At 40.1% G+C, this 120,116-nt stretch overlaps 13 protein-coding genes across 16 annotated transcripts in view; 3 read left to right on the top strand and 10 right to left on the bottom strand.

The window, feature by feature from the left end:
* Positions 1-12,965: 12,965 nt before the first annotated feature.
* LOC104442912 (protein DETOXIFICATION 40) lies at positions 12,966-19,337 on the top strand. The gene is made up of 7 exons (XM_018872094.2): positions 12,966-13,483; positions 14,516-14,771; positions 16,156-16,212; positions 16,571-16,809; positions 18,305-18,423; positions 18,542-18,628; positions 19,149-19,337. Exons 1-7 carry the CDS (start codon positions 13,114-13,116, stop codon positions 19,212-19,214), a joined length of 1,194 nt encoding a protein of 397 aa, XP_018727639.1. The 5' UTR covers positions 12,966-13,113; the 3' UTR covers positions 19,215-19,337.
* Positions 19,338-22,126: 2,789 nt separating this feature from the next.
* On the bottom strand, positions 22,127-22,477 carry LOC104430380. The gene has a single exon (XM_010043113.2). The coding sequence runs from the start codon at positions 22,475-22,477 to the stop codon at positions 22,127-22,129; it is 351 nt and encodes a 116-aa protein (XP_010041415.2).
* Positions 22,478-26,104: 3,627 nt separating this feature from the next.
* Positions 26,105-30,829, bottom strand: LOC104441395 (polyadenylate-binding protein RBP45). Of its 4 annotated transcripts, XM_010054530.3 has the most exons (6): positions 30,341-30,824; positions 28,897-29,365; positions 27,125-27,180; positions 26,917-27,047; positions 26,738-26,834; positions 26,105-26,630 (listed from the first exon to the last, which is right to left on the bottom strand). In XM_010054530.3, exons 1-6 carry the CDS (start codon positions 30,701-30,703, stop codon positions 26,451-26,453), a joined length of 1,296 nt encoding a protein of 431 aa, XP_010052832.2. In that variant the 5' UTR covers positions 30,704-30,824; the 3' UTR covers positions 26,105-26,450. The 4 variants fall into 4 exon arrangements, 2 of the variants coding, with proteins under 2 accessions (XP_010052832.2, XP_010052833.2); XR_005550496.1 differs by lacking the exon at positions 27,125-27,180 and having other exon boundaries at positions 30,341-30,828; XR_005550495.1 differs by lacking the exons at positions 26,105-26,630; positions 26,738-26,834 and adding an exon at positions 28,479-28,561 and having other exon boundaries at positions 26,968-27,047; positions 30,341-30,829.
* Positions 30,830-33,111: 2,282 nt separating this feature from the next.
* LOC104441393 (15.4 kDa class V heat shock protein) lies at positions 33,112-33,920 on the top strand. Its single transcript, XM_010054529.3, has 2 exons — positions 33,112-33,350; positions 33,500-33,920. The coding sequence occupies exons 1-2, from the start codon at positions 33,209-33,211 to the stop codon at positions 33,766-33,768; spliced, it is 411 nt and encodes a 136-aa protein (XP_010052831.2). The 5' UTR covers positions 33,112-33,208; the 3' UTR covers positions 33,769-33,920.
* A 926-nt stretch (positions 33,921-34,846) lies between these two features.
* On the bottom strand, positions 34,847-43,515 carry LOC104441392 (abnormal spindle-like microcephaly-associated protein; the record flags this gene model as incomplete). Its single annotated transcript, XM_010054527.3, has 21 exons — positions 34,847-35,247; positions 35,319-35,474; positions 35,581-35,806; positions 35,925-36,114; positions 36,412-36,650; positions 36,751-36,928; positions 37,069-37,400; positions 37,547-37,687; positions 37,769-37,945; positions 38,186-38,329; positions 39,063-39,189; positions 39,289-39,396; positions 40,087-40,203; positions 40,309-40,431; positions 40,778-40,834; positions 41,012-41,077; positions 41,184-41,372; positions 41,465-41,578; positions 41,804-41,889; positions 41,991-42,459; positions 42,718-43,515. Coding segments are annotated over 21 exons (4,122 nt in total), but the record flags the coding sequence as incomplete, so codon positions are not given.
* Positions 43,516-46,976: 3,461 nt separating this feature from the next.
* Positions 46,977-53,322, bottom strand: LOC104441391 (tobamovirus multiplication protein 1). Its single transcript, XM_010054526.3, has 11 exons — positions 52,825-53,322; positions 52,177-52,267; positions 52,031-52,083; positions 51,221-51,313; positions 51,006-51,077; positions 50,267-50,339; positions 49,579-49,624; positions 49,394-49,457; positions 48,809-48,862; positions 47,776-47,853; positions 46,977-47,683 (listed from the first exon to the last, which is right to left on the bottom strand). The coding sequence occupies exons 1-11, from the start codon at positions 52,981-52,983 to the stop codon at positions 47,591-47,593; spliced, it is 876 nt and encodes a 291-aa protein (XP_010052828.2). The 5' UTR covers positions 52,984-53,322; the 3' UTR covers positions 46,977-47,590.
* Positions 53,323-57,653: 4,331 nt separating this feature from the next.
* Positions 57,654-61,681, bottom strand: LOC104441390 (cardiolipin synthase (CMP-forming), mitochondrial). Its single transcript, XM_010054525.3, is given in 9 exon segments — positions 57,654-58,263; positions 58,351-58,445; positions 59,242-59,316; positions 59,409-59,494; positions 59,773-59,824; positions 59,927-60,001; positions 60,118-60,184; positions 61,003-61,319; positions 61,321-61,681. Coding segments are annotated over 9 exon segments (1,089 nt in total). The 5' UTR covers positions 61,552-61,681; the 3' UTR covers positions 57,654-58,172.
* A 4,523-nt stretch (positions 61,682-66,204) lies between these two features.
* On the bottom strand, positions 66,205-67,115 carry LOC104431937. Its single transcript, XM_039311559.1, has one exon. It carries the CDS (start codon positions 67,081-67,083, stop codon positions 66,604-66,606), a length of 480 nt encoding a protein of 159 aa, XP_039167493.1. The 5' UTR covers positions 67,084-67,115; the 3' UTR covers positions 66,205-66,603.
* Positions 67,116-67,796: 681 nt separating this feature from the next.
* On the bottom strand, positions 67,797-71,348 carry LOC104441389 (N6-mAMP deaminase). Its single transcript, XM_010054524.3, has 11 exons — positions 70,930-71,348; positions 70,632-70,702; positions 69,932-70,023; positions 69,798-69,857; positions 69,462-69,695; positions 69,288-69,364; positions 69,113-69,182; positions 68,887-69,000; positions 68,731-68,797; positions 68,449-68,553; positions 67,797-68,378 (listed from the first exon to the last, which is right to left on the bottom strand). Exons 1-11 carry the CDS (start codon positions 71,004-71,006, stop codon positions 68,236-68,238), a joined length of 1,110 nt encoding a protein of 369 aa, XP_010052826.2. The 5' UTR covers positions 71,007-71,348; the 3' UTR covers positions 67,797-68,235.
* A 16,157-nt stretch (positions 71,349-87,505) lies between these two features.
* LOC108959267 lies at positions 87,506-88,418 on the bottom strand. The gene is made up of 2 exons (XM_018872762.2): positions 88,379-88,418; positions 87,506-88,112 (listed from the first exon to the last, which is right to left on the bottom strand). Exon 2 carries the CDS (start codon positions 88,057-88,059, stop codon positions 87,595-87,597), a length of 465 nt encoding a protein of 154 aa, XP_018728307.2. The 5' UTR covers positions 88,060-88,112; positions 88,379-88,418; the 3' UTR covers positions 87,506-87,594.
* Positions 88,419-93,271: 4,853 nt separating this feature from the next.
* LOC104441388 (cytochrome P450 77A2) lies at positions 93,272-95,254 on the bottom strand. Its single transcript, XM_010054523.3, has 2 exons — positions 94,279-95,254; positions 93,272-93,897 (listed from the first exon to the last, which is right to left on the bottom strand). The coding sequence occupies exons 1-2, from the start codon at positions 95,252-95,254 to the stop codon at positions 93,272-93,274; spliced, it is 1,602 nt and encodes a 533-aa protein (XP_010052825.2).
* Positions 95,255-111,671: 16,417 nt separating this feature from the next.
* Positions 111,672-117,530, top strand: LOC104441387 (polyadenylation and cleavage factor homolog 4). Its single transcript, XM_010054522.3, has 7 exons — positions 111,672-112,277; positions 112,736-112,837; positions 112,940-113,194; positions 113,993-114,670; positions 115,191-116,162; positions 116,260-116,808; positions 117,205-117,530. The coding sequence occupies exons 1-7, from the start codon at positions 111,933-111,935 to the stop codon at positions 117,247-117,249; spliced, it is 2,946 nt and encodes a 981-aa protein (XP_010052824.2). The 5' UTR covers positions 111,672-111,932; the 3' UTR covers positions 117,250-117,530.
* A 104-nt stretch (positions 117,531-117,634) lies between these two features.
* The window catches only part of LOC104442908 (tryptophan synthase beta chain 2, chloroplastic-like), a 2,733-nt gene continuing 251 nt past the window's right edge, over positions 117,635-120,116 (bottom strand). Inside the window, exons 2-6 of the mRNA XM_039310757.1 lie at positions 119,955-120,019; positions 119,598-119,856; positions 118,883-119,316; positions 118,239-118,331; positions 117,635-118,143 (exon numbers count right to left, since the gene is read on the bottom strand). Of these exons, the coding sequence (XP_039166691.1) occupies positions 118,125-118,143; positions 118,239-118,331; positions 118,883-119,316; positions 119,598-119,856; positions 119,955-120,019 (870 nt within the window). The 3' untranslated portion in view covers positions 117,635-118,124. The remainder of the gene's footprint in view (positions 118,144-118,238; positions 118,332-118,882; positions 119,317-119,597; positions 119,857-119,954; positions 120,020-120,116) is intronic.

Here is a 120,116-nt window from a genome sequence, read left to right as displayed (position 1 = left end):
GACGAATAAATTGACATGTATACATCAACCGACCTAGACAACAAACTCATTTATGCCGCCACCGCTAGCATTCTTAGCCAGAACGAGGCACACGCACGGTTGAGAAACGTAAATGATCTATCTCGATCCTTTCATCAGCCTACTTCCAATTATTGCCTGTTTAAAGAACTTTGGTAGTTGGCTTTGGTAAGATAGGGATGAATGACGACTAGCAATTAGCAGAGAAATTCTGACATCTTTAACAGCGTCATTTCGAAAAGAAAAAAAAAAAGCGTCGTTTCGGAACCAAAAGATTAAAAATGTCATGCTCCCAATGCCAAAGATCGGAAGATGTATGTTTTATCCATAAAATGTGTGTTTTTCAGCAAAGGCCAAGAAACTACTGATTGGAATCTAGAATTGAAAAAGAAAACAAGCGTCAAAAGTATTTTTCATGAGCCTTTTCAATGGTAGATTTCCCTATAGAAGTAAATCACTAAGATAGGAAAAAGAATTCAATAATGTCTTAGATGAAAGAACAGAGAACTTAGCGAAAAATTGGTGACAGGATGAAATGCTTGTTGATTATTCATTGAAAAAATAATGAGAAGAATGGTGGCCATTGTGGGAATGAAGTAAATAGAAATTTGTGTGTGAGTCAAGAAAATGGTAATTTTGGAATAATAGAAATGAGAAAGTACTAAACTATTTTAACTAATTGTTTTATAATAAATCCACCATAGAATTTGTTAAGAGTACACACTTTCTATATTTGTTAAAAAATATTTATATTTGTCATTTAGGTATGAAACATGCTCCAAATGTTCTGGAATTTTTTTATGAAGTATAACATAGGTTCATCAAATATAAATATGTTCATGTTAAGGAGGTTTTTAAGTGACTTATTAAATTATATGTCAAATTTGAACTTACTTGGATTAGGATTCATCAGATGAGATAGTTGCCTCGACTAGTTGTGAACAAGGGGCCTGTTGAAGAGAGCACCGCCACTTTCTCCTTCTCTCTGGAATTTTCTAGCCAAAAAAAAAAAAAAAAAAAAAACCATCAAGAAAAGCTGCGCCACTTCTAGACTTCTCCAAAGAAATCTAGTTGTCACACTATAATAAAATAATACTTATAGAATAGTGTAGAAAGCCAGCAAGTCATCGACTTTCCATCCTATAAATAGGAGCAACTTGCTCCTCATGTGTGTGTGAGTAAGAAGTCCCAAGTAAGAGTGTGTGAGTGGGTGGAGTAGGTGGCGTGAGTGTAGAGTGTAGTGTAAGTGTGCTTCGTGTGTGGTTTGTGAAGTGAGTGGGTGAGCAAGTACAATGAGTAGTTGTGAAAGTGTGATGATATAGAGAGTTTGTAATATTGTTTAGTAAAGAATAATAATTATTCTACTTCTACATCCATTTGCTTCTCAACAAGTGGTATCAGAGCAGGTTGTCGGAGGTCGTGCAAAGACAGTGGTCGAGGACCATTGTAAGTGAGTAGGCGGTCAGGTTTGTCGAGCCAAGGAGCGAAGTGCGTCGAAGTTCTGTCAGTGCACAATCTGGGATTGGAAAGTCGGTTGGTTTGGGACTAGGCTTACTTGGTATAGTGCGGGGCATTATACTCAAGTCACGATGGCGGATTTCTCGAGTTCGGTAAGTGGCATCGAGAAGCTCAACAACTCAAATTATAATAATTGGAGTATCCACATACAATATTACTTGATAAGTCAAGATTTGTGGAATATTGTTGGCGGAGCAACACCACCCCACCCACAAATGATAGCGAATTAAGAAAATGGAACATAAAATCAGGTAAGGCTCTTTACGTTCTTGCCGTGACTATTGAAGATGAATTATTGCAACACGTAAAGAGTGCAACGACCCCGAAGGAGGCCTGAGATAACTTGGCAACGTTGTTTGCGAGGACAAACGATGCCAAGTTACAATGCCTGGAGAACGAGCTCCTCTCAATCTCGCAACAAAGTATGACAGTGAGTCAATACTTTTCTAAAGTTAAATCTATTTGCGAAGAAATTTCAAAATTAGATCCTCATAATGCCATCTTTGAGACAAGAATGAGAAGAATAATAATTCACGGGTTAAGGCCGAAATATAATGGTATTGTTACGGCCACCAATGGATGGGCAAATGAGCCAACTCTAACAGAGTTGGAGAATATATTGGCCAACCAAGAAGCCTTAGATAAACAAATTTCTAAGGTCACAATTAAGGAGGATAAAAGTGCCCTCTTCAGTAACAAAAGAGGGTTCAAGGGCCAGAATAGAAATAGAGCAGGTGCAAGAGATGACAAACCATGGAAATGTCATGGAGAATGGCAAAAGTGAATAGAAAGAACTAGACCTCGATCAGGGGCAGCTTGTCGAGACCGCGATAAGGACGACAATGAAGAAAAGAAGAATAGAAGGCGTAATAGACGGTGTTACATGTGTGGCAAAGTAGGTCACTTTGCCAGGGATTGTCGATTCAAAAGAGTTGAAGGAAACGTTGCAGCATCTAAGGAAAATGATAGAGAAGAAGAGTGGGATTTCCAAGCATCCTTTGCAGTGGAGGAACAAGAAGAGCTTGCAAGCTCCTCCATCATAGAGTTAGGAGATGCGATGGCCCTCATCACGGTAAGTGATTAATTGATTGATTATGATGAAGATTGGATAGTTGACTCGGGGTGTTCAAATCACATGACTGGAGATCAAGGCAAGCTATCAAACATGTGCAAGTACAAAGGTGGACAAGTAGTTGTCACCGCAGACAACTCAAGGTTGCTGATTACCCATGTGGGCCAAACGATGATAACACCCCGATTCAGTTTGCATCAAGTCGAACTGAAAAATGTGTACCGTGTGCCAGAATGAAGAAGAATCTATTATTTGGTGGCACAACTTACAGACTCGAGCAATTATGTGGTGTTCGGTCCTAGAGACGTTAGGGTGTACCGCAATTTGAAACCTACTGGTACACCAATCATGGAGGGGTGTTGATTAGAGTCTGTCTACGTGATGTCAACTCAGACGGCATACGTGGACAAAACTCGAAAGAGTGAAACACCCGATTTGTGGCATGCACGGCTTGGGCACATGAGCTACCATAAATTAAAGGTGATGATGAAGAAATGTATGCTAAAAGGTCTCCCCCACTTGGAAGTCCGACGTCATCTGCGCCGGATGCCAGTACGGGAAGGCACATCAGCTTCCATAGGAGGAGTCCACATTCAGAGCTAGGATACCTCTCGAGCTTATCCACTCAGATGTATTTGGACCAGTGAAGCAACCGTCGATCAGAGGATCAAAGTACATGATAACATTCATCGATGATTTCTCCAAGTACATTTGGGTCGACTTCATGAAAGAAAAATCTGAGGTATTAAACAAATTTAAGGAGTTTAAAGCAAAAGTAGAATATGAAGTAGGCAAGAAAATACTATGCATTCGCACAGATAATGGGGGAGAATATAAGTCAAATGACTTTACAAAATTTCTTCAAGAATGGAAGATACATCGACAATTTACCTGCCCAAATACGCCACAACAAAATGGAGTTGCTGAAAGAAAGAATCAGCATTTGACAGAGACATGCAGGAGTATGTTGCATGCGAAGAATGTTCCACCCAAGTTTTGGGCTGAGTGTATGAAGACAGCAATGCACGTGATCAACAGACTACCTCAAGCAAGGCTTGGCTTTATGTCACCTTATGAGAAGTTGTGGAATCGCAAGCCCATGGTAAGTCACTTTAGAATATTTGGGTGTGTATGCTATGCATTCATGCCAGACCATCTTCGCAATAAGTTCGATAAAAAGGCAGTTCGCTGCATATTCATGGGCTACGATGATCAAAGAAAAGGATGGAAGTGTTGTAACCCTATAACAAGGAGGTGTTACACTTCCAGAAATGTGGTGTTCGACAAACTATCATCTTGGTGGACATCACAACCTAATTCAAAACAAGTTGAAGAAGAGATTAGTGAAGGAATGGAAGAAAATAACGAGATTGATAAGGGCTAGCAAATTGAAGAAGGAAATGATAATGTAATTGGAAGAAAAGAAGTCAGAGCACAGTCATCGAAAAAATCAAAGAGCCCATGGAGAACTGGTGTACATCCGAGAACTATAGGAGAGCTTCGACCAAGTCAAATGGAAGAATTTGAAGAGCGGGAACATCAAGTTAGGAGATCAACAAGACAAATAAGACCAAATCCCAAATATGCAAATGCGGCGCTAACCAAAGATGTTAGAGTAGTTGAGCCGTCCACATATGAGGAAGCCTTGCAAAGCATGGAATGGAGGAAAGCTATGGAAGTAGAGATACAAGCACTAAGAAAGAACGAAACATAGGACTTAGTGCCGAGACCTAAAGAGCTATGTCCTATATCTTGCAAATAGGTTTATAAACTTAAAACTTGACTAGATGGGTCGATAGAAAGATATAAGGCACGACTAGTTGCTCTAGGATTCTCTCAAAAGTATGGCCTAGATTATGATGAGACATTTAGCCTAGTAGCAAAGATTACTACAATTCGAGTCTTACATGAGAACTAGATCGAGATATATACATGGAGCAGTCAGATGGTTTCAAAAGTAAGAGTCATCCAAATTATGTTTGTAAGTTAAAGAAAGCCCTCTATGGCTTAAAACAAGCCCCGAGAGCATGGTACAGGAAGATTGCTGAATTTTTGGTACAAAGTGGTTACTCTGTAGCCCCAACAGACTCGAGCTTGTTTGTGAAGGCAGAAGATGGCAAGCCTGCAATAGTGTTAATCTACGTGGATGATCTAATTATCATTGGAGATAATGAAGAAGAGATATGTCAAATCAAACCAACCTATCAATATGGTTTCAGATGAAAGAGCTTGGAGAATTGAAACATTTCCTAGGACTCAAGATTGAGAAGACCAATGAAGGACTATTCCTATGTCAGTAGAAGTATGCACGAGACCTTTTAGACAAGTTTGGGATGCTTGATTGCAAACCTATATCTACTCCAATTGATAGAAATGTAAAGTTATGTGCAATTGAAGGACGAGAATTGGAAGACTCGACAATGTACAAGCAATTGGTGGGTAGCCTTATTTAGCTAACTATAACACGGCCCGATATTGCCTTTGCAGTAGGAGTAGCAAGTCGATTCATGGAGAAGCCACGAAAGCCTCACTTAGATGCAGTCAAACGCATACTAAGGTATGTAAAGGGTACAATTGATTTTGGGCTTTTGTATAAGAAAGAAGCATCATGTGAAGTTGTAGGCTATTGCGATGCTGACTTTGCTGGAGATCGTGACACACGACAATCAACTACTGAATATATGTTTAGCCTCGGATCAACAGTAGTGTCATGGTGCAGCAAAAGACAGGCAACTGTGTCACTATCTACGACAAAAGCTGAGTATAAAGCAACAACAACGGCAGCACAAGAGAGTACATGGCCGATATAGCTAATGGAGGATCTTCATCAACCAATAAATCAACCTACACATATATATTGGGATAATTTATCAGCCATAAGCTTAGCAAAGAATCCAGTTTTCCATGCAAGGACCAAGCATGTAGAAGTGCACTATCATTTCCTGCGGGAAAAAGTATTACAAGGCGAGATAAAGATGGAGTATGCCAAAACAAATGATCAAGTTCCAGACATCTTCACCAAAAGGTCTTGGAGCTGTAAAATTCGAAGAGTTTCAAGGCAACTTGATATGATCACAAGGTCCATGCTAAGAGAGAATAGACGATGAGGGGGAGTGTTGAAGAGAGCACTACACTCTCTCCTTCTCTTCATAATTTTCTAGCCAAAAAAAAAAAAAAAAAATCAAGAAAAGCTGCACCACTTCTAGACTGCTCCAAAGAAATCTAGTTGTCACACTATAATAAAATAATACTTGTAGAATAGTGTAGAAAGCCAGCAGGTCACCGACTTTTCATCCCATAAATAGGAGCAACCTGCTTCTCATGTGTGTGTGAGTAAGAAGTCCCAAGTAAAAGTGTGTGAGTGGGTGGAGTAGGTGGCGTGAGTGTAGGGTATAGTGTAAGTGTGTTCGGTGTGGTTTGTGAAGTGAGTGGGTGAGCAAGTGCAATGAGTAGTTGTGAGAGTGTGATGGTATAGGGAGCTTGTAATATTGTTTAATAAAGAATAATAATTATTCTACTTCTACATCCATTTGCTTCTCAACAAAGGTTACTGGCTTATTTGGTTTTGGTCGAAGGAGATGTCTGGTTGTTTGATTCCTGTATTTTGCCGCACAACAGAGAAATAAGAGTAAAATACAAGTTTTTTTTTTCTATAGTGTTATAAATATATAATTATATATATTTATTGTGGGGTGAAAGGGTCTTTGTCGGAGAAAAGAAAACAAAGTAAAATATGTTTTTTTATTTTTCTTTTTTTAACTTTTACCTCTCTTGTCCTTTTCTTGTGGAAAACAGCCCGTGGGCTTGAGCGCAACCTTTGAGCGGCACGAGGGAGCGCTCCGAACAAGGAGCATCGGACAGATGACGGGTTGCTGCTGTGTAATTGAGGTATTTTTTTTTATCTTTGTTGGTGACCGATGACTCCGTCACGTGCCCCCGTGCCCGAACGGCTCCTAAGGGCCGAGCCCTTATACTTCGGGGAAGACTAGCACAGCAACTTACTACCATGGCCCCTCACTTAAATCTCTAGCAATGTAGGATTTCAAACTCTCGATCTCAGTGATGAGAGAGGAACTCTTAACTAACTGCGCTACCCACGGATGGATTGTAATTAAGTTATTCATGTTAGCAAAAAACTTCAAATCGATACATACTTATCATGTTTATCTCAAATTTATTTTTATGTCACAAAAAAATTTAAATTGGTATATTCATACTATATTTATCTCAAATTGGTACACTTATTACACTTCATATTATAAATAAAATAAAAAAAAAAAAAAACTCCAAACTAATACTGTAATGTCATATATAACAAACAAAAATTCAAATTTAACACAATTTGGAGTAAATGTGGTATGTTTATAAACATAACGCGGATGTTTCAATTTCAAGATTTTTTAGACATATTTTGTGGCACAAAAATTAATTTACAATAAATGTGGTACAAGTGCACGCATTAAGAGTTTTTGGTGATATCTTTCCTTACTTATTTATAAACAATTTAGATATGGATTAATTTAGGTGAGGGAACACTAGAACATTTAAACGATTATAATTTTGAAACTTCAATTATAATAAATTAGCACTTCCCATAGGATAGGTACCAATACTCAAACTAAGTCGCATAAATTTCTCATGTCCTTTTGGTGATTTATTGCACCAACCAAGCCTCAGTACTTTAATGAAATCAATTATGGTTATTGGAAGGCTACGCATGAAAGCCTATATTGAAGCAACCTAAAAATGTGAGAAGTCATATCCCGCCGGTTTCCACACTAATATCACAACAACGATAGTACACAACATGTTCCGCGAGCAAATCCCTTGTTCTACTTTTCGAATACCATGTTTTACCACTGTCGCTCTCAATTTGCTCTCAAGATCAATAGGACACTACTCTACACTAACAGTTTTTAAAAGGGACGCGGGGAATTGCATAATTAATCTTGTACTAGATGCTATTGGAACCATGATGGAGTCCAGCGATGAGCAGCACGATTCCACGGCGCCGCTGCTTTCGCCGGCTGAGGAAGAGCAACCGGCATCGGCGGCGCTGGCAGCTCCTCCCTCGCCACACCAAGTGGACTCTAAGTTGGAGACCGTGCTTACCGACATGGAGTTAACTTACTTCAATCGCCTCCGATTGGCTACTTGGATAGAACTCAAGCTGCTGTTCTATTTGGCCGCCCCCGCAGTTATGGTCTACATGATCAACAACTCCATGGCTCTCTTGACGCGCATCTTCACCAGCCACCTTGGGTGTTGAAAATATGTCTCGAGTTTAAGCCCAATGCAAAATTACGAATATTCCGAATTGGATATGTTGTGGATGTTCGAAATCGAGCAAAGAAGATCCGAAGATCAACTTCCCGAATTTGAATCTGCTTTGGAGAGTCTGGTTGCTAAAATAGGAAAGTCCAACTTTGACTAGGACTTGGATTTTTTTGTTTAAAATATACAAAGATATGTTTTGGATAGGAAACAAAATCCTATGAGAAGTTGGCAATAGAATAAGGGTTTTACTTATATATAGACTTAAGGCCATGGGTGATAGTTGTGGATCACAAATTGTTTTGAAGCGCCACATGAGTGCTTGGTGTTCTCGCCGTTGATCGTGAAGAATTGGTCTTGAAGCACCGCCTCGTTGTTGAGTGCTTGGGAGGGATTTTCTTTGTCGTGAATTACATCCAAGAAGGTTTAGTGTTAAAGCCAATTAAATCTTGTGGTAAGATTTGCGTGTAATTCCTTTGTGAGATTGAGAGATTATTTCTTGAGGAATTTCGGGGCTAAACACTGTGTGTGTTATTGGGTGTAATTGGGGCTTGGGAAACACCGAGAGAGTGTTTGAGTGACTTGAGTGTGTAATCTCCTTGTATCCCTTGATTTATAGTGAAATTCGCTGCCGCTCCCCCCGTGGACGTAGGTCTTTACGATCAACCACGTAAATCCGGTGTCTGATTTATTTTCTTCTTCCGTCTATATTTTGTTCGATCGCCGCCCCATCGCAACAAGTGGTATCAGAGCCAGGCTTGGCTAAGTTGAAGCGAATCGATGGCAACAGAAGAAGTAAAAGTGAGAATCGACAGATTTGATGGGAAGGATTTTAGTTTCTGGAAGATGCAGATTGAAAATTATCTTTATCAAATGAAATTGCACTTGCCCTTGTCTGGGGAGAAACCAGCGACGATGAAACAAGATGATTGGGATTTGCTGGATAGATGAGCTATGGGTGTTATTCGGCTGACGTTGGCTCGTAACGTCGCGTTTAACATCCTGAAGGAGAAGACCACTGCTGATTTGATGCAAGCCCTGTCGGATATGTATGAGAAGCCCTCTGCGATCAACAAGGTCTGTTTGATGCGACGTTTGTTTAACTTGAAGATGAAAGAAGGTGCGTCAGTTGCAGATCATATCAATGAATTCAATGTGATTGTTAGTCAATTGAGTTCAGTTGAGATTGATTTTGAAGATGAGGTATGTGCTTTGATTCTATTATCCTCATTGCCTGATAGTTGGAATACTACCGTTACTGCTGTTAGTAATTCCTCTAGGTCAACAAGTTTGACGTTTGATGGGGTTCGAGATTTGATTCTGAGCGAGGACATTCGTAGAAGAGAATCTGGCGAATCTGCATCTACTGCTCTAGTAGGTGAAAATAGAGGAAGATCTACAACACGTGTGGGTAATGGTAGTACTAATATGAATGTGTAGTCAATCTAGGACTACTAATGTTGTCCGTTGGAGCCGTGGCAAGAGGGGGCATCTTAGAAGGGATTGCCTTAAGCTGAAGAATGAGAAGGGTAAGGGAATTATGGTTGATTCTACGATAATGTTGCAGCTATAGCAGATAATGCTGATTATGTCTTGTCCGTCACATCGATTATTCATCGTTTGATGGATGGATTATGGATTCTGGTTGTTCTTTTCATGTCACACCAAATAGAAATTGGTTTATCACTTATTAGTGCACGGGTAGTGATAAAGTCCAGTTAGGGAACAACGCTAAGTGCGATGTTGTGGGTGTTGGTGATGTTAAAATCAGAATGCATGATGGCATTGTGAGGACATTGACTGGAGTGAGGCATGTTCCAGAGTTGAAGAAGAACTTAATTTCCTTAGGTGTCCTAGATTCAGCTGGTTGCAGGTATTCTTCAAAAGGTGGAGTTCTGAAGGTTGTTCGAGGTGCCCTGGTGATAATGAAAGGAATCAAGCATGATGGCCCGTATAAACTTCAAGGTGAGACAGTGATAAATTTTGCTGCTGAGACGTCGGATACATCTGTTCGAGAGTCTTTTGACTACTCGAGGAAGACCTGGGTGTTTGTGCCAAGGCACAAGTTTAATGCTGATGTCAGATCTCGCAGTCAAGAGCTTTGATCAAGACGGAGACTGGTCGATCAAGCATGTGCGGACTGACAATAGCATGGAGTTTTGCTCGAGCTGGCAAATAAATTCTGCATGAAAGAGGGCATAGTGAAACACCGCACTAGTGCTAGTAAATCACAACAATTTGCAGAATTGATGAGCGTAACATTACTAGAGATGGCCCGAAAAATTATCTCTAGTGCTGGTATGGCTAGGAGATTCTTAGCTAATGTGCTAAGTACGGTAAGCTACTTGGTGAATAGATCCCCATCAACTGCTATTGAATGGCGGGCTCCTGAAGAAGTGTTGTCAGGTAACGTTGCTGATTATTATATTCTTAGAATGTTTGGTTACCCATGTTATTTTCGAGTGAGTGATGGTAAGCTCGATGGGAGGGCAAGATGCATATTCCATGGCTATGCACAAGGTGAGCGGGGTGATCAGTTGTGGTGCCCAGATATAAATTCACCTGTTAACAATAGAGAAGTTACCCTTGATGAGTCTCAAGTATTTCTGGCCAAGAGTGATTATAGCAAGAAATTCGGATCTGAACGGTGTTCAGCTTGAGGTGGAGTTGCAAACCAGAAACTCCTGAGGTAGCGAGTACAGGTACTAGCAAAGTAATCGACACGGATGGTACTCATAGCGAGGTGGAGCTTATAGAGCCAACGGTTGCTGTAACTGCTGATATTGACAAGGTATGTATTCAATCTCCTGATAGATATGGATGCAATAATGGTTTTGCTTTATCTGCGGTTGAGGAGGTTGTGTCAGAAAATCCTCATGAGCAGCTTAAAGGTGCATGTGGAGTTGGTATTCTGATGAGATCATCAGTTATGGCGAAGTTCAAGCGATGCTTGAACTTGGATAATATCTATGGCGGTTGAGCCCATCGGGGGCTATGGGAAAGTAGCAGCAGAATTTGAATTTTTACGAAGCGATTGTAATTTGGCTCAAACGTCGAGCCAAGGTGGAGATTGTTGAAAATATGTCTCGAGTTTAAGCCCAATGCAAAATTACGAATATTCCGAATTGGATATGTTGTGGATGTTCGAAATCGAGCAAAGAAGATCCGAAGATCAACTTCCCGAATTTGAATCTGCTTTGGAGAGTCTGGTTGCTAAAATAGGAAAGTCCAACTTTGACTAGGACTTGGATTTTTTGTTTAAAATATACAAAGATATGTTTTGGATAGGAAACAAAATCCTATGAGAAGTTGGCAAAAGAATAAGGGTTTTACTTATATATAGACTTAAGGCCATGGGTGATAGTTGTGGATCACAAATTGTTTTGAAGCGCCACATGAGTGCTTGGTGTTCTGCCGTTGATCGTGAAGAATTGGTCTTGAAGCACCGCCTCGTTGTTGAGTACTTGGGAGGGATTTTCTTTGTCGTGAATTACATCCAAGAAGGTTTAGTGTTAAAGCCAATTAAATCTTGCGGTAAGATTTGCGTGTAATTCCTTTGTGAGATTGAGAGATTATTTCTTGAGGAATTTCTGGCTAAACACTGTGTGTGTTATTGGGTGTAATTGGGGCTTGGGAAACACCAAGAGAGTGTTTGAGTGACTTGAGTGTGTAATCTCCTTGTATCCCTTGATTTATAGTGAAATTCGCTGCTGCTCTCCCCGTGGACGTAGGTCTTTACGACTGAACCACGTAAATCCGGTGTCTGATTTATTTTCTTCTTCCGTCTATATTTTGTTCGATCGCTCGCCCCATCGCAACATTGGGAACCTCGAGCTCGCCGCCGCTAATCTCGGCAATAGTGGGATCCGACTCTTTGCCTATGGCCTTTTGGTTGGTGTAGCTACAAAACCCACCTCTCTAACTTTTCGGGGGTCTATTCCTTAAAAAAGCACGAATTTTAGGTGTTATCCTAAATCTGGTCCGAACTTTATTTTGTCTAAAAAAAAAACACGAACTTTAATTATTGTCTCAAATCTAGCTCGAACTTTATTTTGTCTAAACAAAAAACACAAAATTTAAGTATTGTCCTAAATCTAGCCCGAATTTTATTCGAGACAAAATAAAATAAGTCTATTACAAATAGGCTTCACGTCTCTATTTAATTACAAGATGTACACGCTTTTAATATCTCGCTTTAAGGCAATGTAATCTTTTGCTTCCAACCCAACTTCTGACATTGCAAACAGCTTGCCAATTATTAATTGATCTAATGGCCCTAGCTATGTGCCTCGTCCCCTGGAACTGAAGCCGCTACATTATTTTTCCCATGAGAATCATCTGTAAAGTTCACTTCATTGGAGGACAGACTTTTAACACTTCTTCCAAACACTCGAATGCAGCATTGTTTTGCTGTGTTAGATATTATTGCTGACGTGGAAATGCCACGTTGGATGACTATAGAATGAGGATTAACAGAGGGCCAGATTTGGGACACAAGTGAAAGTTTGTGCTTTTTTTTTAGACAAAATAAAGTTCAGGTCAGATTTAGGACAACACCTAAAGTTCTTGCTTTTTTTTTAGACAAAATAAACTCCGGGCCAGATTTGGGATAACACCTAAAGTTCGTACTTTTTTTTTAGAGAAAATAAAGTTTGGGCCAAATTTGGGATGACATCTAAAGTTTGTGTTTTTTTATGGAATTGGCCCAACTTTTCGAGCCACTTACTTTCATGCCAATAGCTAAATCAATTTCTACAAATAAGTACTTTGAATTTTCCAATGTAACAATGACTTTTAACCTAACATTCATTTCATTTCCAAAATGCTAATGTAAAAACTTTGATTTTCTTATTTTAATTATGATGTCCTATAGGAGTTTCAATACATCGAGATAGAGTTTGAAACTTTATTTTTTCCATTAATAACTCATCTTCTTCCTAAGCAGGTGAAGCGTTCATCTCCAACATTTGGAATTTCTTTTTCTTCTTTTGTCAAAGAAGAAAAAATTATCTTCTTGTTTCCCAAAACACTACTTCATTACTAGTTACTCACTTGCTATAGCAATTGTTAAAACCCTCTTTGACATTTTTCGTCTCCTAGGTTGGAAAGTTCATTGGCTCAATGCAATAAAGCTCCTTTATCCTTGGACTTTGTAATGTCCCTTAACATTCTCAATTTTATTGATGAATCGAGATAACCTAGCATTGGTCTTTTTTCTGTAACAGCTAGGGATGGGAAGTGCCGTGGAGACACTATGTGGCCAAGCTTACGGGTCAAGCCGATACGATATGATGGGCATTTACATGCAAAGAGCGATGGTCGTGCTCACCGCCACTGGAATCCCGCTCACCATCATTTTCGTTCTGTCAAAGCCCATATTGCTCCTGCTCGGAGAATCGACAGAAGTGGCGTCTGCGGCGGCAGTATACGTGTACGGCCTCATCCCGCAGATATTCGGCTACGCCTTGAACTTCCCCATACAAAAGTTCCTCCAGGCACAAAGCATAGTCCGGCCCAGCGCCTACATTTCGGCGGCCACGCTCTGTGTTCACATCTTGCTAAGTTGGCTAGCTGTGTACAAGTTGGGTCTAGGGTTGATAGGTGAGTTTCGAGAGAGAGAGAGTGCAGGAAATTCTCTTTAGAGTTGGATGCTTCGTGAGAAGTGGATGGATTCCCACGAGATATGACGTTCACGATGATATCCATAGTCCCTACAGGAGTAATTTGAACGAGTTATTACTTTGGCGCTACGTAGATATACTTGGTCCTGGAATATCGTGTAGCATTGGCTGTGTTAAAAAAAATTGGATGTGAACGTGCGGAAGCATGGTTTTGGTATTAGTTATAGTTTTTTGTTAGTGATGTTGTGTGCAAGTGTATGATATAGTTTGTAGATGACAGACAAGGGGGAGATAGGACAGTTTAAGGGATAAATATAAATTTGTATGAGACAAGGATAGTTTCACTAGTTTACGAAAATAATTTTACAATAGTTGAAGAAAGTGTTGGTGGAGGAGTTACGGCCTTTTTATAGGCATTTCCACCGACTAAGTACAACCGCCTTAGAGGATTCTAGACTTCTCTTGAATGCTGTCCTTTTCTTCTTTCTTCCTCTAGAGATTTGTACATTTGTGCTTCTACACTTTTCTTTGCCGCTTAAGCTAGATTTTCTTTTTTAAGGATTTTTCTTGACTTTTCTAGCTAATATCAATCTTGAAGTTTCTATAAAGTTTTAGATAAAATGGATTACAATTTCCAACGGCCATAGCGTCTAGCGGCACTCATGCACGTACTTCTTGGATGGTTCTCATCAGTCCAAGATGACCATCACATGACTCTTGAAAGTACCCAGTACTTACTCCAGCCAATAGTGCCAAAACCTCTCTTTCAATTATGCCCGGAGTCGTTTGTTTGGTCGTGGTAGATCCATTCCGTGATGATCCGGAAGTTTTGAAAGGCCATTGTTGAAGTCGCCGGTGGTAGATACTCCATAGACGTCCATAGAACATGATCATTTCCTCCAAACCGTGACAAATTTTTCAAGCAAAACCAACTTAGAAAAACCTTTGCTTCTAGCTTTTTCCTATGCTTATTACAAATACTCAAGGGTGATTGTGAGATTATCTGTGATAGGTGCATCACTGGTACTGAGCTTGTCATGGTGGATAATAGTAGGGGCCCAGTTCATTTACATAGTAACGAGCCGCCAGTGCAAGCAGACATGGACGGGGTTCAGCTGGCAAGCCTTTTCGGGGCTGTGGGACTTCCTCAAGCTCTCGGCTGCATCCGCCGTGATGCTGTGCCTCGAGGTTTGGTACTTCCAGATCTTGGTGTTGATCGCCGGGTTGCTTCCCGACCCCGAGCTCGCCCTTGACTCTTTGGCTGTTTGGTGAGTGTGCTTATCATGCTTTGTCCCCTCGCAGATGTGACAGACAGAGTCGAGCATACCTAAAAGACCTTAAAAGATCTTTGTCTCAAATATTTCAGTCCTTCGTATGCATATCGTGTGAAATTATGGATAATAAATTGTATAATGCAATCATATCCGTATGTTATTCATGTATTTCACCTCATTACCAAAATGTTTCAACATGATCGAATAATGTGCTCTTTCGTCGAAAAACAGATGTAAAATGTTTTGAGTATCATTAGTTTTACCTTAGAAAGTTCTAATGAGCTCGGGTGTCTCGAAGTCTCTCGTAATGTGTGAAGAACTATCATTTCTATGTGAAATCAAATTTTATGCTCTAGTGTTGAGATTAGGTGACAACTCATGCATGAGAAGAATGGAAGTGCGATTCATGTTTTTTAAATGCAAAACTCTTTGCGTAGACAATCTGCCATCTTGTTACTTTTGGTATGGCAGATCTTGGCTTGTAGGAATCGGGTGTCTTGGTCATGGGTTGTGATGTCAGTAAGATTAGTTTCTTGTCAAACACCATGTTTAGCTTTGGTCTTTTGTGGAAGAGAATTTGTCCACGACTTGTCCTGGACCCCTAGCATGTCAAGTAGGTTTGGACAAACGCTTCCCAACTGTATATCAGCAATTTAGATAAAGTGGGTGGGTGGCAACAAGGGCAAACGTACAAATAGATAGCTGCGTCGAGTAGACATGTATACTATCATATACACTGTATATGAGAGATGAAGTTTATAGAATATATAATAAAAATAAAGAAGCTAAAAGATTGCCGACGGAATATAAGACAGTAGGAATAATGACCACCAACTTTGTTCCCCGTGTATGAGAACTTATTCCAATTTTTTCTTCCTAGAATATATTCATCTAACTATGATGGATAAGGCAATGTGGGTTCCATTAGTAGCTCTCTGTTTCTTAGTGGCAAGAGATCAGAGAAAAGGATATTAGCTTTAATTTCTGCTGTTCAATTGTCTTTTACCTTTTTATCTCAGCTAAAAGCCTTTCTTCAACCTCATAATTGATGCCAGAATAAAGCATCAGCATGTCAACTTGTTAGTTGAAAGCTTTGCTTATCCCTCATTTCAATCTCTAACCGAAAAGCATCAGAGAAATTAACTTTTGACGGTATGAGAAACTGATAATTGTGCATAGCTTTTTCTGTGACCAAGAACTTAAGGATGACAGCACTTTGATTGATGCTTGCTTTTCGAGCTATTTTCTTGCCTATTCTATGCTTTTCCTTTCCGATTAAGTGAAATGGACAAAATGATTCACTAAATGAAATCATGTAGATCATTTTTTGCTTTGAGATGTAAAAGTTAATGGAAAGCATGGTTTTTCGGTTGTGCAGCATGGCAATACAAGCACTGTTGTTCATGGTCTCCGTGGGGTTTAATGCTGCTGCAAGGTACCTTTTTTTGTGGCATGATTTTTATAGAATACATGACCGGGGTAAATTTCGATTACACAGGCTAGTTTGCACAAAATATGTGTATTTTGAAAGCAAAATCAGTCAAATGTACGCACATTGTAGACTAATATCTACAGACGAAATGTTACAAAGTCATAGTCCATCCATCAAAATGCACATTACTCTTCCAATAGTACAATGAGCTATTCAATCATTTTGAAAAGTAGATATATACTTACAGCTCCATCTTTACCCAAAAAAAGAAAAGAGAGAAAAATCAAAGGTCCAGTTAATTATAAAGTTGTGGTACTTGATTATTCGAGGTTAACTAATCATGTGTATCATGTAAGAGCAGCGTGAGGGTGGGAAATGAACTAGGGGCGGGGCATCCAAAGTCAGCAGCATTCTCAGTGGTGATTGTGAACTTGGTCTCCTTCATAATTGCTGTGATTGAAGCGATTATAGTGATGGCACTGAGAAATGTAATCAGCTATGTATTCACAGAAGGTGAGACAGTGGCCAATGCCGTCTCTGAACTCTGCCCATACTTGGCAGTCACTCTCATCCTCAATGGTGTCCAGCCTGTTTTATCCGGTAAGCTAAATTTTTTTAAGACTCCAATACACTTCTAGTGTTTCACTCTCATATGGAATCGCTTCACAATACAAGCGGATGATTCTGGTATCTGATAAGAAAAATTAGGGAAGCGTGCTTCTGAGTTCAATCTCTCGATTTGGATCGGCGACACATGATGCAGACCATGGTTGAAACTGCATCCTAGTCATCCTCATGCATCTGCCGCCGTAAAGCTGATGCTCTTTTTCTCTAAAAGTGAAAGTAGGTGTCACCAGTCATTTCTTTAATTGATTCTCACAGCCCAAGGAACTCGTTCAGATGGGCTTGCTTGTATTGTCTCGAGCAAGAAGAGCTAAAGTGACCCTGACCCTGACCCTGACCCTGACACATTAAAATGGCCAGTCTGAGCTAAGGTGGTTATAGAATAAATGGCCTGCTCTGAGCTGGTACAGATCATACATCTGATACACCTTCATCATCCTGTCAAATTAGAAAGCTTCAACCAACAAAATATCCAAGCTTCAATCATGCCTATCCAACGCAAGATCAATGTCTTTTACTAGTACCAGCTCAAAACCAGGAGAGGAAATAGTTAGGGGTGAGTATCGGTCTAGGGTCAACCTTGGACCCACCCTGGACTAGCCCAACCATGGCGATCCTAGTCCAGTTCCCACGGGGATTGGGTCGGTCCTCGGTCTTAGGATCTCTGGACCAACACTGTGCAAGTTAATCTTCAATTCTAGGAGTTTAAGGTCGGTCTAACCCGGATCAACCATAACTGTATATAATATATATACTATATAAAATATTATTTATCTAATATATTAGTTATAATTTTTTTTTTTATCCACGACCATATTTACAAACGAAGAAAATGTCTCTCTGAGGAGTTCTCATGGCATAAATAGCTCCTTATGGTATCCTCCTCTAGTATTTATTCTCTTATGTCTTATTTGTCATCTTAGTCTTCAACTTACCAAATTTGAAAGAAACAACTTCTTCGTTCGCCATTCGACACTCACCTCCCTCGCTACCGGTTGCTTGCATCGCTCAACACTCGACAATCACCCCCACTAACTGCTCAACACTCACCCCACTCGATGCTCACACCTCTTTGTTGACCTCGTTCGTCACCGAACTTATTGGGTTAGTCCAATCCTCGGTCACCGTTTTAGGAAGTGCAAAAAATGAAACAAAAAAAATTATCAGTTGATCCTAGGTTGACCTTGGAACTGGACCAAACCCATTGGATTGGTCCGATCCTCGGTCCTAGATTTAATAGAATCAATTCTTGGTCCCAAAAATTGAGAACCAACACTATGTGGGTTGGTCCTATGGTTAGGAGATGGACCGGCCCAACCCGAACCATACGTACCCCCAGAAATAGTAGTACATTGGAAACTTTGAATGTGGAAAGTGTGAACCATAAAATTCATGTCTGTCATTTTCCTTTTCTGTCAAAAGTCATATGTTCATGCGTCCGTTACCTAACATTTGGAATTTCGAATCAAAGGGGTCGCCGTGGGATGTGGGTGGCAAGCCTTCGTGGCCTACGTTAACGTGGGATGTTATTACGTGGTTGGAATTCCAATTGGTTGCATCCTTGGATTTAAGTTCGACCTAGGTGCCAAGGTGAAATCCTCTCACCATTAAACATCGTTTTATATACGTTCGATTTGCTTTGTTTAAGCAGTTGAAGAGCTACCGAGATCGAACGCCCGATCATTGTGATTTCTGATTTTGGTTGCAGGGAATATGGTCGGGTATGATAGGTGGTACGGCCCTCCAGACTCTGATTTTAATTTGGGTCACATACCGCGCAGACTGGAACAAAGAGGTAAACTCTAATGCAAATTTACTATCTTTTTCATCAAATCAGCATTTAGTGATCGTATAGCTTTTAGCGTTGTCGCTTTGAATGACATGGCCGTGATGTCATTTGAACTATTAGTCTACCAATACGAACGATTTACCAAAACGCCTGAATCACTGCTCAAATGGGAAGTCACGCTGCGTGATCTTTTGTCTGCAGGCTTCACAGTAGCGTCACAGTTCATCGTCCAACTTGAGATCACTTCTTAAATCTAGATTAAAATGAATTTTTCAGGCAAAAATGTCAGCAAAAATTCATTTTGGAGTTAACATCAATAGCGGGCCATTTCATTTATGCATGTCCTTCACTAGGCTCTTGACCCACTGGGCTTGAGCTCATCTGACTTTCATCCACTTGACTGTTCAGTGAGACAGCTACATAGTTAAAAAGACATGTTTACATGCATAATTGTCTTACCAGCCAGCAAGCGACTCAAATGAATACGCCTAAATAGAGGGCTTTGGTTGTTTGTTTCATGTTTCAGGTGGAGAAAGCTAAAGGACGTTTGGACAAATGGGAAGACAAGAAAAAGCCCCTCCTGAAGAGCTAATCCTCTAATTTAGTCAACTCGGTTAGTGTCGCTATGAAGGCCAAGCCAACTTATTTCGAGGGCATCTAACTTTTTTGTTCAGCCAATAACCTGCACGCACTGTTAGCCCAATGGCAATGAACCATTCAACATATAAATGCCTGACGAACAATAACCGTGACGAGTCGGTCATTGCCCACGATGTCATTGTCTTTCTTGAAACAGAAAATGCAGAGGTATCGGGATTCAACTGGAATGCAATTGCATATCCCAATTTGGTTTCTAAGTGGATAAACAGATTCTAAAACTTGGCTGCAACTAATGATCAGTCATCTTCCCTGTTGATTGTTGCAACTAGCTGATATGTGACGTTAGTCAAAAGGCCGCAAATCGTGTATGTTACAGATGACTGAAAAAGAAGGCAAGATTCACATAAACTTTAAACTTCTAGGCCACGGAGGATCAGTTCATAGCAGCATACCTGCCAAAACATGACATGCATTTGATAGCAGGTTGGTGCTATGAGGAGTGACAATTAGGACGTATCGAGCTCACGCTACGCCGCTAAACGGGTTCTAATTATGTCCTCGATGGGTTAAACAACATTGTCATCAGATCATAGTCATTAAAAATCCGGTGTTTATGCATCATTGTGTTTGCTACTGGACGCGTTCATGGGCCTAGGAATCAAATGAACCCAGCAATATTCGCACAAGAGTCAGTAAGGTCTTTTGCTATTGGACCCGGTCCAAGCACAAGAAAAATGTCAACCGGTGTGGGTTTAAGCAATGTTAGCTCTCGATATGCTGCCATCTTCTAATAAATTAGGCTACGTTTGGTCGTCCGAATTTCTAATCGGGATAGGATTGGATAGGATAGGATATGAAGTCCTGGGATTTTTTTATATCCCGTCCAGTGTTTGGTGAATCACAGTATTAAAGTCGGATATGTTCACATCATGTACATTTTTATTTTTTTATATAAACGGCATATCATTATAAATGAACCTAAATGTTCATAAATGAATATGGTGAAAATATCTCGTAACACTATTCCTTAATTTATTTATATTTATTATTTATTTTATTTTTCCTATTTTTTTAATATTATTTTCATTATTATTTCTTTTTCCCTTTCATCATTCTTTAATAAAAATTTATCAAATAGTAAACTGTACTAACATATTTAAAATACAAAAATACCTAAAATATATAATAAATATAAATATTTAATTTATAGATTGAATGTTTATTATAAAATAGAATTAAAATAAGATTAATTAAAAATAAATTTTTATTTTTTATTTTTATTTTCTTAAATTAGAATTCAAATATTATTTATATTGAAATATAATTTCAATTTTGTTAATTTAATAAATTTGTTATTCAAGAAAAATAACTTTCCTATTATGGACGTTAGAAATCATATCCACATTTATCCCACCTCCCCCATGATAATTTTTATCCCGTCCTATATCCCCCCTTATATCCGACTTTATCATATCCCGAGTGAGCACCAAACGTAGGATATGATAAATTATATCATATCCCGAATTTTATCCCGACTGCCAAACGTAACCTTATAGGATACGATTTTTGAGACCAAGCAGAAATAGAAAATGACTTTGAGTTGTGCTATTGGGCTTAGACTAATATAGAAACCATCAGCACAAGCAATCCCGTGTATATATTGCAGATCTTGTTGCAGAACATGCATAAGTCGGTACACCCCCATGTTATGTAGGATTATATTACCTTAAATCCAATTAATGCGACCAAGAATCCTATGCTAAACCTTAGTGCCTCGGCAGCATATTTATCTTTCTAATAGGAGCCCCAGAAAATATAAACAAGAAAGATGCCATAAAACAGGGAACAATAATGATGACCTGCCTGCCCATCCTTCATAATTTAGGTCAAAAAATACGGAATATTCAAAAGTTTCTTGGTCTAGCCGCGCTGACCATCAATTATTATCCTTCATCGAATCAACCCATCTGTATCATCGAAGCCGACAAGTAATTTCCGGAGGGACAAAAGTACAGGCAAAGGAGGTACGGATGGTGGGGAAATTTACGGGGGAGAATGCGAATTTTCCGGAGATTAGGACAGTACATGCATGTATTACTTTGACCTTTTCCTGGGGTTTAGGTTTAGGCTGGTGGAAACGATTAGATCCGACAAAAAGAGAGCGAAAGTGACCTTGGAATGCATGGCTTTTACAGGCTCGCAATGTTGTCGTCAGAGACACATGATAATGACAAAGAAGCCGCCCATGTCTTGCTTGCCTCCTCTATACCTATTTTCAAACCATGAATACAATTTTCTTTTTTACATGATATTGAATCTCCATGTTAGATTGATGTTATTCCGCAGTACGGTTGGTGATTTTCCTAAACATAAAAATGCTGCATTCATAATTAAAAAAGAAAATTTAATCTTCATTTTCTTATTTCTATTAAATGAGATTGAGCTCAACACGTCATGAAAACCCTCTTAGATATCCTGTCATTAGACCAAATGCAGTTCATGTCATTGAGATTTATCAACCGATGGCTCATTACATATTTCAAAATCAACACGTATCATCGTAGTAAATGATTTATCTTTAGAGTTATTTGCAAATCCTGTGCTTTTTTCGTATTAGAGATGGCCTCTCATTTTATTTGTCAAACTTTCCACTTCTTCTGCAACTTGTCTTGCTGCTCATAGCCAGTGCTTCTGTGTTTGGGCTGCTAGATGCAAAATTGCTTGTCAAGTGGAACTGAAACGTATCATTTGACTGATAATTTATAATTTTACGATCTCCAAAAAAGGGCTTAAGGAGGCGAATGATCTCATGACATTAATGACTGTATTATTTCCTTACAGACAATAAGTCCCGATAGAGAAGGGCAAAATCTGAAAAATTAGGAGAGAGTCGGAAAACTGGATTCATATGAGCAAATGTGGAATGCTGGGCTTGGTGCTCTCTCCGAGTCTGAACAAGCGCAGGCAGCTCCTCTTTATCTGCTTCACGATCTTCTGCTTGTAAGCACCGACCCTGGACTGAGAGAGCGTCAGCAGCATGCCCTTCCTCATCCTCTTCAACCTCTTGCCGACCCTCATCTTGAGCCTGCAGAACCTGATCCGCAAGAAGGACGGCCGCCTCGCTTGAGCAGACTCGCAGTCGGCTCTCTCCAACGCCTTGTAGATCAAGAACTGAGCCCTCCGGTGGCTCGCCTCCTCCGGGTCTTCCTTCTCCATCTTCGAGTAGCCGTACGGCCCCCTTGAGGAGATCGACATCTCAGTATCTCTCTCCCCAAAAGACTCGTCGGCTTTCGGATGGAGAATGCCTGGATTGAAGGAGAGAGCGAACGTCGTTGATTTGTGAGATTGAGATGGTTTGAAGTTTTGAGCTTGAATATATAAAAGGAGCGTGAGATTGGAAGGGTTGATAATGAAGATGCTGATATGGAGGCAGTGTCATGTGCCGTACTGTTCAATAAACTAAAAGAAAATGAAATGAAGGAAATAAGACTAAGATGGCCTGACAATTGACATCATGTGGAAGATTTTAATCTTTTTATTAATAAGAGGATGCCACTTGCTAATATGGTTTTTCAATTTAAATTCCATGAAGACTCCTCATTAATCTTGGATTAGGGATCATCCAACTAAAGGATAAAAGAACAAGCCATGTCCTGTTCAGATTTACTTATCTCCAATTCAATGGACAGAATTAATAATCACAGCATAAAATCTGATAAAATACATGCACTTTCCTTTAAATAAGTAGTAGTACTACCCGATTTTTTTACATTGACTACAAGAAATGAAAAAAAAAAAACCACCGATGTCATTGAGGACGAAGCATGTGAAATTAATCAAGTGAATTGATATATTGCTCGACCGTATGCTATATTGCATAGTTTGCTTGTAGAGCGATTTGAACCATTAAAATTGAGATATTCAAATCTATACTTTTACCTCATGATCGAATTGAAATTTGCAAGAATCACCAAACCTATTGTAGTTTGCTTGTAGAGCGATTTGAACCATTAAAATTGAGATATTCAGATCTGTACTTTTACCTCATGATGGAATTGAAATTTGCAAGAATCACCAAACCTATTTTAGTTTGCTTGTAGAGCGATTTGAACCATTAAAATTGAGATATTCAGATCTGTATTTTTACCTCATGATCGAATTGAAATTTGCAAGAATCACCAACCTATTTTATTTCGAGATAGTTCATAAATCTGGATTTAATCATCAAGAATGGCTTCTCCTTCTCCCATTATACAATGAACTTAGGTGGTAGAAATTAGGATTTAGTGGAATCTCTTTTGGGTTGATGAATACAAGGATAAAATGTGAAAATGATACGTCCAAAGTACAACCGTACCTGCCGTGTTCAATTTAAAACAAATGAAGAAATCAACACTTAAGGAGACAGAGCCACATTGAAGATCTCCAGCTGCGTTATCAGGACACCCATCAAGTGAAATTCGCACCTAAGTCGGCACTTTTTTTTTTAATTTCGTAATATTATTCATTTATTATACTATTTTTATTTAATTTTTTACTCTATAAGTTTCTTTATATTATTTTCCATCTAGTGGGGGTTGATAATTGATTTAGGAGGGAGCGCCGAAGTCAAAACGGGGGGCATGGAACATGAGGGCCAGCCTTTGTGTAGAGCTGACCAAGCTTTCATCGTGTCCACAAAATTAATTATATAAAAAATTAGGGAGGCTTTTCCAAGATTTAAAACGACAAGCACCAATAAGCAAGAAACTTTTAAAGCTTTATTGACCAAAATTTTTTAGAATGCTAACGTGAGTGCGATGGCCGCCGACTCTTTTGAATGTCTCCATACTGAATTTTATACACGAACATTTGGAAAAAGAAATTTGTTTATATCATAAAATATCATTAGTAATTAAATTTAGATACCTCTAGACAATTACCTAACAAATCTCTTTCTTTTCCTGGAGTGCATATCGGCACATTTGGAATCTGTGTCCAAATCTGCCTCATGAAAAATCACCTAAATTCCTATTTGAATGGCACGCAAAGACACTAAATTTAGGCTCCGTTTATTTCTAAGAAAATAAATTATTTAAAAATATTATCCTAAAACTGAAAGTTGAAAATAATTAGTCAAATAAAAATATTTTCGTTATCATTAGCAATTTATATCTAAATATTATCATCAACAATAAAAATATTTTTCATTCATACAAGTGATTATTCTTAGGAAAAACGTTCCAAATCATTTTTTTTCCATGAAACCAACTCACTCTTATATTAAGGAGAGAATTTTAGTCCGGGCAAGTGGCTAAAACTTGTATTGAAGACCAAATCCTTATCAAAGTACATACATCAGTCATGGCCATGCTCTTTGGCAAGAAGTCCAAGGGAGGATTTGACAAATTGAGACGTGATGTTATCGAAGTTCTTGGAAAAATATTCAAGTTCAAGGAAGGTAGCAAATCGGGGCGGCATCTTGTTATATCCTTTGGATCTTTTCATCAAACAATAAGTAATGAATTTTTCTTATTCTTTTTTTTTTTTAATGTTTGGCACTCGGCAGTCGGCAGCTCCATTAGTGTGCCCTTGACATGGAATAACTTAATAATGTGCAATTTTGCCTATCAAATATGAAATCCCAACGTGGCATTTGGCCACCTTATAAGACCACCCCACCTTGCAATCCTTAATCCTTAATAATATATGGAAAAATGACACAAATAGTCCTGAACTTTGACCTAATGATCAAGCCTTGAACTTTTGATTTGTTCAATATTATCCCTAAATTTTTGTCTAACGTACAATGTCATCCCTAAACTCTTAAATTGTTCAATATAGTCCCTAAATTTTTTATATATGTTTTCTCTAAACTATATGAAAATGTTTAATACTATCCTTGAACTTGAATTAATGAAGGTATTACATTGAACATTTTTGTATAATTTGGGGATAAAGTTGAACATGTACCAAAATATCATAAATTACATTTAATGAATTAAAAATTCAAGGATCCCATTACACATTAGATTAAAATTTAGAAATTATCTATGCCAACGTCCCATCATTTACATCATAAACCGTCTCATCACCCTCAAAAAAAAAAATTGGAGAGAAAATACAACATAGTAAAAAGAGGAGGGAGACGACGCAAGAGGTCTGTTCAATCCTTCTCACGTCTGGCCAGCTTTTGCACAACTACAGCAATTGTCGTTTGGGCTAAGGACAAAGGAGTGAAAACATTTACTAGGGTCATATCGTCCCTAGACGTGACCTCCCGTGATCTCCCCAACCAAATGCATCAACCCAACATCAACATCTCCCCAAACCAACTGCATCAACCCAACATCAAGAGGGAAGTCATGGCGCCGTTCAACTTCAACGGGGGGAACCATGCAAGGGCTGCCACGTTACTGGAGGCACAAAAACCGACACCAATACAAGCTCTGATCAACTGGGCTCGAAGTCTTATTGCGCTTCTTCTTGTACGCACCATTGTCTACTAGTACAATTAGCTTTTTCCCAATGTCTACACTAACATCACAGAGCATTCACCCTTCCTTCAGGTACCACTATGTTAGTCTGAAGATGCTTTCTCCTGTACCAGCATGAAATCCATCCTTCCGCCAGATAGGAACAGTACAGATTCGATAAATACTGATAGCTCTTGAATGGAATATTATAACGGAAAAAAACCAGATCCAAAGCTCTACTCGTAGCTAGTTAGGGTGCACAAGCAATCTCAACGACTACATCAACAATAACACCAAGTCAAGGAGTCAGCGTCAATCAACAGTTAGCCGACATCGCTGATAACATAGGGGCAGAGTGACCGAACAAATGTCTATCGTGGTTCCAACCAAATAAACTAAGCAAATGCCAGTCTAAACATCAAACAGGTTAGGAACTTCACTTCATGGACAACATGCCATGCACAAATTCATTGAGGAGATTCATACTCTCAACAGGTGTAACATGCCACTCTATTCAATCTGGTCATATCTAACACAAGATATTATAAAAATACCCGAGAGGGAAAAAAGGCATCAAGAACACAAAAAGAGAGCAGTACAACAGATGAGATATCCGGACAAAAGATTCAAAGGTTTTATGTCGGTGTGAAAATTCTAAGACAACAAACTAAAAAAGGCTCGCAATAGGCAAGAAAGAGAGAAGGTAGGGAGGAGTGCAGCTTCCAATTACAGGCTAAGCACAATGACAGAATGCCCTGAGATTCGCCAAATTCTCAACTGTAACCTAATTGTTGTTGTTGCTGCTGTTGCTGCTGGGGCTGCTGATAATTTGCATATCCAGCATAACCGCCATAGTACATGTTAGCCTCTTGCGAAGCCGCACCATATCCATAGTTTTCATAACCAGCAGCGTATCCGTAATACCCTCCATACTGGCTAGGATCTGACTGTGGCTGAAAAAGGAAAGCAAAGATCACATGTTAAAAGTACTACAGGGACTTATGGACATGGGGAAAAATTGACCGACGCATTATCAACTCATCCGAATGAATAAACAAACCTGTTTGTTTGCAGGACTCCGGCCCCATGAAAGCCTAATGTTCTGTCCTCCCAGCTGGGTTCCATTCAACATTCGCAAAGCTTCTTCCGCGCAGCTCCTGGTGCATCAAACAATGAGTAAGAAAAATGTGATTTTTCTGGTAAGAGGTGGCATCTCACAAATTAATAAACTTGGGTTACCTATCAGCAAACTGAACAAATCCACACCGCTTTCCAGGTGGTATCTTCACCTGGACAATTTCGCCGTATTGTCCAAAAACTTGTCTCAAGTGGTCATCAGTCACATTGGGATCTAGACCACCAACAAATACCTGAAATGAAAAATCTCAGTGACGCCCATTATAATAGACTGGTTTCTTAATACTGGAAGATGAGGAAGAAAATTTACAGTTTTATTATTGGGATCAGTCTCATTTGGAGTAACTTGAGTGTTCTGGTAAGATGCTGCAAATAAGTAAAACAAGCTCATAAATGAAACAATGAAGAGAATTTGTATCGCCATTTCAAGCAAGGCATCTCTTTTGAGAAAGTCAAATCGGATCGTCACCAGAGGCAGGTTTGATCTATTGCTTATGGTACTTACACATACCAGATGTCAGTTTCCGTCTTGCCCCAAAAATGCGAAACCAACAAACAGCAACACACTCACATACTAAAGAAGACCCAAGTAATAAGCCAAACAGTTGTCCAAATAATAATGCTATTAGTGATGATGATTATGATGGCTACAATGCTGCCAAAGTCACTTCTAAAAAATCCAATGCCAAAATGCACTATGCAGCACCGGAGACAACTGAGCAAGCATCAAAATTTTTACTATTCAAATGCATCTAAATAGAAAGAAAACCTAGGACAGCACACTAGAAATTCTATTTATAAAACGCATAAATTGCTCAGACAAAACCTTCAACTGGTGAGGAAATAAAAAAGAACAAAAGTTTTCAAGCAGCAACTAGATTATTTCGCCTATATATCAGATTTACGCAACAAATCACATTCAAAACCTGAATACTCTAATGACCGATTCACCAACACCAACAATGAACTTGTTTTCCAACATCTCCCACTTCCTAGACCAGAACTATCTATACTATACAGCAGTTGACACTGACATGACGAACAGATTCATATTTAACCAAAATATAAGCTACCACCCAGAGAACAGACCAGAATAATTAATATTCAGGCCCGATAGTAAAGGCATGTCCAATGGAATCTGTAGCAAATAGGAAAACCTAGCAATGGTATCAACAAAAGGAAACTTATGGTTAAAGCAGGCCATGTTTTTATGAGGAGTCTTAATTCATCAAGAACTGGAAGACTATTACCATAAAGGATATGAAAGTTGAGCAAAAGAGTAGGCAAAAAAGGATGCCAGGAGAATGACTCGATCAGCAACAGCTAGCCCTTTAGAGAGAATTTCTAGCACCTAAGCTCCAGGGAAACTTAACAATTTTAAGAAAATCGGTAATAAGAGAGACACAATAGGACAACTCTAGGCCAATAATAAGGAATTTAACAATGAACTGGAAAGAAATCTCGGAAAGGAAATATGGACGACAAAAATTGTGAGCACTGAAACAAAATGTAACTGAAGCGGTGGCTCTGTAATTAACTAGTACAATATTGGAAGTAATCTCACTGGGTGCTAGAAGGATTAAACTGAGAATAAACTGAAACTGTAGCATCAAAATGCTACATGAAACTCAAATAAACAACATTACGTAAACAGGAACACTGACCTAAGCGAGGCCACGGACTAAAAGGACAACCATTTCATCTGAAATCAGTTCCAGGCCCCTATATGATAGAGCCTCTCGACAGCCTGCTTTGAGACAATAGGAGTTCTATAAGTTTTGAAACTTTAAACTGACAATACTTATTGAGCCCAAATACGTAAAGGAAAGTAACTTTGTAACTGCTGCTCGTCTTCAACAACAATACGGAGACAGAGAAAGTAGATAACAGTGCGCTTGGCATATTGTGGATCAGAGATCGAAAAGGAAAAATACTAAAAAAAGTCGGGGATCTTATATAGAACAAACAAAGAGATTGATATCACAACTAAGCACAACAGCAGTTTCACATCAAGATAGAATATAATCTCACCTAATGACTACTAGCAATCAACAGCCGACGAGGCGAATTGCTGTAACATACCTTTTTGATACTGTTGCCCAGTAGCGATCTTCTTATTTGTGGCAAGTCCAATTCTCATCGGTCTTGTTGAAAGGAAGACTCCATTCATCTCACTCATAGCACGTATCTGCTCACTTTCATCTCCAAACTTAACAAACCCATAACCCTTTGTACGGCTCGTAAGCCTGTCCATTACTACTTTTGCACTCCTAACAGAAGGATAGCGTCCTCTGAACATCTCTTGCAACATGTAGTCCGTAACATCTGAAGCCAAGTCCCCCACAAAAATTGTATAGTCAGGGGTATCGTCCGCACGCTTTTCACCAGCACTAGCCCAGTTCAGTCTAAAGCTCTGTCCACCATTGGGCATGATTGCACCATTGTACGTCTGCAGTACTCTTTCGGCTGCTGCCCGAGTGTAAAACTCAATGAAACCATAACCTTCTGGTTGCATTGTCTGCTTGTTCCTGATAACCTTTACGTTGGCCACCTACATAAAAAAAGGGCTTCAAGAGGTGAGACACTTGATGTTCAAAACTTACATGCTGCAATTTTCTCGTGCATCCATTTTACCACCAGCATTGGAGCGAATCTAAGTCTTAGGTGAATGTTACAACATGAGAGATGCATCAGACTAAAAGATTTCTCATCAACTTAAGATAGCACAGCAACAGCCTTTCTTCTCAGCTAGTTTTGGCTCTGCTCATATTCTCCCTGTGCAAAAGTTCTAGTCCCCACCCCCACATTAGTCATCACAGACAATTACATAAGTGATCCGGCTAATAGAAACCCTTAACATTCCAAATGAAAAAATAGAAAAGGCAAAATCTAGCTATATCATGTTTGCCATTGCCATCTGCAACAACCAAGAGCACTCAATGAACTGATGAAAACAAGGTCCTCTCCACCTAAATCTCTTGCCGGCTATTCTCAGCCGACCCATCAAATAAATCTACAAATTAGAGCAAGCTATCAACCCCTCTTTCAATCCACACACTAACAAGAAACAAGAGCATATCAAAGTCTAAAGCACAGAAATTTCTATCCAATCTCCTTTGGTAGGATCAAAATCAAAATCTCTCCAACTTCACATATTACAAGAAATCTTAGACAGTCCCATCAGCTACCTTATTCTATCGTCCCAAATCAAATGAATTTTATGCCAAATTGCACACAAACAAACAAAAAAACAAAAATTACTGCTTACGCTATGATTTTTCTAATCCAAAGGAATCGAAATTAAGGCGACCACCCGTATCTCAGGAGATCAAAGGACAACGAATCGATCGACAACTACAAAGGAAAAGCCCACAATCAGACACTCCATCCCAACCTCCATCGAAATCGCGCGGTCACCTCCCTCAAACAGCAATCGCAACGCCCAACGAACAGATCGAGACCCACAAAAACAGGAGGTCTAGAACCGACGAGGAAAGACGGGGAAAAAGATTCGAGCTTTTCAGACCTCTCCGGTGGCGGCGAAGCAGGTGCCGAGATAGGCCTCGTCCATCCAGTACTGCAGGTCCCCGATCCAGAGGGTGCGCACCTCGTCGCCGCCGCCGCCGCCGCCGCCGCCGGGAGCGGCCTGCTGGGGCATCGCGGGGAGGGGCTGGTGGGCGGCCCACATCTGCGGCGGCGGCGGGGCCTGGGAAGGGTGGCCGGCGGGGGGCATCATCATGTAGGGCTGCGGCGGCGGCGGCTGCTGCGACGGCTGCTGCGGCGGTTGCTGCGGCGGCTGCTGCTGGTATTGGTACTGCTGCTGCTGCTGCTGCTGCTGCTGCTGATCGAGCGGGGGAGGGACCATGCCGGTTGCAGATGGTTGCATCATCTTGACAAGAGAGAGAAAGAAGAGAGAGAAAGAGAGAGAGAGAGAGAGAAGGAAAACCCTAGAAAAGTGGTGGGAAGGAGAGGTGGGGAATGAGAGGAGGAAGAGGAGGAGATGAGGGGAGAAAAAAAAAGGAGAGATTTTTAAATATTAGAGAGAGAGAGAGAGAGAGAGAATGAAGGAAGGGAAGGAAGGGGAAAGTAATCAAACATATGTAGAGAGGGATGGCAAAGGATTTTTCCTGCCTTCTGGCGGTGGCTCTATCCTAAGGTTCATTGTCATAGCATTTGGATTAGACCTGATCAAAGGATTGGCTCGCCAAGGCTCACCAGACCAAAAAATTCTCCCTTGAAATTGGGTGTCTTTTCCTCCCTTACCTCTATCGGAAATTTTATGTTCAGAAACTTATTTACTGTTTTCTTGTAATCCTTATTATCTATGAATGAATGAAAGTACCGCCTTCGACCAAAAAAAAAAAAAAATGGATGGGGAAATCCGATTTGGATCGAAGAGAAATATCTTCAAATTGAATCGCTGCGTTTTTCAAAATCGTTACATTTCATAGAGACGAATTGAGTGAGTCCATAAAGTGAGCTTCTTGACATGATAAACCCAAAAGGGTTTGGGAGGCTTTAAATCTGGCTTTGAGGAGGGCTTTTTGGAGTTGGAGTTTGGGGAAGCCTGATTTGTACAAAGAGGAGTTCTAGCTAAAGTTATGTGGCTCAAATCTTAAACTCTCTTGTCTCGTCCACTCTGCAAGACCAAATTTAGGAAAAAAAGTTCTAAAATTATTGTCTTTGTACAAATTCTATTATAAACCCTTCAATTGTGCCAATTAAATTATAAACAACTTGGCATTTTGTTAATGTAATCCATCCAGTCAATTTTGGTCATAAGTCATTGATATGGATACCTATTGTCTTACATGGCACGATTGATACTGACGCAAATATCGTTTTAAAAACTTTTCTAAATTTTTAATGTCTTTTATTTTATTTTTGTTCTTTTCTTTTTTCCAATTGTGGGCCGACAAGGTCGTCTATGCGGACTCTCAACGACCACAGGCAAATTCTAGAGGGCATTGTGGTCCTCGCCAAGAACCAAGCAAAGGCTTTGGGGCTCTCGCCAACTAACAAGTAAGGGTCACAATCCTCTCCTATATTTGGTTGAGGACCCTCGCCAACTCAAAGTTATAGAAAATAAAAAACAAACAAAGAAAAAATATAATTCATGTCGGCACTATGTCATGTAAGATGGTCAATATTTATGTCAATGATTTACTACCAAAATTAGTTAGATATACTATATTAGCAAATCACCAACAGTTTAAGACTCAATTGGTACAATTAAAATATTTATGATTGAATTAACACAAAAGCAATATATTTAAGATTTTGTTTGTACATTTCCCCCAAATTTGAGGCCTTCTAGAATAGTTAGGGTTTTTCAAAGGATCTTTGAAAGAAAGATTATGTACCGTTTCAATGGTCAACAGAGTAACGCCATATCATTTCTTCTGACGAATCAAATTAAAGATGCGGCAAGGTCTAAAGGCAAACAACTAATCCATGTCGATCCCCTTCAACAGTTCTACATCGAGGTCATGCTTACGTAGAGAGAAATAATTGTGTTTAGTCACCTAAGATGATAGGCAAGTCTTATATTCTACAAAACCATATGATTACATTTATTTCGAGAGCTTCAAAATTCTTGCAACTATGATTATGAGTAAGGATCTTCCATGATTGCGATGCGCATGACCAACCTGAAAATCAATTCATTCTATTGGGACGTGTGCAATAAAGAGGTTCAATGGATCACATAGTGGTAATACGGATTTATTCAAGATTCACTTTTCCTAATTCATTGTCTCTAACCTTTTTGTCCAAACGATGAAACATGTGAAACATGAAAGAGCACTAGCTGACGATTAAAAAAAGAATAAGGAACTTTTCATGCTCTTTATAGTGCCACTGTGGGGGCTAATCTCATTGATGTGCAATATTTATCATGCGGGTAAATTATAATTTAATCCCTAGTCTTTGGATCATGACGATTCGCCTTTTAATATCTCGGTATTCGTAATTTCCTTTTAAAGTTTTAGAATCTGTTTCTATACTCTCCTGACATTAACTCCAACTGAATTCAAGTCCCACATTCATCCACGGGACAACAACGAGGTAGCATTCATCCCCCAAAACTGAACACATGAGATACAAATGGAACTGTAGCTTAGCTAGAGATCATTTTGAATACGTGTTCTTGAAAATGTTCAGACCGTATCTTTCAAAAAGTGGACTATTTCATCGGCCGACATATGACCCAATGAACACCTGACCCATCAAACTTGAGAGCATATAGAGAGAGCCCCACGTCTCCAACTGGGCTGTCACTCTGGCCTATAAATATAGCAGCAGCAAAGATACGTTAGGAGCCTCTGCCCCCTCCATCTTTGAGTGGTCAATCTCTACCCACCAATCCAGGAGTCTCCCTCCTCCTCTTGAATCCATGGAGATCCCAGCATACGCCTCCCCTTCATGGAGCCACCTCTTCGCCTCTCCTCTCCTTTCCCCATATGACTTCATCCCAGAAAACTATGTCCATTGGGCGCAGACCCAGGAGTGCCACATCTTCTCTGCTGATCTTCCAGGTAAGGAGTCAATTTCCCAAAGGATCTCCACCAAATCTCTCACCTTTCACGATCTTTCTTCTTACCCAATTCATTTGACACCTGGTTTTGTGCTATTGACTGATAAAGATTCGACCTTTTTCCCCCTTCCTGTTTTGGGTGTGTGGCAGGTGTGAGAAAAGAGGAGATAAGAGCGGAAGTCGAGGACTCCAGGTACATGATCATAAGAACGGAGGCTGCGGAGGAGTCGAGGGAGCCTGCCAGGAGTTTCATGAGGAAGTTCAGGCTCCCTAACCTGGTGGATGTGAACGGGATTTCTGCTGGGTATGAGGATGGGGTCTTGACTGTCAAAGTGCCAAGGTCTCTCGCCAGGAGGGGTTTCCTTATTGACCCTGCTGATGTGCCCGAGAGACTTGAGGTTCTTGCTAGGGCAGCTTGAAATTTATCAAAAGAAAAGGTTGTTTCTAGTGATTGATGTTGTATTAGGCTTCTCTAGGCGATGGGTTTGATTCTTGGACATTTCTTGGATTGTTGGGTTGTACAAATTTTGATTGGCATGAAATGGAGGACTTCCAACTCTGTTCTTCTTAATCACTGTTCTGATGCTAATTTGCTAAATCATTGTTGGTCCTGCTGGTGTATTCAAACATTAGGACTGGAAGATCAAAGAAGTTAAAAGAGGATCCCTTTCTGAATCTGAATTAGACACGTCTTGATTCTGGAATCAAGTAAAGATTCCAATCTCTCGAGCATAGATGTAATCTTTTGTCTCCCTCCAATTTCCAATAAGGTTTTTTTGGTGATAAAAAATAGCATACAAAAATACTCAAATAGTGGTTCAAAGGGCGGTTGGAAGATATTTTTTGGGCTGGTGGAATCTGTATCCCCTGCTGTCTCGGATTTCAACGCCTGCATAAGGGAATCGCCGCCCAAAAATCTGGCGGCTGCGAATGCAAGTCGAGCACGCTTTATGTATTGTTTACTGTTTGGCATATGCCTCTTCATACTATATAATTGCTTTAGATGCAAGTTGTCCAATTTAATAGCCACAATAAAGTCTAGAGAGAGAGAGAGAGAAAGAGCGCGGGCGCAAGTTGCCAATTGGGCCAAATGATGTATCCTTTCTATGAAAAAGATAGCCTAATAGGCATATCGTATGAAATTATGCAGCAACAACTAATTATATTTAATAAAGATAAGCTTGATATTTCTGGCAGGAAAAATCGACCATATTATATGACAATCTCTTTTTATTAATATAAAATTGTGAGAAAGGACAATTAGCACCAAGAACTTCTTAAGCATCCTCTCTCGTAAAAATCTCACTCACAATTTAGATATTCAATTCAAATTATAATTATTACTTATTTTAAGTAAGCCCAGTCACTGCCATGCTACTAAAATGCGAATCAAAATAAAATCAGAGCGTTCGTTGCGTTTGGTACACTCTTGTTATCTTCAGTTGCTTAGTAAGAGTGTCCTTGCAGCTTTGGAAAAGTAAAATTCATGTCATGCTATTTTCAAGAAAGTAAATGGGTAAGCGACAAACTAAGCCGAAAGGCACTGGCAGATTACAGTTGCAGTTCACGAGCAACTACAGAAACCACACCTAAGCCACCAACTTTGACTGAGACCGGCAAGCACAACCGTTCACGCCAATGAATCCTATGTCCCTTCCCAAAAAAAAAATCTAAAAGGGTATGAATTGCATCACGCATAATCCAAGAAAAATTCAAGCAGATGAGGAAATTAAGGCATGTCAATTTTTAGCACCAATCAAGGCAATTGGTTATGACTGTTATGAAAGTATGTGCAACTCCAGCCGACGTGAACCTAGCAAACCATTAGTTTCAGAAGCTCGGCCGCCTCTTTCAACCTCCTTTCAGTGCTCTCTTTCGCGGCAATCACCCGTCCATTTCTATAAATCACAAAGATACGATCAGAAGTATAGCCTCATAGAGCAGTTAAGCCTCAAAGCAGTAAAAATACCTTTTGTCGTTGTGGACTCTCCTTGTAAGTTCTTCAACCAGACCATTCAGCCTCTTGAGCAAAGAAGGTGATTTACGCAGAGCTCCTGCACCTTTGTCCCTAGTACATATCTTTTTCAAGAGCTCAGAAGCAATAAAGAATCCATCCTCCTTGTTCCTGAAAGATGTAATCCAGCAAAATTATCAATCATGTTTCATGTCTTCCTTAAGTTCAGCAAGAATACATTTTCATGAGAAGTTGTAGTGATTTCCCATGACCATACCTCAGCAACTCAAAGAAAATGATTTCGATAGATCCATGACTGTCAATTAACACATCAAGCAATTCCGCATAGCGAGCTAGGTTCCTAAGTGTAGACAAAGCATGTTTTAAAACCTCCTGGTCAGGAATACTTCGTGTCATCGAGCGGATAAGTTTCAACAATTTGTCAATTGCTCCTGCCTCCACAAGTTTCTCACAACACTTCTGAGAATGTCGAGTCGCCATGTCTGAAAGAAAAGCATTACCAAACCACTCCAATCAGTTTTTAGAACATTTTTAAATACTTAGTCCACTATAGCCTTTCAACACAAAATGTTAATAAAAAGTTCTCAACATATTACTTACCTAAAGTGGCACAAGTATGCAGAATGCTGGTGACACTTCTTATATTCAGCAATTCAGAAAGCGCTGCCTTAAGTCTGTTTATGATTCGCATGTTGTCATCCACATTTTCAGCTGCCTTCTGCACTCTCAGGCGCAAGACCACAACCTGGGCCCTTGATTCTTTTCGTGTAAGGTAACCTTTCCAGTATGACTGTTGAATCCCAAATCAAATAAGTCTGACATAATCATACCAAAGTAACAAGAGCAAAACATGATGTTGATGTGAAAACACCAATTAACTAAGGGCCTGGTAAAAATGAATCCCACAAATGATAGATGGGGCATCTCCAACTAGGGGTATCAACCACATTAAGGGGGTAAAATTGGAGTTCTGATCTGCTCCTGATTTAATACAAAGTGGAAAGCAAAAATTATAGAATGAGCTAAAAGAAAGTATAGGCCAACTTTAGGAAAGTGGGGCCCGTGAATGGGGAAATGAAGAGTTTACCTGGATTAGAACAACACGATCCCTCTCTCTTGCAGCTTTCCGCTTTGCAATCCAGCCCCGAGCATAGGACTGAATGAAGATTGCTGATTTACTTCTCAATCTTTGCAAGAGAACCCTTCTCCACCATCTTTGCAGTCTTAAAATAGAGGAAAGCGGAATCTTGATTTTGGAATTCTGAGAATAGCCACTCGAGGTCTGTATAGTTGAGCTAAAGTTGACAGTCCTAGAGTTTAAAGGCCCTGAAGTACCCAACACGTAACAATTTTGTGTCATTATAGAACAGAGAAAGAACATGTTGGACAGCAAGGCTACAGATATACATGAGAGATTAACTAGTACCTGTGAGCCTCTTCCGTGTTATTTGTCCCCTTACAAAGCTTTGAATGTCTATAGCAGCATATCTGTAGTTACAAAGAGCCTTCCAGCAAATAAGACTGCGTGCAGAACTCTGGATTTTTATCGTAGCCTCTCTCCGAGCTAAAAAGTCTTTTCTTATCAACCAACCACGGCACCAGCTCTGGATTTGTTTAGAGCAAAGGAATTAGCCACAAGTGTATTATTAAACTTTGTTGTATTATTAAAGAATGAGTGGCTTACTTATTCCATGAAAAGGAAAGGCGCATATTTTGCACAAAACAAGTGCATAATCCTAAATACCTGGATTTGAACAATAAGCTGGTAACATCTAGAGTACCATCTTTGGCAAAGCCATCTACGAGCATAACATTGGATTATGATGGCTGACTTAAGTGTGATTTCTGCACGTTGTTTCAACCTCCTGCATCTGAGGCGTTGAAAATTACTTTGGATTGTAAGGGCTGCTTGTTTCTGATTCAAGTACTCCCTTCTTAAGAACCAACCACGAACATAAGACTGGATCTTTATAGCAGCACAGCACTTATAATTGAGAGAATTCCGGAGACAAACATTCCGCCAAGCAAGCTGAATTTGAGTTGCAGCTTTTGTTCGAAGAATTGTTGAACTCATTTCTGTGCATGTTTCAAAAACCAATATTGTGACCTATTTGAGAGTTCTTGAATACAGCAATTGACCTCAAAATGCAACCTGGTATGCAATCACTAAGAAAAGCAGTATTGCCCAGGTTAGTGATTTTGGGCCACATAAGATGCAATACCTTTACGCTGACATTTCTGAGAGATCCATTCCCTTGCTGCTTGCTGGATAAGCAATACCGACCTTCTCAGCTTGACAAAGTTATGCCTGTAAAAAATAAGTAGCAAGTATCTCCCGTATGTTTCTGAACTCTTCCCTCTACCTGCACAAGAATCTGACAAATCACGAAAATGAAAGTATAAAATTGAGTAGTAGTAGATGATTATTTGAGAAGGTCATTTACCGCATAGAAATTCATCCACCTTAGTGACAAAACTTCTGGGGAGCAGCATTTTCTGCCTGACAACTAACCAAGCCCGAGTAGCACTCTGCAGCAGGGAAACTGCATCCATAATCTTCAAAAACTTACGACGTTCTATCATTCCTCTGTAGCGGGACTGGATAAGACAGGCGGCATCATCTGAAAGCATTCAGCAAGTATTAGAGATTCTATAGTTTTTTTTTTTTGGTAAAATATTAGAGATTCTATAGTTGCGCTCTATAATCTTGACAATTGATCAATGCAGAAAGAATTGTAAAAAATATTCAAAGAAGCAAAAGAATCGGATTCAGCAAACTACTGTGAGAAGTGAATGCCTAGAAGTAATATATCCTGGAGAAGTAACTCTATATTACTCATAGTAATTTGGTAGTTGACTACCTCTTTTAGGTTTATTCTCTGATTTGCTGATTGGGAAGACATCAAGAGCAGAATTTTGAGGATTTGAAATGCTTTTGAAGTCCTTCTCAGCCATACTTTGCCACCAAGCCTGGATGGCCTTGAACCTATTTGCCGCTTCTAATGCTGGAAAAGAGAGAGAGAGAGAGAGAGAGAGAGAGAGAGAGAGACAGGACTATTTTAAATTTCAAGCCAGTCCATAAAATTTTAAGTAGGAGCAGACAAAAAGTCTAAAAGAAAAACAAAAGCAAGGATAAAAGGAAATATTCTCTTGCCCAGGTAAGTTTGCCTGGAAGACTGGTTCAACATAAAAGTGACAGATTACAATACAGATTTTCTTATTTTTAGACGCTCCACTAATCAACAAAAACTTTACATCATCCCATAGTTCACAATTACAAAAATTCATAACATCACATAATTATCAATCTCTGTCTTCATGATTTTTCCATACAATGACAAATTCTCCACTTCAAAATTTTCATATTCATTGAGTCAACATCAAGTATAAGAGCTATTTCTCAAGGCGGTATCCCTGAATGATCCAATCTGCAACTTTACAGCTGAAGATGTTCGACGAAGGGAAGACAACTTCTTCAAAACATTATTCCTGACTTGGTTTTATATTGCAATTTTTGTACATAAGAGGGTTGACATAAGATCAAATCAGAATAATACTTTCTTAAGATGGATGGCTTTGATATAGCTTTCATAAGATCAAATCTGAATAATCCAAGGCTCTGATGGCACATTTACCTATGGTACAAACTATATTTTATAAATTAATAGAAATCTGACAGCTGGCCAGCAGTTCTACCTAAGCTCTCCACATTAGATATCAGTATGCTAGCATACACACCTTCGTTGCTCAGCCTATCCGCATCTTCCTTTGCTAAACTAGAATTGACAAGACACCGTTGATGGCTTGAGTGTCTTCTCTCCACATGACATGTGCAACTTAAGAGCTTATGAAAATTCAAATGATCCTGCTTGGGAGAAAACTCAGCTGTAACTTCTACAGTATAGTTTTTAAAGAAAAGAGAGAATGAATAATTTATCCTTGGGGATAGCATTTAAACAATTACCATATTCTTCTTCATAACCAAATGACATGCAAGGAACACCAACAAAATAATGACACTGCGACTGTTACACACACCATGATGCTCCAATATATCGCTTATCTGCAGAATCTGCATTAGAAAAATTAAAAAACACAACTAATTAAAGTAATGGACTACAACACAAGAAACTCCACACAGTGTAGCAAGATATCAGCAAATGCATAAAAAGGAAGAGCCTAAAATTGGACCATTTGTGGTGATATAGCTGACACGCGTTTATATGGAGTTAATGACACAGCTGTTTGCAAAAGGATTTCAAAACAAACACGCTGGGCATACCATTCTAACTGAAAAGTGAATATCATCTCAAAACATATGCAACCATGCATATCATTTTCAAACCTATCAATCTTGTCTGATCTAGGACATTAATGGTAATCCATCAACAACAAGATACACTTAAGGTCAATTGATACAAAATTTGCATGCAACTTGATTGAAAATGTTACCACAGGATGAGATACATTAAATTCAAAAGTCAAAAGTGACACAAATCACACTGTAGTTCTATCCTTGCAGCGGAGGTATCTTAATCATACATTATGATGCTTGTTAAGTGCCAAAATGGAATTCCAGCAAGTATCATAACTTCAAAAGGGAGAGAGCCTCACAAAAAACGTGCACTTAATTACATCCATAAATTCGATGGAATTTCTAACAGATCTTACCAGGAAGCAAGGATGAGAGATGCCATTAACTTTCAGAAGAAAAATATAAAATGTGAGGTATCATGCTGGAGAAATCTTCTATAAAACATACCTCAGGAAAATCTCCAAGTAAACCTGTCAATTTCTGCGATAAAATAAAGTTGTGCACTGCATCTGTATAATCAGCAGCAGCCATGACTGATGCTTCACCTCTTGCTCCATTGTTGTCCTGAATAAACAACAGCAGTGTTATTCGTCTGAACAAATGACACTAGGGTTATTCAAAAAGAATGCATGAAATTATTCATGTCAACAAAATATAATTCCAGGAGACCTTTAAAGGACAAGAGTGATGAAGTTCCGTGCGAAAGTAATAGTCAAGCAAGCACCATATGGCTTTTCCGTCAATCAAGGAATCGAGATTGTCAATCTTGAGACCATAACTGTTGCAAATTGCCTGAAAACATGCAATGACAACGATCAATTGAACCAATAGATATGTGCTTAAAAGGCTGGAGATTGAAGGCAATACAACCCAGGAGGGCTAGGACCAATATGTTTGATGCTCATTGCAGAAAGAAAAGATAGAAAGCTCAACACTTAACAGTCAAGGTATGGGATTAATAAGGCATAAATCAAAACCTACCTTAGAATAGAAAATTTCCAATATATATTGAACAAGAAGGACAACAAAAATTCTACAGCCAGATGTTTCAATTGAAGGCAACATAATATAAAAGAGGTTAGACTTTAATATCAGAATCAAACGGAATCTCACTACAATATCTTTAACAAAGAAGTACCTGAATCCAGTTTAAGATGACATCCAGCAAAGAGCAGTCATGGATGATTGATTTGTCCTGCAATGTAATAGAAGAAAACTTTATTGTCTTTCCAAAACCAAAGAAGGAAGAGGAGGGGAGAATAAGCTTAATGTTCAAACCCACACATTTAAGCAACTGGACACAACAGGGGACTCGCATGCACATGCTCCATCATGCTATGTAAAATGGGATGTCATCCAGTTTTGGACATACCACAAAAACTCCACGAACTCGTGAGACCTCCTCTGCTAGAATCTCTTTATCAATAAGAAGAGGTAGCTGCAGATCCAATGAAAAGGATATTATCCATATACAAAATTCACAAGCAAGCCACTTTTAATTTAAATTCACACATCCGATTTTCAGAAGGTAGTAGTAGACAAACCTGCAAGTAAAGAAACATGTTCCAGAGCAAAGAAAGGGTTAGTTCCTTATCTCCACAGGCAACATCATCTGCTTCTATTGTCATTCCATCTTCATCCTTTAGCGGCACCCCAGATTGCTTGAGATATTGCAATGCAATGCCACAGTTTGCTACATTTTTCTTCATAGTGTCCGCAGGAACTACCAATTTCTGCACATAGCATAATCACTAAAATATCATTAAAACTGTGGAAGAGAGGCTCTATAGTCAGCTGCCACTCAAACTTATTTCATCAAACATACCAATAGAATTGATGAGTCTTGCTTCAAAAGCTGGATAGCCCTACAGAGTCGCACCCCATCATGGAGATCCTCCAACACATCAGTTAATCTGAAGTCATACTCAATCAGGGGGCACTGTAGTACAATAAATGACAGGTCATGAATCAAATATTATAATTTAGTAACTTATTGCCTGTTATGCAACACTAGTGTTGTGATACCTGAACATCAATTCATGCAAATGCAAATTTAAAGTAGAATGGTTCATACTCCAAACCCACATTAGGACCCCAAAGTCTCAAGCATGAGGAAACACATGCAAAGCAAATTGAAAAGGCACTACGAATGGAGTGAGCATACCTGCTGATAAGATACTTTGAATCCTACAATCACTAGATGTGCAAGAAGATTACCTTCTCCATGCATCACATCAGATGACAAAAAATCTAATTGTGAACCAGAAAGAGAGAAAAGTCAACCTACAATGGATAGCGTTAGTCATAAAAAAATCCAGATTTTATCGAATAAGTAGCAGCTCAACCCTTACCATTAACCATCTGACTGCTTGATTTGATACTAGATTGAAGGGAAAATAATAAGGGGGAACCTCCGTCCAATCCATCAATCCCATACTTGAGAGGAAGACTGCTTTGGGATTTAGCTCTATCCAGTGCAAGAACAAGCAGCAAAAACCTTTTGAGTATGACATTCCCCAGAGATTCATAATAACCCGGTCTATATAAACCTTCAACCTTCTTATTATAAGCATATGCTTTTGCTAAACCTTCATGTGATAAAAACTGCCTCTCAATGACCAGTTTCAAGAATGCAATATCTTGATCAGACTCAGCATCTCCATTGGGCAACAATGACTCGCCCCCGAGAATAATGTATAACCCTATCCTGAGCCACAGTGGGTTGTAGCAGAGGAGGATTCTAATGACCTTCTCCTTCATGCCAAAATCTGTAACTATAGGGCAATGAGCCTTCATTTTAAGTCTACCCTCATCAATGTTCTGCAAAAATTGGGGAAAACTATTAGAAAAAAACGTGGTCTGAACACGAACAGCGAGACAACACAATGAATGTGGCCAACCATTTCTGTATTAGCTTCTTTGCACAAAGTAAGAAAACTAATACTGATGAAATTACTTCGACATACGAACGACGAAATAAATGTTTCAGCCTTTTAGCAGATTTACTTTCCTAAATACCAAACACTTAAACACTATGGGAACCATAAAAAATTCCGCTTTTCAAGAATTCCATCATACCTTAGTGACTTGGGTCATCACTTTAAAAATCTCCTTACAAGAAGTCAAATTCAAATAAACCCGCATCCTCTCCTTCAGATCATCGAAACTGCAAACCTCCTTCAACGAATCCCTCAACCTATCGAACCTCAAATTCGATAACCCCTCCGAACTCCGATCCCCATCCTCCTCCTCGTTCCGCCACCGCAAGTCCCTCCTCCTCTTCGGGCTCGGCCCCGCGGGATCGAACCCAACCCCGCCCTCCGGCCAACTTCCCCTCTTCCCCTTCGCCGCATTCCCCTCGTCCCCGCGGCAGCCCGAGCCCGCCGAGTCCAGATCGCACCCGCACGACCTGGGGTGCCGGAGCAAGTAGTTGAGCCAGGCCGTGAGGGACCTCGCCAGCGTCCTCAGGTTCTGCTCCTTCCTCAACTGCGCCTTCCGCGAGGACCGCGACTGCTCGAGCTCGAACGCCCGGAGCCGGCGGCGGCTCGCGGACTGCTTCTGCCGCGAGCGGGCGGCGGCGGAGGGGGCGGCGGCGGAGGGGCGGCCGGCGCGGCGGGCGGCGGAGGAGGGGGAGGGAGGGGGTGTGGCGGGAGGCGGTGAAGAAACGGGAGTCCGGGGATCGGAGGGCGGGGGGCTTGTGGGAGGGGCGGCTCGGGGTCTTGAAGTTGGAAATGTCTTTGAGCAACGAAGAAGACGACGGTGGGTGGTCGGAGGACTCCATTGATTCCGGCCGGCGAGGTTGGGAGTTTGCCCGGGGGCGAAATGGTGAATTTGGGGGACGTTGGGGAGTGAAAATCGGAAGGTGATGGAAGAAGGTTAGAGAGAGAGAGTTTGAATTTGAAATCTGCAAATGAAGCGGGCTGAAGAGAAAAGAAAAAGTTAAAAAGGAAAGGCTGTGATCGGAGAAGGAGCGGCGCGTGTGAGTACGAGTGGATCGCGGGGGCGCGTGAGGAAGAGGTATTGCCAAAAAAACAGACTTTCTTCTTTTCTTTTTTCTTTTTTTTTTTTTTGTTGGCTCTTTTCGTAAAATAAGGAAGAAAAACACCGAAAATGGTTTTGAGAAATAGAAATGTGGAAGCGGTTACAAAGATGGAAATTCATTAAAAAATTGTATTTTTAGAAAAAAATATATTGTTTAATTTGAGTAAAAATTAGGGAAAGATTCCAAATAAGGACCCGTTGACCAAATTTCTCAAATAAAGATTCGAAATAATTTTTGTGTTAGATAAAGATTTAAAGTAGACTCATTTCCGAATCAATTTCAACCAAGAACTCGAATTTTTAAGTTAACCAAATATTCGTTGGCTATCCAAAGCATGTGACATTTCCGATGATTGGAGTTTAGGTAATTTTGTCCAAAAATATAGGGAAAATTAACAAATCCCAAAACATTAAAAAAAAAAAACCCTAAGTTTTCTACAGTCTCCTTGTTCCTTTACCCATCATTTGCAAAGTCAAAGACCGAAGTTCTCTCATTCCTTGTACCCATCCTCCTCAAAGTTAAAAGACCCAATTTCTCTGTTGGTTGAGGCACGAATTCAAAAACAAGAAGAAAACCAGATACTTTTTTCTTTGTTTACGAAGACCCAAATTCTCCATCGGTCGAGCAAGACGAGGAGCAATGGGAATCGAGTCGTGATGATGACCGAGTAACGATTTGGTTGAGGAGTAGCAAGGGAGAAGAAAGAAGAAAACTTAAACATCTAAATGAATAACCTAAAGTTAATTAATTTAAAATTTTCCCTTTTTTTCCAATCACAAATTTCTAACAAAATTGCCCCTATTTTAATTGCCGAAAAATGTCTGCTGGCGAACTAAGGTATTCAATAGAGATTAATTTGATCACTTCAAGTCTTTATTTGACGCAAAATTCAGTTTGGGTCTTTATTTAAAACAATGGGTTCACTTCGGATCCTTATATGACACAAAGTTCACTTTGAGTCATTATTTGAAAAAAATTGATTCACTTTGGGTTCTTATTTGAAATTTTCCCTAAAAATTATTTAGCCAATGGGAGCGAGCATTGGTCAAGCAATCCCAAAATTCTAGAGGCAAGTTTTTTCACATAAAAATATTATTTTATTTTTCCATCAACATTCAATAATAACATTACATATTTAGTAGCTCTCCAAAGTTGAAAGTAATTTTTTTTTTTTTTTTTGGTTGTCAAAATAGCTAAAAGTAAGTTAAAATATTAAAAGGACAACACTATTTCTACCCCTTTAAGATTAAATCCACCCAATTTTCATCGAAAGAGAAAATTGCGAGCTTCACTGCTCTCCGAAAATGCCATCTATAAGTCAATTGAAATTTAGATTTATAGTCTCAAATTTATTCACTTTCCTTTTTTTCTTATATATTTACCATAATTAAGAATTTCATAAGTTTGGTTTTTGCCTATCGTAGATTTTCCATTTATATTAAAGGTATAATTTTTTTTGTTAGAATAGCTCCATAAAAAATTTATGGATAAATTGATAGTGGATGAAATTTAGTTAAATAAAAAAATCACATAAAGTAATAATTTCCTGAAAATGCTAGTGAAATATCATTATTTTGGATTGAAATAAATTAATATCATATATGAACAATTTACAAAAAAAATAAAAAATCAAGACATCTCATTGTGTATAATGTTTTTATTATATTCATATATTATTCCTCTAACATATTACATGCTCTATATATAAGTATCTCACAAGTGTAATAAGGAAAAAAGATAATTTTTTAAATAAAGTAAATGAAAAAATTTAATATATATGTTGACTAATGAAATTAAAAAATATTTTAGAAAAAAAAAAAAAGAGCTTTTGAGATAAGAGAGATAAAAAACAAATGAGTTGTTGTAAGATTAATAATAAAAAAAAAAAAAAAAATAGACTTTTAGTTTTATACTATATCAAATGATGTCTTTTTTCCTTACTATTAGGAATATGATTTTATATGGAGTATGTAAAATGTTATAGAAATATTTGAGAATGCACTTTTTTTTTAATATGCTAAAAAAACAACATATGAAATGTTTAATTATAGCAACTATCATAAATGGAAAAAGAAAAATAGAAAAAAATTTCAATTGCAATTGAAAGATTATGGGCAATTTTGTATTTTTATTGCAAATAAGAGTGGATGTAATCATTTAGAAGTGGAAACAATGCCGCCCAAATAAAAACTGATGATTTCTAAGTGAAGTTAATGACAATTTATACAAAAAAGTACGAAAAAATCTAAATAATGACTTAAAGTGCTTTCATTTTCCTAAATAAGTTGAAAAGGACCTAAATGGTTTGAAGGGCCTTTATTTTCTCAATTAAAAGTCTGAAGTTGACATTATATCAAATAAGGATCTAAAATTACTATATCGGTTCTAAAGAAAGGCCTAACTCACTGTCTGATAAGGGCATTTTCGTCCTTTACATTTTTTGAAATATATATTTTTTCCTTTTTCCATATTAGATGGAAAAGCAAATTAAAAAGGGGGGTAAGGGAAGACAATGAGGGCTCACTTGATTTCCTTACCTTCTGTTTTTTTAATTTAATTTAATTTAATATAAACAATATTTAAAATTAAAATTGTAGTGGACCAAAGTGCCCTTAATTGGTTGGAATATTTAGGGGCTAGCAAGGTCATATCCTTTTTAAAATTGTTAACTTTAAATCCTTATTTGAAACTACTATAGCCATTTAAGGCCCTTATTTAAAATAATGTCCACTTTAAATATTTATAAGAGAAAATGATTTCATGCTTTTTTTTTTTGGAATTTTCCCCAAAAAGCAAGTTCGGACAAAATATGTCTGATACCTGAATTTTTTATCATTTCATTTTTGATGTAGATGTAGAGACACATTTGAAAGTTGGAGAGTGAATTAAAATATTACCAGGATAGAATTAACACATTGAAAGACAGAAGGTCAATGAGATCGGATAACTTGCTTGTTTTCCTCTTTGGCTTTCTTGTCAATACAGGTCCGTTTTCAATGACAATTTCTATTCTGTCGTCTACTTGTGTATCCAGGATAGTGGAAGACGTAGCCACATTCACATTAGGTCGTTTTCTAGTAATTTTCTGCAATGAACGATAGAGGTGAGCAATAGGGCCATTTTGAATCGGAACCGAATTGGCATCGGGTCTATTCTGGTTTTCACTATGACCGGTTCAGTTCCCTGATGAAAAAAAATTAGGGGTCAGACTTAACTAGTTTGATTCCATGCCAGATGCAGGGCTAACCGGTTCGATTCCTAGTTGTGAATACTAAAACTACTTTGACAGGATGGATTTCCAGTTTCTAGTCTAAAACTATCTACCTTTAAACCAATCATCCTGATGAACAACATTACAGTTCATCCCCGACACGAGCCAGAAAACAGCCACATTAGCAACACAAGCACTGTAATACAAACATCAACTTCATCCTTCATCTTCAAGAATCCGAAAACAGGTAACACACGATCTTCACCAGCTCCTGTAAACATGGCCTATGTCATTGGTATAAACATGAGGACCCGATGTCTGAAATCGCATTGACTCTTTCTTTCTCCAAATGCCCGACCAATATCTGCACGTGATTTATTATACAAGCATGCAGCCCTCTGCTGTGTGCCCCTCGAACCCCGCTCAAAAGAAAGTGAATTTGAAAAAAAGGAGAACAAGAAGTAAATGAAAGGTACCTCCCCTACGATAAATTACAACATTATAAATGAAAAAGAATTGCCGGCATTGTGAGCCATACCAGAATGATGATACATCTGGAATTTTTTTTTTTCCTTTTTTTCCCTCGTGGCTCTGCTTCCCATTACTCAACTTTGGTAACTCTAGCCGTCGAACCATGAAAAACCCATCCTCAAGAGGACAAAAGAATAACTATCTACCAAAAAAAGGATTGACTCTGACTAGCGGATTGGATGGTACTGAGCCGATATCCTCTTGGGAGGCAACTTCCGTAAGATAAAGAGGACTAAAGCAGAAGGTAGGATCTCAACCAGCTGTTATTTGAGCAACAGACATTTGAAGGATATAAACAATCAGTTATGGAGCAAATTAACGAACCCAAGAATGAAGTGGGATAAGAAAGTACCATGTAATATATCAAATTTAGAATCGGGTGATTCAAAACGTCAAGGGATGCGTCTGTATCGAATGCAGATAAAAGGACCTGCATAGTGGAAGCAAATTCAGGGCTTTTGAAACAAACTGCAACCCTGACTAGATCGATATAATGGTGATGAATGTACAGGATCTTATTTCTCCTCCCCTTAAAAGCATTTTCAGTTGCAGCTCAACACGCGCACAATGAGTTTTGCTCAAACAGCAGGACCACATCTCTTCAGCAAGAGGTATTAGCTAGAAGACACTAAATGCCTACCTGCTACTGAAAAAAAATGAAATCCTTGATACAAGCAAAGAACTCTCACTTGGTTTTCCAAAGACAGTAACAAATCATGTCAAAGTAAAGGAAGTCAATGGTCACCGGATTTGCATTTTGAAGCTAGCATCCTTAAGCAGCGGGCTTGAGAGAAAACGATTCCATAACAGAGGCCAATCATTGAAGTGGGAACTTCACTAACCACCTCTAGATATTGGGTATCTCTTCACTCTCAACAACATTTTCAGACTACTCTATCTTGATTCTTCAAATTTTGTTTGAACAAGAGTGTCTTAGTTTTATTTCACCAATGAAGTCTAGAAAACAGCTTTGGCCTTCCTACTCCTCTTCATAGTCCTTTACTGATACTTCTTTTAAGCAAAGGCAGGGAGTAATTTAGGTGAGGAACTGCTATCATAGACAAGCTATGTATGCCATAGACATAGATGGACAATGATTCACCAATACATTGTACCTGGTTAAGTCCCAAGTGTTAAATGATGTAGAAGAACAATGAGAACTAGGACCCAGAAAGAAGACAAGGACTCAAGCTTGAGGATCACATGCTTCAAACAAATTTCCCATGGCAACATATCTATAATAGGTGTTTCAAATAACAGCCTGAAGTTGATATAGTAAAAGCACGAAAAAATGAGGCTATCCTTTCTGGAAAGTTGTAGACTCAAGTACAAACTTTGCATTTCTGGAAGAGACTAAGAGGGAAAAGAGGGAAGTAGGTGCTTACCACGAAACTTCTGATAAGGAAGCAGGTGAAGCATATAGCTGTGACAGATCCAACCTGCCAAAAAGGTGCACACCCCATTTCAGGTAGTCAGGAAAATCAATCCAAAAGCTACATTTGGTTTGGCTTTTCGCATACACATCCAATACAATAGCATTTGGCAGGGTGGATGATCCTTGAAAACTTTCATAAGTCATATCATAAACACGCAATATAAAAGTACCAAGACCTGCTTGAAAGTTGGATAAATTGGATATTTATCCAGTCAAATGAAGAAACTTTCACCAGAACCAAGAAAAAGGGAAAAAGGAAAAAAAGGAAGATGTCCCAGCGCTTGTGAGAATTGATAGAACAGAGAACTTCACTTACAAACAACTACAGCCTGATCCCAAAAATATCCAGTTTCTTACAAAGATATTAGTGACAGCACCAAGCACCACCACCAGCTATACAGTTCATATTTTCACTTTAACTCCAAAGTAATCATTACAGATGTGCACAATAATTAAAATACATCTCTTAAACAAAGGCAAGAAGCAGAAAGAAGTGACAGGACTAAGTTCTGATTTAAAATGAAAGGAAAAGCACCTCATGGAGCTTCTTCCTTCTTCCTTTAGATTCAATAGGAAAGCGCCTCAGCATGAAAAACAACCTGGAATTATTTGACAACCACACTGATCACAAGGAGAAAATCAAACCACACAGAGTAAGCAGAACATAAAAGTTCCAGATGCTCTGAGTAGTAAACCAGCACATTAACTTCTAATAATTACCTTCCTCCATAAAGCAAGAAGCCCAATGCAGCTAATATTGACACAACTGTGAGAAACAAGATTCCACCATAAGTACCAAGCAGATATCATGATTAGGACCAAAAGAAAGCTTAAATTACAAAAAGAAAAATTACTCTGCATCCCCTACAGCTCGGCTGACTAATTTAACTCATGAAAAGTTTCTTTTTCTTTTTTCTGCCCTACCCTGAAAGAGGTGTTAATCACTATACTTTTTGCACTTCTGTGAGCAAGCTCGATCAGGATGTCTAATTAAATAGCTTATAATGATACAAGTTAGTTACATCAGCTGTATCTGTTTTCCAGAAAAGCTTTCTCAATAGGTTCTGTTTTGTGAGAAGGAATGAAGGAGTATTCAACAGAAAGCAGATAGAGGCACGGTGCTGAGCAACTAGTTTTGAGAGCAGAACAAGTGGTAGAGGTACTTGTTACTTCCAAGCTCAAACTCTGTCATAAGTTTGACACTGAAGTTCGACCATAACCATGCAGGTCACTCTTAACTAATGTGATACACCTCAACATATTCTTCTCAGACACACTATGGTATGTAAGCACAGGTTCCCCATTTTCACTGAAAACCATATATTCAAATTCTCTCGCCATTTCTTGTGCCCCCAAAATCAAAGGAAATTCTCCTCCATGCCACTAGGGGTAAGAGATGTCAACTGACCTGCAATAAATACCTTCCCAACAAATTCCACAACGCTGTTGTCATCGATCCACAGGTAAATCCAGATGCAAATCTGAATTCAATGCTTATAATGCTATAGTTAGATTGACAAAATTAGTTAGAAACAATAACAAATAAATAATGCAGATTTTGCTTCAGTGACTGACTCATCCTCCCATGTGAAGAATTTAACACAACTTTATTCATACACAACGCAGTATGGAAACTGATGGTGTGGCAGATATCACTGGCTATACACATGACTACCTTCATACAGGACGCATCAGAGACACAGACAATTTCCTCTATTAAAATTCCAATTCGGTAGGTCCTTACTACAAATTGTTCTGGCAATTTTTCCAGTGAAAAAATTTAAGTTAGCCATAAGTCTTTCTTTGCCTTCAACATTCTTGCAATAACCAAAACTGAGCAAAGCTGCAACCAGATGTGATTGAAGGAAATGACTAACAAGCAGCTCCCTAAAGACCAGTCAGGCATTCTACACAACTTGCAGCGTTCGCATGAGGTGATTATATTGACTAGTGACAATTACATACCAAAACTTCCGAATAATAGTCTGAGAACTTGATACAAAAAGAAGAAATATACCAAAATCTAAACAAACAAGAAAGCACGAGTGTACATGTCACCAATGCAATCAATTACATAAATGATGCGGTGAAAAAGTGCATAATCAAATTTAATGAGATACTACATGAAAGGAATTGAGGAAAAGCACCTGGATGAAATATATGGCACCATTGACTGCAATATAAACGGTCCTTAGTTTATCTGTTGGTAAACTTCTTGCCTGCTCATTGTAAATGATGTGTGAATTACATAGACTCACTGTTGAGAAAGAAAAGAGACGGCCACATACTCTAACAGAGCATCAGAATTGACTTGAGATCATGCATCTCAGTGAGAGGAAAAGCCAAGGATGGAATTACTTGCCTGATGATATATTTCTGCCCAGAAGAGGACAAGAAGAGTGTATGTAGAGAAAAATAAGAGCCCCGGAAGATCCAACAGAACCCAAGTAAGAACCTGCTTCAAGTTGCAGTTGTCCCTCATAAGCATGCTAGGAAATAACAAGAGGCTTTCTAGACACTAGCAGCTGATCTATGTTGCTATCTAATGTTATCATAATGATACTGCTGTGAGTGTTCATTTCATTAGATACATTTCCCTTGTTTTAGGGCACTCCTGCGAAAGTTGGATCGTGCTATTAACATGATATTCTTCCACAACCAAATTAGTCAATTTTACATATTTTCAGGATATAAAGACCTGAGTAGGTCTCTAAACTACTCCCCCCTGAATAAAAGATCCCGGGGGGACTCCTCCTCACAACCCATTTACAGGGAAATGAGGGGTGAGTAGTATGGGATAAACTTCCCATTGGGTATCCCGGCCAAGCCCGAAAGGGTTAAGGGACCCACCTTTGATCCCCGTGAAGCCTTCCCCAGGATTGCCTGGGCGCGATTCAGGGAAATGATAAGGCCAGGCTTGGATAATAACCAAGACCTGGGTACCTGAATTTTTCTATTCAGTGTAAATGGTGAAAATGAGGCCACTTTCAGGATATGAACTTAATAAACATCAGTTTTATCTCAGGCCCTCTCAAGATGACCAGTGGGCTCTCTAAGTTAACTATGTAACCAATTATGTAGGGGATGTATAAACTTCATGAAGAAGTGAGCTTTGAAAATATAGGGCTTCCAAGATTGCGGCAGAAAATTTTAGAAGCAGCCATGAACCAACCTTTGGATGTAAATCAAAGACTTGATTGTGAAACCCAAACACGACAGCACGCACTGCAAAAGAAACACCGTAAGGCAAAGCCTCAATCAATTACCAAGAAATGCAATCCTGGAGCATGAAAATGTAAAGAAAGATTGAACAATCACCTCCATTGACAATAAAGTTCATGAGATGAAAAACCTTTTGAGTCGTCCAACCATATTCAGGCACTCTCAATTCAATCCTTATCAATTGAATCTGCACTTTGGCAAACAACAGCTCGGCTTGAGACTCATGTATGAAGCTAGCCATCATAGAACTACGCACTCGAAAATTAATTCACTTGCTAGGCAGGCATTTCAAATTAATGTGAACAAGCCAAGTATAATTGGCATTACAAATATTCGGACACTGTGGATCAGCTCAAAGTCCGCTGGATCTAGTGATTGAGGGAAAATGTACGCTCGAAAAGGAGTGGACAGGAGTTCAAAATCAAAATCTGAAGGATCCAATTGCCAATCAACATCAACCCAACATCTTTTTAACTCTGCCAAAGTGGAATCCATGAACCGGTTCACATGTCCAATCGAGACCGCCACAAAAGTGATTTCTGATTGTACATTCCACTCCACTGCAACTTCTACATCCCCACATCCACAAAACTAAAGGTTCCCCATTTCTCAAGCAAGAAAATCACAGACGCACAATCTCTAGAGACCTCTAAACATAATCAAAGGCGAACAATCACATCACTCTCATTCCACAAGCAAGAAAACATCAAACACAGCGCAGCAGAGAGAGAGAGAGAGAGAGACCAGGGCGACAGTGGAGACGAGCGCGTAGGCGGCGCAGAGGGCATAGAAGATACCGTCCTGCCACTGGCTGGAGTCGTTGATCTCGTCCCACCAGCTGGTGACGAGGGCCGCGACCTCCATTGGCGATAGCCCCATCGCCACTTGCAGGCTCCTCCCCATGCTCCCCTCACTCCAGAGAAGCAGAGCTCCTCTCGAACCCAACGAACCCAGAAGAAAAGACAAAAGCTTTCGTATAGAACGAACTACTCCAGCCTCCAGAGAGGGAGAAGGAGAGAGAAAGGAGGGAGCTTGGCGAAGGGAGAGCACGAATTGGACGCACCCAGAGAGGAGAGAGAAAGAGGGACTGCCCTGAAAATTCTACCAGACGGTCACACAGAAGAGAGGGGAAGGGGAATGGGATTCTCTCTCTAGGATTTGGCTCCTACCTAAGCTTCCAACAGGCAACTGAAGACTGGAGATTGGCGGACGACGACCGGTCTCGGTAGTTGCTGTCCTCCCTCTCTCTCTCTAACTTCAGTTTTGCGATTAAGTGGCGTGCTAGCACATGTCTTAGCGACCCTCCTCGTAATAAATTAGTTTAATTTAATTATTCATTGACCCAAAACATAAGCTAATTAATTAATCTCCCCCCTAGGATCTGCTGTCTAATGACTCAATCGCCTCCACCACTGATCGGATGTGATTATTCAATCCCACGTCGTGCTACTATTGTTTTAGCACTTGTGCCAATCACGTGATCCTCTCTCCAAAGACCCGTCTTACAAAACGACCCCTTCTCCATTTGACGGCTCGGAATAGTGCATAAATCTAATAATATCGAGATTTCTTAACTTTCCCATCTTTCATGATGCACATTAGGATAAAAAGGTATGTACTTTTGATCATGAATTAGCTAATAGCAACGTCGTGATCAGTGCATCTTTTAGTTCAGCTTCCTTTTTAAAAAAGCCATCACCTAAAATTATCACAAAATCTTACAGGTAGTCACCAAGAGGTCAAAGGAGTTGACTTTCCATTTGGGTTGTCACCAACCATAAAAACTGTTCGAACCCCTTTTTCAAGCGCCCTATTCCTACCCCCACCTTCCCTCCTTTACTACAGAAGTCTTTTTCTCCAACTCTATTTTGGCGCCAAATGGTCTGATCTAAAGGACCAATCGGACCCGAGCTTGATGGCCGGATCGTTTGGTGGGTGGTGCGGCTACCCGGGAAAACGGAACGATTCGAGCCTCGTTTCTCCATCACGTGGTCCGAGGGTCGGCAGCGACCACCACCGCAACACCAGCAATCGAACGTGGCCAGGGAACTCCTAACTATTCGGCACGATGGTTGACCCAGGTTTGGTCCGCCACGCAAGGATGTACTGGCCACCTAATATGCCTTTTTGGGGCAAACGGGTCACGTGGGTCTTAAGCTTGTTTGGCCATAGAAGGTATGGATACTGGGGACCCTTTAGAGATCCTGTTCTTTAGAACAAATATTACTGCTTTAGCCGTCCCTTCGTTCCCTCTCGCAAGAATCGCCTTTTTTCTTTTCATTACTTGAGAATAGGAGCGAAACTAATGGTGTGCAAAGGAATCGAGAACTACGTGGACTAGACCGACGTTTGGTTTTGAGCATTCCAATTGGAACTAATGAGTACAGATATGATTTCTGATTTGAGGGTTGAATCGGTTACCTGAACCATCCAAACCATGCTAGTATATATACTTTTAGCATTGACCTTGCTGTTGTTTTTAGGGCATAATGTATGAACAAAACTTCATTTATTTAATTGGTCGAGCTATTAATCCTGTGCCATGCTCTATACCATCAGCCCCAGTTATTCGGAAGATTGGTTCAAGAATCAAAGTGTGACTTGGTCTCCGTGGAATTAAGGCGTGGGAACATTGATTCAAGTTTTGGGCAAGTGAGGTGCTTAAAGAATTCACTGGAGCAAGGGAGGAAATCTTGATTAGAAATATTGAATTAGCTTTTAGAGTTGTAAGGGAACACGAAATATGCTGCTGAAACCTTTCTGTTGCTCCTCTCACGTCTTCGTTTTCTGGCGTTCGCTTTTTGTTGCAAATTGATTTATTCAACATTGCCCATCCAGCTCGACCAAAAGGGAAAAAAAAAGACACTACCCTTCCCGAGATCTATGGAAACAATGAAGGGGCATTATTTTCTGCTGTCGTTCAGTGGGATTAGTTCCATGGACCAACGGAATGGGATCGGACCGGTGGTGCAATTTTCAGATGGGTCCATACAACCAATGGGCAATCTCTAATTCCCATTTTACAATAGTGGGTAGTTTTCTAAATCCAAGGTAGGAAACCATCTACTCTGAAACCGTTCATCCCTAAGTGACATGTCCAGAAATTACCAAAAGTCGTAAATACATTGCATCTATGCCACTCCAGTTTTAAACAATTTAATTTTACTAATGAGTCATCAATCTTTCAACAATTTGCCATGGTAGCCATTTTGATCAATTTTGGTAGGAATTGATAACATGAACATTGGTTATCCTACGTAACACGATCTGTGATAATGTAAATATTTTTTTTTTTTAAAATTTTCTGAAAATTTTAATATTTCTTTCTTTTCTTTTTTTTTCTTTCTTTCTTCTTCCATTTTCTCTACTTAGTTTGGCGAAGGCTATGCAACCTTTGCTAGATTTATACGAGGGCTACAACCGGTAGGGTTGGCTAGCGACACTCATCGAACTTAGTAGAGAAAAAAAAAAGAAAAAGAAAAACAAGTAAAAAATTTAGAATATTTAAAAAAATGTAAAAATTATCCTTAATAACATTGTTCATTGGGCATACTATGTAGGATGACCAATGTTTATGTCATTAATTTCCGCTAAAATCCACCGAAAGAATTATATTAACAAGTTGTCAAAAGGTTTAGGATTCAATCTGTAAAATATAAATATATATGATTTAACAGATTGAATTGGTACAAATACAATAAATTTAATACTTTTTTTTTCATAAAATCATTTTCCCGTGAAACATCGATGCAGCCTTCATTCTTTCCTGTTATGATATTTGGTGACTTGGGTTCAATAAAGAATTGGGATAAGCGTTCGAAACAAAATGATCTCGTCATGTTGCCGTCAATGCATGAGGAAGTGCAAAGAATGGGTATACTTTCGAAAACACAGTAATTCCACAAAACGTGGGGAGATCTACGGCACGAGAACAATCTAAATCGAACCTTTTTTCTAAGATTTGGAATCTAAATGTCATGCCCCAACATTCCTTCAAAACCATGTTCTTCTCATGCTATAGACATCTCTGATCCACGAGGTCAATCCGTGCAACAAATGGTGGTGATCGGTGAAGGACTTGCGGTTAGATTGTTGCTCCTTTGCTTGCTCCAAATATCAATGGCAAGGGACTACAACCTCATTAAATTCCATTTAAGTTTTTAGGTTTTGGCATCGATTGGCTTGCCACGTATCCTCACTTTTCTCTTCCAGCTCATTTTCGGACATCCTGATATTATAAAGTTCGAAAGGATAAGTCAGGGGCCATTGTCAAACAATAATATTTAGGGTCCCTTTCTGGGTTCCGCCCGGTCCTTACCAAACCATATATTCTATATATTATCTTAGGTTGTCAATTCAAGCGAATGATACAAACTTGCGACGCACAATTGCGCACATCGTGCCCCGTCCCCAGACGTCTCTTCCGGTTGACGACGAAATAAAATCTGCTTCAATCGGACGAGAAAGAGTAGAAAAATCTTACTTACTAAAAAGGAAAGAGAAGCATTTTCTGAGAGAGTAAGGCTGCATTTGGGAACTGCTTTCTCAAGGATTTTTGGAGGCTAAAGGCCTTTGGGTCAAATATTTAGTGTTTGGCAAGTTTTTTTTCACTTACTTTTGCCAAATGCAAGCCTTCCAAAGCTGAAAATCCAAGGCAATTTGGGGGTTGCCTTAGGCTTTTTCGGCATACTAGTTTTGAGGTTAATAAAGTTTTTATTTCGAAATTGTCCTCATTAATTTTTCATTTTTCCAGCTTTACCCCAACGATTGTTGATCATTTTCATCTTCTTCCCTTCTCTCTACTAAACATGACCAGCATATACGTGTGGTCGCTGGTGAAGTGTAGATGGTCCAGCGAAGGGCAGGCAGTGCGGGGTGGTCCGGCTAGGGTCCCACGACCCTCTGACAAGGGTTGCCGTACAGAGGATGCCGACAACCCAGATCGCGCGCAGATCTGGTCGCGTGGATCTAGATCGCGGCGACCAAATCGCAGGCATCAGCGACTTTCACAGCATGGTGGGTCACACGATGGTGTGACGAGGGTCGTGGCGACCCGGATCTCACAATCTAGTCGAGATCCGGGTCGTTGCAACTAGATCGAGCGGCACCGATGACCTCTACATGGTGACTCCAGCCGAACGTTGCCCTTTGCCGTGCTGCCTCCCCCTCGCCAAATCGTCTACCCTTTGCCGGCAACTATTAGCTCTTCGCCGGTGATAACCAGCAAAGCCCTTGGCTGGCGGTAACCGACAAAGCCCTTGGCCGGCTAACTCTCCTTTTTTTTCATTTTTTTTTAATAACAAAAGCCTATTGCAAATTTAATTTACCCAAACACTATTTTGCTCAAAATACTTCATAATGGACTTTCACAAATACAATTTACCAAACACACTTTGCATTTTAAAAAACTATTTTAACTCAAGAAACTTTACATTTTCTTAAAAAGTCACCCTAATTTCGAGGAAAAGGGTTCTTTCCTTTTTGTGCGAAGCGAAATGATCGAAAATGGAAGGCAAATTCGAAGACGGGTCTTAATTAAATCCCCGTGGAAAGTAGGATTGTCCAATGATGTAGAATTACTTGGCCGTTTTGAACTTCTATACCATGAGCGAATTTTAAAAGCACAAACGACTGCTTGCTGCCGGAATTCTTCGTTGACAGCAGTTAGAAGCCAAATGGAGAACAAGAAGCATGATATCGTTATCGACACGTACAAACGTGCAGAAGACGTACTTTGCCATGGAAATTAGGCCACTGATGGAAAAAGTTCACAAGATCAAAATGCTCTGGTCTCTGAATGTTCTTCCTGATTCAGTCCGCTTTGTACACATGCTAAACATGCACGAGCCAAGAATCCCGCGAGAAGATGATCTCATGGAAGGAGCAGGGGAATCCATTCGTCTGATAATTGCACTTCCGCCTTTTTGGTCGGCTGTCTTCGCGTGCCAGGATTTGCATGGCTATAACCAGTTTATCGTCTTTCTTCGGCAATCATATCCTGACTAGAGGCAGCAATTCCCTTATTCGAAAGATAATTGCCGACTCTTGAGTTATGTACACTGTCTCTGAAGTCATATGGAGAGGAATTGAGCCTAATGTTTTCTTAGGACGGATGTGGATCTTCTCATGTGCTGCACACCGTATGCTGCGGTGGACGCGATTGTCGTACACGCCACTAACCAGCTGCAAAAGGTCACAAAGAAGGCTGACGTTCAGTGAAAATACCCCAGAATGGAATCAAAATTAATGCACTTTTCAGAACAAATTTACCTCAAGTATGTAATGTATGATTGAGTTTCTGCGGTTCCAAATTCAGGTTGCAAGAGAGCGGCAGCAACTAGAGCCAACTGGAAAACTGTATTTACCTGTAGACAATATAAGTGACCGTGAGGATACTATGACACAACAGCATCAAGAACACTGTCAAACCTTTTGCGACAGATCTATGTAACTCTATATATACTGTCTCTGAGTTCAAGATCCAAAAGCAATTCTTATCTTCAGTCAACCAAAGAACAAAAATGAATGAAGTACAGCAATTAGCATGACAGTCAGACTCCAACAACTGATTCGCCGTTCTGACAGAACCCAGTTTTTAGCTATAGAAAAAAGTTAGGCTCTTTTTCTAGGTGAAGTCACATTGCCGTGACAGAACTTCTGCTTATTGGGTTTCCCACAAGCTTGATGGATGAACTTGATAATGAAAACCATATAGCACCTCCAATTCCTAAACGAAGCAGATTTGCGGCACAAGAAGAAAATTATTCTTTCAACACTTTATATGGAATATGAGATTCAAGAGCTCATATTCAGTCATACAAGAATAAGCATGAATAAAAGTTCTCAAAAAGGTAGAAAGACAAGGGAGTCATGACCTATTACATGAGCCTCCGCTCAATACATAGAAACATCTACATCGTCTTACTATGTTTGCAAATGAGAGACCCAGAAACAATTATTTTAATCCAAAAGAGGGGGCTTCAACCCAAAAACAGACCTGACCAAGAAAGGAAAAAACCAACGAGCGGAGGATGAATCAAAAACAAATTCAACCAAAGTGCCGACGACGATATTACCAGGCAACCAATATCACATATTAGCACATTTTGAAGTGCGTAACAAGGATTGCTTATGGAATACTTTGAAGAAAAATACACATACCTTGCTGAGGAAGAGAGGCTCAATCTTTTCTGGATGAGGCCCATTGAGGTTGAAGAAATCAGACCAACTCGCCCACTAGAAAAAGAATTTCTCCAAAGTAAAAGACCGCAAAAGGATCGCATAAAGATCGATCATCAGATGCTCTCTATTTATGTTAATAACCTTACCTGCCAACCTAAGTCACTAGCTCTTTTGTACACTGCTCCACCAACAAGAAGGACATCTCGCAACACGACCAGCCCAACAAGTTCAGCTGCATCCAGAAACCAAATATAGTTCACTTACTGCAGCATTTGGTTCAATCACCATCCAAACAAATTAAGCAAGATCTGAGGTGGTATTATGCTTGGTTCACTCCATGCTTTTAATGTCTCAAAGAAAGAAAAGCACTAAGTTCTTTAAGTTACACTGGGGAGATCCTTTACATTCGTTCAGCCAGCTTATATGCAGTGGTCTAACTTCTCCTTACTCTACATGTATTTGCAGCTTTTATCCATGCTAACGCAATATGGATACAAGCAAACTACTCACTCGGCAGAAGATCATTATGTACCATAGCCAGAGCAACACAACCAATTAGAACCTGAAGAAGTATCGAAAGCAATCTAATAAGAATCATAACCGACAAAAAGAATTTCTCGTGATAAATGGAACCCAATAATATAGTAGATTCTTGCAAAAATACCTTGTCAGCAAGGGGGTCAAGATAGGAACCCACAACTGAATTTATATTCATCTTCCTGGCCACATACCCATCTAGCTGAAATGCCCAAACAAGGAAACGAAACAAGGGAAAGAAAATAGAGGGGAATTAATAAAGCACTACTTTATCAGTGACAGATGTGCTTCAGAAGAGAGAGAAGATCAGCAACTAACCCAATCAGTTGCTCCAGAGATGGCCAATCCCACAAATGCAGTAGCATACCATTCATTCACGATCATCCTGCATAAGGGGTTTTCCAGTGGAGCTCCAGAAGTGAGAGAATTGAAATCATTCAAAACAGCACATTGAGGAAGCAACAAGAGCCAATAAGCAAACGGAAGGGCAAAGCACACTTCACTTTGCCAGAAATGATCATTTTTTTTTAGTCCCTCCCTTTCAGACTCTGAAGTTCTTCACTAAGAATTTTCATCAACATGACTACCCAAGGACACTTACTCGCATTAGCTACATCTGAAAGTATTTCAAAGCACTCACTTGAGATTGCAATGGCATGACATGGGTGCAACACTCCAGTCATTTTATTAAACTTCTAACACAATTCAGTGTAACTAACTTAGTAATGGAATGGCTCTGGAATAGGTTTTGCTCAGATGCAGATTAGCATTTGGCTAGTGCTGCAGAACAGCGTGAACTCGAATTTCCAAATTTCCAAGTTAAGTGAACTCCTTAATATTCTTTTCCGGTAAAGGTGAGGGCATAATTCAACTCGATTGAGATAGTTCATATGGAAAAAAGAAAAAAGAGAAGTATGGTAAGTGTCGCCACAGCAACAGCTATTCCACATAACATCACTGCAATTTAGAATTGAGATATAACTGTGATTCATGGAGTTATGCTCATCAGAAGAACAGCCGTGACCGTTACCATTCCAATCTACAGGACCAAGATCAACCATCTACTCCACGATCCATATCATTCTCTGGCTAAGCAAAGTAAGACATACCATGCAAAAACAATTCGAACAAATCCCAACAATTTGATAAAAATGAAAGCTTTACTCGTAAGAGATCAAGTTCAAACATCTAAACAGAACTCACCATCCAAGGAAAGGACCCGAAATCAGCCGGCTTATGGAGATCAAATTGGGCAAATTCACGAAACCATCTACGAAACCCTCACTCGACCTCCCCTCCCAAGCGCCCCGATCCGCCCCCAACTTCGGCTCCAAAGCCACCGACCCGATTCCGACCCCAGCCCCGGCCCCGGCTTCCAGCCCCCGCCGCCGCCGGAGCAAATCGAGCCTCAAATTCAACGCCTCGACCCGCCGCAGGACGGCGCCGCCGCCGAGGTAGAGCGGCGTGGCGGACTGCGAGAGCTTCCACGGCGGCAGGGACAGGAAGAGCGGGCCCCGGGGGCCGCGCGATCATCCATTTCGAGAGCGGGGAGAGGAACCGGTTGGGGAAGCTGGAGTGGAGGAAGGGGTTGACGAAGAGCGGCGTGAACGGCGACGGGACCGCGTAGGAGTTGGCGGCGGCGGCGGAGGCGGAGGCGGCCGGGGAGGAGGCGGCGGCGGCGGCGGTGAGGAAGGGCCTCGATTTGCTAGGGCTTCTGGCGAGGAGGGATCGCAGGGAGCTGTAGATCGTCATCGTTCGCGTCAGCAGAGGCTACCAGAGGGAGTCGACATTGATTGTGGAGGACTCGGCGATTTTTTCTTTTATTTTTTCTTTTAAGAAACAAGAGGATTTTCGCGAGGTTGAAGACGACGGCGGCGGCGGCGGCGGAGCTAGGTTTTGCGGGGGTTTAGGACGGCGCGCCAGCCGTCGAGATGCCACGTGGCGGGCTGCGGACGCTGCGATCACGGCCGTTGCATCTTGGGACCGTTGACAACAAAAGAAAAAAAGGCCGACCCTTGTAATCGACGAGGAACGAGTTCGACCGGTCAAAGCGTGAGCGATCCCGATCGACGGCGAGCGTGAGGACCGGATCAGCGCCGATGAGGTAATCGACATGCGATCGAGCGCTTTTATCAAAACTTGAGAGAAGTTGATTGATCCCATGGAAATCGAAATGGGAAAATGCCTTGAATCATGCCCATGGACGAGTCCATCACGCCATATCCATTGGCCGATGAACAATCCTTGATTTTGACCGTGTGTTGAGATATTATAATTAATAACGGAATCATTGTGTCCAGTACTCGAAATCTATTATAATTGCAAATAGGATTAATGAGTTACTTGTGAATTTAAATTCGATGACTATGGATTGTTGGTTATAAATACGCTAGGTTGCATTTGGTCGTAGAATAATGATTATGATGTAATTGGATACTCAATAGTGATGTGAACATATCTAATTTAAGATAATATTGGAAAAAAAAATTAAAATAGAAAATAGAAAACCCTGAAACTAGGAATCGCGGCCACTGCTGCCACCATGGTGGCCACGATCGAGGAAGACCACCACCGGGCGGCGTCTCCTCTGCGCAGCGATGAAAATCCAAAGATTCGATACCGAAGAGGGGGCGGGAGAAATTTCAAGCAACTCCACCACCATCTGCAACTCGCTTATAAATACCATGAGCGATGGACAAAAGGTCATGCCATCAGAAAGGCACGCATGCGAAGACAAGAGAGTCAAACCTTTAAGGGCTTATCGATCTTCAGAAAACTCCAAGCTTGCTAATGAACAAGATAAATTTATTTTTTTTTTTGACAGCATAGACTTTTATATAAGAGGTATTTATAGGCCGATTTGCTATGGGAAGATGACGATTCTAATTTTGTTAAAGTTTTTTTTTTTTTTTTTTAAATTCAATTTAGCTTTATCCCACCCTCTCTTTTGAATTTCTTATCCAATATTTTATCTGGACATATCTAAGTTTATCTGAAAGAAGAACAATATAAGTGTCATAACTTTGGTATGACATTCATTTGAAGACTATAACTTCGACTGAACGCCATAACCTTTTTTTTTTCATTCACTTAAGGTTACATCAAAATAAAATCGATCATTTAAGTACTATTTTTAGCAAATCATTTTATGTGGATTATTTAATTTTTTTCCAATCATTTTTATTATTAAATTTCTCTTTCTTCTTTTTTCTTTTCATTTTTTTACTATTTTTTTAAGGCTCAACGAAGGCTACCTTGCCAACAACTAGTGAGGCCGTGAAGGTTCTCGCCAAATTTGGGCAACCATGGCCTCTCCTAGGGCCTTCGCAACCCCACCCAATCTAGGCGAGAGATACCCTCGTCGGCCATAAAAAAGAAAAATCAAAATTTTAATTAAAAAATTAAAAAATTGTCCATGTCGGTATTGGCGAAGCCACGTAGAACGACCTACATCCATGTTAGATTTTCTGATGATAACCATTTTATTTTTTACCAAAATATTTTTCAATTCTCGAAAACATATTTGAAATATTTTATTTTTCTATTTGTTAGAACAAATTTTTAGTTAAGAAATAGGTTTGGAATATAAGGCCCCGTTTGTTTGTGTTTCTTTTTTTTGTTTTTAAACACTTTTTCTGTTTTTTTGTTCTTTTGTTCCCAGGAACAAAAAAGAAATAGAAACAAGAAACACAAATTTTGTGTTTCTTGTTTCTGAAACACTTTTGAGAAACACTTATTTTGTTTTTTGTTTTTTCTCTTATTTTCTTGTTCTTTTTCTTTTGGCCTATTGTCGCCGTCGCCATGGCCGGCGAACGGCCGACGATGGCCGGCGGCCTCGGCCATGGCCGGCGAACGGCGAGCCGGCCGGCGGCCTCGCCTAGCCACGGCGAGGCTCGCCGGCCCCGGCGAGGCCGAGGCTCGTCGTCCCCGGCGAGGCCGACCTCGCGCCGGCACAGGCGACCTCGAGCTCGCCTAGCCATGGCGAGGCCGACCTCGCGCCGGCTTGGGCGACCTCGATCTCGCCCCCGGATCCGGCGAGGCCGAGCTCGCCCAACGGCCGGCGAGCCTCGGCCTCGCCGGATCAAGGCGAGGCCGACCTCGCGCCGGCCGGGCGACCTCGATCTCGCCCGGATCCGGCGAGGCCGAGCTCGCCCGGCGGCGGCGAGCCTCGACCTCGCCGGATCTGGGCGAGTCGGCGTCGCCGGCGGTGGCCGGCGAGGCCACGCCTCGGCTGGATCAAGGCGAGGTCGACCCTCGCCCGGCGGTCGCCGGCCAAGGCCTTGGCGGCGATCGGCTAAAAGAAGAAAAAAATGAAAAAGAAAAAAAAGGAAAAAAAGGAAAAATAAGAAAAAAATAGAAAAAAAAAAAGAAATAAAATATTATCCAAATTTACCAAACATGTTTCGTTTATTTTTATTCCCGAACAAGTTTACCAAACGCATTGTTTTGTTCAAAAATTGTTCCCAACAAAAAACACTTTTTTCTATTTCTCGTTCCTAACAATTTTTAAACGAAACGCAAACAAACGCACCCTAAATGAGAAGTAAAATTTTTATACTTTTCTATTTAAATGAGAAATAAAAAATATTCTCATCACTAGCCCTTACTACTAGCACGGCATCCGCCATTGCTGTCCATCATCACCAATTGTTGTCTATTAGTTGTTGGTGCCATTCGCGACCATCGCCCACTGACTTTTGGTCATTGTTCGCCACCGCTAGCACCACTCGAGAAAAAGAAATTTTGAGTTGTTTTTAAATACATATTTATGCTCAGAACCTCATCTAGAGAATAACTAAATAAATAAATAAATTTATTTCTAGAATATAATGATTGTCATCTGTGCGCTTATCTTATTCAGATTAAAATTCAAATTACCAAACGCAGCTCAAGTGCATTGTTTGTGAAGAGCAACTCAATCAATAGGATACATGTTGTTCACCTCTAATTTCATCATACTTTACATTTCCAGCATAATTTATGTTGTCGTCAATGATTGTTCCGGTCTTCATATCTTAAAATTTGCTGTGATTAACTTTTCTGTCCGAGAATCAACGGAGAACTCTCAAACCCTTTGTCGATCGGACTTGTTTACTTTCGAAAGATATTTCACTTTCCTAGCAGAGTCATAAATGATCAAATTCACATCATCAATGGCCATAATCAATCAAATTTTGTGCTCATACGTGGGCAAGATCACCCATCCATCCGCATTAGCCCATTGTTCGTGGGCTTTCAATGAAGTAGCTGATTGGGCCGCGAAGGCCCAACGAATTGGCTCTCTTCCACAAAACCTTTTGTTCCTCCGCAAGCCCTTTGAGCCCTCCTTTCTTTAGATTCGCCTTGTTTGGGACATTTTCAGACCTTGTTGGTAATTTAATAAATTTTTCTTTCGACCGAAAAATATATTTATATAGATGGACAAGATCTCTCCCTTGACCACATCTTTTCTCCTAGATATGTTCTTCGAGCTTATGATTACCACCATTTTTAGAACTTATCATTAGATTTGTTAGATGAGTAGATTATGTCATAAATGATCCGGCTCAAATTGACTCATTTAATTATGTTCAACATTTTACTTTCAACCAGTCATTTAACCGTGTTCAACATTTCACTTTAGAGTTATGCCTCAAAGTTCTGACTTTAGAAATTTAAAAGGGAATTTATATCCTTTTTTTGGCTAACAAAAAGGAATTTAGATTTAGATATGAAGAAGACTATAGCTAAAATTAGAGAAATATATGTCTATAAAAAAAAATTGCCAGAAGGAAAGTAATGGTTGCGCAGCGGCAATTCGCCGGCGCTGGTGGCTGAGACGGACTGCCAAGGAGGGGGATGAAGCGTCGCCATGGCGGGTCGACCTTTGCAGACGGGCACCCCAGCCCCGCCGGATTATCGGGAAGTGATGTCTCAGCTGCAATAAAACGTGGGCAGCTTCAATCTCTTCCTGAGTGAAGAAGAGATTGTTCTGCGTGGTGGGTTGTTCTTCTTCAATGGCTGCTTCTTCTTCTCCTCCTACTTGTGCAGGAAGTAAATTTGTAATTGTTTTATTGCGTGTGCAATATTACTGAAAGAAACAATCTGTTTTTGATACGTATAAACTCACTAATCTGTGTGACAAATTTGATGTATAAAGGAAGTTACTAAATAATGATATGTTAGGACTCAAGGATTAATTTCCCCATGGAGAATCACTAGTGACACGGAGAAATTACTTGTTCCTCCAAGGTTATCTTTTCAATAGGACAACCATTAAATGAAGTGGAAAAGCTTACTGTGTATAATCACTTGGTATTTAGATACTTTAAGTCACTAGCTACACGGATAAAAACAAGGTGTGAAGTCATGGTAATCTATCCCTGCTGTTGTGATATGATTTTCAAATGTCATTGACCTCTTCAATTACGTAAATAAGACGCACCACAAGCTCTTATCATGTTGATATTCTAATGTCACAGCCATAAACACCAACCACTGGATCGACCGATAGGATCGAAGGCTAGTACTGAATCGAATCGAATCAAGTCTTGAGAGAAGCAATCTCGATCCGGGCGGTCGACACTATAGAAAACAAAGCAAAGTATCTGTAAAATAGCTATACAATCAGCAAGATCCTACTAACGTCATGTGAATGAACTGATGACTTTCTGAAATAGAGGAAGACAAGAAGAACGGTTTGGGATCAGAAAATCCAAATTGAATACCCCAAAGAACAAAGCCATGGTGGCTTTCTTTGTACTCGCTCGCAGCTTGATGATCTATAAGGGCTCAGCATCCCGAGTTTGGCACTCTCTTGTCTCCTTAAAACTCATCCTTAAGGACCCTGTAATTGAAACCTGGGATTTCACTCCTAACCCCGTAGTTCCGCTCCGCGACTTCCACGACAGAGCATATCCTCGGCACGAGCCGCTTCTTCCTCCTCCACGACGCCGCGAAGAACCGAAAACCGAGCCTGAAATGGCCCCTCCTCGAAGCAGCCTCTTCCGCCGGCGAACTACTACTGTGGACCTTGCTGAAGTACTCGATTTCCTTTCTCACGAGCGAGCCCACCGTGCCCCGTGTACCGATCGCGACAGGAGCTGCCGTGGCCATGTCGAGACGATCTTCAGTGGAGTTGGGAGAGTGAACGGAAACCCTTTGTGATCTGTGCTTTAAATTTGCATCTGATGACTTTAGGGGGTGTGGTGGATCAAGAAAGTGATGAAGGTCATAGGTCCTTTTCTTGGGTTGGGCAGATTGTTCCGGTTTGGTGCTTTTATGCTTTTTCGCTTGCATTGTCATTATGAGATTCTACAATTTTTGATCCTTTAGCCCATTATGTCTTTGTGTTTGCAATCAGAGCATCCATGATTCCCGGTTAAAATTTATTGCCGCCCTTGCGAATTATATACCATATCCCCTTTTTCTTTTCGAGTTGTTAATTCTACAGAAAATCATAGTAATTTTCAGTCGCATTCGAAGTTGATTAGTGGTCGCATTCCGACTAATATATTCAAGGACCGCAAACATCAACATCGATATCACGTCGGTCCGCCCATCGCAATTTTTTTATTCGGTCGCATTCGGAGTTGATCTTCTAGATCAATTCCTGACACAGGAAGATGGGACACCCAAGTCAATTCGCCTGTTCGGTAGAACTTCTTGTCTTCCCATCACAGTCTTGGATTGAGAAATAGAAAGAGAGGAGGAAGATTTCAATGTCATCAGTTGGAGAAAACTAAAAAAATAAATAAAAAGGAGGAGGAAAGATGGCATAAATTAAAGGTAGAGAGAAATCAATTGCTTGTCAAGTGCCTGTGGTCCTTTGTGTTGGGTCATGCCTCTGCCCACTACGGTTTCTTTTCATTGCTCCATGGTGCTTTCGGCTTCCATCATGTGGGAATATCCTCACTTTAGGATAAGCATGATTCTTGGGGAACCTAATTTTATAACCTGTAGGCCTGCAATTTATAAGAGCCCCACAACTATGGTGATGGGAATAATTGACTCCACACTTGAAAATCATATGGATTCATGCTCCTTCATTGACTATATATTGTGCAGCTCAGCCTACAACTGATTGATCCCAACAGGCAAATGATGAAAAATTCAGTTCGAGAAAGCGTTTCCAATACCACCTCCTCAATCACTGCCACCACCGAAACTTCGCCATCGCTGTAGTATGATCCGAAATATAACGATACAAGAGGAGCCCGAACAAAATGAAAAAGAGTCCATTTATAAGCTAATAGAAGGCATATTAAGAACAAATGGCATCGTCCTGCAACAGTTATTAAATGGCGGAACATCCTACGAGGTTCGAGCTAAACATAGATTTCCCAGAACTCTCCAAGTTGCATCAGCTAACCAAAACAAGGGGATCCTTGGGGGAGGCCAGTCAAACTGCTATTTAGATGGACCCTGATATTAGAGCTTAAAGACCCTGATATTAGATCAAGGATCAATCTGATCCACGGAAGAAAGCTGACCCTTGGAAGACGAAAAAATCTTTCTCACTTCGTCCTTCACTTTGTGATCGGCAAATGCTAGTGAAATCGCTTTGTATGCTAAATCGAAAATGTCCACCTTGTCAATACCTTTCAGATAAAGAAAATGTCAGGTCTGGTCTTAATTCTTTGTCAAAAGCACAGTTGAGATTGTACGAACCGAATGAGGAAGAAGCCAGGCTGTATTCCTGTGAAAGGCTAGTGGAAAAGACACCTGCATCGTCGGTGCACAAGGCTATAGGGTGTTGTGTCCTGTATAGATCAGCTGCACAAACAAGCACTCAATGCCATGAGACACAAATAAGAGATGCTCATGCTTAGCATTTCCAAAAGAAATGTTTTAGAAGCAAGCATGCAATGAGAAATGCACTCAATACAAGGTAGATTGTTACAAGAACTTAGATGATCATTTTTTTAGTTTAGAAAGAGGCTCGAAACTTACCGAAATGGTGCACATCTATGGATGAAATACTTTGAGTCACGATGTTGGAAGTCAAGCAAATTTCTACCTGCAAAAGTTAAAAGTACCACTAAGAGCCCATTGAAAAATGAAGCTCATCTGTATCACTTACAAACTGAATTGTTCTGAGGATCTCACTGGAATGTTGAGATCCTTCAACTTCTTCCAGTCTTCCTCACAGAAGTAACAAGCATGCCCTATTCTTTCAGGAACAAAGTCCAGCATTTGTTGGACCTCCTTCCGATTAGGTACCTAATACCACTAAGATACAAAAGCAACTTGTCGGAGACTGTTAAATGTAAATTGTGGAAAGGGCAAAGAGACAAGTTCATTTACAGGACAGGAATTAGAAAAACAAATGCACCTCTCCACAATGAAGAGTCACTCTGAGGCCTTGCTGCCTCGCAAAACTTAGTGCTGGGACGAAGGTATCCCTAATAATAAAAAGCTAGTCATGGCAGGGCCATTTATATGTCACAAGAAAAAAGCAAAATCAGAAAGAAACTTGTCAGCTCAAAACCGTTCTCATAAACAATTACCATTCTCCCACAGTGGGGTTCCCCGAAAGATCTACACCGACTACTCCTAGATCTCTCATTTCCAGTGCAAGCTCAACCTACAAAAGCTGATTGCATCTAAGACCTGCTTGCCAAGCAAATTGATGCTCAAATGAGTAACTTACAGCTCAAAGAGTACAAGCCTTTAGAACATACAGTTTCCAATGCAGCAACAGTGGTTTCACGGCGGTCAATGCTGAGAAGAAGTCTAACATAAATCTTCTTTTTAGCAGATCCATTGAAAGAATTCTCAGTAGATTGAGAATTTAAGGAACTCGGTGCTTGCTCAGTCCGAGAGACAAAATGGACATCAACGCTAGCGACATCTCTCAAACCTTGTATGACTGCTTCCATGTAGGAGCGTTTGCTCATTCCTATGGAATCATTTTTCTGTACAGATTGAAGATGGTCAGTAACTTCATCCATATAACAATCATGTAATGTCATTTGAGGAAGATGAGATAAAAAGGAACTGAAGTACAATATAAGCACCTTTGGAGTTGTTCTTAACTCTAAGTAGACCACGTTCTCAGAAGCAAAATCTTCAATAACCTGTCAGGAACAACATGGATGAAAAATGCATTAGCTGAAGCAAGAGATTATGTGGTAGGGCTAAATGGTCTTACTTCTTTGGTAATCCTCGTGATGGTCGAGTGCTCGGTTGTAATAACATGGATGAGATCAAACAATTTGAACACTTCAACCAAAGAACGATCATCTAAACCACAAAGAAATTCAGAAATCATCTCAATATATCCGATATTCAGTGAACACTGTAGATGACAGACATGGCAAGTGGAACGAGATTTAATGTTAGACTTTGCTTTGTCTCTATAGCTTCTTAAGAAAAATGAGCACCCTCTATGTTCATTAACAAGAGCAATTTCTAAGAAAGAAAATGACAGTGAAAGGTGCAGTGAGACCATGGAGATGAGTACATTTTGTAACCATGGGCATTTACTCTCCTGCATTTCCAATGTCTTAGTGCAATAAGTTGTTGTGGTCTATGCTTACACTGTAGCAGTTAAAAGTACGGTTCAATCAGTCTTATCGGTCCCTGGCTTTTGAATTTACATTGAATAGCATTCTTCCTCGTGCATTTTCTGTCCAATTCTCATGACATCTAAGATACTCAGCACAAGATGCTATACCCAGTAACATCATTCCGCAAATCTTTTGCTGAATTCATGTACAAAAAAGGAGACTTTCTCGATAATTGCCATGGGCTTACTCGAAAATTCAAAGTTCAAATTTTGACTTTATTCCCACCAAGCCCGCAGCACCAAAGCAGCAAAAAAACACGGAACGACAGACTAGAATGCATACTTTTCATGATGACGTGCTCCACGTCCAAGAAAGCAACGCGGCCCTTCTGACCCAAATCTCTGGCAAGCTCCCTGCACGCGCAAAATCAAGATCAACACTCCTCCACAACAACAACAACAACAACCGAAAATTACAGCAGGAACGTGTCAAAAAAAGAGAAAAAAAACGCCGGGGCAGAGTCCGGAGTTCAAACTCGGGTACTCTGTCAGGCACCGCATCAAACACATGGAGGACATCAAACAAGAAACACCCAACAACCCAGAAAAACCCAAGAACCAAAGAACCCAGAAAAACCCACAAGAGCGTGGAGTCCCTGATGGAGCCATTGAGGTGGGCATGCAACTCCACCTTCGGGATCGACCTGAACCACTCCATTTCTCTCCCCCAACCTCCAGCGAAAGCTCCTGCTCTCGAAAAGCCCAGAAAAAAAGGGTGCGCTTCTTCTCTCTATCCGATCGGGCTCCAGTAGTGGCGTGTAGCTGCCCCTCACTTCGCTGGCATTAAAATACGCGGAAAACGAGGCGAAAGGAGGGGGCAGGTGGTGCGCAGCTGAGCATCCATGGGGCGGGGTGGTCCTGGCCGGCGAGACAAACAAAGGGATCGCGGGGCGGGCCCCGCCGGAGATTCAGAGGGGCCCCGCCAATCGTACCCGATCCACCCGCGCCTTGACATCACAAGTCGAATCGAGAGGACCGAGGAGGCTACGGAAATTCTCGTACAATTTCGTCTTATGTAAGTGCGAACCTCGTGCCGACCTGCGGGATTCCCTCCCTATTCATGTCCTTTTTTTCTGTTGCTGTTTTTAACCTCAAGTGAAACAGACATAGAGATAGAGAGAGAAAGGGGACCCTTGCCTCCTGTCATCAATACGGTTTGGTTCAGGTCGGTTTGACTTCAAATCGAATTGGGCTGAAAATTTCCGTTTAATTTGATCCGATTTCATGCCCTTTATTCAATTCAGCTGTCCTTTCCTAATTATATTCCTAATCCTAAATAAACTTAGGTGATTAGCCTTTGGGCTTTGTTATAAAGGGGTGTGACTTGTGAGCCCTTGCTCGTCTCTTTCTGACTCTCCGGCCATTATTAAGTAAGATGATGAGGTGGTAAAGTTTGCTTTTTAGTGAATTATTAATTAATCGATAAGAAAAAAGTTTAAGAAGTATGATACGATTTGCTCTTTACTGAGATAAACATAATGAAGAGTACTGCTGAACTTTTTTATTATTATAGTATTTTGGGTTTACCTTGTCAATTTGATGTAGCCTGTATTCTTGACCAACTAGTTCAATCAAGAAGACCGACATGTATTCAAAATGGATGACACACTCATTGAAAAGTCGCTCATTGATAAGGCTTTATCTTTGACTTTCACTTTCGGATATCAACATGTACTAATCGCTCCCCTGTACTCCACCCCCACCCCCTATTTGAGTAAGGCTGGAAGGAATTGACAGAATTTTGTTAGGTCCCAATGAGGGGGGACCAGGTCATGCGACGGATGCAAGCTAGACTTTGAAGCAAAAAATCCATGTGGTCCTACTTCTGCTTTATTTTGTTACTAAAAAGGAGGAGGAAACTCAGTACCAAATGCTTGGCAATCCTTGGTAGAGCTTATTTATGATTTCATACTAAACTTGGTAAACAAATAAATAAGTGGTTTGTTTGAAGACTTTGTCAGTTCCGATGTGTCGAAACTTGCATTAAGATATTTTGAGATGGTCACAAGCATTGAAAATATTGTACAATTAATAGTGCCTAGTTTTCTAAATGTTTCTAGTTTTTATGTACATAAATGTTTGTTAGATTCTAGGTTTGAGTCTAGTCTCTTGCTCTTCTTTTGTTGTGCTATAAATGGTCATTGAGTCTTTGTTAAAAAACAGGCCTAATTTGATTAATAAAAGTTTGCTTAGTGCAATTCTCTTGAATTTTGAAGAGTTAAAACTCCTTAAAAACCTAGAAGAGTTTTCACCCCGTCCTTAAATAGTTAGAGATTTTAAGTTTGCATCCTTAAAGAGTTGTAGCTATCAATCTTGAAGAATTAATGTCATTTCAACTTCCTTGGAGGCCTAGAAGAGCAACCATTGAAATTTCTCTCTTTTTCTTCATTTCGTCCAAACCTATTTCGTCCATTTCCTTCCAAAATCGACAAGTCTATTATGCTTATCTAAGAAAACTCAAAACATTAAAGTTGTAGATCTTCGAGTCTCCATTCTTTTGGCTTTGGAACCAAGTCATTTTGATATGAATCAATGAAGTTATGCTCATTTCTGAGCTAGTGCAAAATAAAAATTTATGCTTGATTTTGTGACTATGTTTCTGTGCATGTAAGTCACTCTCCGATTCCATCGTTCGAGTAGCCGACCTTGGGTTACATCACAATTTCATTATATTTAGAGACAACACAAATTAATTAGACTACATTAGTATTTCATTAGAGTTAGAAACTGAATTTTATCGGGCATGTGAGACTTTATTTTGTGTGAACTATAAATGATGTAATTACGAAACAATCAATTAAAAAATTAAAAGAATTTCTTGATTGACATGAATTAAAAAATCGCCATAAAGTTTTTGGGGATAGGCTGCATTCATGGCTAAGCACAATTCGTTACAAATTGCCAAATCGAATAGAAATTCTCAATCCAGTGGAAATTTCGATTTCTAAATTGTATGTCGGATTGTAATTTTATAGTTTAAATTACTTGCACGATGGAAAGGAGTAGGTGAGAAAAGTAAGAAGAAGGAGATTGGGAAAGAAGTGAACAAATGGAAGAAGAAAACTCAAACAAGAGATTAGCAAACCAGGAGAGAGAAGAAATAAAGAGGAGAGTCACGTTTGCTTTCCTTCTTGATGTTTATAAAACATGGTTATATCCAGCCACACAAATTTGATCTTTTCCATTGAACTTATCCGCTTGCACTGATTGCCTCCCATCCGCTCCATGCACCTACCAATGCTCCAAACATTGACATGGCACCTACTCTTATTCCCTCTTCTTTGGCTTATCATCGTTTTTCCACTCCGAAAAGCGCAGATCGGACCGGAGGGGGCCCCGTTGCCGCGCCTGATCGGCCAATGTCCGGCATGATTTTGTTTCATTGATCACAAAATGAATCGAGGGACATGTGATTTTCAATCTGTGGGAACTAAGGTGAGTGTTGCGATAACTAATATCATCGAGTAGATGAAACTGCAGCGCAATTAGGCAGCTAACATTAATTGTGGGTATTCTGAAAAGGGATTTTGCCAATAAGTGCATCAGGGGCATCAGTAGTAATATAACTACGGAAATCGTTCGTTTTTTTAATGTGCAAGTTGCCCTCGTGTTATGTGCAATTTATCCCTTCACGAGTGGTATTATTTTAAATTAAATAGGCTTAAAAAGTCTGCCGACAATATTCAACAACATCATTAACATTATAATAATTATGCACAAATCACTGATTGGACTTCAAAAGCAAACATGACGTCTGTGACTTTTTTTGACTTTATATATATATATATATATATATATATCTACCATTCAACTTTAATTTAATGTCTAATATAATCTCTAAACTTAAATGTAAACTCCAAACTTTTGAATTGTTCAATGCAATCCTTAAAATTTTGGCACATATTCAATTTAAGTATCTATATTATATATTTTCGTATGGTTCATGGACTTATATTAAACATGTACCATAAGTTTATGGATCATTTTAAGCAAATTAAAAATTCAGATATCATACTGTACATTGAGATAAAGTTCAAGAATCACATTACACATTCGATATAAGTTTATGGACTATTTGTATCATTATCCCATATATATTTTGCCAATAAAAAAAGTATGGAAATTCATTTGACAAAACACCAGCAGGACCGATCAGATTTTCAGTCAAGACCTGGGGCTATTGATCTCACCGAGGGCATAAAATTTGCAGCCATCCCAGTCGCAACTCATCGCGCTTGGCCCTACTTGTAGCTGATCGGACCTTCACTGTTCCTCAATTCTCCGTCGTCATCGATTCAACAATGTTCATCGGTTTTATTTCATGGCGATTACCCATGTAAAATTTCGACGTCTCTTTTCTGTGTAAATCGGCCGACGTAAGCATCAACAAATCCAAAGTGGATTGGTAGGTATTTAATTGAGGCTACGTTGAAATGACGTAACAATGCTAAAGGTTCCATGAAAGTAAAAAAAGCATTTGCATTTTATGAGCTTATCACTACTCCACACACAAATTCAAGCTCATTATCATAAGAAAAGTTGCCCCTTTGCCCTCCAAAGATTGCAGAAAGCTTAAAAACTCCACACTCATCCGTACATGCAGCTGCCGATGGCTGTCGTCGGCAGCAGCGGCAGGAGGCTATCATGGAGCGGAGGTGGAGGAGGAGGAGGATGTGTCTGGCCGGTCGGTTGGCCGGCCGAGAGATAGGTAAGACCTATATGAAGGCCAGGGACGAATATAGACTGTTGATCTTTCGCAACAGCTCTTTTCCATTTCGGACATCCTTAATCGGCAAAAGATTCCTTTATTAATGACTAACTAGTTTGCGTATTGGATTTCATATCTTACTTATCACGGTCAAAATGTAGATAGGGTTGGTCATCTGTCATATATTTATGGAGAGTTTCCGTATGATATTGCTAATTGAGCTTTCTTAGATTGGGAAATTCTCGACTTGTAGAGTCGGCAAGTGAAAACGATGTCTAGATCATCGTTCTGGTGATAGCACGTGATTATTTTGTGCGGGCTCGTGGGGATAAGAAGTGATTTTTGTTGGGCCCGGAAAAAGATATACACTTCACAAGCACATGTTGCCGGGCGATAATTGTTGAATTTGTTGGTTAGGGTAATAATATTATAAGTGAAAAGAAATCACGTGGATTCGAGCTTAGCAATGTTTGTACACGTAATCTTGTCCGGTGATAATATAGTAGATGCAGATGCAAATCATATGAGACATACGCAGTTTCGTCAGCTCCTTCAATATAAACCATCTATTTTACAAGGAAACCCTGAATACATGAGATCTTAGCAAGTTGCTTTATATCTTTAAAATTTGATAGACACACGTCAAAACCTTTTAATGTTGCAGAAAATCACAGTTTTTTCCACACCAATTTGGAAAACCAGCTCTAAATTCTGAGTTCTTAATTCAAATTGATATATGTTGAACAACTACAACTAGCCATGGGAATGAAAACCTTACCTACTAGTAGCAATGGTTAAGTAGTTTGTCTATATTCACATGATCACATTATCTATCTACTTTGAAAACACATCAAACCCACCTGCCTCAAGTGTATAATTGAATAAAATTCCATGTTTTCAGCTAATCTCTAACAATGCATCTATGTCCTTACAAGTAGGGATGAGCATGGTTTTAGGATAAAACTTGGATTCTAGGAATTGAACTGGTGGAAATCTATAGGTTCCAGATTCTAAGGTGTGTATGGTAGGTTCTAGGTTCTAAAAAATAATGAACGTGTTTCAACGGATAGGTTTTAGGTTCTTAGTTAGAGGAACTTGGAACTTGGAACCTGTAATCTATAGCCTAAAACCTAAACGAGTTTTAATATTTTTATCAGTTCATATCTTCACGCGATCTTACAATATTCTATGCTGTTCGATAATGAGTGTATAATCTAGAAGCAATAGTTTGAGCTTCCATTTTACGACTGGAATTTTTACTTTATTAAAGTTTATATTTTGTGTGTGTCTTGGTCACTTAATTGTAATAGCAAATGATGGTCATTAAATGTTTTAATTTATTTCAATTGTTCAATTAATAATATAGGTGAAACTTGATAGGTCCTAGAACCGATTCTGGAACCTATAACGGGGTAGGGTAGGTTATAGGTTGTATGGTATGTAGGATCAATTTCAAGTTCCGAAAAATGAGGAACTTGTTCCAACAAATAGGTTCCAGATTTCGGATAGAACTTATATGGATTTTGAAACTGCTCACCCCTACTTACATTTAATGACCATCATGTCCACAGAACCGAAAATCCTCGAAGCACCAGTCTCTCTTACACCTTCATCTTCATCTTCAACACCTCCAGAGTTTCGTGTCTCTAATGCTTCTAAGATAGACTATCTTTATGAAGTCTCTCTTAGTGATGAAACAAAAATTTCTGAAACCCAGCTACCCCTCATGAACCCTTATTCTGCTTTTGCCAAACCAACCACATCATTCTCACCCATCCGCTCCATCCGCCAGCTTATTCACCAAACCCCAAAGCAAGTAAAGGAGTATGTTCAGTCCTCCAAATTCGACCAACATCCTATTCCTGCTACTGAAAATGAATACTTTGTTACTCTCCAGATCCCTCCAGAATTTCCCCGACAATGGGCTCAATAGGGATACACTCATGTCCATTATGGAGTTGTTCGTCTTGCTTTAACTTTCCATGGTTGAAAAGGTTTGCCAGTTGTGGCAAGAATAGCATTGCTAGATACCAGGTTTTTGCAATACCAACATGCTTGCATTGGTACTGTTCAAACTACTTTGAATGCAGGAACAGTCTTTGTCACTCTGTACCCCAACTTCAACATCGCCCTTTCAAATCCTCAATTACTTTCTTTTATGAAAGTCCAAGTTCAACTTACTAGAGCCCCCCAAACTGCTGACTCTGTAGCTGCAACCTTATATTACCAGATGGTTTATCGAGTGCAAAACCATGCACTTGACCTCAACTTCAACAATGGTAATGAAAACGCCTTGTTCATTTCTATGCAAAATGACCAGGCATCTTGTATCCATGTTTCAAGACAGATTCCAAAGGATACGTTGGCCAAGCTTCTTCCGGAGACTTGGATAACCAATTATGAAAAGCTACATCAACACAACAAACCTTTCCAGTCTACGGACTCCGAGTTTGTAAGAAAAAAGGATGGAACTGTTTCCATCAAATTCGGCAAGGAAAAAGAAGAAAGTCCTTTTATCTTCCAAACCCTCTTCATGATTGAACCATGTATTCCTCAATATATTTCTGAGCTAGATCCAAAAAAGCATGTTCGACACTTTAATGGTGATGGACATCCTGTTCATTACTATAAAGACAATGATGGTCATTGTTTTTGGGATCCCTTTTGTCAATGTTCTCACTGTATAAATCCCCCCAACGAGGTAGATCCTTGTTCACCTCGACGGAAGATGCCAAAAGATAAGATGTTCCAAAGGTACTTAGACGGAGATTCCTCCGTCGATCCTCTCGGTGAATGTGACAAATACCAATTCATGGTTTCCTATGCACCACCTCCACCACCAGAGTCTAGTACCACATCTCAAGTCTCACCAAATCCACCAAAAACACCACCACCATCTCCTCCTCAGAAAAAGCAAGCCCTCTCTCCATTCTATAAGCCAATCCTTAAGTGGGCTAAAAAGCATTCTTACCCCCTCGAAGTTCCAGAAGAAGCACCATCTACTTCTTTTATTGCTATGTTTCAGGATACTGACTTTCCTCCTCTTGTCAAGGAAGAATCTAAACTCTCGTTCCCTGCTACGGAAGAGTTTATTGATCCTCATGGCAGATACCGCCATGTTCCTAAAGTCCCTACTCCCACTGATGTGGATGAACATGGGAGACAGAAAAAAAACCTCTGTCGCCGCCGTTCTAAATTGGCAATCGAGACTTTGTTAGCACAAAACAATACCTTCAAGGCAATTGATTCCAAAATTGGAGATGTGCAACAAGATCTCGGGAGATATGATGAAAGTACCAAGAAGATACTTTCTGAATTCCAGAAAAGGCTTCACGCCTTGGAATCAGGACAACATCTTGGGTACCATTATCTCGAAAATCCACAGCCAGAAATAGAAAAGCTCAAAACCCAAATTCAGCTTCTTGAAGAAGAGAGGTTCAGACCATTTGACCCATTAGCACCTCTTGTTAAAACTGGGTATTTACCCCCACCACCTCAAGCCTCCATTTTTGCCACTATTCCACCAGATCCTTATAGAAGAGAACCGGATATGGCAAACTTACGAAATCGTATCAAAACCCTGCAGAAGGAAAAAGGGAAAGAAAAGGCATCACCTATAGAATCAAGTTCCATTGTCATAAGAGAAAGGCCAGAACAGATGATGCTATCAAATCCATTAGAATCTTTTCTAAAGGACTTAGGCACCCAGGAACCTGACTCTATTATTCAACAGTCTGAACAACCTAATCCTCCTAGTCCGGAAAATCAGACTCTGCTCCCAGTCGAGCAAACTCCAGATGATACTAAAACAGAATTCTCAGTATCCCTTTCCTCCACCTCATCTTTCTCAATTCCTGCAGTTGACACTCTTCCTATTGCACCAGTCACTTCATCAATATTCATGGCTGGCCATTCAGATGATGATATGGAATCAGATTATTTTGATATGGAAATGGGTCAGACAGGCAATCCTACTCGCAATCCCACTCAGCATGTGTCCATTACATCAAAACAATTCTTCACCATTGATGATATTCCTTATCAGAAATGGCCACACCGGCTTGAAGAATTTCATACATGGCTGAAAACCCAGTCTATCACCAATCATGATATGAATGATGTCTTGTACAATTTAGTTACAAGATTCACATGAAGCTTGAAGTTCTGGTGGCAATCATTGTCAGAACAGTACTAGATTCATTTTCTGATGTCACCTAATTTCAGTCATGCTCTCACTCTCTTATATCATGTCTTTGTGGGAAAACCCGGAGATCTCATAGAGATAAAAAGAAGAGAGTTCTTTGAAAGACGATGCTGTTCCCTCCAGAAGAAACATCTTGATAAGCATTTTAAATTAATGCTTCAAACCTTTTACCAAGTTGGAGCAGACCCAAATCTGAAGCATGTTTTCCTTACTTCCATCCTAAAAGAACTATCCCAGATGGTCGAAAGATCATTCTTTGGAAAACAGAGGCGGATACAAGATATTCCCTTGGGAGAAATACAACAAGAAATTCATCTATGCCTAGAAGAATTATGCTTAAAGCGCAAGATGGTCCAAACATAAATCATAGATGACAAGCGCCTCGAATCAGCCTGCTCCCGTCAGGAGCTGAAAATCAAATGCTCCAAGAAAGACTGTGATGGAACATGCGGCAAGTACTCCCGAAAGAAGAAACACTACAAGAAGTTCTGGATTAAGAAATCCAAACATGGCTCCAAGCATTTCAGAAGAAAGAAGAAATGGCGATACCTATGCAAAAGAAAGGATCGCACAAGCCACAAAAAATCAAATCGATGCTACATCTGCAACCATAAAGGACATTTTGCCAAAAACTGTCCTCAAGCGAGAAAATGTCAGAATCATCTAATCCATCATATTGAGAACGAAATAGGTATCTCTCTCGAAAATGATGATATTGAATCCTTATTCTCTGCCGATGAAGAATCATCTCGAACAAACTCTTTGTGCCATTCCCGCTACCAAACTTCCAAAGGAAACCGAGTCGACTCGTAGTCCGAAGATATTTTCCATATATCACCATCATCCCCGGAACCAAACCTGGACATATTTTCAAGCCAAACTCACTGTCCACATTTCCCAGTAAAAATCCTTACGTCAAAGTTTGCCAAACCTATCACTGTTATTACTCTTATCGACACAGGAGCAAGTTGTTCTATCTTGGATACCAAAATTCTTCCTGAAGAATTCTGGACCCCTTACACCAGATACTTCAATTCTGCATCCAGAGATACTTTCTCCACAAATGTCGAACCACTCCATGAATCGTCCGTTTTTCCCACGTGCTCTATAACCGCAAAGATTTTTGGATCTAACCTTCCCAATAAAGACTTGATTATTGGGTGAGACATCATGACTCAAATCTCCCAGCTTCGGATCATTCCTGGAAAAGGTCTTAGGTATAAAGATCAATTCTCTGAGTTTGTCAATATCCAGAGACTCTTTTCCATTCAAATGAGTCTACTAGATCCGATTATACAAAAGTTATTAGAATCCTGTTCAGAATCCCATTCGGAATTTGCTCAAAAGTGCTCTCATCCTTTATTGAAAAATCCCGACTTTTTTGTTCGCCTTCATTTCAAGAAAAATGAAGACATAAACCCAACCAAGGCGAGCCACGTGGGAATAAAGCCAGAACATTTGGTTCTAGCTCAAAGGGAGTGCTCGGAACTTTTGCAACAAGGCCTTATTGAAGTTTCTGACTCACAATGGGCTTGTGAAGCCTTTTATGTCAATAAGCGTGCCGAGCAAAACAGAGGAAAAATGATATTGGTAATTAACTATCAACCTCTCAATCTTTTCCTCCAAGATGATAAATTCCCTTTGCCATCCGAGATTCACTCTTTAGTGGTCTTACCAAAGCCCACATCTATTCCAAATTCGACCTCAAAGCCGGATTTTGGCAATTGGGCATCCATCCCGAAGATAGATCCAAAACAGGATTCTGTATTCCAAACCAGCACTTCCAATGGAAAGTTCTTCCTTTTGGCTTAAAGGTAGCACCATCCCTTTTCCAAAAGGCCATGTGTCGCATCTTCCAACCAATTCTATCAAGTGCAGCTGTATACATTGATGATATTTTGCTCTACAGTCCTGATGAGCAGTCACACTGTCAACTCCTTGAGCAGTTTGCAAAAATCGTGAAAAAGCATGGCATTATGCTTTCTCAAAGGAAGATGAATATTGCCCAAACAGAAATCGAATTTCTTGGTATGCACCTTAACAAAGGAACATACTACCCAAGGCCACATATTGCTCAAGAATTATTAAAGTTTCCTCAGGATAACTTTACAAAAAAGCAAGTCCAGCAATTTCTTGGGATAATTAATTATCTCAGAGACTTTCTCCCAAATATTGCAAAACTCCTGATCCCTTTACAATCTATGCTGAAGAAGAATTCCCCACCTTGGGGAAAAACTCAGACTAAAGCAGTTGCTGAACTCAAAGAGATTATGCAGAATCTCCCACCATTACAAATACCATCAACAGTAAAAGAATTCTCCAAACCGACGCCCCGTGATGAATACTGGGCAGCTGTTCTTTTTGAAGAAATTGATGGTAAAAGACTCCTCTGTGCTCATAAAAGTGGAAAGTTTTCCCAAGTTGAAATGCATTACCATTCCACTTTCAAAGAGATCTTAGCAGTTAAAAAAGGAATCAAAAAATTTGAGTTTCATCTCATCGGCCACCACTTCCTGGTGGAATTAGACATGGCATCTTTTCCTCAGATGACCAAGTTTAAACAGAAACAGATTCCAAATTCTCAACTGCTTCGATGGGCTGAATGGTTTTCAAAATACTCCTTTGAAACCAAGCATATTCCCGGAAAGAAGAATGTACTTGCGACTTCTTATCAAGGCCAAAAGCACCAGCCGAGATCAACATGTACATCAAAAGGCCTGCTTTCCATATGCTCAACTATGGAGTAAAATACAAAATCGAGAACATCAAAGATTCACAAAGCTGGAAATACCCTCAGGAGATTATTCAGCAAATCCAAAACGACAGCCTTGCTGAGAACTTGAAGAACCTCATGTGGCAAAGTCACACAGACCTATTCAGATTCAATGGAGGTTCGATTCTTTATCCTTTCGGGTTAAATATGAATTATCCATTCATTCATCCTCTTATCTGGAAGGAAGATGATTTTCCCGAACAGCTCAAAACGTTATTATGGTACTTGACCAATAAGTACCGATAGCTTTTGAAATCCCAACCGAAGATTCGTTGCTAACCTCACAAGGATACTTTCTCGGAAGAAACATTGAAAAAGAATGTGATAGAAATCTTTTAGAATTTCTAAATTGGTTCTATCATCCTACATGTTGGAAACAAGACTTGGAGAAAGAATTGAGATCGATGATACCAAATCTTGAAGTCCATACTATCTTGTTTTTCAGACGTCCTTGGAATTTTTGCAGAAATAATGGTAGTATTCTCGATGCACCACTAGAAATAGGAACCACATCCTATAAACCTAACTTGAAAGCAGTGTGAAGCCCGAATTTACAAATCTTATCCCGGATCTGTTTCGACCGTGCGAAAATGAATATCGAGAACTCCAGAGAATCCTGTGCCAGGAAAACAAGACCATTCTCGAAGATGTTTGGAATAATGCACCTACTACATGGGATCATTATGACCTAGCACCAGAAGCTAAGGAAGCACTCGGGCAATACAGACAAGCCTCATCGTCCCAAGAGCTTGAATTGACAAGCGAAGATGACATTGTCCACCCACCCAGACCCCTATGCACGCTTTGGAGGACCTCTGTCCCGGATCCCTATGAACAATTTCAAAGCATGGACACATCCTTCTATGCGAGAGCCATCCAATTGGCCTCGCCAAGAATGCCCGACCCACAAGAAGATGAACATACAAACCGAGTCAAGAAGAAGCATCACATTGGGCTCATGAACAGGCATCCTCATCAAGAAGGCTGAATCAAATCCTCTCACCTGAAGACCTTGAAGCCCTTGAACAGAAATACGAGGCACATCTCCTAGAAGACAGCTCGGATGACTCAGTTTGTAGCTACAATGCTCGTGATGGACGGGACCGTCGAGTCCGTACAATTTCACTGTAGCAAGTCACTGTTCACTTTTACTGTAGCACTAGGCTAGGGAATGTACTGTTCACAGGACAGTTACTGTTCATATTGTGCGAATAATTCCCTTTCGGTGCCCCTGTTTGTATCCGGACCCGTGAGCTTGGTCCTTGTGTGTGTCTTTGTGACCTCTTATTGCCCATATAAGGCAAGGAGGGTGTATTGTTTTGGGGGAGTCCCCAAAAGTAAAGTGTGTGCTTTGTGAGAATTTTTCCATGGCTTTCTAATTTTCTCTTCTTCTCCAACCTGGTAGGATCCTTCAAGAAATGCAGCTTGGGTAGGTTAGAAACGTTTTCCATTCTGGCATCTCTAAGTGTCTCTAGGCTTGGAACTAAAGGGTTGAGTGGTTTCCTGCTAAAAGGCCGTCCCCCCGAAGGGTTAGAACGAAGATGTTCGCCCACCGTGGGATGCATATCTCGCAAGAAATTTACTCTCATTCCTTGGTTCTAAGTCTAGGTATTTCGCGAAAATAGATAATTTAAAAATATTTTTCCAAAATGATCTTTTGTATTGCTTGAATAATTAATTAATAAAAATAATTTCATTTTTGACAATAATTTATGCCTAAACATTTTCCTCAATATGAAATATTTTTCATTTAATTCATTTTGGTAAGCGATATTAAAAATCATTTTTAGGAAGATATTTTTCAAATCATTCATTTTTTGGAACAAAAGAAACCTAAGACTTAAAAGTTCTTCATGAAATTGAACTTATAGTCTAAGTGGTTCCCAAAGCTCATAAAAGAAACTCATTGCCTCTAAATTGGGTTTTATCTCATCTCCAAGCCTTTTGGGATCTTTTATGTATCGAAACCCATTTATCGAGCCCGATTGCCTTTCTCTAGTTGAAAGAAATTAATTACTTTCTGACCAAAAAAAAATGTAAGTTTCCATCTAGATGATATTTGATACAGGTTAGTATTGACGCTTTAGAAGTTCCAGAAGAATTTGCAAATTGACTATTTTACGTTGGTTCGTAATTTTGTGAAAGCATATTAAGATAAATGCAAGGTCTATGATTTGAAGAACCTTCACTATGTTAAAATCCAAGGTTTTCTCTTTTCTTTTTCTTAAAATTGAGTTGGGCCATTTCTATGAGTAACGGTCAATCGCCACAAATTTCACTGCATTCATAATTATTCTTGTTGATTGGGTCTTGCTAAGAGAACAGCACCGTTATTCTATGAGAATGACGGTGCCTTGTCGACCATAAATTCCCATTCAATGAGAATGGCAACCGGCAAAATAAATTTGGAAAATAAATCATGATGGTAAATTCTCATATATTGAATAATAATTATTTTTTCCATAAAGAAGATGAAAATTCCTGCTTAACCCATTAATACTTTGCATAACTACTTAAATATAAAACTCCATTCTTTTGCAGAGTACTTGTGAAAATATTTTCACTAACTCTAAATATAATAAGAGTCAAATTAGCAACCCATACATGCATTTTAACTTAATCTAATGAGATTTCAAAAAATTACTGAATAAGTGAAAAATTTGAAAGTTGGCTAGCATGGTAAAAAAGCAGGGTTGTGCAAAAGAAAAAAGCATTAAGGTAAAAAATTTTAATCAAATTAGCAACCCATACATGCATTTTAACTTAATCTAATGAGATTTCAAAAAATTACTGAATAAGTGAAAAATTTGAAAGTTGGCTAGCATGGTAAAAAGCAGGGTTGTGCAAAAGAAAAAAGCATTGAGGTAAAAAATTTTAATCAAACAAATTCAATACACTTAAATTTTTAATATAAAATTCATTTGTAGTTAGTCACAAGAGGATCCTAATTTCAATTATTCAGTTAACTTTCCATAACTTGGTCCATGATGGCTTTAACCTATGTAAATTATGTATTCAACTCTTTATTTTCACAATCGCAATTATTTTGTTCATTGATGTACATTTTCATTCAAGATTGCAAGTGTGAAAAATGGTTAATCATAGAGATGTTGTTAAATAGAAATCCAACATTTATTTTGTCCTATAATAAAAATGTGTAAACCCTTCTTTCTAAGTTCTATGTATTTATGTTGGTGAGGTTTCTAATAAGTACCTTTTTCTAGTTTTTATTTGATTTTTTTATATTGAATTCCCTTGGTGGGACCCACCAAATGGGATCCACAGTTCTCTCAAGGAACTCGGTTTCTTCGAGAAAATTTGTGGTGGGGGCGGGCCATCACCTTCTCATTTCACCTTGTTGACATGTGACATTGTGAATTAAATTAGGGAAGATACATGCCATTAGCGAAACGAGGCAACAAATGGCCAGTTGGATCCACAATGGTCGGTTTGAACGACGACGTCCACCATTTGGGCAGTCAGCCGAGAAGAAGAAGCATCGACTTATGGAAATTCTTCGAGATTAAAGAATTACCAAATTTGGGCCGCTATACCCCAGTAGGATAGCGTGCAGACGATGTTGTGAAATTTTTTTTTCCTCTCATTGTGGCCCAACAATAGCAATTGCCATCGATAGAGGAGTGTGTAGCTTGGGCATGCGTAGCCGTGGATCATCCTTGGGGCAAGATGCAGTTTGATATCAGGGAGATTTAACCATTTGTTTCAATCCAAAGCTCCATTCATTACTATGAGGATATTTGACCATCCGATGACATCAAGAAGTCTCTAAGTTTTTGCACTTCAGACAATAACATAGGCCCAAACAACCACTAAAGCATCAGGTGAACACGGAAGAATTTTGAGGACAATTTGGAGAACATGCATTTTCTTGTGAAAATCTCAAACGTGCATTATTTCAAGGGCACTTTGAATCATTGGGCAACGATCCTGCAAGTACATTTATCCATTTTGCAAATCGAGTGCCTGAACTTTGAATTATTCAATCGAGCTCCACACAACTTGACAATACCTCTAAGGAGCATCGAACATCTTCCATTGTGGGCCAAATTATTAGTGGACCCCTAAGCCAGGAGGTACTTTTTTGTGTTCTGAGAATACACAATCAAAGGGGTGCAATAGTAGCATCAACTTCACCCACAATTACGCAGGTACATCTTTCTTGTGTGCGGGGGAATGTGTGCTTGTGTTGCATGCACGCAAATGTAGCAGAATGCAGAAAATAGTTTGAACTCTGCACAAGTCAAGAGCTACAGGTTTCATCAAATCTTACCTGATAAACAAGAGGAGGCTTCTGAAAATCTTTGTCGAAAGTGCACTCTTGCAGGATACCGCGCAGATTCATGTGAACTCAATTTTTCACGTTGGAACCCATGTGGTATTCAGGCACTGATGCAATTAATCTAACCTGGAACTACAGAAAACATACTGCTAAATCTATACAGTCGAACTTCTTGAAGAAAGAAGGATTAATAGAGCAATCGCAAACAGGTGGTGCATTAACGATTGAATTTGGGCAACTGTGGTCTGTAATCAGTCCTATTGGTCGACTTTATTTGCAGTAACAACGCTGCACTAATGAATTTAGTGGATATCTGTAGCGTTCTTCAATGAGAATAACTGTGATCGGGTATTTGGGTTTGGACAGAACACAACAGAGTATTGACTAAACCCAGAACTTTAAATCGACAGAGTTGAGATCTAGAACTTCAAACCACAACAGGCAAGAAATCAGTTTAATCATTGAAACGAATAGGTGAGTGCAAAATTTCCTTTATGCTCCACAAGAAGCACTCCGAAATTGATAATGAAAACAGGGCCAAATTAAGTCACAGGAACTTGAGGCAAAATAAGTGTGTTACAAATTGGAAAGCAACATTTAAAGTTCTTCAGTACTCCTGAATTCCTTAGCATGACTACAATACCATCATAACAAGAAATTAGATATCTACTTGTCAAGTGGAATAGAGATTTGGTCCATTGCACACCTGTCTGAAGGGGTTTAACAAACAAATTTCCAAGTTGCAACACCATAGAAACTTCGAGGCTCTTTTGCATAAAATTGATGGCACAAGTAGAATTATAATACTTAAGGGTTGTCCCTGAAGTTAATCCAATTGACTATTCCAAGATTGAAGTCAATTTCTAGGTCAAGAACAGCACACCATAACAAGTCAGATGGATTGCCACTGTGATTTGGCCACACCTTCAGTGCACAATCATCTTCGAATCCACACCGTTTGCAAGCATTGGTGTGTGCCATAATAAATGGGAAGTGGAGGTTTGAATACTACCTAGTTTGTGGGTGTCCTTCTTTAGGACAGAAAAAACACGCAATCAAGAGAGTTGAAGAGTGAACTGAAGCACAGAATCAAGCGATCACATTTGCAGCGGACGCACCAATGTACCAGGAGACGAACAATGAGAGAGTTAAGAGTTTCAAGATGCTCAAGCTAGCATGAATATCAGAGTCTATTCATGTCAGAGTACACATAGAGACATATATTAGATAGATGGATTCACATAGACGATCCCATATAAACTCAAACATAACGCTCGAATGGGTATTGTGGATATATAAGAGCGACCGACAAGAACACAAAGAGCAACGCGTTCATAGCACCCTGAGTTTGGTGGGTCCAAGCGGGAACAGCCAATATCCCGGCCATCTCCGCCTCCCAGGCATCACGGTTCCTACCAAGCTCGAGCAATGTCCGTCGTCTCCCATCCAGCACGGCTGCCACGCGCTCCATCTCCATGGAGTAAGCCCGCAGGAGCCGGAGACGGCTGTACCCGTAGAAGCAGCCGATGGCGAATATGATGAGGGACAGCGAGAAAGGCATCCACACGAACCCAGTGATAAAGAGGCGCGACATTTGGGACAGGCCAACGCCGTAAAGGAACAAGTCCAGGAGAGAGCGGATCAGGAGACCGTTGATGCGGTGGTCGAGCTCCGTCATTCTCCGTTTGAGACGGCCCGTGCCTTCCCAGAGGAATGGAGGCTCCATATTCGAGGGAGAAGAGGGAGACCCGGTGCTGCTCTTGTTTCTACCTCCACAACCTGCAATGGAGAAGAGAAGATGAACGTGAGACCCGATGGCCAGTGCTCGTCCCTGTCCATTCAGGCATTTGCACAAGCATTTGGTGCGCGCTCCGACACGAGGGATTTTCGACTCGATACGGACGCGAGCACAAAGCTAAACCCCTACGACGCATACTAGAATAACCAGCAGCTTTCCGGGGAGGACAGGTTCGGGCCGAAACTTGCGGCGAACTGGCCGGCCGCCTCCCGGAAAACAGGGGACACACGTTCGAAACAAAGCCTACCCGGTTCGAGGGGAGGGCTGCGGCGGACGGCGGCGGACGGACGGACGGACCTCCGGCGACGGCCAACCAGTCTCTGGAGCTCGCTCTCTCTCGCTCCCCTCGGCACCAAAACCAGAAAAAGATACACCCAAAAAACAGGGGACACACGTTCGAAACAGAGCCTACCCGGTTCGAGGGCAGGGCTGCGACGGACGGCGGCGGACGGACGGACCTCCGGCGACGGCCAAACACTCTCTCGAGCTCGCTCTCTCTCGCTCCCCTCGGCACCAAAACCAGAAAAAGATACACCCAAAAAGCAGGGGACACACGTTCGAAACAAAGCCTACCCGGTTCGAGGGGGCGCTGGCGGACGGCGGCGGACGGACGGACCTCCGGCGACGGCCAACCACTCTCTGGAGCTCGCTCTCTGTCGCTCCCCTTGGCACCAAAACCAGAAAAAGATACACCCAAAAGACTCGTTTCCTCCCCCTCTCCTTATCTCTGTCGCTCTCTCTCGTACAAAAACCCCAGCCGAACCCCTGGTCGTCGCTGAGGTTCTGCACTTCTGCCTCTGTACAGACTGTACTGTTCCTCCTCTCTCCCTTTTTGCAGACTCTGCGGAGATGCGTGAGGGAGGAGGAGAAGGAGAAGGAGGGAAGAGGTCCGCGGGCCGGGCCACGGACAAAGGGCGAAAATGGGCCGGCCGGGCCCAAATAAGAAAGAATACAGCATGGAAGGAGTCGGTCTAGCCGGAGGCGATGGATGGATGGAGTCTGTCCTCCGATGGGAAGCAGCCACATGCCCGATGGTGACTTCACGCATTCCCACATACTTTCAACATCTTTGGTGGATTGAGCCGCCTGTGTTTAGCACGTACATTGATGAAAATTAACACGATTTCGTCGCAATTCAATTACTAAGCTTTTACATAATAAGAAAGAAAATATGATGGCCATGCAAAAACATGAATGCAGTAATTATAAAGAACGAGATGATGTGCTACTGTTAATGCAAATGACCAGGCATGCTTGATTATAGTTTCTGGTGGATTTAGCCCATATAGTAGATATGCAGTTGACTAAAACGAGTCAAAGAGATTTCTGAGTCATACCTGGTTGCCCGAGCAAAAGTGACTCCTGAAAGCTTGGCTGCGGATCAGCCAGTCTCGCCTCATGCCATTCTTCCCTGATGCTCCAACCCACGTGTCGATTTCAACTACTTCGCCCCCCTGTAAGATATATTATTAAAGCTTCATGTTCACATATCTCGACAACAACTTGGAAATTCAATATCAATAAGGTACACCGGGTTTATTCCTACAAGCCTAAAACTTCATACTCATCGATGTGAAAAATATCCTGCACTATGAGCTCTACCTGGAGAGTTTTGCCAATCCCAAATTTGTAAGCTACATCCCTTATCCACCTAGTGATCAAGATCATATCTATTAATTACCTGAAAGGTTGCTGAAAACTAAAGCAGGTGAACAGTTAAAACAATTTCGTAGCTCCTGGAGTGGCATAGAAGCATGGAAGAATTAGTTATAATCTTCGTCTGGACATAACGATTATATTCGTACTGTAGCAGTTAATCTTGTGTAAAGACAAGAGTATTACAAGTTCTGTTCGGAATCCTTATTAGGTCGAATGTTTTTACATTTAGGATTCTCATGAACTTAAGTAAAAGTTTTGAGTCCTCACATGAAAGGGGCTAATCCTGACATGGTAATGGAACTAACCAAATGGGGTAGTGATCAACTTGAACGTGCATTCTTGACACAACCCATATCAGATTGTTCCTCATCATTCCATGCGTTGCCCCGAATCCATTGCTCAAAAGACCTGACATCCACACGTGATTTAATTCTGTTTCCTACAATTTCACAAGTCGAACATCATTCTCAATTTGTAAAATATTCCCACAAATTTTCTATGCTCACACGAATTTAAAATGAAAGTCATCTAAAACATGTTGCTGCAATCACCTGCAAAAGGTTTAGGATGCTCTCAATGGTAGCGGTCTTATCAGGACCAACTTCATAAGACCGAATCACGACGGTCTGCATGGTGAGTATTCACCTCCTCCTTCAACAGACATGAACCGGAGATGGGCTACACGATCAGCTACGGCGGTCCCGGAGGTTATTGCCGGGCATAGCAACTTCAGAAGCTACTGATGAGGGTGTGTATTCCTGGTTTTACACCTTTGTTTTGCAAAATGATCCTTTTTTTCACCTTTTGTTCTTGAGACTGAGATTGCCATTACAATGAGTGTAACAGTCAATAACCCTAATTTTTACAACATGCAGAGGCAAATTGGTAGAATGACATTATTGTTGGGTATGTGATCGTTGTGGATGAAATCAGAAGAAATGGAGTTCTCTTTTGTTATTAGACGCTAGAGCAAACACTACCATATCATTTCCCTTTAGATAATGGGACAATAGTTGCCTAGAAAAGAAAGAAATCTCTAGAGTCGAGATCGAAATTGCTCGATACAAGCGTCTGGATCACATAGAAGACCATAAAGATCCATCAAAGAATGGGGATGAGGAAGTTCGTGATCAAAGACAACGAAAGTTACATCGATCACCTTCATAAATCCATCATCTCAACTGTTCAAAGATGGATTGCCGACTTTAGGACGAGAGGGGTCATAAACAGGTACTATCTCATTTAAGATGGACCCTGAAAGATTATACATTAGGGATCGAATCCGAATCTCATTTTTTTGTGACTTGAAATCTTACACGTTCCGGAACGATGTGAACGGACAGTAGTTATCAATGCAAAAGCTACGGACCTGAGCAGGTCCTTAAAAGGCTCAAGGGGACAGGAGGGAGAACCTCCCAGAGGTGAGAGACCCCATGTCCCTGTATTCCCTTCCTCCGGGGAAGAAAATCTTCAGAGGAAACAAGGGGTTGTAGAAATCTTACACGTTCCGGAACGATGTGAACGTACAGTAGTTATCAATGCAAAAGTTAGGACGAAAGAAAGATGAAACCCCTAGAAAAAAACGGGTGCTCTGTACACGAGAATTGATTGCACCTACCGCAAATGAACATCTGCTCTGAAAAGTCCTTATCCCACGTAAATGCCCTCTCGTGATCATTCCGGATCGACGTTTTTGGTCATGCGCAGAGATATGTAAATGAGACTAACCACGTTTTGATAAGTTGGTTGTTCGCGGAAATTAATGTTGCTGTTGCTCATCCAAAAAGGGAAAAATACGAATCAATGTTGCAGCATCTCCGTCTTTTGTGCCCAGCTCAAGTCCCTTTCTTTTACTGGACAGAGATCACTATCTCAAATCATTGGATTATATGAAACATAAATCACTCTGAGACTTGAGACAAATGAGAAAAATCACAAATTTTCTGAATTTTCTTTTTGCCATTTTTCTATTTTATAGAAAATTTAAAAATACAAAAATTGTTCATGTCAATCCAGCAGTGTAATATAGTACGACCACTGACCAAGGTAGTGATATTCAACTAAAATTGACTAGAAAAATTATGTTGACTAATTGTCAATTGGTTTAGGATTGGATTGACCAAATTTAAAAATGTATAAGTGCATTGGCATCTATGTAATAAGTTTATAACTTTTTTGATAATTTTTTCTTAGGAAAAGGGCTTGTGAAGGATCTGGTTGACCTAAGGCGAGCAACTGCCAAATGACTTTGCTGTTGATTTCACAGGGCAATTGGATTAACAGAAAGGAACCGACATCTCATCTAATGAGGAATAGGTAACGAATTCGCTCTTACCGTTAGTGCTGTTGTGGTAATAACGGAAGTCAGCTGGTCACAAGGAAATCGGATTCCAATCACAGTGAGTCCAGCCGCATGTTAACCTACGTGTAGCTTCAATTTAGTGAAGTGGGTCATCGCCTAACCAATCGCATCGTCCGCTTGCTATAGATAGAGACGTGTGCGTTTATCGTTCAACAGCATGAGCAGTTGCGAAGTTGGGGCATGGGGCATGGGGCATGAGCTGTTGCGAAACATTGAGTCTTGGAAAGAATGGATCCCAAAATCAAATCGAAAATGCAAACAAGGAAGGATGAACTTCTCGGTATGTGGTGTTCAAAAAGAGACAAAAAAACCACTGATGTAGGGTGACTAACCAATCGCATTGTCCGCTTGCTATAGATTTCATCTACATTGGCTTACCGTACCACATGTCATGACCATGAATTGTAAAAATTTTGTTATTTATGTTTTGTCTTGATTTTCCAATTAAAGTGAATAAACACAAAATAGATATAAGGTATCTATGTTTAGTTATATCTATGTTTAGTTTGGGCATAGGATTGCATCAACATGAACATTATTAGTATGTATATAAAGAGTAATTCATCAAATTAATTGATTTACCAAGTAATTGATGTGATATATGCTAATTGGGAGATAATTATGGCTTATTTATCCAAATGGCCCCCGACAGTCTGGGATATTGCATGTGAAACAGTTATTAAAATAATTATAAATCTATTGTACATATGCTAATTTAGTTAACTTTTCAACTTAGCTAACTTAATTATATACCATTGTAGTTTTTCCAGTTAATTTTTCTTAGTAGTTAGAAATCACTTTCATGAATGGCTGTCCTAACGGTGAGCTTTTCATTTGGAGAAAGTTGACCAACTAAAACTCAAGAAGTTTGTAGATCTGTGTGGTGAATGTTCAGAGATAATAATTATGAAGTAAGCCCCAAAGAGAGAATGATTATAAAAAACTTAACATGTTCTTCAGAAACTAAAGAGAGCAGATAGGGTTTGCTGGCGCTACTTCCAAACATCTGGGTCAATGCCCATCATCCTTTAATAGAGACACATCACACGAGACCTAGTTCAAGCAGAATCTAAACATAATATGAGAAGCTACATCAAACTAGACATTAAAAGTCCTTAATTACTCCTTAGTCCCGCCAAGGCCACTCTTTTCTTGTCTGGGCAACATAATTGCCTTGAGAGGGTTCTTCATCACCACGGTGAACGCGAAAGTCTCGGTCGGGTTGGGCGGGTCGTTTGGAACCGGGATCCACCGATACGCATGGACCATCCTCGCCAAGAGCAGATTCACGTGCAGCATGCCTAGGGTCATCGCTGGGCAAATCCTCCGACCGGCGCCGAACGGCACCATCCGGACGCCCTTCGTCCCCGTCACGTCAACGCCGATGCCGTCGCCATCCAGGAACCGCCCGGGCCGGAAATCGTCTGGGTCTGCCCACAGGTCCGGGTCCTGGGTCACCCATGCAGTGTAGAACTCCACGGTGGCTTGTGCCGGGATCACATAGCCGCCGAGCTCTGTCTCCTCCGTCGGTGCATGGGACAGGAGGAAGTGGCTTGGCGGGTGTCGCCGGAGCGTTTCTTTGACGACAGCGCCGAGGTACGTCATTTTCTCGACATCGTTCTCGTCGACCAGTCCATCTTTTCCCACATGCTGGACGATTTCGTCGTACACCTTTTGTTGCATGTCTTGGTCTTGCACTAGATGGAGCAACGCCCATTCCACGGTGGTTGCACTGGTGTCAGTACCTGAAGAAATCAACAGTTAGGTCATTGTAGGAATTTAAAAAGAAAACAACAAATGACACAAACAGTCAAAATCATAATATTCTTGAACTTACCTGTCCCTTATGCTAAGAATAAATTGATCCTTTTTTTTTGGGTAAAAGAATAAATCGATTCTTTTGTACAACTCCATGGCAAAATATATAAAGTCACATAAATACGGTCGGATAGACGACATAGGTGAAGTTATTATGTCGCATAGCTAATGCACTCGACTGCAATATATGAGATTTCAAAGATATAATATGATTTATATGTATGGGAAGATCAGAATGCGTCAGCTTTAGGTGTGATATCAATGGTGTGGACCGAATCATACAGAAGAGAAAAGGGAAGTTTTCGTACCAGCGCTAATAACTTCGGAGCAAAGCGTGACCAGTTCTTCATCTCCGAGCTCTCTCCCCGCCGGCTCAAGCCCTAGCAGCGAGTCGATGTAAGCTGCACCTAGCGGGCTCAGCATTTCGAAGCGAGGCTCGTTTCCCGACCCACCATTCCTGCCTGCTCCGCCGCCGCCGCCGCCGCCCTCCACGAAAGCCTTCCTCTCTCTGATGAGCGGAACCAAGCACTCCATTTGCCTCCTCCTCAGCTCCCTCGCCGCCTTCAGTTGCCGGCGGAAGAGCGGCGTGAGGACCGGCAAGAAGTCCGGCAGCTTCGGCGTCGTCATCATCATCACTTCCTTGAGCACGCCCTCGATGTGCTTGATCTTCTCCGCGGAGATCTTCGCGCCGAAGCACAAGCATATCAAAATGCTGCAAACGGTGAGCCTACAGTTGCTCATCACCTCCACGTAGCCCTTCTCTAAGCCCTCGCTCTCGAGCCTCTTGAAATGATCCTCGATCGCCCACTTCCGGATCCAAGCGCATTGCCGGATCCGCACCGGGTTTATGAGCTCGGTGACGAAGTTCCGCCGGAGCGTCCGCCAGAGCGGGCCGTACTCGGCCGAGTTGATGGCGCACTTGCCGACGCTGAAGACCAGGCGGGTCGGCGAGTCGGGCGGGCGGGTGGCGAAGAGCGGGCCGCGCTGGACGAGGGCCTCGTGGATGAGCTGCGAGCTCGTGACGATGACGAGCGTGCGCTGTCCCATCTTCATGGTGAAGATCGGCCCGTACCTCGCACGTAAATCGCGTACCACGTAGATGAAAGGGCGGTTTTGGAGGATGACCTGGAGCAAGTTGCCTACCAAGGGCCAGCCGGGCGGCCCGGGAGGGAGCCGCCGCTCCGGCCTGTGAGCGGTGGCGGAGACGGGGGAGGGAGAGTATCGCCACCACAGGCAGAGGAGCACGGCGGCTAGACCGAATACGAGGATGTCCAAAAGCTCCATTGTCTTTTGAGCGAAGAGAAGCTAGCAAGTGACGAGGCGGTTCAGGGAAATTTATAAGGCGAAGTTAGATAGCATGCGAGAACAATGCTGAACGAATGATGAGGTGGGACAGAAGCAATTCAACGGGCCGAAAATGCAGACACATATGTTTAATGGTCATGTATGAGTTTAATTTGGTAAAGAATATTTAAACAATAAATTACGTATTCACTGGACAACTTAAATTATTAGAATAATTGACAGCAATTTTTGTAAATTTACACTTCTTCTAAAAGAGTACAAACAAGCATCGATTACAAATTTCGTGAATGGGGCGAGTAAATGTGGCCCGTACGATTGGTAAGTGACGGTATTGATTATCTTGACTAGACATATTGAAGAAGCATGGATACGAACGACGTAGATTGTAGACTACTACTTCTATTCCCGGTGATGTTATTGTTTGTCCTGTCCCTTCAGTTTTGCATCTGCGAACGACGTAGATTGTAGACTCCTGTGGATAGCATACTGTTGATCGACAGGAGAGAGACACTTCTCTTCAAAGTTCAAGCTCGTAAAGTGGAAAGTTTGAACGCTAATTTATTGGAGATGACTAATAAGGGAAAGTGTGCCGGTGGCGGTAGTTGAGACGGTAGCAACTGCTATTCAATTACTTTTACTGCAGTTAGCAAAAGATGTCGTGCTCGGGTGGGCTTAAGTTGATCGACACGAGGTATCTCAAGAGAGAAAATAATCTATTTTAAGGCTCTTTAGTTGGGTTGCATGTGTGAGCTGTATTAGAAATTGCTATATTGGAGTGTAGTGTACAATTATCGTCTGTGTAGCACTGACACGCGACACGCGACACAACACGACACGACACGCGACACGTTATTTTTTAAAAAGTAAAGAATTCCGACACGTTATATATTAAATAAATATTTTTATTTTTAATTAATTTGATTCAAATTCACAAATAAGTAAATAAATAAATAAGAACTTACAATAAATTTACACTAATAATATAAATAATTCTATTCATAAAAAGTTTAAAAAACATATTCATAATTAATACGTGTGCATATTTAAAAAAATATTTTTTATTTTAACAAAAATTATTCTCCTCATTTCTCTCTCTCCTCTTCTCCCACGCCACCACCCCAAAATCCCCTCCCCCATTCGATTTATGCAGATTTGCCCCCACTCTCTCTCCCCCTCCCCTTCCCCCTACACCCCCACTTGCTCCCTGCACCCCCCATCAATCACCCCCACCCCCTCGGTTTCTTCCCCTTCTCTCCTCTCTCTCTTTCTCTCCCTCCCTTTCCCCCTACGCCACCACTTGCTCCCTGCGCCCCCATCACCTGCGCCCCCATCAATCGTCCCCATCCCCATCGGTTTCTTCCCCTCTCTCCTCTCTTCTCTCCCGCTCCCCCTCCCTTTCCCCCACGCCACCACCTGCTCCCCTGCGAGGCTGCACCCCCATCAATCCCCCATTCTGTTCTTCCCCTGCCTCCCCACGCCACAACCTGCTCCCCCGCCCCCTCGTTTCTTCCTCATGATCTTCTCAACTCTTTCGGTCGCCTCATCGCCGTTGCCTCCGGCCCTTCCTCCTTCACAGCAAGAATGCAGCCTCGCCGCCGCCCTCCATCGTAGCCTCGCCTCGCCTTTATGCTCTTCCTCTCGCTGTCGCAGCCTCATCTCCGCTTCTTCGGCCTCTTCCTCGGCCTCACCTCTACCCATCATCGTCTTCTTCAATAATCTCTCTCTTGGACACGCGTGTCGAGAAAGTTGACCACGTGTCGGATTTCTCGACATGTGTTGACCGTGTGTCCGAAGGTGTCCGAGCGTGTCCGACACGACACGGAAGCCTCAGCAACGTGTTCGTGCTTCATAGATTATCGTTATATAATAATTGACTCATGATTCATTAAGTTTTTAAATAAACATGAGTTTAACTGTATATGTTGATGGGTTTAAATTTGAGCATTCGATTAAAGAATTTTTCAGATTAAGGTATTGGGCTTCTATTAAATGCCTACCTCCAATTTGTTCCAATTTGATCTTGGAAGAGAATTGAAGTGAAGGTGTGCATGAGATCCTCTAAGTTGCAATTAGTATATCAAGTGAAGATGGGTATGATGACGGAAAAATTTCACATCAGAAATTTGGTGAATTGTGAATTAATTAATATATCATAATTGATTAAAAAAACTCATTAGTTTAAATTTTTCAGTGAAGATAAGGCTAATTGGATATAATGAATAAAGATAGGTTCAATTGGATATAATGATGGGCTTGAATTTGGGCTTCCACTAAGAGATCTCTTTAGAGGAAGACATTGGGCTTCTACTGCGCGCCTCCCAACAAATTGATTGTGGGCCTAACGGATTTGGAAATGAGATTGAGCTACCATACTCATCATCCTTTTCATGCTTCTGAAGACGTCTGGTTTACTGATTGATCGCTTCGGTTCCTTCACGTTTCATACTTTCAAGTTTAGTTCCTTTAATTTAGTTTCTGACATACTGTTGTACCGTACGTCTTTGAGTTTTTAGCCCGATACACGAAATGCGACCTGAATTAAAGTATGTCGAAAGCCCGAAGAGGAGAATACGGGATTTCTTGAATGCTCGGATTTGACGTCCTTTCCAAGTCCAAATTGGACTGTTATCTTTGCGCAAGATATCTTGGTGAAGTCGGTTCCAATGTTCATGCCATATATATACAACAAGAGGTGAACTTTGTCTTTAGCTGTTCTGTAGCTGCACAAAAGAAGTCCCACAAGTCGTTTGAAGATGTTTGTTTCTCTAACTGAATTATATGATCTAATGCTTAGGTTCGTACACAGTTTATCCTTTCTTTTTTTCTTTTTTCTTGTTTTTTGGCCAAAGGGGGGCATTCGAGCCGCACCTAGACAGGTCAACACACTCTCTTCTGTAGATGCGCACGTATGAATCACACGCCAACAGGATCGAAGCCGTGGATAGGTGGTCCTTAGGTAGCAACAGGCAAGTGACACGGCCCACGGACGGAGCATGATCTAAAGACCATCGACCGACCCGTGACACAAGTCTCGCTGTTTCTGATATGCTAATTGTTAGCCATCAAAGGGACTCTTTCTTGGTTGAAAGAACTCACGTTGAGATTCTAGACACTGTGAAAGGGATGTAATTAAGCCTGGCGCTGTGAAGAAGACGTAACATGAGCAAATTTTTTTACGGTAGAGGTTGTCTCATCTCTCCCTCTGACGTTGGCATGCACCACCGAACTATGTAAATTTTTGTGCCCTTTAAATTCATGTCCATTCTGGTTTACTGCTTTCCAAAAGGTGAGTGCTCGAGTTTGCTTACCTTACGCCGTATTTGGCAATGCAAAACGAGTAAGGTAACAAATTGAAATTATATAATAGATTCATCTTGTATATCAAAACATTTCAGTCTACAGAAATTGCTCAAATTGTATGCTTTCAGACTAGGCACAAGACGAGTCATGCACGATATTTTCCCCCGTGAGCAAAAGGCCATAGCTTTTTCGGTGCTAAACGGGGCTAAGCTTCCTACTCTTAACCGGTGAACCTATTAAAACCACATCCTTGCTTGATCTTATCGTCATTAGGTACATTAATTCCACCATATATTGCCAAGGAAGACATAGTGATTTTGCTCTACAAAGGTTGCGTGCATGATGTGCAACTTGTTCAGCGTTTAACGCAGACATTGGATGGAAAAAGGCAATGCCACGGGACGAAGGGAAACGAGAGAGTTGGCACCATAATCACTGTGCACTTTGTGTATGCTTTAATCTGACTTTGGTTCCTATTTATGTTATTGCACCGGAAGAAATTCATGAGATGCTAATGAGGCCGAAAGAGGTAATTGATGAAGGGTCGATGTCTTTTGATTTAGGGTTCAGGAGGGAAAAAACTTTCTGACGCTTGTTTAGCCTACAATGCCACTTCTTAATTCGAGATTTGCGGTTCGAGTTAGGAAACTAGATATCCAAAATGCACATGAATTTTTTATTTTTTATTTTATTTTTTTTACCTAACTTATTCCACGTGATCTAGTAGGTGGTGTTTTCAACATCAAATACGATCCAGAGTTTAGTGGCAACATTGAACTCAATGATCAACATGGAAGATACGACTAGTCTTAACTAATTTGCTCATGTAGCTAATCATTCATCTGTTTTTACTATATGTCAATTAAATACATACAACGCTGAGTTTCTAAATATAGGGTTTTGTAAGAGGGAAGCTAATCATTCATCGAACATCAGCCCAAAAATTTTAAGTAGTTAGATTTTGGATGACTTTTGCATGCTCAATGCCTGAACTATAATGTCAACTGGCCATTATGTGCCATTTCTTATGCGTTTGATGCAATTATATGATGAAAAAGGCAATGCAATGGGCCGTAGGGAAACGAGAGAGTTAGCACCATAAACTTTGCATTTTGGTATGCTTTAATCTGACTTCGGTTCCTATTCATGATATTGCATTGGGAGAAAGTCCTGATATGGTAATGAAGCCGAAAGAAGTAAAGGATAAAGGGTCAATGTTGTTTGATTTAGGGTTGAGGGCCTACGATGATGTTTCTGAATTCGATATATGTGGTCAGTATCCGTGAAGCTAAAATATCTGGAGATGTATTTTTGTGTTGCACATTCCTTTTGCGCCAAAATGCACAAGATCGTCTTTTTACTTAATGTGATCGTGATGATATTTTGAGTAATAACCTCAATTATCACGACCGGTATATGATGTCCTTTACATCAAATATGATCTAAGTTTAGCGGCAACATTAAACTCAATGACAAATATGTCTAAATTTAACGAGACACGAGTTCTCTCAAGGTAGAATTACCATGGAGTACAGGCAAAGCAATCACAAATATGTTGATACTTAATTCAAAATATTTTTAGTCCCAAGGTTTGTCTATGTATACCACCAAAGAGACATGCTCTCTAACCCATAAAAAACACAGTATCTTCAACCTCCTCTCCATCACCTTTTTGAAGCTCTCCCACCATACTTTCCTAGAAAAAAACTAGTCTCCATGGAGGGCATTGTCACACAGCCTAAGCCCAAACAACATTTGAGAGAGAACCAATATTCTCCAGAGAGACCATGGGTCGACTACTCCCCGAAAGCGCTGTGGCTGCGCGCCGTCGTCTTGGGAGGCCACGAAGGCCTTACATCGGTGGCCCTCATGCTGATAGGAGTGGGAATGGCGACCCCAAAGGATCATCATCATGATACCGAGCCCTTGCTTCTCACGCACTGAGCTTGGCCAACGCCGAGTACGTGTCGGTGTACTCGCAATACGACATCCTGAAGTTCCAAGAGAAGAGGGTAATGAGGATGGGGCTTGGGGAGAGGATTTGGCTGGTCCCAAGCCCAAGTATTGTGGCTGCTTGTGCTGCTTTGACTTTTGTAATTGGAGGCTCAGTGCCATTGCTAGCTGCCGTCTTCATACATGTCACAGAGTGAGAAGCGTGGTTGCTTCAGTCATGGCCTCTTTGTCCATGATTACGGTGGGAAGTGTTGCAGCTGCACTTGGGAATACCCCCATCGCAAGGTCCTGCGCAAGGTGCATCCTTGGTGGGTGGCTTGGGATATGTTTGATTTGGGGCAAGAGTGGATTTCTCAAGTACATGGGCGGACGAGGGGGGTTGAGTAATGGCAGATTCTAAGTGGACATTCTTGTACCACATCAAAAAGACATTAGTGTGTGGACCCATATATAAGGGAAGACTTCTAACTATATAGTTGAAGGCCGTGGGCTAATTGGGCTAAACTTGAGAACTTGCTTGTGGGTGCGCGAATATTCTCATTTTGAGACTTTACTATATCATGGAGGATTTTTATCAGTAACTATTAGCAATCTTGATCAAAGGTAGTGTATTCATGCTTCAAAGTCCAATTCCATTCGTCCCGATTATCTTCTCCGAATGGTTTCTCTATGCCGCATGATGAGGTGATTAGTATTCCTTTCTCTCTCTTTCGTATAACTCTGATCATCGATTGATTAGATATAGATAGCCGCACCCATTAAACTCAAGTTAATGATGTAAACTGGACATGATATTTTGTTAAGTATGTCCAATGAACAAAAACCGGTTTTATATGGAAATCATTGGTATAAATATAAATAGCGTCCGAATATTGTTTTTTCTTCTTTCTTCTATTTCCCAAAGATGAACCTCCGGTGAGATAATTCAAATCCATATCCCAATTTGATTTGCATCCAGTAGCTCCATGTAATTTTAAATTAGGCATAGCTAAGATAAATTTAAAATATACAAATTCGACATTGCATCCGATTCCATGTTTTCCACACAACGGGTGCAGTATATGTAGGATATCATTTATACAGAATCGTGGATATACTATATAGGGTACTAATCAACATTAATTTATTCGTAATCATAAATATAATTAAGATAGAAATACGTTTAGTCACAGATATTTTATATAGGTTATTTATTAATTATCAATTAATGAAAAAAAGACAAGATAAGATAAGATAAGATAAAAATGGGTTAGAGCATAAATATAAAAGATTGACGCAAGTAGAAATTTAATAAAAATTTATATGAACAAGGTTCATATAATTGTATAGGATATATGTCATATTAAATCTTCTAACTCATCCTTTTTCCTTTCAATGAGGATACATTAATTTCATACGACCAGCTATAGTATCAGACTTTGAGCCATGCGCCAAGTCTTGTATAGGAAACACAAAGCAAAAAAATCTCTCTATTTATAAGTATTTGAAAAAAGTAACATTTCAAAAAAGAAAAAAATAAATTAAAAAAGAAGGAAAAGAGGAAAAATTAAAATAAAGCTACATACAATATGCATGAAGGAACGAAAAAAAGGTGAAAATAGAGAAAAAGGGTAAAGTAAAAAGTAAAAAGGAGAAAGATGTATGGAGTGCAAAATAAAATTGTAGAGAGACTTGGTCAAATAAAAAGTTTTTGAAAAAGGAAAGAAAAAAGAAGAAGAAAAGAAACGGGTGAGAGTGATTGAGAGCAAAGATTGCACTCCACTATCTCCAAGGAGGGTCTAGAAAACCCTCATTTCTCATCATTATATATATAGATAGACACACTCTTTTGGATGACTTTTGCATGGTCAATGTCTGATCTATATTGTCAACTTGCCATTATGTGCAATTTCTTGTGCGTTTGATGCAATTATATGATGAAAGAAAAGGCAATGCCATGGGCCGTAGGGAAACGAGGGAGTTAGCACCACAAATTTCGCACTCTGGTATGCTTTAATTTAACTTCGCTTCCTATTTATGATATTGCATTGGAAGAATGGAGCCGAAAGAAATAAAGCATAAAGGGCAATGTTATTGGATTTAGGGTTGAGGAGAGAAAAGACTTCATGACTCTTGGTTAGCCTATAACAATGTTTCCGAATTCGATATTAGCAATCGTTCCGCGAAACTAGAAATATCCAGGGGTGTATTTCCGTGTTGTGCATTGCTTTTGCATCAAAATGGACAAGTCTTCTTTTTGCCTAACTTATCTTGTGTAATTGTGATGATAACTTGAGTGATGATATCAATTATCACGACTAGCATACGATGTTTTTTTTACATCAAATACAACCCAAGCTTAGCGGCAACAATGAATACAACGACAAAAATGGGACTCGATGGCAGACATGTCTAAATTAAACGAGACATGAGTTTCTCAGGGTTGGAATTGCAATGGAGTACAGACAAAGGAGTCACAAATATGTCAAGACTCAATTGAGAGGAGTTCAAGTCCCAAGGTTTGTCTATATATATACCAACAAAGAGACATGCTCTCTATACCATAAAAACACAGTATTTCCACCCTCCTATTCATCGCCTTATTGAAGAGTTTTTGTCGTCACCTTTCCAAATGTGAACTACAAAAGGGAAAGATAATGATTTACCAAGTCAAAAACTTCAATCGCAATTTTGGGGTTTCAATTTAATATGCAATTTAATTCAATAAAGAGTAGTCATTAATCGATTATGAATTGATTAGAAACCCATATAAAGTGGGGGAGAACATTTCACTTCCGTGAATAAGAGATATCAAGGGTACAAGAACTAAGTTACGCTAGAGATATCATGAGCAATTGCTCAATTAATAATATAACACTCAATAAATCAAAATTATAAATAAATAAATTGCCCAAAACAGGTAAAATTTTTAATTCTTCAACCAAAGCAAAAGCTCCATTAAGTCCACACATGAAGTGTTCTGTAAAGCGTTAACTAAATAACATATGCATTTCGACCAAAAACAAAAAAATAACATACGCATGACCTAAACATTATTTCTAAGTGAAATGCCAATCAAAATTTTTTGAGTTTTTCTTCTTCTTATAAAAGATTAAACTATATGCAATGCATGAGGTGCAATTTAACTCCAGGATATGTCTACGTGGATTGTAATTGACTAATGGCGTGTGATATGGACAAGTAAAAGAATTAAGAATTAATCTAATATGACATGCAAATTAGGATGATGTGGAATGATGACACGGCAATGTGTGATGACATGGAAATTAGGAAACTAGTTCTATGCATGAGTTATGCATGAAATATATTTGTAATTTTCTTTTAAGACTAAAATAGAAAACTGCTGAAATATGTGATTATCTAATTTAAATTAGAAAATAATTTATATTTAATCACATTCTAAATTAGGTTATTGTTGGGGCTAACAATGTAACCGGCGAGGTATTGTATAGTTTGTATGGTGATGTAATAAAACTTTTGCGAAATACCAAACAATCGCTACTCAAGATATTGGTAGATGTAAGATAGCGTGTGTGATATTGATAAGTAAATACAGTAAAGTATGAGGATCACACAATGATATATAGTGGTTTGGCTTTATACCTAAGACTACATCCACTCTCCAACTAACAACCTTAACAATGGTTGGATTCTACTTAATAATCAGTCATGAAAGTTACAACTAGCTATTAATGTTACTTTCACTTAATAAATCACACTATCAGAATGCACTCGCAAATTACACTTGTACATTAGACCATATGCTAATATAGTGCTAAACCAATACAGACGAGACTTAGTTTATACAAGTAGTGTTCAACGTGTCTAATCACTCACACTTGTTCACCTACACATCATAGCCTAGTTTCTTGTAATGATTTAAGAGAAACATTGATAATACTCACAAATTGTAACCATCTGCTTTTGTTATAGTGAATCATAAAAAATCCATTGGCATGTTTTCAAAAAAATAATTTCCTCATTAGCTACGTGATTCCTTGATGCGCAATTCTAAACTAGGAAATCGATATGAATGCAATCTATTCTAAATGCAATGCAATTTATGTGTTTTTCAAAATAGGAAAGTTTCCAAAATTAATAACATGCAATATATAAATCCACAAAATTAGATATTGACCACATTTAAATAAGGAAATAAGGGCAATCGGGGATCCAGTCTTAGGAGTTAAAAGATCGAAGCTTCAATTGTCAGGCATATAATGCGATATATCAAACTAGGAAATTTCCTATCCTGAGGACGCCTAAAACATTGTACCAAATTTAATTGGGATCAAAATAATCCAAATTAGGAAATTAGATATTCAAAGTGAACAAATAATCTTGGCACTTATCTAAATTGGATTACCAACTCAAACGACGATTGAAACGAGGGGGTTGCGAGGAAGATTCACATTGGCAATAAACGGCAAGAAATGACAAAAGGCAAGAATAGCAACATTGTGAATATTACAAGGAGATCTCTGGATCTTTGATACTTGATTCCCTTAGTGAAGTTGAAGAACTAGGTGTCATAGGGTTCCCTCAAAATTTCAATGCATTTCAACTTAGAACGAACGCAAATTTACTATTTTCGCAAGATGACATGTTGAGCTCTTTAGTCTTGATCTAGAAGCCCAACCGGTTTGGTTTTCTCTACAAAGACATACTTCTAGATATTTTCTTATCAATCTCACCGGAAAAACCCCACAATAATGTCTTATCCATAAAATTTGAGCTCGTGTGTGCATTTTTTTTTTTTGGGGTGCTCTCTCGTATACATTTTCTTTTCTATTGTGCATTGCCAATCCCCCTTTGTAAACCCCACAGGAGTAAGTCTAGGGTTTCTTTTAAAAACTTAACACCCCTACCATTCCTAGTTTGTTTCAATAAGATATGCTGCACATAATTCCAATCATAATATCTTTTATCTCCTCCTAATTCAATCAAATAAAGCAATCTCGCCAATTTTATAATTCCACATGGGCTATACATATGCAATTTTATTAATCTCTAATGGACCTGACTGAATTTCACTTTCCCAAGCTTAGTTCATATAATTTAATTAAGTTCATACACCCCCTTGCTAGTCTATTAACACCAACACAATATTTTACGGGCTTAATTTAAATGCTCATAATATTTTTATGCAATTTAACTAATATTTTTATTTAGAAGTCATAATCAATTAGGAGTGTGCAACCGGACCGGGTATACCCAGTTCTCGGACCGGCTCACCCGAAAATAGGGTCGGGAATTGGTTCCGTTGAAACCAGTTTGGGAACTGGTTCCCAAAATTCGATCCGGTTTAAACGGGTCCGGGAACAAGATCCGAGTGATTACCTATCCGAAACCGGTTCTTAGACCGGTTTTGGAACTGATTCCCGAACCGGTTTTGCAAGTAGAGGTCCAAAACCCTTTGTTTTCACCTCGATTTCTATTCTTACTCCCGCAATCACACGACGTTTTTCCTCTTGGCTCTCTCAAACACGCACGACACTCCTCCTTTGTCATTCCTCTTCCTCACTTGCTTCCCTCCCTCACCGGCTCCCTCTCGCACTGTCTGATGGATGGACGATGTTCATTGCCGCCAAATTCTTGTGTATCACATGGATTTGCTTGCCTAATTTCTCTTTTGTAGGAGGAGTTATGCTTACATAAATGAGTAGCCTCATGTAGTAGTTGTAGGAATAAGACTAATATTAGACCCATTGCTAATTCTTTGCCTTATGATTTTATTTATTATAATTAGTCTTGTGGATCCTTAATTTTCGTTTAGTAAAAAAAGTTAATGTATTTATTTATTACAAGTGCGTAATGTTTTAATACAAATTAGGAGGATTACGTTATTTTTCGCGTATTAATATAAAATTTGAAGTCATATAGGATATCGGGAGATTACAAAACAGGTTCCAGTAGAAAATGGTTGACTTGGAACAGAAAAATAGGGTGGGTTGGGTACAAGGTCCAATACAACACAGTGTTAGGTATAAGGTCTAGAAAAGATGAACCGGTTATAACATGGTCGGGTACAGGGTCTAGGTCTAGACCCTACCTATCCTGAACTCGATCACCCCTATAATCAATCATTAATTTTCTATATAATAAATGTATAAATGAGTTATTAAAATTTAGGTATGAACAATCTTCCACAAAATTTCTAAATAGAAAAAAGTCTCCATGGAGGTCATTGTCACAAAGCCTAAGCCCAAACAACATTTCAAAGAGATCCAATACTCTTGAGAGAAATCATGCGAGGTCTTTGGTGAGAGTCGGTTTGGATTATTTAGGAGTGTCAATGGTTTTATTCGGATTTCTTAGGGAAAAAAATGAAAAATTTAGGACAATCTCTAGTGAAAATAGGGGTACATTTGGCAACATTTTTATTTCGAAGAATAATTTCTTTTCAGAAATAGTTTTTTTTCTATTTCTATTTCCTAGAACAGTTTCTAAATAAAAGAATACATTAATTTCTATTATCGGAATAAAAAAAGAATAGGAATGCGTTTGGTACAACCTATAGTTTTTTTTTTGTAATGTAGAATTCCTTTTAATTTTTTAATAATTTTTTTTTGGATATTTTTCCCTCTCTTCTTTTTCTTGCTCCTCCTCTAGTCGGTGGTGGGTGGTGATCTATTAGAATGCACTCATTGAAATTACACTTGGACACTGGACCATCGGCTAATATAGTGATAAACCAATACAAAGAGTCACAAAACATAGATGATTTTTGACTTAGTTTCTACAAGTAGTATTCAATTTGTCTAATCACTCACACTTGTTCACCTACACATCATAGCCTAGTTTCTCGTAATGATTCAAGAGAAACGTTAATAATACTCACAAACTATAATCATCTTCATTTGTTACAGTGAATAATAGTACCAAAGATAGTTTTGGAATCATCAAAAGTTCATAGGCATGTTCTCCCAACAATAATTTCCTCATTAATTACATGATTCCTAAATATGTAATTCTAAATTGGGAAATCGATATGAATGCAATCTATTCTAAATGCAGTGCAATTTATGTGTTTTTCAAAATAGGAAAGTTTCCAAAATTAATAACATGCAATATATAAATCCACAAAATTAGATATTGACCAAATTTAGATAAGGAAATAAGGGCAATGGGGGATCTAGTCTTAGGATTTAAAAGATCAAAGCCTCAATTGTCAAGCATATAATGCGATATATCAAACTAGGAAACTTCCTATCTTGAGGACGCCTAAAACATTGCACCGAATTGAATTAGAATAAAATAATCCAAATTAGGAAATTAGCTATTCAAAGTGAACAAATGAACTTGGAACTTATATAAATTGGACTACCGACTCAAACGACGACTACTGAAGCAAGGGGGTCGCGAGGAAGATTCACAGTGGCAATAACCGGCAAGGAATGACAAGAGGCAGGAATAGCAACGTCGGGGACTGTGAATATCACAAGGAGAGCTTTGGATCTTTGATACTTGATTACCTTAGTAAAGCTGAAGAACTAGGTGTCATAGGGGTCTCCTCAAAATTACAATGCATTTCAACTTAGAACGAACACAAAATTATTGTTTTCACGAGATCGCATCTTGAGCTCTTGAGTCTTGATCTAGAAGTCCAACTGGTTTGGTATTCTCCACAAAGACATACTTCTAGATATTTTCTCATCAATCCCACCGGATAAACTCAATAATAATGCCTTATCGTATTCTCTATAAAATTTGAGCTCGTGTGTGTATGTTATTTTTTTTGTGCCATCTTGTATATATTTTCTTTTCGAATAAGTGCTACGAAATCATAAAACTTGTCACGAAAATACGAAAATGCAATTGAGTCATAAACTTGCAAAAAGTGCAATCAAATCCTAAAATTTGTCAAATTGTTTCAATCAAGTCCTAAAATTAACGCCATTAACTTTTTAATGGAAAATACCGATGTTGCATTTAAAATTAATTTTTATTTTCCATGTGGCTTTTTAAATTTTTATTTATTAAAATTAGATTTAAAAATTAAAAAAAGAAAAGTTAAAATTTATTTAAAAAACAAAACAATTCAAAAAAAAAAAAAAAATGGCAGCCGCCGCCATCGCCGGCCCCTCTCGACGATGGCGGCAACAGCCGAGGGAGGAGCTGCCTTTTTTTTTTAACAATTTTAAAAATAAATTTTAACTTTTTTTTTAGTTTTAAATCTATATTTTTAAATTGAATAAAAAATAATTTAAAAAGTCACGTGGAAAATAAAAATTATTTAAAATTCCACGTCAACATTTTCTGTTAAAAGAAGTTGACGGCGTTAACTTTAGGACTCGATTGAAACAATTTGACAAATTTTAGGACTTGATTGCATTTTTTACAAGTTTTAGGACTCAATTGCATTTTCGTGACAAGTTTTAGGACTTCTGTAGCACTTATCATTGTCTTTTCTATTGTGCAATTAGGGGTATACGCCAATCTCACTCAGAAAATAGGGTCAGGAACTGATTCCCGTTGAAGTCGGTCCAGGAACCGGTTCCCAAAATTTGGAACCGGTTTAAACCAGTATGGGAACAGGTTTCGAATGATTACCCACCCGGAAACCGGTTCCTAGACCAGTTTTGGAACTGGTTCTCGGATCGGTTTTGTAAATAGAGGTCTAAAACCCTTTTTTTTTCCTCCGATTTCTATTCTTACTCTCGCAATCACATGACGTTTTTTCTCTTGGCTCTTTCAAACACGCACGGCACTCCTCCTTTGTCATTTCTCTTCATCACTTGCTTCCCTCCCTCATCGGCTCCCTCTTGACCGTCCGATGGAAGGACGGTGTTCGTCGCTGCCAAATTCTTGTCTATCACATGGATTGACTCACTTAATTTCCCTTTTGTAGGAGGAGTTATGCTTGCATAAATGAGTAATTTCATGTAGTAGTTGTGGGAATAAGACTAATATTAGACCCATATTTGTTGCTAATTCTTTGCCTTATGATTTTATTTATTATAATTAGCCTTATGGATCCTTAATTTTCGTTTAGTAAAAAAATTCATGTATTTTTCAATATAAATTAGGAAAATTACGTTATTTTCTCACGTATTAATATAGAATTTGAAATCGTATAGGATATCGGGAGATAACAAAACAGGTTCCAGTGGAAATAGGGTTGACTTTGGAATCGGATCGGAAGAACATGGTGGATTGAGTACAGGGTCTAACACAAACATGGTCGAGTATAGGGTCTAGAAAAGAGGAACCGGTTATAACATGATCGGGTATAGGGTTTAAGTCTAGACCCTACTCACCCTGGACCCGATCACCCCTATCACCAATCCCCCTTTGTAGGGTTTCTTTTAAAAACTTGACACCCCTACCACTCTTGGTTTGTTTCAATAAGATATATTGCATATAATTTCAATCATAATATATTTTATCTCCTCCTAATTCAATCAAATAAAGCAATCTTGCCAATTTTATAATTCCACATGTGCTATACATATGCAATTTTATTAATCTCTAATGGACCTGACTGAATTTCACTTTCCCAAGCTTAGTTCATATAATTTAATTAAGCTCATACACCCCCTTGCTAGTCTATTAATGCCAAGAAATATTCTGCGGGCTTAATTTAAATGCTCGTAATATTTATATGCAATTTAGCTAATGTTTTTTTATTTAGAAGTCATAATCGATCCCTAATTTTCTATACAATAAATGTATAAATGAGTTATTAAAATTTAGGTATCAACAATTTTCCACAACAATTTCCTTTTTTTTTAAAGCCTCCATGGAGGTTTTTGTCACAAAGCCTAAGCCCAAACAACATTTGAAAGAGAACCAATACTCTTGAGAGAAGTCATGTGAGGTTGCCGGTGAGAGTTGGCTTGGATTTTTTAGGAGTGTCAATGGTTTTGTTTGGACTTCTTGGGGAAAAAAAAAAAACATTTAGGATGATATCTATTGAAAAATAAGAGTGTTTGGTAACATTTATGTTTCAATGAACAACTTCTTTTTAGAAATAATCTTTTTTTTTTTTTTATTTCCTAAAATAATTTCCGAGTAAAAAAACATGTGTGGTAACTACACAAAATTTTTATTCTTGTAATAGAAAAGGAATAGGAATACGTTTGATACGACCGACAAATTTTTTTGTAATGTATAATTTCTTTTAATTTTTAGTATTTTATTTTATTTTTTAAGATTTTTTTCCTTCTCTTCTTCTTCTTTCTCCTCCTCTAGTGGATGGCAAACGACAAGGAGGGGCGGGCGGTGAGGAAGAAGAAGAAAAGAAAAAAAAAGAAAAGAAAGAAAATGAATTATTTCTAGAAATTGTTCTTAGGATGAAAGAGTTACTTTTTTTTTTTTTTCTTATTTTTGTTTCAAATTTATTCCCCCTGACTACTTTTCTATTTCAGAGAATAAAAAAATTAGTTAATATTACCTAACGGAATTTTGTTATTTTTTTGTTTTGGAAAATAAAAGAATAAAATAATAAAGAAATTAGAATGTTACCATGTGCACCCTAGATGTTTGGACTTTTGAGGTGCCCCATCACTCAATAAAAAAATCTTGAATTTGAATGTACTTCTCAGCAAAATTGACAGATCTGTAGGAAATTTAATTTTATCTGTAATTTAAGATTCTTTCATTTTTTAAAATAAAAATTTGACCGACCATCATTTGAAAAAATGAAAAGTCAGAGGTCAAAGAGTACTACTTATTTTTACAAATTTATCGCATAAAAAATTGGTAAATCAATACATCTTTAAATTACAATATTTCTTACTTTGTATTCATGATTCCGTTAATATAATTAAGATAAGCCACTCGAGCAAAAAGTTTTTCTTATTAATGAATAATATCTAGGGATTCGCCAAGTACATTATATCTATAATAATTCGATTTTCAATATATCGATCCCGCCAAACAAAAGAGCAATCAGAAAATTGTTGATAATTTAAATCACGCGCTTCAAATTGGAAGGCTAAAAACAATTTTTTTTTTTCAGTAAATAGCCAAAAAAAAAGAGAGAGAGAAAAAGGAAATATTAAATCCCCGGAAATTCCACGTCACCCTGCGTTGCAGCCTCCTCCCGCAACGGCTCGCGTTTCGATTCGCGTTTCCTCTCCCTTCCTTTCCTTTCCTTTCCTTTCCATTTCCGCTCTCGATTACAAAAACGGCAACGCAGGCGAAGCAAACACGCTGCTCCAACCCAATCTCTTCTCTCTCTCTCTCTCTCCTTTTTCTCTCTAAAACCTCCCCTTCGATGCAGCGGGCGAGCTCCGATTCGATCGCCGCCGCCGCCGCCCGGCGGGCCGAAACCCTAACCCTAACGCTCCCGCCGCACTCTCCTGCCCACTGAATTTCGCCACCCCACCACGGCCACGGCCACGGCCACGCCACGGCCACCGCCACCGCCGCCACCACCACAGCCGTCCCCTCCCCCGACATGGACACCGAGAGAATCACCCCGATCTCGCGAGAAAACCCTAGGGGCTTCTCCTTCAAGCCCGCGCCCAGCGACGTCGTCCCGAAGCCGCTGCCCCCGCTGACGGTCCTGGACCGGTTCCGGGCCCTGCTGAAGCAGCGGGACGACGAGTTGAGGGCCGCCGACGACGGGGCGGCGGCGGCGGCGGCGTCCAGCACGGGGGAGGTGGTGGCCGTCTACGAGGCGGTCCTGTCGGAGCTGATATTCAATTCGAAGCCAGTCATCACCGATCTGACGATCATAGCCGGGGAGCAGCGGGAGCACGCCGAGGGCATTGCGGACGCGATTTGTTCTCGGATTATTGAGGTCCGTGGGCTCCGACAGCGTTTAGGTTTAGGGCTTTTTTTTTGTTTCTTCTTTTTGGCCCCATTTTGAGATGGTTGTACAAGGATGTGGGATTTGTGAGCTAGTGTCTTGTATAAACGGGATAAAGTTGGCGCCTTTTTTCTTATTTTCTCCTCCCTTCTTTCAGTGATAGTTATTTTTGATGCGATTCAATCGTGGAGGTCTCGGTTGTGAATTCGAAGTTGGTCATTTAATTTATGTCTTTACTAGTTATAATCGCGTTCAATTCGATCGCGAGCTAATAACCCAGTATAAGAAGAGAGAAATTTTAAACTTAAATTGAGTATTTGGCATTTGAGTGTTTGAAATTCTGCGCCAGCGAGGGGATGGCTCTCTCCATTGCGTGATCGGAGTTAGCTTTAGGTGCAAAGAGATTGCGTATGGGCGTTGCACCAACTGAAGAGTTTGCATTTTTGCAGGTCCCTGTCGAGCAAAAATTACCGTCACTATATCTACTGGATAGCATTGTTAAGAATATTGGGAGAGTTTATGTTAGGCACTTTGCGACCCGGCTACCTGAGGTGAGCCATTGCAATGTAGAGCACAGTCATGTATTATATAAGAGTATTGAGAGTTTCGGTCTACTTACTGTAGTGACTGCATTTGTTTTATGTTTTGTGAAGGTTTTCTGCGAGGCTTACAGACAAGTTGACCCTAACCAATATGGGGCAATGCGCCACCTTTTTGGCACATGGTCATCTGTTTTTCCACCACCGGTCCTTCGCAAAATTGAGTCGGAACTGCAATTTTCTTCTTCAGCTAGTGATCAACGGGCTAGCCTGTCTTCCTTGAGGGCTTCAGAATCTCCTCGGCCATCTCATGGTATTCATGTCAATCCAAAGTATGTGCGTCAGTTGGAACATTCATCTGCTGAAAGTGTAAGCCTTTGAACATTCTGTTCTTCCCTTTCTTGATTGTGATGTCATAGCATATGTTATAGGCATACTATACTCTGCAATGATATCTTATACACGATGCTTTTTGATGGGAAGTATATCCATGCATGATCACTGATGTTTCTTCATGTTAGACATTAACTATATTAGGTGACGTAGTTCATTCATGGGTTCCACATGTTATTAACATTACGATGGACTGTTAGGAGTAAGTCACTCTTCATGGTGCTCTAGATTTTATCTACAGGGTTTTTACCTATGCAGCCCAGCTTTTCCCTTTTGTCTTTTTGAGGTTGGAAATGATAGATTTTGGGAGGTAAAACTTAGCTAGGCTTGATTATCATTGATTAAGTTCTCCATCAAGTAATTATGGAAGTACACTATATGAAGTTGTAGAGGTTGGCTGTTATTGTTCACCATGCGTCTGCAGACTTTTGCAGATGTGATAATGGACATCTGCCTGGTGTACTAATATTGGTAAATGGGATGTAGACGTATCTGAAATTTTTTAGATGGGTCACTGGTTGGGGGAGGGGGGAGGGTGAGGTTGTCGTGCTGTGGATTCATTATGTGGAAATAGCATCCAGGCAGGAGCTTTCAAAACTCTGAACCACCATGGACGTTCGTATGATGGTTAAACAGTTAAAACTAAAATGAGACGACGTCTAATTTTCGTGATACCTCCAGGAGTAAAACTCCTCTGATCTAAATGGCTGAAGACATGCTTAAATGCAATTCCGCTAGTGTGTGAGAATCTGATGATGGTTTCTTTTTTCACAGGTTGGAGGTGAAGCTTCTAAGTTGAGGTCAACAGAAAACAATATTCGTTCATCCTATCCCCCGAGGGCAAATAAGCTTCAACCATCTCCCAATGCTGCTTTTACAAGGACTTTGTCCCCTCTAAGAAGAGGAACTGATACGACTTTTTCTACAGAAATAGATGAATTTACTGCTGATAGCACATCGAGGAAATTTGACAGGGCTTCTCCATCTCACCCTGCCTCTGAATATGACCTTGCAAGAGCAGTAGGTAGAGAGGAGCTGTCAAATGATTGGCAAAGGAATCAATTTTTTGATGTTGGTCGAAAGCGTTTGGGAAATTCTTCTGCAATCAATCTCACCAATGGACGCAGTCATATGAATCCTAGAGCATTGATTGATGCATATGGAGATGACAAGAGGAAAAGTACCTCCATCCATAAGCCCAGCCCAATTGAGCACTCGGACATCAGAGGAAAGGTGGCTCCCATGTCATGGCAAGATACAGAAGAGCAGGAGTTCAATTGGGAAGATATGAACCGCAGTTTGGCAGATCGTGGTAGAAGTAACAATATAGTGCGATCATCTGTTCAACCTTACGGCGGCTCAAGGTCTAGGTTGGGAGGCAGGTTTTCTGGTCTGCCTCCTGCAACAGCACGAGATGATCCCTCTATATATATTGGAGATGCCTCTATTACGGTATGCTCCAATGACTGCGATCTCAGCTTTAGCTAGTGCTTTTTCATCTTTAAAAGTTTGGAAGTTTGAGATATAAACCTCCAGTCTTCATCCTGTGTTAGATTGCAATACTGCTGTTCTGTTTATGTCCTATATCACTTTTCATGTTAACGAAGATTTTGTTCTGCTGGCATCGTGCTGAATAATGTATGAAACAAACTTAAGGCCAATTAGATGTGTTTGGTTTGGTATCACAACCTATCCACACAAACGCACATACTTGCATGCACAGTTTTCAATCCATCTCCATTTCTCATGCATCTTTTTCTAGAAGTTTCCACAACCAAAGCAGTTCCTATTTCAGCTCCCAATCTCTTTCTTTGCATGTTAGCTGGAATCATCATGTCAAAAATTGGGATAATTTGCTCTTTACCATGAATCCTGCATTTGCATTGTATGTGATTCATTTTCCGGTGGAACTGTTTGTAAGGAGTTGATTTGCTATCTTTCATAACATTTGAAAGTTTAAATACTTGTGCAGTCTGGTCCTGGATCAGTTGAAAAATTGCCTAGACTTCAAAGCGAGACAAATAAAATTCCTGGTTCCCGCTATTCTGAGAAACCATTGAATTTGTCAACACACACTTCCCAACAATTCCTCAATAGGGGGAGAGTTTCCAGTTTACAGACAATGTCTTCAGCTGGAGGTATGCCAGTAGGTGATGAGAAACTGATTCCTGGTTACAGAAAGCTTCCTGTTGCTGAACAAGTTGACAGGACTATCCCACCAAGAATGGATTCTTCGACTTTTGAATCCACTTACCCCGCCAATCTTTCCACATCAACTGGCACTTGGCCTGCAATTAATGTGCATAAGTCTAACTCCCTTCCTGTTCGACCTGTACTTCCCCGGCAGCAGCAGTCGACTGGCTCGGTCATTATTTCGGGTCCTAGTACTGCTGCAAATCAAGGTGCAAATCGCCCTTTGCTTATGGTTGAACACCAACTTGATAAGTTGGACGGCAAGGAGCTACCTTCTACTACGAAGATATCAGTACCCAATCAGCATGGTGGGTTCATGCCACTGAATCGGCAAAAGAACCAAAATACTCCATTTCAACCTCAGTTTCAACCTATACAGGAAGCTCAAGGAAAAGTTCTCCCATCTTCTGCAGCAACTGCATCATCTCATATGGTAGCACCTGGATTAAATTATGGGTTTACAGGACAAGGTCACCGTCCAATTCTATCCTCAGGGCAAGGAAATATTTTGCAAATAGCGCAATCTTCTATACCAATCCAAAACATCCCAAACAACATGATGCAATTTCAGGGTGGATCCTTGCCTCCCCTGCCTCCAGGTCCTCCTCCTGTCCCTTCGCAGTCATTACCAATGTCACAAATTCCCACTGCAGCTCTACCTAATAATTTAGGTGGAAATGCATATCATGGTTTAATCAATTCTCTCATGGCTCGAGGAGTGATCACACTAACGAATCAGACCCCTGTGCAGGTATTAGTTCAAACATTAATTACTTGTAGCTGGTTCTATATTTTGTTTGTTGACATTAAAAATGGTATTTCTGTACATGGATTTTGAATATATCCAGGATTCTGTTGGTGTTGATTTTAACATGGACCTTCTTAAAGTTCGTCACGATTCTGCAATAAGAGCCCTATATGATGATCTCCCAAGACAATGTACAACATGTGGCTTGAGGTTTAAGTTTCAAGAAGAGCACAGTAGCCATATGGATTGGCATGTGACCAAGAACCGAATGTCTAAGAGTCGCAAGCAGAAACCTTCACGGAAATGGTTTGTAAGTACGAGCATGTGGCTCAGTGGTGCGGAGGCATTGGGAGCTGAGGCAGTTCCTGGGTTTTTGCCTGCTGAGAGTACTGAAGAAAAGAAGAGCGATGAAGAAATGGCAGTTCCTGCTGATGAAGATCAAAATGCATGTGCGTTGTGTGGGGAACCTTTTGATGATTTCTATAGTGATGAGACAGAAGAATGGATGTATAAAGGAGCTGTATACATGAATGCACCAGATGGTTCAACTGCTGGAATGGAAAGGTCTCAGTTAGGTCCTATTGTACATGCTAAATGCCGGTCGGAATCTAATGAAGTATCCCCTGGAAATTTTTCCAGAGATGAAGGGGTAAGTTGCCCTCCTGATGAAAGATTGGGTTTCCTTTTCCCCTGTTTTATGTTTTTGCCTTGCTCAAACCACAATCACTCTAGTCATGTTTTGTTTGATAGGATGATGCTTGTGTGCAATTGCTCTGCATATTCTTTTTCTTAGAATAAAATTGTTGTGTTCTGATATGGCTAGAGTATGAATATGTTAGCAGCATGCAATTAGTGGAATTCTTCCTATATGCTGTGATAAGATGAATAAATGTGTTTCTGTTATCCTCTGTCGTCATCAGTTAATCTGCTGCATCATACCATAAAACTGGATACATCTCTTTGAAGTTTGATAGCCTGTTCATGCTATGATTTAAGTGAAGAAATAAACTTTTGACACTTTTTCTCTTTGTTTTCCCCTGTGCAGGGAAACGCCGAAGAGGGTAGTCAAAGAAAACGATTGCGGAGTTAATCAGATCAATCTGTCTTCTGTAATACTGTGTCTGTTCAGTCATTGATCTTATTCTACTGTAGTGTTGGAGCATGGGAGATAGGCTGAGAAATCTTGTACATGTATAGTTCAAGTTGTACCATGGCAATCATAGTAAAAGGTCGCAATCATCTCGCATTGTTTATGACGATCTTTTCAGATCCTGACAATCAAAACGAAGAGAAGACTGCGAACGACGGCCCACATCTTTTAATGCTAATTGTATTGGAGGATTTCATGGAAAAGTCATGTGGGTTAAATTATTGTTATTCAAAAGAAAATGGGAGGCAATCCCTCCTTTTTAGCGGTTGGGGTCATTTGGTAGTCGCAGGGTAGCTTCTTCTTTCTTTTGGGCCCTCCTGCTTGGAATATCCAGGGGTGGCTTAGTATTCAACTTTTAATGATTCCATATTTTGTCGCTCGTATGGTGATTCTTAACTTGATATAGGTAATGACCAATAATGTTTTCCGGATTTGTTTTGAAGATCATATATTTGCACGAAGCATATGATTGTTCCTTCAATGTCATTGTAAATTATCGGTGTTGATTTCGCTTAACACCTTGGAGAACTTAGATCAAGCGGCAGCGTTCACACGGGATCTGAGGTGCTCTGCAAATCCTCTAGGCTATGACATTGACGAGGAAAACATCAATCTTGCAATTTTTACACCCTAAACATCTTGCTAGTTTTATGCGTTGAGGGTGGGTCGGTGTTGAAAGAACAGAGGCGCGTCTCTATCTCCTCATCCGCTGCAATTCACCACAACCTTTGTGGAATCGGGGAGGGTCGGGCAAAGTTTTCTTCACATTTGCCAACGCATGAGCGGCTTCCATTGCTGGGATTACGCCTTCCTATCTAGATAGCAATTGGTATGCTGCAACCAAAAACAGTATGTCACACGAATTAATCAGGATTGATTTTTGTATTCGTGGCTTCGTAAGGAATGGGGTGTGGGGTCGAATTGTTTACCGTTCAGAGCTTCTTCGTCGGTGACGGTATGGAATTCTGCTCGTCGTGTCTTCGAGGAAGCTCAGCTCCGGGCCCACTCCTGGATAGTGTAGCCTGGTAAACACAGTTGACAATAGAAACGATCATGAGTTTGGTTCATGATTTGCAAAACTCTAAAATCCCTTAAACAAATGCAAATGACCCTTGACAATTTTTTTTAGATAGCTTTGGCGAAATGCAATTACATCTCCAAAACTCTCCAAAGGCTTTTTAGCCCTAGGGAGGTCTTGAGAACTTTGGAATATTGTATTTCCAGAATGTAAATACAAATTTTTCCTTCAAACTTTGCTCTCACTCAACTTTCAGGTCGTGGAACCCCAGCAAGGCTACTAGGGCCAGATCTGGCCTGCCAGCCGCAGGGTCCTTGCTGGTTGAGTATTTTCATCTAAAAAAGGCAAAAATGCTTTCCAAAGTGTGATTTTGCCGAGCGCCATTTAAGTCAAAATTATTTCTTAATACACTTTAAAATTACAACTTACTAAACACTACTTATTTGTTGGAAAACCCTTATAGCCCAAAGGCTTTTGTATTTTCTCAAAGACATTTCTTAAAACCGAACCAAACATGCATCCTGTATAGAAGTTGAAATAGGGAGTGATCTTTACCCGACGCCAACGGAGTGAGCACCAAGAACTTGGCCTTCCTGGTCCTGCAACAAGTAGCTCATGGCTCCATGGTAGACCCCAACATGGCCTGTGGCCAGAGTGGCCGCATGCCTCCCTGAGTCAAGGCCAGACCCAGCCGCCTCCACACCAACCAGCCTCACCCCCTCATCACCAACGAACTCATGGAAGATCCCCAGCGCATTGGAGCCACTCCCGATGCATGCCACCACCGCGTCTGGCCACCCTCCCCACCGCTTCATCGCCAGCCTCCTCGTCTCCCTCCCGATGATGGATTGGAACTCCCTCACCATGCACGGACATGGGCGTGGACCCACCACCGTCCCTGTCAGGTAGTAGCTCCCCTCCAGGTCGTTCATCCATTGCCTTATGGCCTCTGAGCTTGCATCATTGAAGCTCCCCTCCACTCTGGTCATCTGCAAGATTGAACTAGATCAGATTTCCAGCTTATTGGTTTGTTGATGTTGGTGGGAAATTGATGGGGGTCTAGCCAGTGTTCATTTGAAATGTTTCTGTATGTTTCACTGGGGTTTCTCTTGCTCTCACTTTCAGAATAAAAAACAAACTTTGCTAGAACAGTCCACTCTCTTAAATTTCCACATTTATCTGACATATCCTCCCATGAACACTTGTGCAGATACAACTCTATGCAAGTTGCAAGTAAAATGAAAGTCGCTTCATGCAAGAATATTCTAACCTGAGCACCTAGTAGCTTGATCAAAAACACATTAGAAGCTTGCTTCTCCATATCCTCGGAACCCAAGAAGATGATGCAATCCAGGGACAGCTTAGCGCACACGGCGGCGGTTGCTACGCCATGCTGGCCAGCTCCTGTCGCTGCCACCACCCTTTGCCGGCCCATGCGCTTGGCGATCATCGCCTGTGCGATGGCATTGTTCATCTTGTGTGCGCCGCAGTGGTTGAGATCTCTCTCTTCAGGTAATAGCCAGCTCCGCCTGCGATTTTATCGATCACAGTTGGGAAAATATATGTATCAGGTTCGTACATATGGTCAGAAAACCAACAATTTCTCTTCCATAGTTGTAGCCACCACCGAAAAAGATGGTCAAAGGAAAACAGGGCAGGGAAATAGTAGAAAATAATGTTTCTTTTCTCGTCCTAGAAGACAAAAGGTGTAAGTTGGAGTTAAAGAGGAACGAATAGTGCTGATCATGAAACCAATAATTTATCATATCATTTTTTTTTTCATGTGAGA

The sequence above is a fragment of the Eucalyptus grandis genome, chromosome 4, assembly GCF_016545825.1.
Source record: "Eucalyptus grandis isolate ANBG69807.140 chromosome 4, ASM1654582v1, whole genome shotgun sequence".
NCBI classification, from domain to species: Eukaryota; Viridiplantae; Streptophyta; class Magnoliopsida; order Myrtales; family Myrtaceae; genus Eucalyptus; species Eucalyptus grandis.
This window is presented reverse-complemented; position numbering and strand designations above follow the sequence as displayed.

Excerpts from the sequence above, each read along its gene's own strand:
- LOC104441387 (XM_010054522.3), top strand. The coding sequence starts at position 111,933 with ATGGACACCGAGAGAATCACCCCGATCTCGCGAGAAAACCCTAGGGGC. Across the intron at positions 112,838-112,939 it reads TTGCGACCCGGCTACCTGAG|GTTTTCTGCGAGGCTTACAG; the intron begins GTGAGCCATTGC and ends TGTTTTGTGAAG. Across the intron at positions 116,163-116,259 it reads CGAATCAGACCCCTGTGCAG|GATTCTGTTGGTGTTGATTT; the intron begins GTATTAGTTCAA and ends GAATATATCCAG.
- LOC104441393 (XM_010054529.3), top strand. The coding sequence starts at position 33,209 with ATGGAGATCCCAGCATACGCCTCCCCTTCATGGAGCCACCTCTTCGCC. Across the intron at positions 33,351-33,499 it reads CTTCTCTGCTGATCTTCCAG|GTGTGAGAAAAGAGGAGATA; the intron begins GTAAGGAGTCAA and ends GGTGTGTGGCAG.
- LOC108959267 (XM_018872762.2), bottom strand. The coding sequence starts at position 88,059 with ATGGAGCCTCCATTCCTCTGGGAAGGCACGGGCCGTCTCAAACGGAGA.
- LOC104441391 (XM_010054526.3), bottom strand. The coding sequence starts at position 52,983 with ATGGGGAGGAGCCTGCAAGTGGCGATGGGGCTATCGCCAATGGAGGTC. Across the intron at positions 52,268-52,824 it reads TCGTCTCCACTGTCGCCCTG|ATTCAATTGATAAGGATTGA; the intron begins GTCTCTCTCTCT and ends GCCAAAGTGCAG. Across the intron at positions 48,863-49,393 it reads GAAGGAAGAAGCTCCATGAG|GTTGGATCTGTCACAGCTAT; the intron begins GTGCTTTTCCTT and ends CCTTTTTGGCAG.
- LOC104441395 (XM_010054530.3), bottom strand. The coding sequence starts at position 30,703 with ATGATGCAACCATCTGCAACCGGCATGGTCCCTCCCCCGCTCGATCAG. Across the intron at positions 29,366-30,340 it reads GCTTCGCCGCCACCGGAGAG|GTGGCCAACGTAAAGGTTAT; the intron begins GTCTGAAAAGCT and ends TTTTTTATGTAG. Across the intron at positions 26,631-26,737 it reads GGAGTCCTGCAAACAAACAG|CCACAGTCAGATCCTAGCCA; the intron begins GTTTGTTTATTC and ends TTCCTTTTTCAG.
- LOC104431937 (XM_039311559.1), bottom strand. The coding sequence starts at position 67,083 with ATGACAATGCAAGCGAAAAAGCATAAAAGCACCAAACCGGAACAATCT.
- LOC104441389 (XM_010054524.3), bottom strand. The coding sequence starts at position 71,006 with ATGGAGTGGTTCAGGTCGATCCCGAAGGTGGAGTTGCATGCCCACCTC. Across the intron at positions 69,858-69,931 it reads TCACGAGGATTACCAAAGAA|GTTATTGAAGATTTTGCTTC; the intron begins GTAAGACCATTT and ends TGTTCCTGACAG. Across the intron at positions 69,183-69,287 it reads AACCCCACTGTGGGAGAATG|GGATACCTTCGTCCCAGCAC; the intron begins GTAATTGTTTAT and ends TTTTATTATTAG.
- LOC104430380 (XM_010043113.2), bottom strand. The coding sequence starts at position 22,477 with ATGTCGATCTCCTCAAGGGGGCCGTACGGCTACTCGAAGATGGAGAAG.
- LOC104441388 (XM_010054523.3), bottom strand. The coding sequence starts at position 95,254 with ATGGAGCTTTTGGACATCCTCGTATTCGGTCTAGCCGCCGTGCTCCTC. Across the intron at positions 93,898-94,278 it reads CTCCGAAGTTATTAGCGCTG|GTACTGACACCAGTGCAACC; the intron begins GTACGAAAACTT and ends TGATTTCTTCAG.
- LOC104442912 (XM_018872094.2), top strand. The coding sequence starts at position 13,114 with ATGGGAAGTGCCGTGGAGACACTATGTGGCCAAGCTTACGGGTCAAGC. Across the intron at positions 13,484-14,515 it reads GTTGGGTCTAGGGTTGATAG|GTGCATCACTGGTACTGAGC; the intron begins GTGAGTTTCGAG and ends TATCTGTGATAG. Across the intron at positions 16,213-16,570 it reads GGGTTTAATGCTGCTGCAAG|CGTGAGGGTGGGAAATGAAC; the intron begins GTACCTTTTTTT and ends ATGTAAGAGCAG.